The 111,135-nt window shown below is 41.5% G+C and overlaps 3 protein-coding genes across 3 annotated transcripts; all 3 read left to right on the forward strand.

Annotated features, from left to right (window-relative positions):
- The first annotated feature begins 37,206 nt into the window (after positions 1–37,206).
- On the forward strand, positions 37,207–52,727 carry LOC113447660 (serine/threonine-protein kinase pim-1-like). The gene is made up of 6 exons (XM_026717962.2): positions 37,207–37,425; positions 43,074–43,174; positions 46,472–46,522; positions 46,637–47,003; positions 48,944–49,120; positions 50,396–52,727. The coding sequence occupies exons 1-6, from the start codon at positions 37,341–37,343 to the stop codon at positions 50,560–50,562; spliced, it is 948 nt and encodes a 315-aa protein (XP_026573747.1). The 5' UTR covers positions 37,207–37,340; the 3' UTR covers positions 50,563–52,727.
- A 3,467-nt stretch (positions 52,728–56,194) lies between these two features.
- Positions 56,195–65,429, forward strand: LOC113447643 (epidermal differentiation-specific protein-like). The gene is made up of 2 exons (XM_026717942.2): positions 56,195–56,287; positions 63,684–65,429. The coding sequence occupies exon 2, from the start codon at positions 63,754–63,756 to the stop codon at positions 64,804–64,806; it is 1,053 nt and encodes a 350-aa protein (XP_026573727.1). The 5' UTR covers positions 56,195–56,287; positions 63,684–63,753; the 3' UTR covers positions 64,807–65,429.
- An 11,247-nt stretch (positions 65,430–76,676) lies between these two features.
- On the forward strand, positions 76,677–107,248 carry QARS1 (glutaminyl-tRNA synthetase 1). The gene is made up of 24 exons (XM_026717924.2): positions 76,677–76,827; positions 79,365–79,512; positions 80,464–80,573; positions 81,486–81,561; positions 82,882–82,946; positions 83,328–83,381; positions 84,355–84,412; positions 86,342–86,413; positions 87,767–87,852; positions 88,722–88,808; positions 90,680–90,779; positions 91,199–91,277; positions 91,476–91,584; positions 92,900–93,030; positions 93,844–93,936; positions 95,184–95,321; positions 95,418–95,505; positions 99,673–99,819; positions 99,972–100,076; positions 102,000–102,092; positions 104,833–104,960; positions 105,826–105,892; positions 106,493–106,618; positions 107,001–107,248. The coding sequence occupies exons 1-24, from the start codon at positions 76,684–76,686 to the stop codon at positions 107,049–107,051; spliced, it is 2,355 nt and encodes a 784-aa protein (XP_026573709.1). The 5' UTR covers positions 76,677–76,683; the 3' UTR covers positions 107,052–107,248.
- The last annotated feature ends 3,887 nt before the right edge of the window (positions 107,249–111,135 follow it).

Here is a 111,135-nt window from a genome sequence, read left to right on the forward strand (position 1 = left end):
TCCTGAAAAGCCTTGCAGGGGCTTTTTCCAAGCTTCTGGGAGGCCGAAAAAGGCCTGAAACCAGCAGAAAAATCAGTTGTGAGGGGCACGCATGTGCAGTGAGGTAAGTTTGCCTGTGGCTCGCATGCCGGCACAAATGGCTCTGCGTGTCACTTGTGGCACACGTGCCATAGGTTCACCATCACATCTCTATACTGTGATAAAACCCTGTAACTATTTCACTGCAACCCCCTTTCCTTTCACCTCGCCGCAATACCTAAACGTGAGAGGACCATCATGTATGCACTAGGATTGTGACAAGCTTCAAAGGTTATTTCAATAGAGATTCGTGTGAAATCCCTTTGAAGCGGTTCTACAAAGCAGTGCAGAGCCTCTGCTTCTGACATGAAAACGAAGGAGCTGCATATCTCTCTCGCATGGCACACCAAGCCCTTGGCCAGCAGGTCTAGAGGCCAGAAGGCAAGGTCTTTGCAGTGCACCTTCTTTCAGCAGCTGGAACCACTAGATCAGTGAAGTAGCACCACTCCATTGCAGAAATGGCCTTCTTCCTGCATCATGGCTGCCCTCATATCAAAATTGAGACAAGGATTTATGTTCCTAAGCAAGCTGGTTGTTAAGTACGTTGTGCCCAATTGTACCATCTTTGCCACAGTTGTTAAATGAATACTGCATTTGTGAAGTAGCAGGGGTGTTAGTTGGACTATTAGAAAAATATCCTTGGTGAAGTTGGAGTTACAGCATGCCAGAGCTGCTTGGGTCTGGGTCTAGGGAATTTCAGAATACACATCTGTTCATATTATATCAAAAATATGCAAAGGGTCACGAAGATGCTTGTTCAGAAATAAACACAACTGATGCCGGGAGCACTTATTCCTCGATCAATGTGCAGAGCTTTGCAGCTTGTTTTCCCAAGAATCTTTCATGCCAAGAAACCAAATCCATCTGAGCTGCCTCTAGTCTAGACCAGGGGTCGCCAACCTTTTGAACCTCAGGGACCACCAAACTCATAATTTTAAATCCCAGGGACCACTAACCGGTTTTGTGGGTGTGACCTAATTTGTGGGTGTGGCTTGGTGGTCATGTGACTGGCTGGGCATGACTTGTATGTAAATATTATAAATATTTATATAAATATTGAATTTTTTATTTAAAAAAAGAGCAACTTTTACCCAAAATCAGGCAAAGCAGGCAGGCAGATTGAGTTGCTCACAGAACCACAGATTCATTCAGAGATCTATCTATCTGCCATCGGCTACCTGAGACTGTCACATAAAATTTGCTTGCCGTGAGTAGGCACTGAATAATAGAACCATCAGTCCTAAGGGAGGTTCGGCTGTGCTTAAAAGCAGAGCTGAAGATCTAAAGACTAGCTAGAAAGCAAGAAATCCATGTCCTGCTTCCTAGCTAATCTAAATCTCCCGGCAGAGTAGAACAGCTGATGGTCGGAAAAAGGAAAAATAGCAATTTTAGCTGGCAAGTTTGCCAGGTAACGAGTGAGTGGGTGGGGAGGGTTCCTGCGGGCCATGTGGGTGGTGCAGCCTTGTGTTTCTGTGCAGCCTGGATAAATTGCTTTGGGGGTGGGTGCTCTCGGGGTGAGATTTTTCTGCAGCCCACCAAAATTTTCTCATAGCCATTGGCAACCACTGGTCTAGACCATCATTCCTCAACATTGAGAGCTTTAAGCATGTGTGGACTTCAATTCCCAGAATTCCCCAGCCAGCTTAAAACTTCCACGCTTGAATGCTGTCTAGACCCATTCCATTGCTCAGTAAACCAGGGACAAATAATACTGAGCTGCTCTTCTTCTATCTACATCCTCCGGCTCAGCAATCTTAAGTTGCAAACAGAGAAAAACGCAAAGCCCAAAGCAAGGAATAATTCAGGCAGCATCCAAGTTTGCTCTGACCCAACAGGGCACCACTTCCATGTGTTCTGTTCCTTATCAACAAAATGCAGCCTCTATCCCAGCTGCCACCTTGGCAACCTCTCCTTGCTATTTTAGTGGCATTGGGTATCTCCTACTTCTGGTTATTTAATCCAATAAGGGGATGGGGGCATGGCACCGTGCTAGGTTGCCTCTGAATGCACTTGATAGGGATAGCCAGTGGGAAGGGAGGGGGCAATGTCTCCTGCTGCTTACTTCCCCCTTCCCACCCACCCACCCCCCTGGCCCTATTTTTAGCAGCAGGACCTTATGATCCTCGTCCATTCCACCTTGTTCTCTCCATTTCAGATATAATCCAGGAGCTGTCCAGTTCTGCATTCTTTGGATGCAAAAAATCCTAAAGCTGGAATGCTGAGACTATCCCAGCATAACATCCATGAGGGAGGGCTTTTCTGGGTCAGGGATGATTAAAAAAAAGGGGGGGGACCTGGGTTTTCCTCCAGAAAGGGAGTTAAACCCTTTCCTCTGCAAAGCAATCAAGCCGGACCCCTGAAGACAGGAGAGGAAACAAGGCTGCTTACAAACAGAAGATGAACTGCGTCTAAGTAGACGGCTTCCGTTTGTCATCTGAGATAGGAGTCTCCAACTTCGGCAACTTTATGCCCGGCAGATTTCAACTCCCAGAAATTCTGGGAGTTGAAGTCCTCCAGGCTTAAAGTTGCCAAGGTTGGAAAGCCCTGATCTAAGAATCCCAGTCCACTGGGCCATATTTACTAGTCCTTCCAGAAATAGACTCTTGCACAATAAGGAATATTTTTTTAAAAAAATCCCAGAAGACCCACCACAAATGGGTCTTCCTCAGTCTTGGGATCTCTACAAGAGGTCTGGAAATTTGACGGTTCTGCACAGTGTTTTTGTTCTTCCTTGCACTGCACTCTTCTGGACAGAGAGCTGTGAGGTTGTTCCTGAGATCTGTTGGGTGCCATTTTCCCAGCTCAGGAGTCACAGCCTTGAATGCTTCTGCCATTGCAGCCACTTTGGCTTTTACTTTCCACATCCTCACCAGTTCCTCCTTCAGGCCCTGGTAATTCTCCAGCTTCTCATATTCCTTCTTCCTGGTGTTGCTGTCACTTGCACCACTACATCTATCACCATTGCTGTCTACTACCACCATGTTTGGTTGACTGGCCACTACCTGCCTGTCCATCTGGATCTGGAATCCCACAGGATCTTAACCCCTCTTATTCTCCAGAATCTTCTATGGAATCCCCCTTCTGGGCTTGGGAGGATCTAACCTATACACTGTGTAACAATAGCATTTACGACTTATATACCACTTCACAGTGCTTTCCATCCCTCTCTAAGCGGTTTACAGAGTGAGCCCATTGCCCCCAACAATCTGGGTCCTCGTTTTACTGACCTTGGAAGGATGGAAACCTGAGTCAATTGCATGCAGCCAGCAGAAGTAGCCTGCAGCACTGCATTCTAACCACTGCGCCACCATGATGTCCGTGCACATAATGCCAGCTACTTGATTGCATTGTTCACTGTATGCTGTTCCTGCCTGCATCTTACACCTAAGTCTCCATGTAGAGTACATATATTCTGAGTTTTGCAGGGGCGAAGGGATTCAGCTTGCTAATATTGAAGGTGTTTGTTTCTCAGTTACAGTAAAAGCAATCCAGCATTCAAGTAAATTTCAGCAACTGGACAGGTGAAAACTTCCTGTATAGGAATGATGATTGAGTCCCTACAAAGCAAAAGACTTTATTTGCTCCTTGGTCATATATATGCCCTCCTAGCATAATCTCTAGAGAATTACTGTTCCTTTCTGTTTAACAACAAAAAAAAAGGAACAATACCTCGGTTAAGCTGGTGCCTCACCACTTTTCAAGATAATGGGGCTCATATATTTTCTGAATGATCAATTCATACTTTTTATGATGATAGTCAAAATTGATTTTCCATCTCCACTTTGCAAAAGTGTACTTCAAAGAATGCTCACAACAGAGCACAGCAGCCAAACACGACAAGTTTTCTGTCCAGCAACATTTTTGCTTCGATGTCATTTCACGAGAATGAAAAATAAGGATGCAAATGGCTAACAGGCAGCTGCAAATATAGAAGGTGAACGCTAAAATCATTGGCTTTTTGATCAACATTGCCACGGGTGATAATCACAAGCAATATTTTATCTCAGATTCTTGGAAGATTGTCCATCCATTAGTATCTAGGTCACAAATCTGGGTCAACTTACTGGCAGTTCTATCTATGAATGGAAACGTATGAACATTTGCAGTCACCATGGTTTGCATTCACAACCAGTTTATGAAACACAAAAGAATAGCAAAAGAGGGGGAAGGCCGGCTGCCACAACCCACTTTCTCCACAAACAAGAAAGGAATTGGGAGGATGGAAGGCGATTAGAAAAATAACTCTGGTCAAAGTTCACATCCTGTGTGCCAATGTCAACAGTTACATCCTATTGATTTTATTGGCTTTCAGTCACATTATTTACATGTTTGTTAGGTCACCAAAAATATTTTCAGATAGCCCTTTGACCTTACCCCAAATCGGGCTTTGTTGCTGAACATTGTTTTTCGTTTCATTGGTTTGTGATTGAAAGAAAGGGACTGCCAGATTTCACAATCTTCAGATGTTCCAATGCCTCGGAGGGGAGATGTTCGGTACATACAAGACCACACATGCGTCTACAACACGGATGCAATTGTACAAAACAGATCACGTTTTTCATTTAGAAATTCAAAATGGTATACCTGCAGTCCTCGACTTACGATCATAATTGAGACCAACATTTCTGTTGTTGAGTGAAACATTTGGTAGGTGAGTTTTGCCCCACCTTATGACATTTCTTCCCAATTTTTGGTTAAACGAATCACTGAAGGTTGTTAAGTTAGCAATCCGGTTGTTAAGTGAATCTGGCTTCCCCCATTGACTTTGCTTGTCAGAAGATCAGAAAAATTAATCACATGATTCCAGGACACAGCAACCATCTTACATATGAACCAGTTGCCAAGCATCTGAATTTTGATCACATGAGCAGGGGGATGCTGCGCAATGGTTATAACTGTGAAAAATGGCCATAAGTCACTTTAGCCAGTGCCATTGTAACTTTGAACAGTCGTCAAGTGAACTGTTGTAAGTTGATAACTACCTGTATATGAACATTAAATGCTGCTACATTCTTGAATCCTTTCTTTCCTCAAGACGTGGTGAGGTTATCATTCAGACTTCCCACCCAATGTGGATCTCCTTAAATAAACCTTGGAATATGCTCCTTGCTCAGGACTAACATCATGAGTAGTCTTCTCCAACCAATGCTTAAGCATTTTTCCTGTTTAAAATGCTTCAGCTATTTCTTTCCCTTATTATATTTTAACCTGCTTGTTGGTAAGAAAGCCAAAGGGATAGCAATCATAAATGTTAAGGCTAACAACTCTCAAGGTAAAGGATCCCCTTGCACATACGTGCCAGTCGTTTCTGGCTCTAGCAGGCGGTGCTCATCTCTGTTACAAAGCCGAAGAGCCAGCACTGTCCGAAGACGTCTCCGTGGTCATGTGGCAAGCATGACTAAAGGCCAAAGGTGAACGGAACGCTGTTCCCTTCCCACCAAAGGGCTCCCTATTTTTCCACTTGCATTTTTTACATGCTTTCGAACTGCTAGGTTGGCAGAAGCTGGGACAAGTAACAGGAGCTGACTCCGTTACGCGGCACTAGGGATTCGAACCGCCAAACTGCTGACTTTTCTGATCAACAAGCCCGGTGTCTTAGCCACTGAGCCAACTCTTAGAAATGAACTAGTTTAGAAAAATTCCATATTGTATGGAAATTTTGTATGGATTGTATTTTGTATTGTATGGATTGTATTTTCAGGATTTTGCTCTTTCCATGCTGTGGGCTGGAAGCATCCATTTTATGTGACCTACCCCTTCTCTTAATACACTTATAGGTGGGGAAAATTCTGGATCGATCACTAAAAAGATACCGAGTATTCTTTAATTTATAGAACCAAGAACCAAGAAGAAATTTCCTGACAGTGAGAACAATTCGTCAGCGGAATAACTTGCTTCCAGAAGTTGTGGGTGCTCCATCACTGGAGGTTTTAAAGAAGAGATTGGACAACCATTTGCCTGAAATGGTATAGGGTTTCCTGCCTAAACGGTGGGTTGGACTAGAAGACCTCCAAGGTCCCTTCCAATTCTGTTATTCTGTTGATTTGCTGCTTACAACCTGGCATGGAGGTCGAAAAAGTATTTTAGTTTTTAGAAAATGATTTTTAAGTGCAGTTTTGATTCAGATTTTGCACTGTGTCAAACAGGCGATGTTTGCAAAGTATCTTTGTGTTACTATTATTTGGGATTATCTTGGGCAGGCTTTCGCTGATAACGGTGACTATTTATTTTACGTATTTAGTAGTAAATAAACAGAAGGCCACATAACCCCAAGGATTGCTCCTGTTATCAGTTAGAAACGCAACATTATTTCTGGGTCAAGTGCCAAAATAGATGAGTGCTGCTTGTTGGATCCATTTCACTCTGAGAGAATACAACTAAATGCACTTAACCACAGAAGGATGGTGGCAAAGTGGCAGCAGCTGAGTGGACTAATGAGCTGATGAAGAAAACGTTTCTATGCGATTAAAAATCTTTGCACTGTTCAGTTTTACATTTTTCAAAACAATCCAAATGCACAGTTGTAGACAAAGAGGTTGCTTCCAAACCTCTTTGTCTAGCTGACAATACACAAAATGTGGATGTGTCAGAAGTCAACTTAATAGTTCAGCTGATACAGAGCTGGCTGTTTGCATTGGCGGTTCAAGCATTTTTGTTGCCAAAACTTAAGCCATGCTTTCTCTTAAATGCCACTGATACCATCATCCAGCGTTGCCTGGCCATCTCCAAGGCAAGGTAAAACTTTATATCTTTCTTATAATGTCTCTGTATCAAGCACAGATGCACTTGAAGGTGCTGTAAGACACTTGAGATGAAATGGCCTCTCCGTGCAGATGTCTGATACAAACCACTATAACCTTGTACGTATCACAGCATTAATTACATTGCAAATTAAGTCAAGCATGTTGTTTGAATCAGTTGAAAAATGGATACTTTTACACAATTCACATAAGGGTGCCTATGTAGCTCTACAGGAGCTTCTATTTTCCATCTGGAAAATTCAAATAGAAGTAACAGAGATACGTCTGGATGGCATGGAATTATATGAAGACTTGCCCTGTTCTTAGAACATAGAATTTCCTGTATCCAATTGCTGCTTCCTGTTATGTTATGGCAAAAGGTTGGAAAAAAAGTTCTGGAATATGAGTTTAATATGCCATGTCTGTCTGTCTGTCTGTCTGTCTGCTTGTCTGTCTGTCTGTCTGTCTGTCTGTCTCTCTCTCTCTCTCTCTCTCTCTCTCTCAGCTTGGATTCTGTGGAATAAATGTACATATGGTCCTTGACTTACAACAGTTCATTAAGTGACTGTTTAAAATTACAACAGCACTGAAAAAAGTGACTTATAGCCGTTTTTCACACTTACGACCATCGCAGCATTCCCCATGATCACGTGATCAAAATTCAGACGTTTGGCAACTGATTCATATTTATGACGGTTGTCGTGTCCTGGGGTCATGTGATCATCTTTTGCAATCTTCTGAGAAGCAAGGTCAATGGGGAAGCCAGATTCATTTAACAACCATGTTACTAGTTTAAGGATTTCAGTGAATCGCTTAACAACCATGGCAAGAAAAGTTGTAAAATGGAGGAAAACTCACTTAACAACTGTCTTGCTTAGCCACAGAAATTTTAGGCTCAATTGTGGCTGTAAGTCGGGGAGTACCTGTATATATCTGCATTTCCTCTTTGTTTTCCGCCTGAATATCTATGTAACAAAATAAAACAGACTCCTTGTAATTTCTATTCTGCACTTCGTTGAAAATCAGCTCTGTTCCCAGAACACGGCCAGCCTCCAGAGAATAAGCATGGATTCCAAAGTGCCATGGAGATCTGAGACAGAACTAGGCAGACAGGAGCAGGCTATGCGCTAATAGCTAAAGTTTTTAAATATGATAGATGATAATGATTGATAGATAGACAGATATAGACAGACAGACAGATGATAGAAAGATAGAGGTTGCTCCCAACCCTAATCGCATGCCATTTTAACCCCTCCGCAGCCAACCTGTGGCCACGGTCTCAGTGCTGTTTAAAAACTTCCAGATTTATCCAGACATCAAAATGATCTGGGAACTTCATGGTAAGTGTTTGGCCGTTCCAACTGTGAATGCAAAATGTTTGCAAATGAAACACCTGGCCCGGACCAACAACAGTTGTGAACCTATGGCAGACAATAAGCCTGTTTTGGTGCGAGTTGCTAAGGAAAAAGTCTGTAAATGGCCCCAATCAAATATTTTACCTCCTAAGTGGCAACTGATTTGGAACATCGACCTGGGGAATTCTGGAAACTGAAGTCCACTCCTCTTAAAGTTGCCAAAAAATTTTTTTTTAAAAAAACTGATTTAGACTCTAAGCTAGACAAAAGTCATGCTTGAATTTGTATTTAGCGAAACAGTGATTACTAGTAATGTCTTCACCCTTCTATTGAAGCAATGTTTATGTTTTGAAAGGCAGGTGTTGACCTAGAAATGTGTGATGTAGTTAGCATCAGGGATGGGATTCTACCAGTTCGCACCTATTCGCTAGAACCAGTTGTTAACATTCTAAACAATTCGGAGAACCGGTTGTTAGAAGAAATTACTGGCCTAATCCTGTAAGGAAGGCAGGAAGGAAACATTCTGGTGTTGCTTACAGAAACTGTCTCTCCATTAACCCTTATTACATTCTTGGCAGGACGAGACTTCTTGTCTCTGGAACTTCTCTGGAGTTATTTTCCCCTCCTTTGCTGGTACTTGGTTTGTGTGGAGTGACCATTCCAAGTTACAATGGCACTGAAAAAAGTGACTTATAATCAATTTTCACACTTACGACTGTTGCAGCATCTCCACAGTCATGAGAAGCCAGGCGAGAAGATGCGTGCCTTGATGTGAGTGATATTGAGTTGGCCACACCCAGCCAATAACATGACCACCAAGCCATGCCCACCACCTAAGCCACACCCACAGAACCGGTTGTTAAAAATTTTGAATCCCACCCCTGGTTAGCATAGCTGAAAATGGGCAGTTAAATTCCTTCACCACCCAATATTCATTTTCTTAGAAAGCCGGCTGGTTTCTTATGGAGGTCCTACCTAGCCATTTGTAGAACAAACATGATGTTAAACGTTATGCTTTGCAGAAAGCTTGCTTTCTATTTTATCTTTTTTTTTTTTGTATCATAAAATAAAAAAAATCTGATGAGGCAGAGAACCTGGCAGTCACTAAAGGAAGTCTCGTCGGGTTGAGGATCCGAGCAGCAGGGAGGGTGATGACCCTTTGGAGTCAGGTGGGGACTTCAACTCCAGTCCAAAAACTCTTTACGTGCTGTACCCAAATGGGGGAGGGGGCTAGCTTGGAAAACTGTATCTCTAATTTAGAAGAGAAGGAATCTGCCTATGGCATCTTTTGCAGCCCACGTGTGCCAGCCCATGCTTGGCCCTAGACACAGAAAGCCCTACACACCTCACAATGCAAGGCATGGCTTCATTTTTTCTTTTTAAGCTCTGCCCCCGTGATGGATGTGAAGCTCTTCGGCCAAAGGGAGACCCCAGTCTCTCCCACAAATGCCATTGTTTATCTCAGAGCCAGATAAGGTCTGGGCAGGGCAAGCTTGCATATCTGTGGGTTGTTGTGCTGGGCAAGTGACTCACTCGGGGTATTAAACAAGCCCCGTGCCAGGCTGGAGCCCCAATTTCTATAAATAGTTGACCTTTCCGGCTTTCCAGACTCCATGCTTGGCCAGAATCCAGGACGGAGCGTGCTGGTGGCAAAGCATTTGTTCTCGTCTTACTCGGGATCTGAATTCTGCAGGATTCGGCTTGCCAAGTCCTGTCGGCAACCCCGGTTTCAATCCTGGAGGTTGGCTTTTGCAAATGGCAAATAAAGGTTACCCGCTTCTATGGTAAATTGTGCAAGGAGTTGACTATGAAACAGGCCCACTCCGGGGGGGGAGGGGGGCACTGCTGCTGTTCAGGTGGATTGCGCATGCTGCCTCAATGGGATGTGGGGTTGTAAGGCTTCTAAAATGGCGGACATCCGGCAATCCAAGGAAGGAGGCAGAGAGACGCGGCCTAAACGGAGTCACAACCACGCTTAAGGGCTTTCTTGGTTACTGCTGAAATAATAAAAGCAATGCAGATAGTCCTCGTTTAGTGACTGTCTTGGACAGTGACTGTTCACGGTGATGATGGTGATGAAAAAGCAACTTTGCGACCGATCCTCACCTTTATGACCCTCACGGGTCTATAAAAGAAAGGAAAGCTGAAGTAAGAATATAAACACAATTGTGTAAAATGATGGAGGAATAGTTTAGTCAAATGAATTGATAAATACATAAGCATATGTTAGATTGACAAGATGAGAATCTATACAACTTGTGAGTGGTGGCAAAAAAAAATAGAAAAAAAGAATGACACAGGGGATTGTGACCAACTGACACACTGTGTGTATGTGATTGAAAGATGGTTTTGTGTTTTTATGTTTTGTTTGTATGTTTGTTGTAGAGAATGGAAACTTTGTATTAAAAAAAAGGAATATAAACACAATTGTGGTTTCACTTAGTGACTCACTTAATGACCGAGTCGCCAGTTCCAATTGTGGTCTTTTACTGAATTTGAAGTGGTAGCATCAGAAGGATTACAAGATCTGAGACAATAGGCACGAAAATCACATGTAGAAAGTTATTCCCATGTTCCCACGCCCAATCGTTCAAACTGGCCATCCAATCTGAAGTGTGTATAATGTCATGTGGGTACATCTGTGGTGACGTTTCAGACACCTGGTATGCCAAGACGGTTGATCTTGGCCTAGAGAGATAAGAGGCTACATCTGCCCAGTAAGCAAGTAAGCATACTCCAGAAAGCATCCCAACTTTTACAATACGTCAACTTCATCCTCCAGTACCCGTCGCCCAAAGAAGCTCAATTCCAACCCACCCACCCCCAATTTCTATGGCAGCTGGAAAGAGACCAAGCAGAAGAAGGATTCTTGGAGCCTGACAGTTGCAAAATTCCCTTAACAAACTGTCTCGCTTAGCAACGTAGGTTTTGTGCTCAATTGTGGTCGTAAGTTGAGGATTACTTGTATAAGCCTAAATGCTATTGTTATTGGAGCTACTAATGCTTCTTCTAATCTGTTCCAAAGCTGCTAATTAGAAAAATACAAACATCCTTACCGTTTTATACGTCAATGGATTATTCTGATCCCTGAAAAATATCAGGGAAAGTGCAGCTTCCCCTTCCCACCCACCCCCAACCTATTCCCCCACCCCACCCCCACGCACAGTATATGTTTAGTCACTTAACCACAAAAGAAGCCGGAATGTGTCCGGACAAATTATTTTCAATCCAGGGAGCAGAAAAGCAGCAGCTATCAGCAGAACAGTGTCTGCTCAAGCGTCCGTGTAAACATCGGCAGACTCATCTTTTCCATCAAGTGGCTGACTACCTGCGCACAAGGGCACGGAGGCTATTTTTAGATTGCTCTTTCCAGCAGCACAGCCCAAGACAAAAGCACACCTCGCTGGAAGGCCAACCTCTGCATGAATCTGGGCTCCGTCTAGTCGCTGGATTGCAGCCATCATCATCATGGCTTGCTTGGCCTAGTTGTAATCCAGCGCACCCGATCTTGCGTTCCCTATCACGTCCAAATTGCAGGTGGCCCTCATCAACATTGTGGAGGGGCCTAGGACGTTACCCTTAGGGCAGTGTTTCTTAACCTTGGCAATTTTTAAGATGGGTGGATTTCAACTCTCAGAATCCCCCAGCCAGCTCTACTGCTTATATGTAGATCAGGGGTGTCAACCCCATGGCCTACGGACCAGATCCCGTCCGCAGGGTGCTTAGATCTGTCAAAAATGGTGTAGAATCTGCTTGGGCTGGGGGTTGGACTAGATGACCTAAGAAGTGCTTTCCAACTCTGTTAATCTGTCTCTGGCCTGCAGCCGAAAACGGAGCTCGGGAGCCCATTTTCATTGGTAGAACGCTCAGGCCGCCACAGGCGCCCAACATGAGTGACATTGAGCTGGCCACACCCACTCTGGCCATGCCCCCTCTCCTGGTCAAACACAACCCTGATGCAGCCCTCAATGAAACCCCTGTAGTAGAGAAATAGTCTGTGATCTGTCAGCCTCCCCTTTTGTGCGTCTCTTTGGCAAAAGATAAGTAAATCATTTATCTATTTAATTGTTACAAATTCACCAAAATGGCAAAGCAATAAAGGGCGCTCCCAATTGGCCTCTAAAGCAACTGCCCTATTGACAAATTTAATTTATGTTTTATTAAGAGCAGACGTCCCTAATTTGTTGCTCTCCATCTGGCTTGGAATGACAACTGAATTTTTATAAGGAAATTCTTATAAAAATAGTGTGAATTGAACCTGGCTGCTTTTGCATTGTAAATGCACATGTTTTAGCAATGAACCAGAGTATTCATGTTTCAAATTAATTACTACTTCCAATCTATCTTAGAGTTACTCAGAAGTAAGCTCCAAAGTATTCAGCAAGACTGTATACAGACTGTATGCAGATAGTCCTTGACTTACAACAGTTCATTTAGTGTCCGTTTAAAGTTACATAAGTGACTTATTGTTCTGACCCAAACCTTGTTCCAAGGAAACAAACACGAAACAGAGGTAACAGCAAAACCTTTTAAAGATTCTTTATGAATTCCATTCCTTCATACTTAAAAGGCTGTTTCAAACTAATTGTCTCTCATAAGAATGAGCCTTGCCAAGGTTGTTCAAGGCTGCCAAGAACACTAGATAAAGTTACTAAGAAATATTTCAAACACAAAGAGTCTCCAAACACCAACCAAGATATTCCGAATGTCCACAAGGCTTGAGTGCAAGAACTTCTTTGCTTCCTGCAAAGAATACCGGTCTCTCTGGCTGGCTTTTATCTCTTAAGGGAGCGGCCATTACCTTGCAGCCTTATTCCCAAGTCGCCCGTGCTGCTGCAGCTGCTCTTTCCTTTGAGCAGCCCTGCCCGCACGCACACTGGGCACAGGCTCCTCAGGAGCCTCTTCATCACTGCTGCCAGCCTCCACACTCTCCGAAGACAGCATTCCACTCCCTGATGGTCCTTGCTCCATCCCTGCATCACACGCAGGCCCCTCATCTGAGTTCTCGCTCTCCAACTTGCTGCCGGTGAACCACAACACTTATGACCATTTTTCGCAGTTACAACCTTTGTAGCATCCTCATGATCATGTAATCAAAATTCAGATGCTTGGCAACTGGTTCATATTTATGACCATTGCTGTGATCCCCTTTTGCAACCTTTTGACAAGCAAAGTCAATGGGAAAGCCCAACCGATTAACAGCTATGCTATTAGCGTATCAACTGCAATGATTCACTTAATAACTGTGGCAAAAAAGGTTGCAAAATGGGGCAAAGCTCACTTAACAAATGTCTTACTTAACAACACAAATGCTGGGCTCAGTTGTGATCATAAGTGGAGGACTACCTGTATTGAAACTTTTGAGAATAAACCCTGTTAACTACAGTGAGAGTAATTATTATCATTATTAATTATCATTGTCATTTTGATCAGAAACCCCAAGCCCCCAATATACAATAAATTAAATAAGAGCAAAGACAAATAAAAAGTATCAAACAATACATCACTCCGGTGTTTCTTTTCCTCTGCTCTTTAACCTCTTACAACAGTGTTTTTCAAACCTGGCAACTTTAAGCTGTTTGAGCCGGGGGGACTTTTAAGATGCTGAAAGTTGAAGTCCATACATCTTAAAATTGCCACATTTAAAAAGAATAGTCTATATGAAGCCACTGGGAGAGGTATCTTTCAATTCAGGGGGAGATGGAGAGCTAGTTTGGTGTAGTGCTTAAGGTGCTGGCCTAGAAACTAGGAGCCTGAGTTCTAGTCCTACTTTAGGCATGAAGCAGTTGGGTACCTTTGGGCCAGCCTCTCTCTCTCTCTCTCTCTCCAACCCACCTCACAGGGTTGTTGTTGTGGGGAAAATAGGCAGAGGGAGAATTATGTATGTTCACTATCCTGAGTTAGTTATAAAAGCAGGATAAAAATTCTAATAAATAAGTACTCAAAAGCAGTACTCGATACTTTAGAATATTCTCCACTCCAGGCCAAGATGAGAGTGGGGAGGGGGGAACTGGAGGGGAAGAAAGCTGTAAGTGTTATATTCCTATGCTGTAAATGGGAAGGAGGAAGGGGAGTATAAATTCCTGTTCTTAAGTTTCTATCTCCTTGCCTAGTTTTTCTATCCTTTGCGCAGCTGCGAAGTTTTATCAAAATATGTCAAGGTCAACGGACAGAGGCATCATCACCACCTGAAGATGCTCACGTGATCATATTCAGAACTTTTAATTGGAAGAGTCTTTTGGACTTTGTGGGGTGGGAACAATTCCATTTCTTTGTATGTGTGATCTGCGCGCCAAATTCTTTAGATTCAGAATTCAACCTGTAGCTTCCACTTTGATTTCCCGTAAAAGGAAAAACTTTGCTCTAACCTATGGAGTCTGAGTATTTCTTTCTTGGATTTTGAATGGAGCACAGACTGACGTAATCAAATCTAGAGCAGTGGTTCCCAACCTTTTTTTCGCCCCACACCCCTAAAGAAATTTCACTCGAACCTCGTACCCCCTGAAATTTATATTTTGCTCAAGGATAAATTATGCGAATTCCGAATAATATTTTATCAAAAAAAGATTGTTACTTTATTCTTTAATATGATTTGTAAAGGAAATTACAAATGTAGCCCTGAAACATATAATAAATTAACATTGGAATAAACCTCAGAAAATTAATCTCTTACTTGTAATAGAACAAATAACTAAGTAGTAAAAAAAAGTACTAAATACTACAAGGACTAGTTTTCAAATGCTTGGAAAATTCCACTTTTTTTCAAATATAACAACAAAAAAATCAAACACATGGAGTATATAACAAAGACAGTATACTTTACAAAAAATAATAATTTCCACGTTAAATATATGGTAGGATTGAATCTTTTCAGCTATGTATGTGACGGCCACTAAATAACGATACTTAAATCTAAAATGAAAACAAAGTTAATCCATTGCAAAGGAAAATAAAAATGCCAACATATAGCCAATATCCTGTTATTTACCTGGACTTTTCTCGCACCCCCTGGAATATCGTCTCGCACCCCAGGTTGGGAACCCCTGATCTAGAGCCTGTGACAGATTAGATGAGAAAAGCAAGCAACTCTTGAATCTCAAAAAGATGGTGTTGCTGTTTGCCGATAAACCATCTTGCCCTTCCTTCCTTCCTTCCTTCCTTCCTTCCTTCCTTCCTTCCTTCCTTCCTTCCTTCCTTCCTTCCTTCCTCCCTTCCTTTCTTTGCAGGGAGGATATGGTACTTCTGTCCAAAAGGACTCAGGGGGACTTCAATTTCCCTCTTTCAGAAAGAAAGTTTAAAAAAAGAAAAATCCAGTATAATAAAATAAGCATTAGCGATTACAAACAATTTCAACATCCAAGGAACACTCAAACATCAAAAGACTAATTTCAAATGAGTGATGGGTTAATCTGTTCCAGTTGTAACTCTCAGCAAGGCAATCACTCCCATTGAAGAGCAGGGGCAGATCTTGAGATTCTCCTACCTAGACCACGGTTGAAGTCCATGTGTCTTAAAGTTGTCAACGTTGAGAAATCCTAAACTCTCAGCCTCCGCTGGCTTGGTGGGGAGAGACCATCGCTAGAGTGATTTAGCTGAAGTAGGTAGCCCTGTTGAGTGATCCATGTCCTTATACTAATGATCCATCATTAGTAGGATTGACTACCACAATGCACTGCACACAAAGCTGTCTTTGAGGACTAGAAACCATTATTAGTGCAAAATGTAGTAGCCAGCTAACTAGCAGATGGTAGCCCCCATAATCACATCACACTAGTTTTGCTGTGGCTCTTTGGCCTCTAGTAGGCATCTGAATACAGTTTAAAGTGCTTGTTTTAACCTGTAAAGCCTTTTATGGTTTTGTGCTCAGGTATTCCCTCTTATTGTGTTAGTTCTTTTTTTTTTTTTTAAAAGACTAAACAAATAGTTTTTAATTCTGTCTTCTTTTTTTTTTTTGACCAGGAAGAAGAGAAGAATATGAATGCCCGAATGTTTTTCTGCAGGACAACAAGCAGGCCACTAGATTTGTTGAAAATAGAGCATATTAAGCTTTTTAAAAACTTCCAAAAGCTTAGTAAGAATATAAAATGAGCTTTGCTCAACCAAACCAAAGACTGATGATGGTAAACCCTCAAGCAAAGCATTGTGATGATAGCATCCTCCTGTCTGTGGTCCTTCATATTGGAAGCAATACATAACCATCATGACTTCCGGTAGTCCTTGACATAGGAATGGAATGGAGCTTGCGCATTACAGTCATATGTTGTGATGGTCATAAATGTCATGACCTTTTTGCAGCAGTCGTTAAGTGAACCCATTGTTTGCAGTGGCAGTTTCGCCAAAAACCAGAAGTAAATTTCAGAAAACCGTCATAAAAACATGGTCATATATTCGCAGGTTGCTGCAAGGGGCCATAAAAATGATTGTGTTGTTGGGCATCCAAAGTGCAGTCACCTGATTAAGGGGGGAACAACTGTTAGAACATCAGAACCCGGTTGTAACATGCTCTCCTAGGTAGGTTGTAACTTTGGCTAGACATTAACACTAGAGATTATTTTTAAGCCAACTTTTATTAATTCATTGGTAATATTTAAACCATGTACAATGAGCCATCAAGGAGACACTTCTAATCTGTTCCAAAATTAGCAGCTATTTCAATATAGTACTTGACTGCTTTGAAACTCATCAAATTTAGTACTCGATGCATTTTTTAATGTGAAATTTTGTCCCAGTAATCGTCATTTGTTTGGTACTCGACGCACAAGTTAAAATTTGTCGGTGTCAGCTGCATTGTGACTCACTACCCTTTCCAGCCAAAACAAAGAACGACATGTTAGTCCCGTAATTTGCTTGGTACTTGTAGTCTTTAGTAGCTGTTGCAGCTCCCAGAACCAATTCATGGTGAGTACCGAGGTACCATTATACTACTATCAGGTGGAATTACATCTGTGTTAAAATAGTGTTTAAAAAAATAGCAATACCAAACAATTGACAACTTTTTTTTGCCTTCAACTCCCATAGCCCTTTATCATTGGCCCTGCTTCAAAGGCAGACAAACAGAACACAGCAACTTTCTACCTTACACTAAAGCAAGTATTTAAACCTAACTGAAGAAAATGTGTTTGAACAACCTTCTCAAACCAGGAGACGATGAAGCCAAATCTCGCATCCAAAGAAAGGCCCTTTCATTCTCATCCTCACCTTGGTCATGGCTGTGACTTTTTCTCTTTTTTTCTTTGAAGTTAAAAAGAACTAAGTCAGGAGATGAGGTTCTAGTTTTAAGATCCCTTTAGAATGTCCAGTGTTGTTGCGTAGGCATGGGTTGGTTTGGGAAAACCCATTAAGTCATGCATCACTTTTGAGCGAGTTCATATCATGGATTTTCTGTAATTTACCGTAGTTATTACAAGATAATAAACACCTTTTTCCCCTGAAGTCTGGAGGAACGAAGTATTTGAACTAACTCTGTAGAAGGAAATGTTTCAGTGTAACTCGTGGCCTTTGGACTGAAGCATCTTATCACAGTTTTTCATAAATCTGGGCCAGATTCCAGGGTAAGAAACTAGAAGCAAAGGTTGAAAAAGGAAGAATCCAAGGACCTTGTAATCATCCACATGGGTGGTAATACAACACCTCTGGGATAGATTAAATACAGACACCATCTTCCTTCCATTGATGGAAATCGTTGCTCTTCCCAAGAACTGTGTGTGTATATATGTTTTTTCAAAACTATATATTTCTCTGCTGCTGCAGCTTACCTCACGGGCATTTTAGAGAAATGCTATTGTCGTGTTTGCCATATTGTGGCGTGAGCTACGAGGAATCCACCCTTCCTCATGCTTGTGAATTGGGCCATGCCAACACCAAGCAGAGGGGCGATGATAAGTAGCACTTGACTTGCCACCATTTGTTTAGGGACCATTCAAACTTACAACGGCACTGAAGGAAGAGACTTAGGACTGTTTTTCACATTTACGACCTTTGCAGCATCCCCAGGGTCTTGTGATCAAAGTTCGGACTTTTGGCAACTGGCATTATTTATGACAGTTGCAGTGTCCCAGGGTCATGGGGTCAACTTTTTTTGATTTTCAGACAAGCAAAGTCAACGGGGAAGCCAGATTCACTCAACAACCGGGTTGCTAGCCGACCACAGGTTGAGAACCACCAATGTACGGCATCAATCATCCTTGGTTGCCCCATTCTCCTTCAGATTCTCATTAGTCATCTTGCCAGGGGTGGGCTTCAAAAATTTTACCACAGGGTTCTCTGCCCAGATGCTGGGTGGACATGGCCATGGTGGGTGTGACCTAGTTGGCCTCCTGCACCACAGCGGGGAGGGGAGCATTTTTGCCCTCCCTGGGCTCCAGAGGCTTTCCTTGAGCCTCCGGGAGGGCGAAAACAGCCTCCCCAGGCTCCGGAGGCTCTCTGGAAGCCAGAAACAGACCCATTTCCGGCCTTCCCAAACTTCTGGGAGGCCTGTTTTTCTCTGTCCCCAAGCCTCTGCACATACCCTACACTTACCTGCATCCAAAACGTGCCACATGGAGACTCCTAGGAAGGGAGGGGTGGGCGGGGCCAACCAGGAGTGGGATTTGGGGGTTCTCCAAACTTCACAGAATCCTAGCTAGGGACTCTCCCGAACCTCTGCGAACCCCCAGCTGCCCACCCAGTGGAGGGATTCATTTTTTTTTACTGCCGGTTCTGTGAGTGTGGCTTGGTGGCCATGGCAGGGGAAGGATACTGTAAAACCTCCAATCAGAGGTGGTATTTGCCGGTTCTCCGAACTACTCAAAATTTCCGCTACCGGTTCTCCAGAACTGGTCAGAACCTGCTGAATACCACCTCTGAGTCCACCCCTACATCTTGCCCATTTCCATAGGACTCAATAGAGTGGCATTAAAGCTGAGTTTTTGCACATTGCAAGGATTCATTTTTACCAGCCATTTTCTTTTTTCACATGGATGCCACATATGCTGTTCCCAAAGACAGCTTAGAATATGAGTCAACAGCAGGCTTGCTGCTGAACATTAAATAAAAAAAGGAAGAGAACTGCTCAAGGTCAAACAATACTTAATCTTTTATAGCAAATGGGGTAGCAGAAGAAAAGCGGCCACGCAGAATTTCTCCAAGGCAGTGTTTCTTGATCTTAGCAGCTTGAAGATGTGTGGATTTCATGCTGGCTAGGGAATTCACACTTCTTAAAGTTGCCAAAGTTGAGAGACATTGTTCTAAGTAACTGGAATTCACTTTTTAAAAACTATCGAAGAGTTTTGCATAAAAATGATTTTTCCACCACATTCTTGAGTACATTGAGGCAAAGGTAAATTTCCGAAACGAAAAGAAATCAATCAGAATTGATTGACTGATGGTGGGATGAAATATTACGGTCAGGAATAACAATGGAGGGATTTAAAATTTACTCATTCATTCATTGTATTGTAGTTGATATTACTACAAGAAATACAAGATATGAAAAACAGAAAAATTTAAACCCGAGAAATGTAAAATCGCTATGGCGTTATTTACAAGGGGTTTATATAAATACTAGCTCTATATCCATGCTTGTAGTCAGGCTTAGTTTTGGGGGAGGAAAATAAGAGGAAAAAATTCTGCCTCTGCCTACCAGCATCCATCGATATTCATCCGGCTAGAGTCCTGTCAGTGTGAGAGAGAGCTGTGGGCTGTTTGGAAACGAAACAGTATTTGCTGAGTGAGCAAGAAGGAAACAGCAAGGAGCCTGGGAGTGGCTTAGCTCAACTGTTCTGTACTAAACCTGCTGGCTGCTGTGAAAATAAAACTGAATCTAAAACTGAAACTCCTCTCCTCTGCTTGTGTTTTGCACTTGGAACAGATTCCTTTTGAGGTGGGGATGGGGAGTAGAACTCCTTAGCATTAGAGCGTATTAATAATAATGCAGTATATGAAATACTAATGCTCTGATGGTCATTTTGAAAAATCCTTTCTTAGTGAGCACCTGAAAACCGTTGGGGTTTTTTTGGGTTTGTTGGGGTTTGTGTTTTTTTTTTTTTTTTTTTTTTTTTTTTTTTTTTTTTTTTTTTTGGTTTGTGGTTTTGTTTGGGTTTTTTGTTTGTTTTTTTTCGGTATTATATTGTCTAATTTACGGGGGGGAAGGTCAAAAGAAATAAATATAATATATACTGTAAAGTTTTCCAGAAGAATTCTGACATGTTTCTAGACTATTTGGTTTCTAGAGCCAGCTAGGCGTAGCAGAGAAGACATCAAGCTAGAGACTGGAAGAGGGGAGTTCTAGTTCTGCTTTGAGCTTAAAGTCTGCTGGGTGACCTTGGCCAGTCACTTTCAAGGACTTGTTCAGGCAGTCTCCAAGTCTCAGACACAATTGAACGGAAGGGGAAAAAAAGATTTCTAGAAGGTTAAGGGAAAGGAGTTTGATTAGATTATCTTTATGGGTATGTTCAGTTCTGTGGTTTCTTTGATTCTAAATTTAACACTTCCTTCTGAACATTGCCCTCTCCTCCCCTTGATTTCATGGCAGAGGAGAGTGTCAAGCAATTATTCCTACACACTATAGTCACATTGGATGAGAATGACATGACAGGAAATTTAGAAATTTATTTTTATATGCCGTGATAGTAAAATGCCTCTAATATACTGCAGCATGGGAAAATCCACATTCATTCTTCCTCTAAGGATCACTTAGGAAAGGCTCGATATTATTCTTGTGCCAAATAATTATTTCTGAAGACCCTTCAGTTACAGGAGACTCAAGAGTGCCTGTAGGCAGGGAGTCAAAAAAAGTCAAGATGGCGGCCATACCTTTGTGATCAAAGTCTTCCCCCCGCTTCCTTTCTTTCTTTTAACATAGAGGCAAAGGCCGGACTTTGATTGCACAGTTGTGACCATCTTGAATTCTTTCGACTCTGTGGCCCTGAACAGAGATTACTTAAGTCCACCAGCAGCTGTACCTTGGCCTCAGGAAGCCCTGTTCTCACCCTCCTTCAGATTAGGTCTGGTGACATGAAATTATCACATCCTGACTTGAAAGGCTGGGAGGGTGCTATTTCTGGCTTTGCTACTGTTATGTAGGCAGACGTTGGAGGTCACCTTAAAAAAAAAAACGGTCAGAGGAAGTTTGGCATGTGACTTTTTGGCATGCTGAGTATTTTGTGATAAAGGCCAATGTGAATTAAGGGCACAAAGAGTTGAGGTTTAGGTGGGTTTCTTTTTATATCTACCAATACCGAACCTTTCGAATCCTTTTAAAAGTTGAGGGAGGGCTGGAAGGGAGAATTAATAAGTGGCTAATTGTCAGAACATCAGCTTTGTGTAGGAGACCTGGGTTCAACAGGCTTTTATTTAATCAGTAAGTTGCTTTGTCTGCCTGCCTGCCTCTGTGTATCTCTTTTACTAGGCTTATGCTCCTCCTGTCATCAAGCTACAGGTAGTATTCAGAGTTTTGCACCGTTAATTCAGCGCCAGAAAAATCAACACAGGCTGATGCTTCATTTAGTTTCTTTCTTTCTTTCTTTCTTTCTTTCTTTCTTTCTTTCTTTCTTTCTTTCTTTCTTTCTTTCTTTCTTTCTTTCTTTCTTTGTCAATCGCTTACAAGATAATAGATATAAGGATAAACATAGTTATGAATACAAGAAATGAGTACATATAAGAAAAATAAAAGAAACAAAAGGACAGGGATGGTAGGCACTTTGGTATGCTTATGCACGCCCCCTACAGACCTCTTAGGAAAGGGGTGAGGTCAATAGTAGACAGTCTAAGGTTAAAGTTTTTGGGGTTTGGGGAAGAAACCACAGAGTCAGGTAGAGTATTCTACACCTTGACCACTCTGTTGCTGAAGTCGTATTTCCTGCAATCAAGTTTGGTGTGGTTAGCCTTGAGTTTGTATCTATTATTTGCTCTTGTATTGTTATGATTGAAGCTGAAGTATTCATTGACAGGTAGGACATTGCAATGTATGATTTTATATACTATACTTAGATTGGACCAAAGGCGGTGTAGTTCTAGGTTTTCTAGGTCTAGAATTTCAAGTCTGGTGGCATAAGGTATTCTACAATGAGTAGAGGAGTGGAGAACTCTTCTTGTGAAATATTTCTGGACTTTCTCAACTGTGTTAATATCAGATACCTAATGTGGGTTCCAGACTGATGAGCTGAATTCAAGTATTGGTCTAGCAAATGTTTTGTATGCTCTAGTAGTTAGTAGTGTTATATTATCAGAGAAAAAGCTATGTAGGATTAGGTTAATAACTCTTAATGCCTTTTTGGCTATGTAGTTACAGTGGGCTCTAGCACTTAGATCATTAGAGATGAGTACTCCAAGGTCCCTGACAAAGTTTGGATCATCAACAAGTTCTTGACTATTCAGCTTGTATTTTATTTTCTGATTTTTTTTTTGCCAATATGTTAGACAGAGCATTTATTTGTTGAGATTTGCCATTTGTTTGACCATTCTGATGCATAATCAAGGTCTTTTTGAAGGGTAGCAGTATTGTCTGTGGTGTTGAATAGCTTTACATCATCAGCGAAAAGAACACAGTTGCTCTTAATATGATCATAGAGGTCATTTATGGAGAGTATGAAAAGAGTTGGTCCTAGAACACTTCCTTGGGGGACACCACTATTGACAGGTACAGAATTTGATAGGACGCTCCCAATTTTGACCATTTGTTGTCTGTTTGACAGGAATGCTTCTATCCAGTTATGCAGGTGTCCAGAGATACCATGATTTATTTGTAAACATAATAAGTAGATTTTACAAACCAGTTGTAGATTTCTCCAACATGGAGCAAATTCAGACAGAAACATGTTGCAAGTAATTTCAGTAGCCAACATTATACACAGCAGAGGAGAGAAGCAGTTCCATTTTCAATAGACAGACTCAGAGCTCAACATAGCTTCAGAGCTGCAGAGTTAACGTAACTGCCACGCTTAGGCTTCTTTTAGTTGCAGTTTCCAAACAGTCCTCATTGGCTGACTTAGTTGCTTTGCCTATTCGTTGGCTGACCTTGTTACCATGCTCTATTCCAGTTCATGAGTATACTCTGACATATAGTCCTCGACTTATAACAGTTTGTTTAGCAACCATTCAACCATTACAACAGTACTGAAAAATGTGACTTAGGACTGTTTTTCACAGTTACAACCTTTGCAGCATCCCCGTAATCATGTGATCAAAATTCAGATGATTGGCAACTGGTTCATATTTATGAACGTTGCAGGGTTCCACAGTCATGGGATCCCCTTTTGCGACCATCTGACAAGCAAAGTCAATGAGGAAGCCAGATTCACTTAACAACCAGGTTACTAACTTATCAAATCCTACCACCTAACAAGAAGAAAGTCTAGAAAAGTCATAAAACAGGGCAAAACTCACTTAACAGTCCAACTTTTTGATTCGGTTGTGGTCATAAGTCGAGGACTACCTATATTAGGTAGATATACAGTATAGGTAGTCCTCATTCAATGACTGTCTTGTTTAGCAACTGTTTGCAGTTGCGATGGTGATGAAAAAAATAACTTTGCAACCCCTCCTCACATTTCGCAGGACTGTTAAAGCAAAGGGTGTGTGTGTGTGTGTGTGTATGTCTGTGTCTGTGTGTATGAGTGTGTGTGTCTGTGTGTGTGTCTGTATGTATAAGAACCATTAGTGAAAAATGCCAAATATAAACCCCAAACATTAGCTGCTTATTTTAAATTACTTAAATTGGAATCTAGAATAATCTCCAACCCTGCTATATCGTCATAAGTAAGGTAATCCTCGACTTGAAACCATTTGTTTAATGGCTATTTGTTTAAAGTTGCAGTGCACTGAAAGAAGCGACTTACAATTGGTCTTTGCACTTACAGCCATTGTAGCACCTCCATGATCACATTATAAAATTGTGCATGCCTGGCAACCAGCCTGTATTTCCAACAGTTGCACAATCCCGAAATCACGTGATGGCAACCTTTCCAGTAGACTTCCAACAAGCAAAGTCAATGTGGAGAGCCGGATTTGCTTAATGACCCCATGATTCACTTAACAACTGCAATGATTCACTTAACAACCGTGGCACAAAAGGTCTTAAATTCAGTGCAATTCACGTCCTAACACCCTTGCTTAAGAACAGAAATGCTGGTCGCAATTGTGGTTGCAAATCGAGGACTACCTGAAACAATGCACATTGTTATAATCATCTACTGACAAGGGTTTTTATTCCCCTTTATGGTGAAAAGGGAAGATTGGCAAGCAGCATTTATGGGTTGAAGTGAAACAGAAAATAATGCTTCTCGCATAAAGATTAGATATCACATTTTGTTTTGCTTTGCTTTCCAAACACTTTTAAAAGGCAACTTGCACTGTGGACTTCCACTCCCAGAATTCCTCCTCCAGTCATGTTAGCTCAGGAATTCAGGGAGTTTAAGTCCACAAGTCTTAAACTTGCCATGTTTGAAGACCCTTGCTCTAGTCACTTCCACCGGATCCAGGAAGATCACAGCTAGTAGAGCATACAAAATTGTTCTTAATAGTAAGAAATTTCTTCCACTGCTCCTCTCTCCCTCGCTCTCTACTCCTAGCACTGGAAACAGTACAGATAGTTCTCAACTTATAACCATTCATTTAGTGATCATTCCAATGGCACTGAAAAAAGTGGCTTATGACTTATCCAAGCACTTGAAACTATTGCAGCATTGCCATGGTCATGTGATCAAAAATTCAAGCAATTGGCAACCGGCCTGTATTTACGATGGTTGCAGTGTCCCAGGGTCATGTGATCATCATTTGAGATCTTCCCAGCTGGTTTCTCACAAGCCATCAATAGGGGAAGTCAGATTTGCTTAAAGATTGTGTGATTTTCCTAACAACTGCAGTGATTTGGTTAACAACTATGGCAAAAATGCTGCAAAATCAGACATGAGTCACTTAACAATTGCCTTGCTTAGAACAGAAATTCTGGTCAACATTGAGGTGGTAAGTAAAGGTAAAGGTTCCCCTCACATGTACATGCTAGTCGTTTCGGGCTCTAGGGGGTGGTGCTCATCTCCGTTAAAAAGCCAAAAAGCCAGCGTTGTCCAAAGACGTCTCTGTGGTCATGATTAAATGCTGAAGGCGCACAGAACGCTGTTACCTTCCCACCAAAGTAGTTGTCATACCCCTGTTGGAGACTGACTCCAAGGGAGGGGAAGAACAGCCAACAGGGAGTGGAAGTGTGGCTCCGAAGGTTGTGGAGGAGGCTGGGGAAGGGCACAGGCTGGCAGGGCAGTCAGAGGAAGACCCAGGCCCATCCTAGGGCATGCAGGGAGCAGAGGATAAGGGACAGATGTGAATGGCATCATCTATGGGGGACGAAAGGGCCTTGATCCTCTTCAAGGGCTGCAGCTGTGAGAACTGGTTAAAAGGATGGACATGCGGATGGGCCAGTGCTGGAAACAAAGCGTGGAAATATCTCTAGTCTGTCGTTCCTCTCTGAGTTTTGTGTCCTTCCCCAGTGTGTGTTCCGAGATTTGTGGACCTCTTCAAGTCCTTATCTTGCCTGGCTCCCTTAATTGCTTCAGTGTAGTTTGTGTTGTTTTTACTCTTTATAATTTATAGTCATTTTTAGTTTAAATGGCATTTCCTCCTTTTCGTAACTGCTTGTGTGGCAGTTTCTTGTCTCCAGTCAAGGATATCTGGAGCTTTGAAGCAAAGTGAAGGAATAAAAGAGGTTTCACCTGTATTTGTATCTATGTTTACTTTGTATCCCACCCTGGGTCATCACAGTGATTCCTATTTTTCTACATGCATTTTTACATGCTTTTGAACCGCTAGGTTGGCAGAAGCTAGGACAAGTAATGGGAGCTCACTCCATTATGCAGTACTAGGGATTCGAACCGCCGAACTGCCGACACTTTCTGATCGACAATCCTAGCATCTTAGTCACTTAGTCACTGAGCCACCGCGTTCCTTGCATCCGTAAGTAAAGGACTACCTGTAATTTTCTATCCTAAATTTAGCACAAGGGGTTTTGTTTGGGTCGTTGCAAGCACTAAAGCGATTTTCCTGTGTTGTAGCACCTCAATTTCTGTTTATGCGGATCTGAAAGTAAGCATGCCATCAGTTTCGTTCAGAAATCCTTAGGCATTGTTGACTCTGCTGTGTCAGTGAACCCAATGAATGTCACAATAAACAGTCACAGGCTCTCTAGAAGAGAGCAAAGATCACCACATTGGCCTAGGGACTTGCAAAGCAGTGAAAACAAGGGGGAAAAATCTACATGACTTATGTTTTGATTTCCACTGTTCTTCTAAAAGTTCATTCTATTTTATTTTTGCAACAACCTTGTAAGGTTGATTAAGCTGTTCCAAGTTGGATTCAGTCAACTTTATGGTTAAGGAGGATTTGAAGCTATATCTCCTAATCAAAATCTATACAGGTAGTCCTTGACTTACAATAGTTCGCTTAGTGGCCATTTGAAGTTACAACAGCACTGAAGAAAGTGACTTGTGACCATTTTTCACACTTATGACTGTTGAAGCATCCTTCTGGTCACATGATTTACATTCGGGTGCTTGACAAGTAGCTTACATTTATGACGGTTGCAATGTCTCGGGGTCATGTGATCACCATTTGCAAATTTCTGACAAGCAAAGTCAATGGGGAAGCCAGATTCACTTAACAACCGTGTTACTAATTTAACCACTGCAGTGATTCATTTAACAAATGTGGCAAGAAAAGTCGTAAAATGGGGAAAGATTCATTTAACCTATTTCTCACTTAGAAGCATAAATTTTGGGCTCAGTTGTGGCTGTAACCTGAGGACTAATTGTAATCACTTCTTGAAAATACATAAATACAGATAGTCCTCGATTTACAACCATTGGGACCTTCCCAGCAAAATTCCAACAAACAAAGTCAATGTGTGAAGCCAGATTTGCTTAATGACTGCCTGATTCCAGGGATGGGATTCTACCGGTTTGGATCGGTTCTATAGAACTGGTTGTTATGATTCTGCGCAGTTTGGAGAACCGGCAAATTGACCCCCTGGCTGGCCCCGCCCCTCTCTGCCCAGTCAGTCCTTATCGCACATGCACAACACCGCGCACTTGCGCAACATCGCTGACTATATTCTTCCCTGCCCAGTCACTCCTTAAGGTATTTTTTTTCCCTCCATCAGCTATTCCTATGATCAGCTGCACCGGGATTCCCCTCGCTTACTTACTGCTTCACCCAAGAGGCTTCCCTGAAGCCCAGGAAGGCAAAAAATGGAGGGGCGGTGCACCCCCTCCCCCACGGTCTATTTTTTGCCTTCCTGGGCTCCAGGGAAACTTTCTGGGAGCAAAAAATCCCCCCGCCCCCGGAGGCTTCCCTGAGGCCCAGAAGGTCTTCTGAGAGGACATCTTGGCTTATGGAACATGTTCCCTAGAGAATCACAGCTGGCTCCCATATTCATGTATTTTTAGGCCCAAGTAAAGGCCCCTTCCCCTTGCCCCAGGAATTTCACTTGGTCCCCATTCAGTTTAAATTTTAAACTTGCTCTTCCTGAGACACCAACATGATCAATTTTATGTTTGCTTAGCCAGTTATAAAGTTAATCAAATTAACTTTGATTAATTAAAGAAAGAGATGGGATAGCTTTCTTTCTGGAGTGGCATTGTCCAAATAGGAGCTCTGTAGATATGCTAGCTTCAGTTCCCATAATTTCCTAGCCTGTAAGGCTATTGTACCTGAAGGCTGGGGAAATTGTGGGAATTGAAATCTGATACCAGCCAAAGGCATCTGCTTGGGAAAGGCTGCTGAGGATTTATTTCAAATGACAAAATGGCAGTAGGGTTAATGTTCAAACATAATGCAGGTGGTGTCCACTTGCCTTCACAGATCCTGAAGCAATGGCGTCCTATTTTAAGAACATCATATACTCTGACAAGGAATGGGAGCTATTAATTTTGATCAGGACTAGGAGAAACTAAGCGCCTTTAGCCACTGCTGCACAATAAGCTACTGCTGAGCACATAGGAGCCTAACATCACAACATCAGCAGGCTGATTTGAAATGCTAATGATTAACTTTTATCGTATTAATTACCTAATATGAAGTCTTGGGGGACATTTATTGTGGGGGCCAGCGGGAGTGTTTGGTTTTTAACCCTGCCCACTGCAGAAACTTTCCTGTTGAGGAAAATTAATTACATAGCAGCATAAAAATCCATTAAAACCAACACAATATAAAATACACTGCACTTACCCAAAGTCAGCTGTCATAGAAAAGATTTGCAGTCCTCCAGTCAGGCAAAGACATTGGCTTCCATGAGAACAAAAACCTCTTCCTTACAGAACCACAAAGAAAAATTAATTTGTTAGAAAAGCAGACTAAAATGCTTATTGTTTATAGGGCTGTTGTGAATCATGATGTTTTCTGTACTCCATGTTTGGCGTTACAACTTGATCTGAATAAAAATGTGCTTTAGAATTCTGTTAAATGAATCCTGGGATGGATATTTTTTTTTTTGTCCTAAATGAGGGGCCTATATTTATAAACCAACAAATGAGGTTTATATTTAATATTTTCATTGTCCTCACTGAAAAGGTATAACCAACTTTCTAAAGCAGGCCTGGGCAATCTTTTGGTGAGCGGGGCCATAAGTTACATTTGTGGGAAGGAGCAGCCATAAGGCCTGAGGAGATTTAGTTGAAGGAGAAGGTCTCAACTCTGCCTTTTCTTTATTTTTCTGGTTAGGCACAGAGACATTTGCTGGGTTTTGCCTGCTTTACCATAAGGTTGGGCATCTCCAACCTGGGCATCTTCACCTTGTGACTTCGACATCAAGAATTCCCACTTAACATGGCCATTGATGAGAATTCTAGGAGCTAAAGTTTAAACGGGTTAGTTAGGAGGAATGAATTATGCAAAGCTTTTTTTTTAGGTTTTACATTGTAGTTTTGTGGTCTTTGTCACTGCCAAAAAAAAAAGGCAGGAAACTTTGTCATCAATATTCTACAGCTTGGCTAGAAAAAGCTGGAGGTGGTGTGCAAAAAGAATATATAAAGTTTGTCTCTTCCAATTCTTATTATTCTGTTAAAAAGGCTAAAAAAAAAGTTAAGATGGCCCCTTCAACCACACAATCAATATCCTGCCCATTTTTACATGTTTTGTGTATGTCTACTTTATCTGGCCTTTTCTGGCCACGTACTGCATGTTATAAATTTCAACCCAGCATCAATTGCCCATTGCCTCAAGCCATCTGAAAGAACATTGTAATTGAAACATTTAATTACTCTATGAAATAAAAATGTTTTCAAGGTAAGAAGAATATATAAATCTGTCTTGAAATATTTGGATGAATATGCTTAATGAAACATTGATGATAAAAGTTGCCAACAATGTAATGTCTGCATTTCATACATTGCATTAAAGTCTGCTGGCCTTTATTTACTATGGTTTGTGTACACAGACTGTTTAGTAAGCCAATATTTATGGCTTAGCCTGTTGTGTAAACCCAGTCAATTGCTGGGTTAAGGGGTTAAGGCATTAAACTAAGATCAAAGGTTGAGGTTCACTGATGGCCACGGAAATCTACTGGATGGTGTTGGGTTAGTCATTTTCTGAGCCTTTCTCCATTACTCATTCTTGAATCTGCAGAAAAATACTGTATGCTGGCATAGCATTAGTTGTTTCCATCAATGATCCCTCTGGTATCTTTGTCCCCAATCACTTGACTTCCCTCCCAAAGAATAGTGGCAAAATCTATTGATATGCTTGAAGGCTGCCCTTCGGTGGTTTCAGTATGAGAGGGATGCTGTTCTAACACTGATACTTCTAAGCACAATTTAAGGCCATCTCACTTCCTAGCTGGGAAAATGTATTTGGGGCTTAGAGTATGTTGGAGGATAGTGCTCCTGGGAAATGACTGTGCTATCAGAAGCAGTGTGCAGCAGCAGCCAAAAAAGCTAATGCAATCCTAAATTGCGTTAACAGAGGAATACAATCAAGATCAAGTGAGGTACCAATACCACTCTATAAAGCCTTAGTAAGACTACACCTACAGTACTGCATCCAGTTTTGGTCACCGCACTATAAAAAGATGTTGAGATTCCAGAAAAAGTACAGAGAAGAGCAACCAGGATGATTAGGGGACTGGAGACCAAAACATATGAAAAATGGTTACAGGAACTGGGCTTGGCTAGTCTAGTGAAGAGAAGGACCAGGGGAGACAGGATAGCAGTCTTCCAGTATTTTAAGGATTGCCACAGAGAGGATTGGGGGGGTCAAGCTATTTTCTAAAGCACCTGAAGGCCAGACAAGGAATAATGGATGGAAACTGAACAAGGAGAGATTTAACCTGGAAATAAGGAGAAACTTTCTGACAATGAGAACAATCAACCAATGGAACATCCTGCCCTCGGAAGTTGAGACCATCACTTGAGACCTCCAAGAAGAGATTGGACTGGCATCTGTCAGAAATGGTATAGGGAATCCTACTTGGGCGGGGGGTTGGACTAGATGACCTATAAGGTCCCTTCCAACTCTGATTATCTGCATCTGTAAGGTGTAATGGGGTATTTTCTCAGACCCACATTTCTTATAGCAGGTGTTTTTGTAGGGAAAAATGGTAAGAGAGAGTGTACCATCAGCCTCCTGAAGCATCTGAAGGTGAGCAGAACATAAATGTATCTAATTATTTCAGTTTTTAAAAATCCTTCATGACAGGTAATCCTCAGCTTATGACCACAATTGAGCCCAAAATGTCTGTTGCTAAGCAAGACAGTTGTTTAGTGAATTTTGCCTCATTTTATGACTTTTTTTTGCCACAGTTGTTAGTGAATCATTGTACTTGTTCAATTAGTAACACAGCTGTTAAGTGAATCTGCGTCCCCATTGATTTTGCTTGTCAGAAGTTTGCAAAAGGTGATCAAGTGACTCCAGGACACTGCAACCATCATAAATACATGCCAGTTGCCAAGTGTCCAAATTTTGATCACGTGATCATGAGGATGCTACAGCAGTCATAAGTGTGAAAAACATAAGTCACTTTTTTCAGTGCCATTGAATAGAATAGAGTACTTTATTGGCCAAGTGTGATTGGACATACAAGGAATTTGTCTTGGTGTAAATACTCTCAGTATACATAAAGAAAAGGTACATTCGTTAAGAATCAAGAATCATAACGTACAACACTTAATGATAGTCATAGGGTACAATCAACAATCAAATCATACTAGGAAAAAATTGTAAAAAAATTGTAAAAAAAATTGTACAATTGTAAAAAAATTGTAAAAATTGTAAAAAAAATTGTAACTTTGAATGGTCACTAAATGAACTATTGTAAGTCAAGGACTACCTGCACTTTATAAGTCAACTCAAGATAGCCAACACACCTAATATTCCTTCCTCTCCCTATCTTCATCACAACAACAATCCTGTGAGGTTGGTTGGGCTGACCCAAGCCCAGCCTGCTTTTATGTCTAAAGTGGGACTAGATCTCACAGCCTCCTGGTTTATAGGCCAGTATATACCAAACTGGCTTTTTTAATTTAAATTGAATGAGTGAGTGAATAAATAAGAATATATTTAGTCTGCCTGGTATGTACTGTACATATAAACCTTGTAAGAATAATCTATTTTCTGGATATGTGCGTGTGTTAGTGATTTCTATGCACACTATTCCCAAAGACTCTGAGCACCTTACATCTACTAACAAACATTGAATTAAATCACATTTACTAGTAAAGAAATAATTAAAACAGTGGTTACTATCCTGGTTCACACAGCTTGTGAAAACTTATTGTTAAAAATTTCTGGAGTTTTGCAAGCCACTGAGAGTCCTGCCTCCCAGTGCTCCAATCAGCTGTTTGGTGGGGAGTCATGCAGCACATTAGTGACAATGGAGCTGGCCAGTTATCAAACATTGACCCCTGGTTAAAAACAACGAGCTTCAGCTTAATGCATCACCAAATTAGTATCTCTTCCATTACTCTTACTTGCTTTTGGTTCAGAAGAAAACCTGGATATCAGTTAGATGAGATTCAAAAAAAACATTTGAGTCCTTCTGAAATATCAAGGATTAATCGTAAGAGATTTGCAAGAAAAACTGAATTTACTATGCCAAGCTCAATATCCTGGCTGAGTAAGAATTTACATTCACATTTGATAGAACTATTTTGAAAAACATTGATTTAACCTGCACATGTTGCTTGATTTACAGGGTTTCTAGTAAAGGACTAGGAAGTCTCACAGGTGCTTAGCATTCAAGCCATAAATTGCTCCAATAAAAATCTACTTTTATTCCTTTGCTTAGGGAAATAACTACAATTTTAGTATCTGATAAACGTCACCAGAGAGCGTGGTCTTTGCTTGTGGCAGTAAAAGATGTGTGAGTTCATATCCACTAATGTGGAATAGCAAGCAACCTGTTTTTAGTCCACATTTTGCTGTCACAAAGTTGAATGAAACAGTTTTCTCCAGTTTTAACTGGGCCCAATCATAGTCCCTCATGACACCTGTCGATTAGCAGTGATTTGTAGCATCTTATTCAGCTTTTCCAGATGGCCACATTTAAAGTGCCATCCATCAGTCTCTGTGCTGGCCGAAAAATATGCCAGCATTAATTGTACTGCCTCGATTCTAACAAGGCTGACAAACGATGCTGACCTTATGCGTCTTGGCAGACAAGGTTTAGGAAAGAATTTTATCCAATTATTTTCCCTCTCCAATTTATTGGCAGGAAAATAGCGATCTTCTCCTTAACCCAGGATGGAGTGAAACTAGGCGAGGGTTGGCAGTTGCTCAGAACCACAGCTTTAGTCACTTGTCAAGCTGCTCAACTAACAGATTGTAAGTGCAGAGGGATGCACAGGATGAAATGGATAAGATGTCCCCAGTTTTCCTGCTTGGTGCAATCCCTCCTCCATGGCTGTTGATCCATCAGGCTATTTCTGAACACAAGTATAGCCCTCTTCTGAAAGGGTGCTAAACCTGTGTCTAAAAATAGCCTGGCTAATCACAACCACAAAGGAGAATGAGCTGGGGTGTGTGTGTGATTTTTACTTCTTCTCCTCAACTAGCACTTCAACGGAATGATAAAAAGTCAGCAAAGAATCCAAGCCAGTGCCATCCAAGCATCTTGAGCTGGGTTGATAGCAATGAGCTTTGAGTTCTAGGAAAGCGTACAGGTAGCCCTTGGCTACAGTTGAGCCCAGAATTTCTGTTGCTAAGCAACCCAATTGTTAAATGAGTCTTGTCCCATTTTACAAACTTTCCTGCCACAGTTGTTAATGGAATGGAATGGAATGGAATGGAATAGAATAGAATAGAATAGAATAGAATAGAATAGAATAGAATAGAATAGAATAGAATAGAATAGAATAGAATGCTATACTTCATTGGCCAAGTGTGATTGGACACACAAGGAATTTGTCTTTGGTGCAAATGCTCTCAGTGTACATAAAAGAAAAGACACATTCGTCAAGAGTCAAGAATCATAAGGTACTACACTTAATAGTAGTCATAGGATACAGTAACCAATCAAATCATACTAGGAAACAGCCAATATAAGTCGTAAGTATACAAGCGACAAAGTTACAGTCATAGAGAATCACTTCAGTCGTTAAGTTATAGGGTGGTTAAGTGAATCTGGCTTCTCCATTGACTTTCCTTGCAAGAAGGTCACAGAAGCTGATCACTGCAACCATCATAAATATGAATCTGTTCCCAAACATCTGAATTTTGATCACATGGGGATGTTGAAAAGGTCGTAGGTGTGAAAAGCGGTCGTAGGTCATTTTTTGGGTTGTAACTTCAGTCACTAAATGAATGGTTGTAAGTCAAGGACTACCTGTAATGACCAATCATACTAAAAAAAAAATCTTTGGAGGATATAATGACTGTCTGCGAAAGCCATTGAGAGCTTTGGAAGTGAGCTCTTGGGTTTTATCTGACTTTGTTTGTTGGAAGGCCACAAAAGGTGATCACATGACCCCAGGACACTGCCACAGGCATAAATAAATGTCAGTTGCCAAGTCTCTGAATTTTGATCATGTGACACGGCAACTGTCATCATGAGTGTAAGAAAAGGTCATAAGTCACTTTTTTCAGTGCCATTGTAACTTGGAACGCTTCACTAAATGAACTGTTGCATGTCGAGGGCTACTTGCATTCTCCCCTTTTGAGTTTTCCATATGTTTGTACATCTCTGCCACTGAATAGGATCAGGGATTTTTGTAAAACTACTGATATGTACAAGATGAGTGAACAAATAGCCCCAACATTGGGTGCCTGTTCTTTTTTTATTTATTTCATAAACATCATCATTCAACCACCTGCAGTGGGTCAGTGCAAAAAAACAAAAAGTAACTGCCCTTTGAGATTCATTAACTGATTCCACCACTTTTCACTTGCAGTCAAGGAAACACTCTTGAGAAGGTGATCGGCCTCTCATTTTCATGGGGAGGAATTCTGGCCCATTTCTTTTTGGCCAATATTTGAAAGTTTTCTTTCTCATTTTAGGTCCTACCACAAAATGCAGCCTGCAAGACACTAAACAGCTAGTAATAGGGCCCCACGAGATATTAACATTATTATGTGATATTTTTAACTTGTCATATATATATATATATATATATATATATATATATATATATATATATATATATACACACACACACACACACGCATGCACGCACACACACACACAAAGGAAGGTACAGATATAGGATGACAAAATTGAATGAGAACAAAGGAAAGCAATCCAGCATCCTGTAATCTCTCATACTGTTAGCCCCACTAAATAGCCCAGACCAAGAAAATAACTCCATAGGCAGACTAAAAGTACTTTGATTGAGACTGTTTGTACTAACAGAATCTTGCAAGTCTGATTCTAAATATACCTCAGCATTTGCTCATTAAACCTCACTGCTGAAGAATACAAAACTTCCTGGGATCAGGAAGTCTCTGTTTGTGCTTCTTTGTAGCCATAGGCAAATACATCAATACAACCATACGGCCTGCAAGCCACTCAAGAGTTCACCTTTTGGAGGAGATGAGCAGCATAAAAAAATAAAAAATAAAATAAAACAGCTATAAAGTCTATCAGCCAGAACATCTGTATTGTTCTTCTTCACCATGTGAAGACTTCACCCCTGGGTTGGTAGTTTCTCCAAACATTTAACTTTGAAAATTCACACATGGCCGGACTAGGTCAGGAAACAAATTGCCAGTAAGAATGGATCCCTAAATGCAAAAGTTGATTTGCCATTGCAAAGCAAAGCAATCAGAGCATTTGTACCAAGTTTATGCTCCAGTATTTAAACACTAGGCTCTTTCTTCCTGCCTGAGTTTACAAGATATTTGACTGGATTTATTTGCTGGCCATGGGAGCCAGTTAATTAAAATTTATGTGATGCCTCTCTTTAGGCCAGAAACCCCTGGTTCCGGTCTGAAAACTCTCAGCCCTGATGCCTTGTAGAGTTGAACATTTGGGATTATTGTCTTGTTGCTTCAACTAATATAACCTGATAATCTCCTGTGGTACAAAACACTGTACATTAATGGTAGCTGAATCATTCAGATCCCAAGACAACAGCAAAGCACAAAAAACTATAATACAGGTGGTCCTCAATATATGACTACAATTGGGTCCAGAATTTCCATTATAAGTCATTGTGGTTGTATATCAATGGTCATAAGTGTGAGGACCAATCATAAGTCACTTGCTTTAGTGCTGCTGTAAGTTTCCACAGTCACTAAATGAATGGTTGTAAGTCTGGGACTACCTATAGATCATTACTGAGCAATTGGCTTCAGAAGGACAATGTGAGTGCATGAGAATCCAAAATCCCTCCAAATACAGCAGCTCTCAAGAATATATGATAGCAAACAAAACAACAAAGCTGTCTACTCACTTTGCTAATGCACACCACTATGCAATCATTTGCTTATTCGTGGTTTGTTGGATAACCAGAATTGGCAGGTTTTCATTCTGTGTTTTTTAAGCCATATAAGCAGGCAAACCATATAAAAATTGCAGGTAATCCTCAACTTACAACCACAATTGAGCCCAATATTTTGTTGCTAAGTGAAACATTTGCTAAGTGAACTTTGCCTCGTTTTATGCTGTTTCTTGCCAAGGTTGATAACTGAACCACTGCAGTTGTTAAGTTAGCAACACAGTTATTAAGTAAATCTATAAGACTTTGTAAGAAGGGCACAAAAGTTGATCACATGGCCCCGTCATAAATGAGTCAGTTGCCAAGCATCTGAATTTTGATCATGTGACTATGAGGATAATCTAACAGTGTGTGAAAAATGACCGTGTCACTTTTTTCAGTGTTGTTATAATTTTGAACAATCATTAAATGAACTGTTTTAAGTCGAGGATTACTTGTAGTCAGTCTCTACTTCTACAACACTATGGAGTAGAAGTGTCTTTCCCAGGACCCTAAGCAGAGAAGCAAAGGGAATATGGGATGCTCCCTTCTCTTTGTTCTCTCTGCTCTCCTCCTGGGAAGCAGCAGCAACAGGAGAATCCAGAAAAGGAAAGAGCAGGGAAATCAACAGGATTAACAGAGTTGGAAGGGACCTTGTAGGTCATCTAGTCCAACCCTCCTCCCTGGTCCAAGATGGAGACCCTACATCATTTCTGAAAGATGGCAGTCCAGTCTCTTCTTGAAAGCTTTCAGAGATGAAGCTCCCACCATTTCTGAAGGCAAATCTGTCTCATTTGGTTGATTGTTCTGGCTGTCGGAAAAATTCTCCTTATTTCTAGGTTGAATCTCTCCTTGATCAGCTTCTATCCATTATTCCTTGTCTGGCCTTCAGGTGCTTTGGAAAATAGCTTGATCCACCCCGCCACCCCTACCAGCAAAGATATTTGCTGGTCACCAAAAGGGCAGCAAAAGTGTGGAGCGGTGGGTCATTTCTCTTTTCCCTCAAAGCAAAGGGACGACCCAAGACCAGAAGAGCACGCCAAGGAAAGGAGGTGGGGGGGTTGTCCCAGCGGGGAAGAGCCCGGCCTGGCGATACAGCTGGGCGTGGCTTCACCGCACGGGCGGGGGGGCGGGGTCGGGGTCAAGATCGCTTTCCCAATCCCGGAGGCTCCGCTGGGATTCCGGTCTCCGCTCCGGGAAAGGAGCGTGGGGTGGGGGGGAGATCGCTACAGTTGGCGTTTCTTTGCTTCTGGTTCGCCAGAGCTTTGCTCGTTGGTCACCCCGGGCTCAAAGGCGCCGCGATGTCCTCCGTGCAGGTTCTTTACCCTCCCAAGATTCATCACAGCATGCTTAACGCGGGATGCCTCAAAGATGATCCGACTCAGGGTAAGCGTCCCACCAGAGACTGGAGGGGGGGGGGAACCGAGGGGGCTGGGGATCGCTTGCTTGGGGGAGGGTTTTACAACAAACCCCCCGGTATTTTGGGGTGTGTCACAAAATTCTTTCGATCCTATCACTAGTTCAGGGGAGCAAGGACAGGCTCGATCGATCCTTCCTTGTAGTGGACGCTCGACCACCACTTTCGTCCGACTACCTTCAAATTGTCCATTGGTTGTGGGATTTGGTGGGGGGGCTCCCGCTAAAAGTTCTGCATGTTCGGGGGGGTGGGGCGCTTACAGTGAACAGAGGGGGCTTCCCTTATCTGCACCACGACCTTGTATTGGCTTTAATTTAGCTGTCAGGATTTCCCCTGCAGTCTTGGGACCTGTAGTTTGGCCAGGAGCGCTGACACCCCCGCCACACACACACACTTCAAGTGAACTACAGTTCCCAAGATTCTGTGGGGAGACGGAATGTCTTTAAATCCAGGTAGTAGTTGTGTCTCTAAAGACCCTCACCCAAGTGCTTCAGCTGGGAGCTTGGTGATACCATGGGCTGTAGCAGTAGATAGATAATGGCCACTGAACAGCTTCCTTCCTCAACTTGGGTAAGGCTTTCTGGTAGTTGTGATCTCAAAACAATTTGAGACCATCAAGATGGGGAAGACTGGGTGGATTGCATTTCTTAAATGTCAATAATCTAGGGGCCATGGTATTCCCCTCCCCCAAACGTTTAAATCTGGTTGTGATTTGTGTAAATGCCCCCCTCTTCTATCTTTTCCTTCACCCCAACTTTTATAACTTTTGATATACTTGCTAAGGATTTCCAGTGCAAGCTATATTTGATGCCTGAATATGGTTCATTTTAATAGTGGTTTCACCCCCACCCCCTTGACTAGACTACCGACACCATTCTTAACAAAGTTTGAAGACCAGTGCTGAAATATTTCCATCAGGTTGCTTGTTGCCAAGTGTGAAGGAGACTGTGGTATTCTAACTCAGTGCTGACTCCTGTCAGCAGCTGCTAACTTTGCAAGCTTTTTAGCTACCTCCTTTGAGGTTTATACTGCAGTTAACTGTCTCTAAACTAGTATTGGACTACAATTCACATCCCTCAAAGCCACCAGGACTGACTGGGGATGAGAGTTGTGATTTCTCTAGCAGGCTATTAAATCTGGTTTAAATCCAGATTAGGTTGGATTGGTTAAAATCTATGTAAGTAGCAGGTTTTCACAGCTCAATGAATTGAGTGGTGAGAGCAGAAGTGGACACAAAATGTGTGTTTGGACTCTTTCTATGTTTGGGATCTTGCTCCTATTTGGTTTTTAATCTTTTGTTTAAAATGAAACAGGAAATTGGGATGCAGAGTGCAAATAAAAATCTGTGTCACATTTATTTGCACCAATACCTTTGGATTCTTCGAAAACCCCATTGGAGAACCTCCTTGGGACTGATTCTCCTTCTGTTAATTGTTTTATAAGTGGTCATGTCCATCATGCCACTGATTTCATAAATAGGCAAGGATCCCATGATAGCTACTTTGTGAATGCTTCCAAAATTCCAAATATACCCATTGACTTAGAAAAAGCACTTATTTTCTGACATTGGTCGGTTTACGCCCAGCAGTTACAAAAAATAAAAATAAAAAATAGCGGTTTACTGAAATGTATACAGGCACATTTTTAAGGAGAAAACTGGAGATATTTAAATTTGTCCTTCTTGTATAAGTGTGCAACATAATCATATTTATAGAAGAGAACCTATGAGCTTAAGATTGAACTATGGAGTCTTGGTGCTTTCTTGGTCTTTCCTTGCAGATGTTTCATTACCCAACTAAGTAACATCATTTGTGCTAGTGAGTGTGGAGTTTGCTCCCTGTTTATATACAGTAGTTTGCCCTACTGGCATTAGTGGGGGTACATTTTTTTCCTTTGGTAGTCCCTTGATTAGGGTATTGTTTTCTGCTGGATTGTTTGTTTGGTATGGATAAATATATTTCCAAGTGGGGCATGGCTTCAATCATGCCTTACCTGTCCAGATGCAAACTTTGCCCTCTTCCGCTCCTTGAATGCCACTGTTGCCAACCAATTTATAAATAGATATCCTTAAAAATTAACTCTTCTTCTTTAAAGCAATCCCTGTGATTGCTATGATAAGCTTTGGTGGGCTTTGATGGGCTTTTGGGTTCTATAGATCGTGCTAGAATGGCTTGAAATACATAAATATGTATTATCAGATAAAGAGCTACTCACTACAGAGGAAAAAAGATGGTCAAGTCAAAAACAAAGAGGCATGTGATTTGTCACTCTAAGACCCAGAATCATATGGAACGGGACTGCCAATAAATATTGTATTACGTAGTATTTGTATATTCATAAGGGTATTTTATAGACAATACATTCACACAATCCACTATGTCATGTTTTTTAATGTTACTGTGCAGTTTAAAATATAGATCCTGCCACTGTTTAAGTTTCATCATTAAGCTGTTAGCTTATTGCGTTAAGTTGGGCTGAGGGAGAGAATGACTGGCCCAAAGTCATCCAGCTGCTTTTGTGTCTAAGATAGGAGTAGAATTTGCAGTAATCCAGCTTCTTTGGGCCAGTCACTCTCTCTCAGCCCAACTCATCTCGCAGGGTTGTTGTTTTGGGAAAGAATAAGAAGAGTATGGAAGATTGTATGTTCATCACTTTGAGTTATTTATGAAAATAAGATGGGATATAAAACAAATATTTTTTAAAAACCAGACATCTCAATAATTCTAATTAAAATTTTATACATTAAATGGCAATTCTTTTCCTGTTAATGAGGAAATAGTTGGGATATAGTGTCTGATCTAAAGCCATCAAGCAGATGACAGCAGAAATATATTTGCCACTATGCTTCTTTTGATGTTTCTAGCTTATATGCTCGCATCTGTGAGTAAAGCATTGTAAACAAATGTCTTTGCAAGATCCTCTTGACCGACATAGAAAACTTGCTGGAAACAAATCTCATTCTATATTTACCTTCTTTTCACATCTGTCAGGATAAAAAAAACCTGTTTTGTTTGCAGTTTTTTTGATGGCCCTTCTAAAGTTATGTGTCACTGAAAAAATGTGTAATACAGTAATGTAGCAACCCATTTTCAGTCAAGGTTGCTCTCTTGTCCTTGTGACAAAATTGTTCCTCCTCTACTCCACACTATCCTTTTTAAATGACCTTTTAGGATCTACTTTTGATCCTGGGATGACGTAGAGCTAGCCAGTACTTTGGCCTGACAACACTGTTTCACATGACAGTTGTATTCTCTATCCTCTCCTGTCTCCCCATTTCCCAGCAACAGAATCTCTCACAAAGTACACAGTAAATAAAAGTGTCTTTTTGGCCAGAAGGCAAAGAAACATCTTGTTCCTCCACATCCATTGTGCAAGATCCTGTCCAAACTCCCACCGCAATTACTCCCACCACAATTTCTCTCTTAGTTTGAGCAAATAGTCCTACTTCATACTAACCTCTCGACCACGTCATTTATAGCTGGAGCTCCCTGACTTAAGGGCAACTCCTGCATTCCTAAGAAGTTAGCTAAGTCTCACAGCAGTTTATACTTTGAGGCTTATCTTTGTCAGCTTGTGTTGCAGGAAAGTGAAACCAAACTAGCAGACTCTACTGAAAGAGACAGGAAAAGTGATGTACCTGGATTAGATTGTTGAGGGAGTTTTCATTTGTTCACTAATCAAAGGTTTTTTAAAGTCAGTGTCTCACACACTTCACTGTTTGTGTGTTAGCAGGGTTATTTTTTTTTCAACAGAATCATTTTTAAAATATAAGTTTTTCAAACTGCAAGCATCATTACCAAGGCAAACTGTGCTACAGTTCAGCCTGGTTCTGTCACATACACTGACATCCATGTAGTTTCAGCAGGAGTAAAATGCAATTAAGTTTTTGAAAAGATGAGGCAGCAAAATGCTGGGTGAAAAACAGACAAGCACATATAAAAAGATTAAAATGTTTGCATTTCCTAAAAAGATTAAAAAGTAATTTCCTTGTTTTTCACTAAGGTATTTTGGCCTTGGGATATTAGAAATATACTAACCCTATACAAGCTAAGAAATGAAGTCAATAAGAACCTGTACCTAAGAAACTGAAATTTGAAATTAAGCAGCTTCACCTTTGTTTGTACAGGATAGTTGAATTAGCAGCTGTTCTTTCTCATTTAGATGTAGAAAAGGATTTTGTTTTGTTTTGCTGTTTGTCAAATCAAGACCTTGACCAGGCTGCCACACTATTTGTTAGTAAAGGCTGTATCAAACAGGAAAGATTTCTTCTAACCCTGCCATGGGGAAAGGGCCTCCTAGACCTAGAAGACTCAAGGTCTCAGCTATATGTTTAATCTGAGGTTATCCCAAAGGTGCTTTTTTCCAAGAGGCAAAAGGAAAACCAGGAAGCCCAGTTGCCTCTTGAAAAAGCACCTTTGGGACAACCATGACCTGGATGACTGATAATCTCCATAGACATTAATGTGAGGTTAGTCAGTCCGTAATTAATATCTGCATTTATGTTTGCAAAAAATATATGTCTGTGGAGAACAGGGAGGAGGGCCTGTGGCCTCGTTTTATATAATCTAAACAGGCCCCCTGGAATGGGCAAAAGCAAGCCAAAAAAAAAAAAAGTATAGACGCGTTTTTTAATGCGTTCGTCTGAACGAGGTACAGGAGTTAAGTCCACACTACAAATTCACCAACTCTGAACACTTTCCTAAACTTGGCGTGCTCTTCTTAATCGGCAGTTACTAAGAGTTACCTGTTACATTTAAACTAGCACGGAAAGGTACAAAACGCGAAAGCAGCTGCGGGACCGGTGCAAGGCCAATAAACCGCTTTCCCCTCTTGCAAAAAAAAACCCCAAAAAACTTCCAGCATTATTGTTACGCCGGTAGCTCCCACGTGGATAAACAAGCTGCGGGCGGCGGGCGGAGGGGGGGTTGGGGGGGGGAATGAATTCTCGCGCGCCTCTCCTCGATTGGCTAGCGCCGCACGCCGCGCTGTTTTCCGATTGGTTGGAGTCACTTTGCGTACCCGCCCCCCCCCCCCGGGGAAGTCATTTTTCTCCCCCCACCCCCTCCTCTTTCGCGAATTTTGCCGACTGTTTTGGTCTCCCTCGGTGTAGATTAGACTCGGCCGGCTGGCCATTATAAAACTTTTTAAGGTTCCCGTCCTCCGATTGGCCGAGCCCTTCCTCCTCCGTCATGCGGCTCGCCTTCCCATTGGCCAGGGTGGTCGTGGAGTGGGTTAGCCCCGTAAAAAGAGAAGAATTTCCTCCCCACCCCTCCCGGGCTCGCGTGGTGGAAGGGGCGGGGCGCGGGCTTTTAAAGCTTGATTGAGGCGGGAGAGGGGGGCGTCCCGCTGCTCTGGCTGGCCATGCTTGTGGCTCAGGGACCCACCTGCCACCGTCAGGGTCCTGAAGGGCCGCTGGCCCCGGACGCCGTGCAAGAGGAGCCTGGATGCTTAGGTACCCCAGCGCAAGGCAGCACGTGTGGCAGCGGCACCAGCCCGGGCGCCTTTGTGAATGGGGAAAAAGAAGAAGAAGAAGAAGAAGAAGAAGAGGAGGAGGAGGCGAGGGTGGCTTCCCCGGCACGACTCACCCGGCTTTTTCTTCCCTATTCTCTCCCTGCAGGGAAGGTGGCCTTGGAGACGCGCTACCGCCTGGGAGCGCTGATCGGGAGCGGCGGCTTCGGCACCGTCTACGCGGGGACGCGGCTCAGCGACTCCCTCCCGGTGAGTGAACGTGTGAGCGGCGGCTTTGCAGGCACCGGGCTGGAGAAACCGCAGAGAGAGAGTGAGAGAGTGTCCCGCGTCTGTAAGCGAACGGGGAGCCTCCTTCGCGCGGGGTGGGGAAAAGGGGGCGGTGAGGCGGGCTACTCCCGAGCCCGCCACATCCATCAGTTCTAACTATCGTGGTTAATGGTAAGTGGGAGGAGGTCGAAGCCTATCTAGATAAAAGGCGGGGCGCCCCAGGAATTAGCCATCCTCTGCTCGGCGGGGTTTTACAGTAAATTTGGGAGGGGTCCACAAAGCGCCACAGCATTTAGATGTTTCCAACCCCTTGGTTAAGGACGGGATGCCTTTTTTTGTTGTTTTAAAAAAACCGTGATTAAAAAACACACACTCTGGAGCATATATTAGTAATTGACTCCTGCTGGTGTTTTAAGCTGAGTTTAAGGGCTTTTTAGACCAGGGGTCTCCAACCTTGGCCATTTTAAGACTTGTGGACTTCAACTTCCAGAATTCCTCAGCCAGCATAACTCCAGCATAGCTGGCTGGAGAATTCTAGGAGTTGAAGTCCACAAGTCTTAAAGTGGCCAAGTTTGGAGACCTCTGGTCTAAACTGACAAACTGTGGCATAAGCGTCTTTGGACCATAGAATGGTTATAACCCAGTTTCCTGAAATGCTTGAAATGGTGTTATTTTGACCCAAGAGGATGATTGAAGGGGGTTCGAGAAGATGGACTTCTGGAAAAATGCAGAAGTGGATAATTAAGCTGTTGACCTAGTTAACTTATTTGAGGTGTGCAAATTGGAAGGACAAAGTTTAATTTGGAGTATGGGTGGCGGGAGGAACATGCCTGTTGCTCCTACTGAAAACACCTGCTGTCTCTTGTGGATTTGCACAGCTTCCCTGGATTTTGGGAAATACACATTTGCTTTAAGGCGTTTCCCTAATGGTGCTACTCATGTCTCCACATTCATTCAGAATCCTATTTTGTCCTTTGAATTCTGCTTTAAATAAATTGGGGCTTAATACATATTAATAAATTCATGTAGCATAAGAAAAACTCTTGTATGTTATAGTTCTAGACTAAGGCTTCATAAAACATGGTAACTATGGTTTATTCTGTTGTGCTTAATATGGTATGTGCCCAAGTTCCTAATTGGATACATTATGTAGGCCCAGAAAATGGATTAATTCACTAACCAAATTAGAATCAGTTTGGTCTAGTAGTTAAGGCACCAGTTTAGAAACTGGAAGACTCTCAATTCTAGTTCTATTACAGGTATGAAAACTAACTTGGTGACTTTGGGCTAGTCTCTCTCAGCCCAATCCCCTTTTCAGGATTGTTATTGTGGGGAAAATAGGAGGAAGAAGGAGTATTAGGTACAGTAGCCACCCTGAATTATTTATAAAAATAAAGGTGGGAAATAAAGAACTAAAATCAAATCAAAATCATATACACAAAAGGATATTGTAGCTGCCAGTTCTTTAGCTGGCCTTCATACACGTTTGTTCTTCCCAAGAGCCTATGATTTTGTATAGGAGTTTTTAACTTTATAATTTTTAAGCTTAAATTTTTATGATGTATTATTTGAGCCGCGCAGAGTTACTGTGTGACAAGATGGGTGGCTAACAAATTTTACAAAAAAATAAGTAATCTATACTTAGATTCACAGTCAAAGACTGATGGAAACTTAATAATTCAAGTCCTAAGAATTATTGTAGCATCTGAGGATATAGGCATTCCAAGCAGGGTTGAGGGGAATTGGGAAATTAGTGCATTCAGATCTGATAAATTCAAAATTTCCAAATATTGAGAGAGCCCTCCAAGGGCTCCAATCACAATTGCTATAGCATAGATTTCTCTATCTGAAGGTGATCAATACATATGACGTACCGTATGAGGATGCTATATATAAATCATTATACATCATACAAGTTCAGTACCAAAAATGTGCATACATGCCTAGGGGTTAGGCATGTAGAGTTTTTCTTCTCTGTGGCTGGGCATCAAAAGGCAGCTACAGTTTCCATCAATTGTTTTCTTGACTAATAAGAAAAACTAGTGACTTTGATTGAGGGGGAGAGTTAAACAATAGACCGCCCAGCAAAAGTTTTTCCAATTGTTAAATTATTAAATTTCTATGGATAGAATACTAAAACAGAATATTGCTTGCAACTTCTGTACAAATAGGGAACTTTAGATTATAGACCATCTTTACAAGGTAGTGAAAACGGCATCCTGTGTTGTAGACCACAAACAGTGATGTCATGGACAGCATCACAGGTCTTCTGCAGCTGTGACACCTGAGTTCCATGCTGTTAAAAGTATTTGTGAGAGAATCTATAACTCTGAATAGGAGATATTTTGCCCAATGCCAAAGAGATTCTTTCAGTATAGTATATTACAAAAGTAGTCCTTGTTTAGAGACAACAACTAGGTCTGGCAATTTGGTCGTTAAAAGTGAAGTGCTTGCTAAATGAAACTGCAAACGTGCATACGATCTTTAGATTGCTTTACAGACCTGTAAAGGTCCTAAATGTGAGGAGTGGTCGCAAAGTTATTTTTCCGTCACTATTCTAATTGTGAAACAAGGTCTGCCTGTATTTGTTTTTGAAAATAAAGCTGAACAGAACAGAACTGGAAGGGACCTTGGAGGTCTTCTAGTCTAGCTCCCTGATCAAGTAGGAGAACTTATACCATCTCAGATCAGCCTCTTTAAAAAAAAAACAAAACTCCAGTGATGAAGCACCCACAACATCTGAAGGCAAACTGTTCCACTGGTTAATTGTCCTCACTGTTAGGAAGTTTCCCTTTAATTCCAGGTTGCTTTTCTGTTTAATTAGTTTCCAACCATTGCTTCTTATCCTGCTCTCTGGTGCTTTGAATAATAATTTGACACACACACACACCCTCTTCTTTGTGGCAGCCTCTCAAATACTGGAATACTGCTATCATGTCCCCCATAATTCTTCCTTTCTTTCGACTAGCCAGACCCAAAACCTGCAGCTGCTCTTCATATGGTTTAGTCTCTAGACTTTTGATCATCTTGGTAGCTCTTTTCTGAACCTTTTTCAAAGTCTCAACATCTTTTAAGTAGCATTCCTCTTTGAGAAGAACTGTAGTTTATACTGAGAAAATTCAACCTTCCTCCAGCTTTCGAGAGGCATAAGGAGAGCTTGTATCAAGGGTGCTGGTGGTTTTCAGGGTCTGGATTAGATACCATGGTGGGTTGTAGCGAAGTTTGTTCTAAACCTGTAAAGATTGCCTTTTTAAAGTTTGCTAATTTTTATTCTTTCAGGTGGCTGTTAAACATGTTGCCAAGGACCGAATCTTGCAGTTCCACCATATGGTGAGTGTTTCTTCCATGTTGAACATTTTTGCAGTTAAAGTCTTGCAATACCCTTTGCTGTTTGGAGAGCTGTGGCAAACATTCTTATCTGTTTCGATTCCTGTCCTTCTCTAGAATGGCACCCTCATCCCTATGGAAGTCCATCTGCTGAAGAAAGTTTCGTCCCCAGGTTGCCGAGGTGTCGTCCGTCTTCTGGATTGGTTTGAGCAGCCTGACTCGTACTTCATTGTTATGGAGCGACCGCTTGTTTCTCAGGACCTGTTTGACGTTATCACAGACCAGGGGCCACTCCCAGAAAACGTGGCTGCTGGTTACTTTCAGCAAGTGGTGGAGGCAGTGCGCCATTGCCATCTGTGTGGTGTGTTGCATCGAGACATAAAAGACGAAAACATCTTGGTAGACCTTCTGCATGGTGACTTAAAGCTCATAGACTTTGGCTCAGGTGCATTGTTGCGGGATACTCTATACACAGATTTTGATGGTGAGTAGAGACTGTAGTTGGCAGGGAGAAGGAAGGGAACATTTGCATGTAAGAAAGGACAAATCCTTTGTCTGAAACAGCCGTGAGGTAGAGGCAGGGATGGGATCCGACCGGTATAACTACCGGTTCTGTCGCTCTGCGTTGCGCACGAGTCACGTGAGTGCAATTTACGACCTGCTGAGCTGCCTGGACAGCTGAGCAGCGCTGCGTCCAAGTGCGCAGCGGTTGAAAAAGCACTTTTTTCCTGCTTTTTCAACCGCAACTGTCGTGCAAAGCAGCTGGGGTTGAAAACTCAGGAAATAAAGCTCAGATAAGAGCCCAGGCGGGCCAGTAGGCCAAAACAGCAACAGACATAGAACCAGTTCTATGTATGCTCTCTGTTTGTTGCCTTTCATAGCAACCGGTTCTACAGAAGTGGACAGAACCAGTAGAATCCCATCCCTGGGTAGAGGGCCCAAGTGGGTCTGTACAAAGCAATTTTCTATGGAAGATGAAGAAGACAAGGAAGCCAATATAATAGCTAACAATGGCTTATGTCTCAAAATAGCTTTCCTAAACCCAGTGCCCCTGAACTTGATGTAACCATTTGACTGGAGATTATTGATATTGAAGTCCAAAATCCATGGAGGATATCAGGTTCAGAAAAGCTGGTCTTGAAAGGTGACACAGAAAGGTTTCTGGTTACAAGAATTTCAGAAAGTTGGTAGAGAGACAGAAGAGCTCTTTGGGTTTTTTCCTAGTTCAGTTCGGGGCTAATTAACTAAATCCTCCTTTGAATTCATGCTTGATTTCTGAAGACTTTATAGACATTTTTAGCAATAAGTAGATTGATGTTATTTCTTTCTGGAATATTTTTTTAAAATTTTCAGATTAGCCAGGACCCTTGATTATTCTCTAGTGGCCTCCTTTATCTGCTTAGTCTCACAATTGCTTCCACCTGCTGAAGCCCTCAACAAATAAGAAAAGCAAAACATGTTCTGTGTGTGGAATGAGTAGTTATATTGATAATTAACATGAATGCACAGAGGAGTTCTAAGGCCGTACTTGCTACCTTTTCGCCAGCAGAACTATGCCCCATCTATTATTCATTGGACATTTATAAGGAAGAGATCTTTTTATATACAAATTTTGTATGTAGACTTGCATTCCAAGTATGGGCCAGGATATATGCACAGAACTTTACAATGGATTGGGTTCAATTCCAGTCATAGCATTCCTGTTTGTTCCTAAGAACTCCATGTGTCTCATCATATGTCTCAGGACCTCAGGAATGTTGTTTTGTGCTAGATAACTACTTTCCAGAGCTCTCATATTTTGAATTCTTTTGAAAAGTATGTTAAAGGTAAAAGCAATTTGATCCTCTTCTTAAGCTCTTGTTTTAGATTAAGAGTGCCCATTGTTTTTTTTTAAAACAAACTCAGAGGGTTAGGCGTTTTTTCAGAATACTTTCATCTCCCAAATACGTGCCAGTTACTCTTTGATTCATTGCACCCTTTCAATTTTCACATTTTGAGGAAGTAGAAATTCTACATGCTGATATATTCATACATTAATTCTAGTATCCCAGATTCTTAGCAGTGTCTGCTCCCATATAGTATTAAAACTCATAGAATTTGGTTACAAATGAGAGAGGATATCTGTCTAGCGTATGCTACTGTAAAGTGTTGATACAGGTTTTCATGACTGTTTTCTCCAAAATAATTATTTTACAAAGGGTATTTTTACACAGAAAAAAATATTAATATTTTTAATATTGTCTATGCTTGCAGATAGAATAACTTATATAGAGGAAAACTGAGCATTGTCAACTGTTAGTCTGAACACGATGGCCTGTCTACTCTTGTCTTACAAGAATTTTTTAAAAATGCCGTTTACAAGCATTTTATTCTGAGGAAGTCTCTTTGGGCATCGTTGTCAGCTATTCCTTTCTCTTGCTACAGGCACCCGGGTTTACAGCCCCCCTGAGTGGATAAAATATCACCACTATCATGGTGTGTCTGCCACAGTGTGGTCCCTGGGTGTGCTGCTATATGACATGGTATGTGGGGACATCCCTTTTGAACGTGATGAGGAGATCCTGCTTGGAAAACTCCATTATCACTGTAGGATAACCTCAGGTGAGCATTGCTGTGAGCTTAGGCCAAAGAATATGTCTGTCAGATGATGGGAGTCTTTTAGGCTCATGTCACAGGGCCCAAATGGGGACTGGTCTAGTTATCTGGCTTTCTGTTGAAAACTCCTTTTTTGGGGGGGTGGGGTGACAGTTCTGGCCAATATTCTTTGCCTTGTCTAGTCTGTCTCTTCCTCTCCATCTCTTTCTTTCTCTCTCCCTCTCCCTTCTTTACTTCCTATCAGTAGCTCCTGGCAATTGCCTGAATTACTCCAACAGCTTTCTTGGCAAGATTTCAGAAGTGGTTTGCCCTTGTCTCATCCTTCCTGGGGCTGAGAGAGATAGGCTGGACCAAAGTCACCAAGCTGGCTTTGTGCCTAAGGCAGTACTAAAAATTCATAGTCTTCTAGTTTTTAGCCTGGTGCCTTAGCCACTACACCAAACTGGCTTTTTTTCAGTAGAATTAAATTGGCCATTTCCCTGTAGAGATCTTTGTGTACACCATTGGAAAGCAAATTCTGATTCCATTGTACAAAAGTTGGTATGTCCTCCTGCCCCCAATCAAATATTCTTAAGTGGCTGAAATAATGAGGCCCACACCTTGCAATCAAGCAGAGCCCAGCTAAAGTGAATTATTGTACCAATAAAGCACAATAAAAACATAAACTAATAAAATTAAAGGTGATTTTGACCATCAGCACATAAGCGTACCTGGAAACATAATGTTCTTACTGTTTTGTTGAGCGGGGTTGTCCTGCACGCCTCAGAAACCTCGAATAAACTATTTAATCATGTGCGAGTTGCCCCCCAAAAGGACTGTCTTTTCCCCCCTTCAGATCCTTCACCCCATATTGTGATGACCGTTAGAACCCTCGTTTCAAGAAGAACATGTTGGACCAGTACAACTTAGGCAGGAGAGGCAATCCTGAAGACCCATTAGAGCTATGTGGGTTAAGGCTAGAACTCTGATTGGAACCCATAAACGTAATGGCTGCCAATGAATACTTAGAATTTCACAATGGCTTTGAATGTGGAAATGTTAAGGATGCTTGACAAGCAGTTGTCACTGGATGGACCAGTTTACTGAACGAATTTATGAGTAATTTACCCTCAGGTTTGGTTAAACAATGTAATCAATTCATAGATTTTGGCTGTGGGAAAGTAGGTACGCTTCGGCTTTGTCTAAACCGCACAACCACTGCTGTTTTAATGATGTAAGCCTTGTCAAGTGGTTTGCCCACAGGGGTGATGCAATTTCAGTAATTGTTTCCTCCTTTGATAGATTGCCGCCACTTGATTGAATGGTGCCTCTCGTTAATACCAGAGAAGCGACCTTCCTTGGAGCAGATCCTGGCTCACCCATGGATCCTCACGTTCTTGGAGCCGAGCGGACGCAAAGTGCAGCAGCCCATCACCCACAAAGGTGGTACTAGCCTGCGGACAGAATAGGGGCAGCCTGTCATACAAGGAGCAAAGGATGTCATGGCTTCAAAGGACTGATCTAATCACTGTTTCTTATTCCTGCTGATTAGCTGAGCGGGAAATTGCCAACGGGGGGGCAATTTCTGAAATCCTAATGGTGTGGCACTAATCCTGCCCAACTGACTAGACAATGGGGCTGCCACGTGGCCCCTAGACAAGACAACAGAGACCAAGGGGTAATGTTTTGTTTACACAAGGACTCTGCCTGGCCCTGCGTGCTGGGAAAGGGGCAGAGACTGGCACCAGGCAAGCAGTTTATATGATTTGTACAACTCAGGACCCCAACCTCCTTGGGGCAGCAGGATCGACTTCATTTTTATGTAACGTGGATATATATGCTTATGTCTCTGCAGGTGGCAGCTTATTTATTTAGCATAATATTCCATTGGGGGGGGAGGGCTCTTTTTTATGCTGATGCTAAGCGTTTACCTGCTATTATTTTGAGTGTAAAAAAAAAAAAATTTTCTCTAGTGCAGCCCAAAACTGACTCAAAAGCCTCTCCCCACTTTAGCTCCATATATCCATTCCTGTTCAGCCATTCCAAGTCTGAAACCAAGTTGACTTCTCCACGATTGCTCTAATTTATATGGGGAACGAAATGAAAAGTAAATACCTAATCTCATTTAAAAATGTACAAAAGTTCATAAATAAGGGCAAGGTCGATGTGTGTGTGTTAATTGAATCTCTGGAAGAAAAAAAACTGGCTCCAATCTTTTTACAAGAACCTCAAATTTTGTTCACATTCAAGCCAAGCTTTCATTCCAAAGAAAATTTACTTTTTCCAAAGATGCTGGCAGAATCTTGCAGTTCTAGTGGTTTTAAGAGTCCCGAGTTTCTTGTTTGAAGTTCCTGATAGGATTCTTGCCTCTTCTCATAGATCTTTCATCTGAGAGACTTTGGATATGAATGTGAATGGCCCAGGTTGTTCCTTATCCCATCTCTTCAATTTTAGGCATCCCGTGTGGTGGCTTGCAAGTACAACTGAGATGTTGGTTAATATAGGGGAAGTCTGGTGCCATGGGTGTATTTTTAGCTTTGGCAAATATCTTTTCATCTGTTCATTTTTCTGGACCTCCCTTCTCCCACCCTTCCCCCTCTTTTGTTTGCCTTAGAAACTGTGGGTTCAAAAGAGGAGGCTTTTGTGTTTACCCTTATATTCACAAATTAGGCCAAAGTACTCTTAATATTTGAGTAAGAACTTGTGTTCTGAAAAAGTAGCAGCAAGAGCCTTTTTTTTTAGAAAACTTTGGGTTACATGGGGTTCTCAGTGATTCCCCATCTTTTAAACGGAGGTCAAAGCCTTCTCTTAGCCAAATTTATTTCTCTGGTTGTTTTGTGTTCTGGTCTTTCCGCTTAGTAAAAAGAGAAGGACACTACATCCCCAAGCAGTTAAGACTGACAGTAGATATTTGACTTGAAGATTCAAGTTGATTTTCACGCAGGGTCATGTAAATGGGACTCTGCCAACTTTGGTCAGCTGAAAGGAGTGCTTGTCACAAACTTGCTTGTCCTGAATGAAGCAGGTGGGATGATGAGCCTGCTTGATACCGTAATGCTGAGAATCCAAACTTAACTAAAAACAGGAATATTTTGCTGTAGCTCCCCTCTGGGAAGGTAAACAAGACTCTACTTTTTAATCTGAATCTTAAAAGACATCTGGAAAACAGAGATTTAAGTGCTGAGTGTCTCTGAAGTTCATATTGACCTTAAAATAGTGTCTCCTTTCGATCTTTTCCTGGCTGGGCTAAAATATGAATTTGTGGTTCCCTGTATCTCCACGAAGCTGAGCAGTCTTAAATTTCTGTCTCTTAACACAAATATTGTGCCTCTGAATAACTAAGTGGGTGCTGGATCAGATGGATATGCAAAAAAAGGGAAAATCTGCAAAACTGGAGATCCAATCTGGGATATTACCAGCAACAGTTTCTAAACCTGCTGCCGCTAGCAATTATAACTGAAGAATATTTATACGCCGGTTCAGATTGTTACTTTATATTTGTGGACTTGTGTGTTTTGTTACTACTGCCTCTCATGTACATTTATGCAACCACATAACACAGTGCCTCGCCCTTTTGGGCCCCAGGATCTACAAAGCCCAATCTGGGTTTAAATAAACTTTTATAAGAAAAAGAGTTGTTTCTCTCATGTGCGCTTGTATTTGGGGGGAGATATCCATTGAGTGTCGATGTGTGTAAATGGCCTGGGTTTAAGATCAATAGATCTCTTCGCTGATTCAGTGCTTAGTTTCAGAACTTTTATATTTGTAAAAATCTTTTATCCTCTGAAAAATGTAAATAAGCTTGAGAGCAAAGGATAGCTACAGAAGTCTGCCATGGTACATGCTTTTACATCCTTTGTACTTTGAAGAATGTTCAAAGTAAATTTAAAATATAAATGATAATGCATTTTTTAAAACCTTTGAAATAGCTACAAAAATAGCAAAATATGCAGAGAAAACTCTGCTTAACTGTTAGTGATAATATATGAGGTTATACAGTAGTTAATGGTTGATGGTTGGCCCATCAAAAGTCCTTAAGATAAAAGTCTCTTTTTTGTCATTCAAAGCAGTTTGGGTGTGAATATGCATTGGATCTATTATACTAAATCTCTTGGCTTATCAGACATATCAGTTGGATTTATCCAAATCTAAAGCCACAAACAGATGCTAAACCCCCTAAGGGCCACCTGGGTTTAGTTTGATTTTGGAACATGGTGCAAGGCATCCTGGAGGGCTTTTTTGCCAAATTTCTTCAGCAATTCTTTAGCTGGATGCTTGGATCTACAAAGATGTATGATACCTTGTAAATTACCGGAATTGTTGCTACCAATTTAATTTTAATTTATATTTATTTGTATACTGCCTTTATTATTTTTACCAATAACTCAAGGCAGTGAACATATCCAACGCATCATCTTCCTCCTGTTTTTCCCACAATAACAACCCTGTGAGTTGAGTTGGGCTGATAGAATAACTGGCCCAAGGGATATCCACTGGCTTTCATGGCTAAAACAGGATTAGAACTCTGGTCTGTTTTCTAGCCTGGTGCCTTAACCGCTAGACCAAACAGGCTTCTTATCAAAGTCAAAGTCTGATTATCAGTTTTCTCTCAATCATGCAAAATATCCATCTATATACACTGCTCAAAAAAATAAAGAACACAAAAATAAGACATCCTAGATCTGAATGAATGAAATATTTTTATTAAATACTTCGTTCATTACATCGTTGAATGTGCTGACAACAAAATCACACAAAAATTATCAATGGAAATCAAATTTAGCAACCCATGGAGGTCTGGATTTGGAGTTACACTCAAAATTAAAGTGGAAAAAAACACTACAGGCTGATCCAACTTTGATTTAATGTCCTTAAAACAAGTCAAAATGAGGCTCAGTAGTATGTGTGGCCTCCATGTGCCTGTATGACCTCCCTACAATGCCTGGGCATGCTCCTGATGAGGTGGCTGATGGTCTCCTGAGGGATCTCCTCCCACACCTGGACTAAAGCATCCCCCAACTCCTGGACAGTCTGTGGTACAACATGGCGTTGGTGGAGCGAGACATCATGTCCCAGATGTGCTCAATTGGATTCAGGTCTGGGGAACGGGCAGGCCAGTCCATAGCATCAATGCCTTCATCTTGCAGGAACTGCTGACACACTCCAGCCACATGAGGTCTAGCATTGTTGTGCATTCGGAGGAACCCAGGGCCAACCGCACCAGCATATAGTCTCAAGGGGTCTGAGGATCTCATCTCGGTACCTAATGGCAGTCAGGCTACCTCTGGCGAGCACATGGAGGGCTGTGCGGCCCCTAAAGAAATGCCACCCACACCATTACTGACTCACTGCCAAACCGGTCATGCTGGAGGATGTTGCAGGCAGCAGAATGTTCTCTACCCTGTCACGTCTGTCACACGTGCTCAGTGTGAACCTGCTTTCATCTGTGAAAAGCACAGGGCGCCAGTGGCGAATTTGCCAATCTTGGTGTTCTCTGGCAAATGTCAAACGTCCTGCACGGTGTTGGGCTGTAAGCACAACCCCCACCTGTGGACATCGGGCCCTCATACCACCCTCATGGAGTCTTTCTGACCATTTGAGCAGCCACATGCACATTTGTGGCCCACTGGAGGTCATTTTGCAGGGCTCTGGCAGTGCTCCTGTCCCTCCTTGCACAAAGGCGGAGGTAGCGGTCCTGATGCTGGGTTGTTGCCCTCCTACGGCCTCCTCCACGTCTCCTGATGTACTGGCCTGTCTCCTGATAGCATCTCCATGCTCTGGACGCTACGCTGACAGACACAGCAAATTTTGCCACAGCTCACATTGATGTGCCATCCTGGATGAGCTGCACTACCTGAGTCACTTGTGTGGGTTGTAGACTCCGTATCATGCTACCACTAGAGTGAAAGCACCAGCAGCATTCAGAAGTGACCAAACCATCAGCCAGAAAGCATAGGAACTGAGAAGTGGTCTGTGGTCACACCTGCAGAACCACTCCTTTATTGGGGATGTCTTGCTAACTGCCTATGCTTTCCACCTGTTGTCTATTCCATTTGCACAACAGCATGTGAAATTGATTGTCAATCAGTGTTGCTATCTAAGTGGACAGTTTGATTTCACAGAAGTTTGATTGACTTGGAGTTACATTGTGTTATTTAAGTGTTCCCTTTATTTTTTTGAGCAGTGTAGTTTAGGTTTGGTTTCAGCAAAACCCATAAAGTCATAGGTACACTGGTCCTGATTTATTCAGTTTCCATTAGAATAGAATAGAATAGAATAGAATAGAATAGAATAGAATAGAATAGAATAGAATAGAATAGAATAGAATAGAATAGAATAGAATTAAGCAATCAAATCATATTAGGAAACAATATAAATCATAAGGATACAAGCAATAAAGTTACAGCCACACAATCATAAGTGGGAGGAGATGGGTGATAGGAACGATGAGAAGATTAATAGTAATAGTAATGCAGATATAGTAAATAACTTGACAGTGATGAGGGGAATATTTGTTTAGCAGAGTGATGGCATTCGGGAAAAAACTTCTTGTGTCTAGTTGTTCTGGTATGTAGTGCTGTACATTATTATGTAATTGAATCCCTCAATGCATGTTCCTAACACTTGCTTGTGTTCTGATCCACAAGATTATTCACACATCTTCAGGAAGTGTGCAGAAGACATTTCCTTTTCATTTGGAGTACCATAACTATCCCCCAGGGTGTGAATCCAAATTTAATTGAATGCCTTATGACACAAGGGAAGCAACAGGAGAGGTTGACTACCTTGCCAAGTTGTGAGACTGATTTAACCTGTTTTTAGGAGTTCATGATTGCCCACAGATTTATGAACCACAGGGAGTTGCCATTAAAATTGTCCCTTGGTAGAAGCAAGGATGGTATTAGACCATAAATCTAGACCAAAAGTTGCAGATATGTCACTATCCTGTTAAAAGATGGGTAAGTGGAGCGTCATTCGTGTCATGCTCTCAGCGTGAGAAGTTCTAGTTCTCCCAAAGACATGGGTGTTGTCTGAGGCAGATAAAGCATGAGGTTTCTCAGTCAGGTCCTGACAAGATTAAAGCAGCTCAGCATCCTATTAAAAAGAGGTGTGTGCTTAATCCTGGAGTATAAATTCTTCCGCTGGAACAACTGCTTTGAGAAACGCAGAAACTGTTGGGAGTGAGTGTTTCAGGTAAGTCAATGGGCTTTGGCAAACAAATGGGCTGTGGGTATATCACCAAAGCCTCTTTCATTAGAGACGCAGATTAATCTAATATCTGGGAGTGGGCTGATTAATACGGTAGTTGGCTCAGCCTCACAATCTCATAGCAAAATCAGTTTAGTTTGTAAAAATGTAGAAGTCTTCTGGGAAAGAAATGTAGTGTTTAGTATAACACTTCTCCACTGAACAAGAAACTACTGTAATGAGATGGAGAAATGATTGTTCAAATCACAGATCAGGAAGCATACCGTAACCGTGAGTCCAACTTCAATGGCAAATATAGGAATGAAATAGATAGGAAAGGATCACATCTGGAATCAGAATAGGAGGCTGAAATACTAATGATCTGAGATACACAGATGGCACCGCTCAATGCAAGTGAAAAAGAATCGGTCATTCTGAAAGTCAGTGGAAAATGTAAAATCTGGGTTACAGCTAAATATTAAGACAAAGATAATGTCAACCAGCATGTTTCCTAAACTTACAAGTGATGGCAAAAAAATGAAAGTAGTAGGTAGTTTTGTTTTGGGGGCTCAAGAGTAGCTCAAGATATGGACATTTCAATTACCATCTATCAGTTGTAGACAACTAAAACTCACATACTGCAGTTTATGAGCTGGAAAAAAAATAATCTTGGCAAACTGAGGCTGTGGAAAAAGTCAATGGTTAAAGTGGAGAGACAAGATCACAATAATACAGGAATTCTGTGCAAGAGCTGCAAATACTCGAGCTGTGTACATGGACCATTTTGATCTGTCTCTAATATAGATCAAAATGATCCATATACTCAGCTTGAGTCAAGCTCAACTCAGTGACACCTAACTAGTGTATCTAGATGTCTTGAACTACAACTACTTGCCACATTGATTTGAGTTAAGGTTGAATCCAAAGCATCTGGAAGGCATAATGTTGACTATCTGTGCTTCAGGTACATTATAATAGTAATCTTGAATTATGCTTCAAAGGTAAGTCAATAGAATTCTCTTCATTTTTGCAGATTTTATGAGAGAGAACTGTAGCTTCATGTCTTAGATGTTCCCTCTGCCATGAGAAAGATATTTGGGGTTTGAATTAGGAGCTTCCACCTTATCAGTTATAATCATAATATATCCTACCTCAGTGTGCACTGCACACCTATTGATGTATTTTAAAATTTTGTGTGTTCCTTCACGTGTATGAGTCTTCTCCTGTTTGGTACCCTACAGATATATTGGGATTGCAGCTCTGTTCCAATCCAGCATAGCAGCAGTTAAGAAATCTTAGAATTGCTCAATATTTTGGCAGTTTAGGGAGTTGACGTTTTACATCCGGAATATATAGACAAGATATGACAGATAGATATGTCAGAGGTTTGCTATCAGGTGCCAGGTAGAAGAAACAAATGAGATCGGCAGCTAAATATCAGTTTCCTCACTATGTAGTATGTTTGAGATTTCTCATTTTCTTTTCTAGTGGCCCATAAATAATATTTTAAATACTGTTATGGAACTGAGGAGATATCTGGTGACGTTTAACCTTGAGAAACCTCAAATGCTTGAACAGAGGTCACACAAAGGAAGAAGAGTTGCTCTCTACCACTCATAGTGCAAAAATAATGGATTTAAGTTAAAGGAACAGATATTCCAATTCGACATTAGAAGGAACTTCCCAGTGTAATAATAGTTGATGTTACCAGGCAGAAATGGTATGCTCTTTTACACGGGAGTTAATTCTGAGTAAGGATTTGAAGTTAGTGATCTAAATTACCTCTCAGGATCCTGTGACTCTATGGGGTGATTTGAAGTTGTTGAATATGGGCACAAATCAGATGATAAAAGAAATATTGATTTTTATTTATCCGTTTGATTTGGCTGGGGAATACTTGGAGTTGAAGCCCACAAGACTTAAAATTGCCAATGTTGGATGTCTGTGGAGATTCTGTTATCCAGGTCATAGTTGTCTCAAAGGTACTTATTTTTCTTCAAAAGGCAACTGGACTATTTTTTTTTCCTTAAGGAAGAAGAGGAAAACATTTTGCTTCTCATTCAAGAAGCTTCATTAGTTGTGATGTTGGATGGAAGGATAGATACCTATCCAGTCCAGTTGACTTTTGAAGAAACTCCACCCACCCACCTTTACCAAGATTGGAAACCCCTGCTTTAAACTGTGCCCTACATATAGAATTACCAAATCTAAGCCGCTAAAATCCAGATGACCACCATACGGTTGCAAAGCATTGGAGTTTTCGGTGTTTCTTTGCTCCCATCTAATGCCTTTCTGGATTTTATCATTCCAGATCTAGTGGCCCCACTTTCCAGAAAAACATTATGTCATCCCTTTAGCACTATTGGGTCAGGAGCCTAGCTTTTTTATTAAAGTCTATTAAATTGCAGTTATGAGACTAAGGATGGCTTTTGAGATCAATAGTTGAGTGACAGGTTATGTTGTGATAATTAAGATTATTACTCGATGATCAGTTTGATACCATTAGCTTCAGTCATCATCACGTTTTCTTTGCATCCTCAGTCAAAGTGGGTAGTGCCAAGACAGCCAAGGATCTGGTCAATATGGATAACCCAATTGGTATGCTGGAAACTCAGGTTGGGTGAGAAACCTGTTGTTCATGCAGAGAAACGGTTATATAATTGTTCACCAACTTGCTTGGATTCCAGTCTATTATACTAGAGCCAATTAGAAGTTGCCAAAAGCAAAGACTTTGAGGGCAATAAACATGCTTTGAAGTGCAAGCCAATTATGTGATCCACAATTTCATGTCTACCCTTCTACTGAATTTTATGTGGATCTAACTTCATCTGTATTTTCTGTATGACCATACAAATGAATTCTGAGATTAACTCATTTGACTGAAAGTCCATGTAGTATGACAATTATACTTACTAGAGTAGCTAGTAAGGGATTGCAATGTTGAAATAAGGAAACACAGGTTCAAGTCCACTTTTGGCCTGGAAACTCCCAGGTGATTTTGGCTGACTTGCTTTATCTGAGCACAATTTACTTTCTTGTTAAAGGAATAATATTAAAAGAGATCCTACAGAAATAGTCCTTAACTTATGACCATTTATTTAGTGACTGCTTGATGTTACACAGTGCTGAAAAAAGTGATGTATGACTGGTCGCCTCCTGTCCTGCCATAAAACCATTGTAGCATCCCCATGGTCATGTGATCCAAATTTGGGCACTTGGCAACCAGCATGTATTTATGACAATTGAAGTGTCCCAGGGTCACATGATTGCTACCTGTGATTCTCCCAGTTGGCTTCCAAAAGGCAAAGTCAATGGGAGAGCGCCAGGTTCACTTAACAACACAATGATTCACATTAACGACTATGGCAAAAAGGTCAAAACATCAAGCACAAGGACTGTTTTGCTCAATGGTCCCAATGATAATCATAAGTCAAGGACTATCTGTAAAATGCACCTGCTAACATGGCATGGAAGGAAAGGAAGGAGAAGAGGAGAGGAAACTAACTGTATAAGAGTGAGTAGATGAACAATTCATTTAGTGACCAAAGTTCCAACGGCACTGAAAAAAGTGACATGACCATTTCTCACACTTATGACCGTTGCAGCATCTTCAGATGCTTGGCAACTGATTCACGTTTATGACGGAGGCAGTATCCTGGAGTCATACGATCTGTTTTTGTAACCTTCTGTCAAGTGGAGTCAATGGGGAAACAAGATTCACTTAACAACTGGGTTACTAACTTAACTGCAGTGATTCACTTAACAAATGTGGCAAAAAAAGTCATAAAATGGGGCAAAACTCACTTAAGAAATTTCTCACTTAGCAACATGAATGTTGGGCTCCATTGTGGTCATAAGTTGAGGACTATCTGTATATCAGTTGATCTGAGGGACCGTCTCTTGCCGGTCACATCTACGCGACCCATCAGAGCAGGGAGGCAGGGAATGTTGCAGGTCCCATCCCTGAGGGAGATATACCTGGTGGGACTCACAAGAAGGGCCTTCTCCCTGGTGGCTCCCTCTCTCTGTAATATCATTCCCCCAGAGATTAGAATGGCCCCACTCTAATACTCTTCCAGAAGGGCTGAAGACCTGGTTCTGCCAGTGGGCCTGGGGAATCCAGAGCAGGATGGAGCCCATCAAATGGCTCATTTGATCTGCTATTGTTGGGGCGGGGTATGGGGTGTGTGTGATTTTATTATATTATACTTTATTTATTAATTTATTTGATTCTTTTTATTAGTTTTATTGTTTTAAACGTAGCTTTATATTCTGTAAGCTGCCTCGAGTCGCCACGGGCGAATAGGCAGCACTATAAATTCAATAAATAAATATGGTGTAATAATGCATTGCATAGGGCTCAAAGGTAGTTTTTAAGCATTTACCTCCAAGTCTAGCAGACACTGTTTAAAAATATTCTATCCCTTGCCTGAAAGATCCTCATGTTCGCTCTCACCGTTTGCTAAAATTTTCTGCCACTGTGCCACGGTGTGCCGCAAAAGTGTGTAATAGAGAGGTAGGGGAAGGAAGGAGAGGACGAGAGTATAATTCATCCTATATCTCATTCCCTAAAATGGCTACAACCTCTCGTTCAGAGCTTAAACCAAGGATAAAGAGTAGTAATCGGTAGAAAGTTTAGCTGCTCCGGCTGATACTGTAATGTTTTAGCTTCAGCAGATGTGAGGCACTGGAAGCTTGGATGGTGGAGAAGGAGCAGGCCCACCTCCAGGAGCCCAAGGGCACACTGTTTACAGGAATATGACACTACAGCGCAACTCTGTGTTTCAGGCCTCCAAGCGTTGCAACACAGGGCAAACGGGTTTATATCTGTCAAGCAGATTAAATCACCTTCACTGTCTTATGAAATTAGAGGAGGAGGGGGAGGGCTGTTCCTCTGAAGGAACCTCGTGAGCTAAAGGGGAGGGAGGAAGAACAGAGACAGCCTCTCCCAAAATGATTGAACCTGATACCTCGAGAAGCTTGCCAGACGTAGTAGCTGGCAAGTATCCCCCGTCACTCCTGTCTCTCATTTATATACAACAGCCCCCAAAGGGGAATGCTTGTGGAAGTTCAGGTTAAGGAAATGCATGTCGGGGCAGGTACAACCTGTATAATATCTGCTGAGGGTAGCCGTAGCTTTTCAGCATTCTCTTTCAGTAGAGGTAGTCCCTCTGTTTATAACCATTTGAGGCAGAGGTGGCATTCAGCAGGTTCTGAGGGAGAACCTGCAAATCCCACCTCTGACTGGAGGTTTTACAGTATCATTCCCCTGCCACACACCCACAGAACCGGTAGTAACAAAATTAGAATCCCACCACTGTTTTGAGGTGACCACAACCCCCACAAAAATATCCTGGCTCCAAAGTTCCAATGGCCAGACAGCCCCCCTCCTGATCACTTGTTCACTTTTCAAAGACTCAGCAAACAGCACTCAATTATGGTCATTTGCAGCATCCTGCAATCACATGACCACAATTACAAAGTTTTTTGCTAGAAAAATCAGCACTGACTTCCAGTTTTTGCCCCATAGAGAGCAAGAGGTTTGCTTGATGACTGCAGCGTTCACTTAACGCTGCGGTCCATGTAATTATGCTCATGGGAGGTCATAACATGTGAGATCTTCTTTACGGCCCTCACCACAAATAACCGTAATGGCAGGCATGAATAATGTCATAAATCGAGGACTTTATACAGGTAGTCCTCGACTTACAATCACAATTGAGCCGAACATTTATGTTGCTAAGTGAGAAATTTGTTAAGTGAGTTTCGCCCGATTTTACGACTTTTGTTTCCACCTTTGTCAAGTGAATCACTGCGGTTGTTAAATGGGTAGCATGGCTGTGAAGTGAACCTGGTTTTCCCCATGGACTTTGCTTGACAGAAGGTTGCAAAAGGGGATCACATGACCCCCGGGACACTGCCACTGTCATAAATGTGAGTCAGTTGTCAAGCATCTGAATGTAAATCCCCTGACCATGGGGATGCTACAATGGTCATGATAGCAGTCTTCCAATATTTGAGGGGCTGCCACAGAAACAAAGGGGTCAAGCTATTTTCTAAAGCACCTGTAGGCCAGTCAAGGAATAATGGATGGAAACTGAACAAGGAGAGATTTAACCTTGAAATAAGGAGAAACTTTCTGACAGTGAGAACAATCAACCAATGGAACAGCTTGCCCTTGGAAGTTGTGGGAGCGTCATCACTGGAGGCTTTCAAGAAGAGATTGGACTGCCATTTGTCAGAAATGGTGTAGGGTCTCCCGCTTGGGCGGGGGGGGTTGGACTAGATGACCTACAAGGTCCCTTCCAACTCTGATTATCTGTTATCTGTTATCTGTCATAGGTGTGGAAAAATAGTCACAAGTCCCTTTTTTCAGTGCTGCTGTAACTTTGAACAGTCATTAAGTGAATTGTCATAAGTCAAGGACTTTACATCAACCTTTGTGCTTTTCTGAAAGTCAACCATTTCTTAACTGTTTGCAGACTTTTCTTTGAATCTGCTGTGCATCATAATAAAGATTATTTCTGTCTGAAGAGGTTAAATTGCATGTCACATTAAAAGAAACACAAAAGCAGTTGCCTCTCTATTTGAATTATTTTCAGGATCGGGGGATTATTAGCACCAGGGAGGCAGTGGCTTTCCATAAGTCTATATACCTATACAATGCAATATGGTTTCACTGTTCCTGCACCTTGAAACCCCTAACTCTGTCTACTTAGTGGTGAAGAAAAAAAAACAATGAAGGGAAGGATAAAAATAAACACAATAAAGGGTGGATACCAGCAAACACAATTGGGCTTCATTCTTGTGGCTAAGGATGAGTACTGAGGCATTAAGCCAGGAGTGAACAAGCTTTGGCCTTCGGACCGCTTGCAGTCCTGGACCTAATTTGAATGACCCTTGGCCTAGTTTCAAAACCCTCAAGTTAGCAGTCAGATTAGAGTACTAGGATGAGGGATCTGCCACTGTTTTATCGGTCTACAAGGCAGGAAGAAAAGAAAACCAAGAAACGGGGAGGGGGTCATTCTCTCCACTTTTCACTTTGGTCTTATCCAGGGGTCCCCAAACTTGGTAATTTTAAGACCTGTGGACTTCAACTCGCAGAATTCTGGGAGTTGAAGTCCACAAGTCTGAAAGTTGCCAAGTTTGGAGACCTCTGTCTTATCTATGAAGCGCGCAAGCACACAAACACACCTAACAGATTTCCCCTTGAGAAAATGTTTCCTTCACCTAGGAAATATCTCCCTGCCCTTAAGACACAGATTTCACAAAAGCAGAAATTTGGACAAAGTGAAAAAGAGAGAGAAGGGATTATTATCCGTACAGACACATCCTGAATATTTTGCTTTATGTAGACCATTTACAGCCGAACCGAGAAATTAACTCTCAGAATTCTTTCTAGCAAACAGACTGGGATAAGACACACTTCGGATTCCTCTGGCCTTGGAAAGGAGAGCTTAGAAGAAGCCTCTATGTTCTCCCAAGAGCTCAGCATGAATAGAATTGTTGTGTACGACAAGCCCAATTTTGAGGGCCTCAGCAAGGAGTTCACCTGTGATATCCCTGACCTGCATGAACTGGATTTTGGTGATTGTATCTCCTCCTTGAAGGTGAGAGGGCAGCCCTGGGTGGCCTACAAGCTTTCTAAATTTGAAGAGGATGGTGTCGTTTTCGAGGAAGGGGATTATGCTGAGATTGACAACAACAACAGGATTTCATCCCTCCGACTAGTTCACCACGATCTCTCTGACCCCCAAATTACACTGTATGAACATCCCAACTATGAAGGTCAAAGCAAGGTGGTGAAGGAAGAGACCAACCTCGCTTATGGTTACTTCAACGACCGTGTCTCCTCCCACGTGGTGCAAAGGGGTGTCTGGCTGCTCTATAAAAATGCAAACCGTGGGGGGTGGTATCACATCGCCTGGCCAGGGGAACGCATTCATGACTACAAAACTGAGATCAGCTTTGATAATAATGTCTCTCACTTGCAACCCCTGAAACCGGGCCGTCCAATCATCACCGCCAAGGTATTGTGGGATCAAAAGAAAGTAGAAGCTGAGCATGATGTTCTGATTGATGAGATTGTGGGGACCAACTGCACCGAATACGAACAAGCGTTCACCACCAACTCCACTCGAGAATATACGGCCACGGTGTTCCAGAGCTTCCATTTCAGCAACACCACTTGCCTAAAACTCGGCTTTTCTTTCCAGGTGACCTTGGGTTGTTCCAATATATTTATAGTGGAGAAAGGCAAAAGTGAGTCCACCACCACTACTGAGAAGGTAGAGGTCCTGCTGCCTGCCAAAATCCCTCCATGCACTGAACTTTCCATACAGGTGGTCAAAAAGGAGACTACCACTTCAGTGCCAGTGGAGCTCACTATCTGTCAGAATGGCAAAGAAAAGAAAGAGAGTGCTGAATACCGCTGTGTTTCGGGCCGTACCATCAGCACCAGATATACCATGAAGCCTGTCCCAGCAGCAACAGGCACTTCCCAAGCTAAAGCTCAAGAAGCGTGACAGAGGAGAAACACAACTATGGCAACTCTTGTAGATTGACAGATCTAGGAAAACATTTTCAACACGGCCTGGGCCAGGGATGAGGAAGAGAACTTAAGTTATTTCTGATTAGGCTCCTTTCAGATTTGATATTCCTGGGGTTGCAGATATTTCCAGACTGAGAAGGAAGAGAAAAACAAGGCCCTGCTTTTTTCTAGACCTGGTGATGGTTTCTGAGTTTAAATAATTAGGTTACGGGAATATCATTAGGTTTGGAGATAACAGTGTAATCCAGGTGGCAATTTATATAGGAAAAAAATGATTATTTTCTTGAAGGTATATTAATTACCTGGAAAAATAAGAATGGATGTAATAGTTTTTCCTCAATTTGAACAGTGAATGCTATTCTTAGTACTGAACATCATAAAACAGCAGAATTAAACATCTACAAGTTTATCTGTAAACATCTACAAGTTTATCTCAGTAAGGGGAGGAAGCAGTGGTTTATTTTATTGATCTGATGAAACTGAATTTTAAAAGAATGAACAATGCTTTGTTAACTTATATAAACCTCCATTCAAAAAAACATTTCTTTTTACTTTACTGGTCCAGCTTTATTTCTCATTAAAGTTATCCCTCTGATGTCAGATGTCTCACTGTGTCTAATCAGATTTTATTTGCTTATTTCAAATACTGTATATCTAATGCATAGCCATTTCAATTCAGTTATGGAATTCATCCATTTCTGGGTACATACCCCAAACTGAACTATGAATTGAACTAGTTCAGAGCCCTATTTAAGACACACATAAGGCCCAGGGTCACAAAACCAGGCAAATTACTGTTAAAACTTACTTGAAGGTGCATACCATAATCATTCAATTGACGGGGCCACATGCAACCTGTCCAAGCTGTGAGTGAGAACCCTTCCAAAAATTGCTGCCTAATTATATTTTCATAAGAGAACATAAAGAGGAATCATTCAATGTCAGTTTTGATTTGAATCATGCTTCTTCTTGGATAATCCCAGCTCAATCACAGGGTTCCTTTCAAAGGCCAAATGAGGAAGCTCAAAAAAGTCACAGTCCTTGCTTTATGACTAGTGTCCAGTGATGGGTTTTAAAAAGTTTTCCTATCGGTTCAGTGTGAGTGCGTGCTTTGCGCACGTGCAGTGTTTGCAACTCACTTTCTGTTGCAGATCCTGTGTATAAAACAGCTGATGCACGGCAATTAGTTGTGCTGCACGAAGCAGCTGATGTTGAAAAGCAGGAAATAAAGCTCAGTATAGAGCTCAGTATAGGGTGGGTGGGAGGCCCCAACAGTCAGAGCGAACCAGTTCACTCACAGATTACCATCGGAGCTACCAGTTCGGCTGAACCGGGCTGAACCGTTAGTATACCACCACTGCTAATATCCCACTGTTCCTGACAAGAACCCCAACATTGTACATTGTGTGACTCTGCTTGGCAGCCTAGTGAGGTCAAGTGCACACGTAGGGATTCTTGCTTTTGTGAATATCCTGATGGCCCCTTCTCTAGATAGCCTCTTGGCTTCTCTTGACCTTTGGCTTGCATCTTGCTAATGTAAAGTTTGGCCATTCTGGGATTGCCATCAATTGCATCATGCCAATTTCTACTAAGCTGCGGAGCTGTAACACAGGACCATAAAGCTACCATTGGGGTAGAGAGGCCCTTGCTCTTCAGAATTTTCTTCCTTATGTCTCTGGAGTTATCCATTAAATGGGCAGGGAGAGGGGAAGAGGAAATGGTGGCTCCAAATGTTTGGTTCCTCTCTGCTCTTTGGACCCGTTTTGACTCACCACTGGGTGACTCAGGGCTCTCAGTCACTGATTCCCCAGACTTGTCAGAGTTGGACCTTTTACCCAGTTAAATGTTCTGGAACAGCCCTTTGATCCCAAGAAGGTATGTAATTAAAGTTTCTGTGATGAGGTGGGCGCTAGGACTTTTGTCCCAAGCCAAGCTGATGTTTACTAGTGTGGGGGAGAAGCACCATGGTCTTCTGAATTAACTAGAAAGAATGGGCAAATATGTACTTCCAAAGAAATGGATGAAGCCTACCTATACTAATTAATCAGAGGACAGGGATGGGGCAAATAGTGGGCAAAAGCAGTGCTAGGAGAAGAGAAGGTACTTTCTGTCCAGGATCAGATGCATCTGCAGAAGACAATTTAAAAAAAAAGCCAAGATGAGCTGAAATATGACGTAACAAACACTATGTTGTCTTTTTGATCCTCTCTCCAGATATCTAAATTCTTGGCCTCCCTGAGCATTTTGGAGGGTTTGTTTCCATCAATGTAGTTAACCTACATCATAATTAACCTAGCTCATTCTTTAATCTGATACCTACCAGATCTGTTCACCCAACTCCTGGTACCTAGCACAAATTTTGGCTACACTAAGTAGGGATTTGGGGAGTTGATAGGCAACACATCTCCAGATTGTGAAAGCTCACCTAGATGGTAGAATTCTTTTATGATGGTGCCTCAAGCCTTCTACTTTAAGTAAAGCCTATGGTTTTCACTATTGATTTATTTTAATTTATTATACTGTATTTGGATTAGCACTCACAGTTATTGAGAGTCAGATGACATACAAGTTAATAATAAATGAATAAATAATGGCAACACACTAAGCATTAAGGGGCTGCTAAAGAGACCCCATCTCTCAAAACGCACATTTAATCTTTAATAGTGCATTTTGAGAGATGGGCCTTTTTAGTTAGTGGCTCAAGATCATTTGGAATCCTTTTCATCAATCAAATCCTTGACTTTTAAACTCTGACTTTTAGGCAGGCATGGTGGTCTTCCCTGAAGACCATATGTAATCGCATATGCTTCAAAATAGCTTCATACATAATACATCCAATGTCTTTAAGAAAGAAACACATATCTTTTCTCTGATTAAAGGAGTCTAAGTATTTCTTTCTTGGATTTTGAATGGAGCATCAGCTGACACTGTGGGCATGGCTTAGGTGGTGGGTGTGGCTTGATTGTCATGTGACTGGGTGGACATGGCTTGGTGGTCATGTTATTGGCTGAATGTGGCCAACTCAATATCACTCACATCGAGGCATCCATCTCCTTGCTTGGCCTCTCATGACTGTGGGGATGCTGCAACAGTCATGTGTGAAAAATGGTCATAAGTCACTTTTTTCAGTGCCATTTTAACTTTAAATGGTCACTTCACACAAGCAAAGTACCAGCAGAAGAGGGGGAAAAAACTCCTGAGACAGGAAGTCTAGTCCTGCCAAGAATGTAATAAGGGTTAACGGAGAGGCAATTTCTGTAAGCAACACCAGAATGTTTCCTTCCTGCCTTCCTTACAGGATTAGGCCAGTAATTTCTTCTTACAACTGGTTCTTCGAACTGCTTAGAATGTTAACAACCAGTTCTAACAAATAGGTGTGAACTGGTAGAATGCTACCGGGGGGAATGCAGGGGAAGTGCATGGGGGTAAGGTGCATAAGGAGGGCAGGGCACATGAGGGGAGTAGGGTGCATGCATGAGGGGAGCACACACACATATGCAGGAGCGTGTGATTGCGGGGGTGCCCATGCATGGGGGGCGCATGTTGCATTTTGGATATGCACACAATGGGCATTTGGTGCTGAAAAGGTTCGCCATCACGGGGCTAGGCAATCTCAGGGGGCCCTTACAGCAATACTTGGAACCTACAAAAGCTATGATTTTTGAAAGCTGACAGCCTAGTTTCCTGATATTTTAAAGTGGGAAACCCATGAAAATGATAGTGCAAGCACTGAAATAGCTTATCTCTCAGTCCAACCCATCTTTACATGGATGTTGTTACGGTGAAAGCAGGAGGAGGGAGGTGTGTTGGATATGTTTGCTACCTTGAGTTATTTGTAAAAAATAAATAAAGGCAAGCTACAAATAAATATCATAGTTAAAAAGCAAAGACAACATGCTGGTAATCCTCAGCTGATGATGGTAATGGAGCTTGCCCATCACAGCCATAATTCATGACAGTTGTGAAGCAGGTTTTTACAATTGCAAAAAAAGATTTGCCAACCTTTTTTTATGGCAGTCGTTAAGGAAAGAAGGCTGTTGAAAAGCAAACCAATTCCTTGCTATGGGCCTCTTGTTGAAAATTAGAAGTGAATGCCTAAACATCTGGTCATAAATTGAGGACTATCTATAATATTCCCTAAAATGTAGCCATTCTTCATTTGTGATTTGCAGCTTCACCTTCACTAACAAATGTTTGGATACTTCTTAACTCTCAAAAGATTCTGCATCCTTCCCTCCTTATCTCATGGTTTTCCGAAGATAGAGGCAGTTTTAATTCTTTCAGTCTTCCAGCTAAATTTTATTAGCGTACATATCGGCGGAAAAGGGTCAATTTGTTATTACTGTTGTGTTTTTCTTTAATCATCTTGATGGATTTCTATTGTCATGTTCGTCATTCCAACCTGTTATAATTCACCTGGGATATAAAACTTGCAAAAATAAATGTAAATATAGAAAAATGAATAACACAAATAGGGAATCGCTGTCCTAAAGGCTGCATCCAGGCTGTTGAACCTTCAGTACCTGAGCCATTTCCTCCCTGACCACTTTCCAATCCGGCAATTCTTGGTTTTTTTTCCTCTCCCCCAAACAACCTGTAACATGTAGTTAAAAAGGTAAAGAAAACGTTGACCTTATGTCAGCTTCTGGTGAATGAATTGATTTTTGGGGGAACGTGTTATGCAAGCGGTCCTTTCTAGCCATCCGTTCTGTATTTTGCAGGGTGCAGTACTCCATTCAAATATTAACCAGGTGCGATTTTGCTGCAGTCAGAATTCTGCACTACCAAGGTTGCAAGCTGCTGCCATCTACTGAGGCAACACGGGGAAAGAATTTCGCAAAAATTACAGCTGTGCGGGTGGGGGCGGAGTTAATGCCCCCCCCCCTCCCCATTTGTGATCTCATGGAGATTATCTGTTTGGAAACCAATTAGGCATGCAAAAAAGCTTGCCAGACCTTGTCAAACTGTGAAGAGGTCAAATGTCCCTTTTACCTAATGCTAAGGTTCGGTCTAAAAAAAAATCAAGCAAAGAAAATCAACAAAAAGAGGATAGGTGGCACGGAGGGAGCAGAAATCTAAAAATAAATTAACCCCAAACAAGAGGATAAGGCAGACATCTACAATGGGATCGTCAAATCCTTGATTAAAGTGCAAGAAACTGCTCTGTGTCCCAAAGCTCACAGGCAGGCATGTTTACAATAGAATAGAATAGAACAGAACAGAACAGAACAGAACAGAACAGAACAGAACAGAACAGAATAGAATAGAATAGAATAGAATAGAATAGAATAGAATAGAATAGAATAGAATAGAATTCTTTATTGGCCAAGTGTGGTTGGACACACAAGGAATTTGTCTTGGTGCAAATTTAAATTAATAATTTAAAATCAGCAAAACAGAAAATGACAGCAATCATGCCATACCAAAGCCTGCCAATGAAGCACCCTCCGGTACTTAAAATGTCCTTATTTATTTTAAATTATTCACCTTAATTTCATGGGTATTTAAGATAAAGATAATGGGCCAATTACTAACACTGTTTGCTATTGCCTTTTTCTCAGAAGTTTTTTTTTTCCAGCTTCCCAGTCCAGGCTATATTCCTGGGATTTCTTAGTGGTGTCCAGAACTAATACCAGATCAGTACAAACCAGTCTTACCAGGCTTAGGTTGTTGTTGTTGAACTTTAGTTACCCAAGTTCAGTTGAGAGTCACCTCCTTCTATGAGTTATATCCCATTAAATAAACCAGAAACTATAGTACTCCTGTGATATTTTCCAAATGTACTCAGTCTTGGATGACCTCCTTTTTTCATATGCACATTTATGCAGATAGTGTTTAATTCACTGCAAGCCTAGGAGAATTATTAGGCAATTTGATATCTTTTCATGGAAAGTAATTGCTCAGACATAAGGTTGAAGTTCCTAGCATTTCCCTGTATTGCATGATGTGTACAGGATTAACTGGGCTACTTCTTTTATGCAAATATTATGGTTTTATTTAAACAAACATTATTGCTTCTTTGAAGGTGTACAGTATCCTAGTTAGAGGGATGTACAATATGGGAAACCTCTATTCTTAAGTTTAGCTGCAGTGCAACCTCATACTGAATGAGAGCTTGTTCAAAGTTTTGTGCAAATCAGAAACTAGGGACCAGAAAAAAAAATCAACAAAATGAATAATCTAGAATCTATAAACAAAAAATAATTGAAATCCAATCACGGGACTGATTATTGATATCATAATCATTATGGTACCATAATTATTATGGCATCAATTATTATGGCATTAAAATTGATATTGAATATTGAGTTGAACAGCAGTTTTTGTAACCAAACTTAAACACAGTCATTTGTAATCTTCTGCAATCCAGCAAACTTCCAGGTTTTAATTAGGTCATATTTGTTTAGGAACTATTTGAGCAATGCCCATTATGTTCTGTTCAGTGCTTTGCTTTAGGCGTTCAATTATTATAATTTGCACTCTTATAAAATGACATAAAGATAAAAAATGATTAGTTTGTTATTTAAAAACCCCACCCATTAACTTCAATTAACTTCTAAAGAGACTAAAGAAAAATCAAACTGCATACCACAACAAGGCCCAACTGCAATGGCAACACTGGAAGCAAATAGAAGGCCCCATACTAATGTTTTACAGTTGACAATGGTAGATATAGAAGTGATAGATAGCTTTTGCCTTTTAGGATGGATTATCAGAAGTAAAGTATACACACCAGATACACACCAGAGACTAGTGATGATAAGTTAACAATGAAAGCCATAGAAAAGATACTCAAATGCCAGGATATGTCTATACCTACAAAAATCGGAATGATGCAGACAGTAGTTTTCCATATAACATTCCATGAACTGGGTTCAACTAGGACTGGACAAAGTGGAAAGAAAAAAGAATGAGAGAATACCCACCACCAAGTGGATGGACCCAATTACAGCAGCAACAAGCACACTGTTAGAAGGCCTGAATGACCAAGTTTGGGATAGATCATCCTGGAGAAAATCTATCATGTGGTTGCCAGGAATTGACAACAGCTTGATGGCACATGATCAAATACGTAATATTTCCTGATCAGCTCTATATAATGCCTTGGTGTTTTTAAAGCAGTGTCTCCCAATCTTGGCACAACTAAATACGGACTTGAAATCTACACACCTTTAGCATTGCCAAGGTTAAGAAACAGTGATTTAAAGAATCTGTCCCCATCATAAATAACTTCATCAGACATCAAAGCCAACTCCTTCAGAAAATGTAGGTTTTTAATTTGCCTCTTTTGCTTCCAAAGCTATTTTGCTAATTGATAAGTTTCTCAAAATATCCTGGGTTTTATACAGATATTAGGCAACGGCAGATCATAAAACAGAGCTGACTTTGAATTTCTTTGCAGAAAAAGGTACCAGAATATATACATATGTATTTATATGTCGATGTTTGTGCAAAGATGAATGATAAAACTAGTCCAGTGGGGCTGGGTGCAAATAACCTAACCTGAATTACTTGTTAATTGGATCATCTGTTTTGCTTTCTGAGCATCTAATTCATTAGCCATATATCTGAACTACTAAATGGGGTGAACCATCTAGATCAGGAATGTCAAGCTTGATTTCATTGAGGGCCGCATCAGGGTTGTGTTTGACCTCAGGAGGCCGCGGTAGGTGTGACCAGCTCCACATCAATCATGTTGGAAGCACCTGTGGTGGCCCAAGCATTCTACCAGCGAAAATGGGCTCCCGAGCTCCATTTTTGGCTGTGACAGCCTCCTGCAACCCTCTGCCAGCAGAAGCAGTGCTCAGGACGGCCACGTGCACACACCCCCGGGCCAGGGGTGGGATGCTACCGGTTCTGCCCAGCTCTATACAGCAGCAGACACCAAACCGGTTCTCTGTTTTCTGCTGTTTGGCCGACCTGCCTGCCCGGGCTCTTACCTGTCCTTTATTTTCTGCTTTTTCAGCCTCAGCTGCTTTGCACGCACTGCAAAGTTTGAAAATCAACTTTTCTCCTGCTTTTTCAACCTCAGCTGTGGTTGAACAAAGCAGCTGAGGTTGAAAAAGCAGAAAAAAAAGTTGCTTTTCAAACGCTGCGCATTTCAGCTGTCTGGGCGGCACAGCTTAAGGTTTTTTACATGTGCGCACAGCGCGTGTCAGGCACGCAAAATGTAGTCACCAAACTGGTAGTAACACCAGTTGAATCCCACCCCTGCCCTGGGCTCTGTTTTCACTGGCAGAGGCACAGTGGGTCGGTCCTCTGCTGTTTCCAGGGCAGTCCCATGGGCCAGATCTAAGCATCCTGCAGGCCAGATTCGGACCCCGGGCCTAGAGTTTGACACCCCTGATCTAGATGACAGCTAATTGTGAGAAGTACAGTATTTGCAATATTGATTTGCAGAGATGGAACCTCCTATCAATGCATACACATGTGGATATATAAGCGTTCCTTAGTTGTTCTTATTACAGTCTCTATATTTTAGAGTGTAACAGGTAGTCCTTGACTTACAATAGTTCATTTAGTGACAGTTCAAAATTACAACAGCACTGAAAAAAGTGACTTACGACCATTTTTCATATTTACGACCGTTGCAGCATCCCCATGGTCAAGTGATCAAAATTAAGATGCTTGGGAACTGACTCATATTTATGATGGTTGCAATGCTTTGGAGCCATGTGATCAGTTTCTGTGACCTTCTTACATGCAAATTATATGGTGAAACCAGATTCACTTAACAGTCTTGTTACTAACTTAACAACTGCAGTGATTCACTTAAGAAGTGAGGCAAGAAAGGTTGTAAAATGGGGCAAAACTTGCTTAAGAAATGTTTCACTTAGCAACAGAAATTTTGGACTCAGTTGTGATCGTATGTCAAGGACTGCTTGTAATCCTTAACTTACACATGTTTTAAAATAATTAGGCTTACTCATCACTGACTCCAATGGTGGTATTCTACTGGTTCTGCCTGGTTCTGCCGAGCCGTTAGCAGTGATGAGCACTGGAGACCAAACCGATTCTCCACCGCTCTGTTGTTGGGTCCGCCCGCCCAGGCTCCCATATTCACCTTTATCCTCTGAATTTGAAGCGCAGCTGTTTTGCGTGGCACAGAAGAGTGCTGCGCGGCAGCTGCTGAAGCAACCGGGATCGTGGAGACTTGCAGGAGGTGAGATAGAATCGGGGTTGGATTCTACCAGTTCGCACCTATTCTCTAGAACCGGTTGTTAACATTCTAAGCAGTTCGGGGAACCTGTTGTTAGAAGAAATTACTGGCCTAATCCTGTAAGGAAGGCAGGAAGAAAACATTCTGGTGTTGCTTACAGAAATTGCCTCTCCGTTAACCCTTATTACATTCTTGGCAGGACTAGACTTCTTGTCTCAAGAACTTCTCTGGAGTTTTTTTCCCCTCCTTTGCTGGTACTTTGCTTGTGTGGAGTGACCATTCAAAGTTACAATGGCACTGAAAAAAGAGACTTATGACCATTTTTCACACTTACAACTGTTGCAGCATCCCCACAGTCATGAGAGGCCAAGTGAGGAGATGTGTGCCTCAATGTGAGTGATATTGAGTTGGCCATACCCAATCACATGACCACCAAGCCATGCCCACCACCTAAGCCATGCCCACAGAACCAGTTGTTAAAAATTTGAATCCCACCCCTGGTTAGAATGCCTCTGTGCCTGCGCAAAGTGCTCATTTGGCGCGCGCACGCAAAGTGCGTACACGAGCACAAAGCACATCCACCAAGCCATACCCACCAAACCGGTGGTAACAATATTTGAATCTCACCACTCACTGACTCCAAAATTACTTAGAATTTTATATAATAGTTTAGGTATGTATCCCTCTTGATCAGAAAACTCCTGCAAAATTTATCCCATCTTAATTTAAATGCTCTATCTGATTTCACAAAGTTTGGTAAATGTTTCATTGTTTCCATACTTCCTATGGTACATAATACACGTAGTTCTTAACTTATGATCACCACTGGAACCAGAATTCTCATTGCTAAGCAAGGCAGCTCTTAAATGAGCCACATCCAATTTTATGAGCTATTTGCTACAGTTGTTAAGTGAATCACTGCAGTTGTTAAGTGAACCATGGGGCGATTAAGCAAAATCCTGCTTCCCCCATTGATTTTTCTTGTGGGAAGCCAGCTGGGAAAGTCACCAATGGCAATTATGGGATCCCAGGATGCTGCAACCATTGTAAATACATACCAATTGTCGAGTACCTGAATTTTAATCATGTGATGGTGGGGATGCTGCTATTGTCATAGGTGTGAGGACTGGTCATCACGTTTTCAGTCCCACTGTAACTTCAAATACTGTAGTCACTGAACAAAGGGTTGTAAGGTAAGGACTACCTGTAATCAATCAAACATTTGTCAATGCACAATGAAATTGAAATGCATAATGCCCCACATTATATTCTCTTTGGTTTATGATTTAATTGTGAACTCTTGCTGGTCTATTTGGAAGAAAGCCTCATTGCACTCCAAGATGTTTACTTCCAGGAAAGTATGCAGGTTACAACACTCTTTCTTCATCATGTCTTTTTTGACAATCCACTTATGTTTTGTGGCCCCACCCAGGTTTAGTGTTTTGATCTTGAACAAAATTAGCTTTACCGAATCATTGCTGAGCTGCATTTAGCCTAGATCGGGGGTGTCAAAATCACATCGTCACAGCAGTGTCACATGATGCATCTGGACTTTTCCCCCCTTTGCTGAACCAGGCATGGCCAGCGCATGACTCATCCAGCCCCCAGGCTGTGAGTTTAACAGACCTGGCCTAGATTAAGGTAACAAATTAAGTCCTAAGAGAATCAGAATCAGAATAGAGCTGGAAGGGACCTTGGGGGTCTTCTAGTCCAGCCCCCTGCTCAAGCAGGAGACCACATACCATTTCAGACAAGTGACTGTCCACTCTCTTCTTAAAAACTTCTGGTGATGAAGCAACCACAATTTCTGGAGGCAAGCTGTTCCACTGGTTAATTGTTCTCACTCTTAGGAATTGTTCTCAGTTTCTCCTTAATTCCAGGTTGCTTCTCTCCTTGATTTAGTTTCCATCCATTGTTTCTTGTCCTCTGTTGCTTTGGAAAATAAATTGACTTCCTCCTCTTTGTAGCAGCCTCTCAAATCTGGAATATTGCTATCATGTCCCTCCCTCTCTAGGCTAGCCAAACCCAAATCCTGCAAAGGTCCATGTTTTAGTCTCCAGGCCTTTAATCATCTTAGTTGATCTTCTTTGCACTTTTTCCAAAGTCTCAACATCTTTTTTGTAATATAGTGACCAATACTGGATGCAGTATTCCAAGTGTGGTCTTACTAAGGCTTTATAAAGCGGTATGAATAGTTCATGTGAACTTGATTCTATGCTTCTGCTTATACAATTTTACTAGTGTTTATATACTATATTTTGATAGGAATATACTTTACAGCATTCTTACAAAGATGATCTGGTAAGGATTTTTTTGTATAAACAAAGCAAAATGTTAAACCGACTCTTGGAATTTTTCAGGAGATCCTCAAGGCTACAATTAGGGCAGTTCATAACGGAAAAAAACTTTTTGAATAGCACAATATTATAAACATAAAAGACCCGCCTATGTAATTTCTCAGCACTAAATTAAATATATCTTCTCAGATTGATGCAACCTCCTGCAACTATAGCCCCACCTCCTGACAGGCTGCTTTTTTCCGATTTGTCGGAGAACCCAGGAAGGCGTGCCTCTGTGAAAGTGTTTCTCATTGGTCAATGAGGAGGACCGCAGTTTCGGATTGGTTTGGCGTTTCGCAGCTCTCACTGGCGTGGAGAAGCCCGTGCCCTACTGCGGGCGGAAGTAGGCGTGATGGCAGGAGCAGGCGGCAGCATGGCGGCTGATGAATCGGACCCGCTGCGGCTCTTCGTGAGCATCGGGCTGAGTGAGAGCAAGGCTCGCGAGACTCTTCGGAATGAGGCTCTCACCGCGTTGCTCCGCGAGGCAGTCGGACAGGTCTCAGTAGCCGCCCTTCTTTTACGTCTGTAGCCCCTTCACGGTTTCCCCAGCTGTCTGGGGCTAGCCTTGCCACGTTTTCTGTACCCTTTCCGGTAGTGACCCTGCCCTTTAAGAAGAAATTGAAAGAGGCGAAAGCTTTCCTCGTCCTTCAATTTCCAACTTACGTTTCAAAAAAAAAAAAAGCTGTTTCTGCTCATCAGGAAGCTACTTTTCCTCTAAAACGAGCGAAACTCTGTCCCCCGTTTCTCAATCACTTTTGTGCTATTAATTCACTTCCAGATATTTGTCTCTTGCTTTCTTACTCAGCGTTTCAATGGGTCGTACTGAGCAATTCATAGTTGGGTTTATGTATAATGTACTAAGCTATCTAATGGCTTGTTTGTGAGACTATTCATAATTTTATTTTATTCGTTTGATATATCCAGCCTTCTCGCATAAGTGTCTGTGGCTGGTTTACAATAGAATAGATTAAAATAAAATAAAATGTACAATATAACATAAACAGCAAATTAATATGGGAATCTGCCAACTGTAATTTTATACCATGAGTGAGCAAAATACATCTTGGCATATTGTGTGAACACAGCCATTGGGTGGCAAGGATAGATTTAATCAAAACTGCTATAAATGTGTTGATTTTAAACAAAAGGTATTTGCTTTGGATTTTAGGAGACCTTAGATAGTTCCCAGATATGGCTTCTGCTTTATGTAATTTTAGAGAGGTTTGTCAAATTTGAATTAGCCTGATAATTTTGCTGTTCATACAAACATATGCATGGGTGTAAATTCCACTGGAATAAACAAACTGCTACTGAGTAGATAGGTATTTGGAAATCTGTTCCTCCGTTTCCCTAACATGTTTTGCTGTCGTTTCTATCTTGTTATGTGTAGATTCTACTCTGTTTATTCTTTCAGTGAATGTTCAAACTAGTTATACTTGCAATTTAAACAATCCTAAAATGTGTCAGTGGCTGGATTAGACTTAGTCATGTTGAGATCAATGGAACAGGTTAATCGTGCTGCCTTAAACCTAAAATAATTTAAATAGGTCATTTATAAGTATAATGAAGTTCCCAAACTATGTCTAACACTTGCCATATATTGAGTAAGGAATTGGGTTTTTTGGACCTACCTGTACCATCATTCTAGGAATACCAATGGTTAATGGTGTCTCTTGTAGGCTCCTTGTAAATTTTATTTGATTCTTGTCTTCTGTTCTAGTACAAATATAAATAGTAAAGATTTAAAGGGAATTTTTTTGATCCTAGGTAAAGTTGCAATTTGTGATTATCTCTGAAGGAATGCTAACAATGTATTTGATTCACATTAAAGTTGTTCACCAAATAGCCATTTCAGTGTCAACATTAGCTGAGTTCAAACATATTAAAGTAATGTGGTCCAAGTTTCAATACTGTTGTCATAAAAATCCTATAGAAATGTCTCTTAAGATATTAAAATTCATATCTTAGTGCAGGGAATTACAGTAGCTCCCAAGCCATTTTTCTGCATTGGAATTTCCTTCCTTTGTGTATCTCTCTAGAAATGAAAGTGTGACTCTACATAGAGGCTGTCTGAATATAAATAACAAATGAAAAAGAAACCAGGCTATTGTTTTTCAATATATGTTTTGCCTTTTTTGGGGGGAAGAGGGCGAAGTCATTGGGTGGGGCAGATTTAACATGTATTCTATTGTTAAGAAAAAGGCCTTTGACATTATAATTCCCCCAAATCATGTGATTAGCCTAGCTTAATAATAGACAAATCTTTTAGAAGTTGTTTTATAGATTTAAAGAATAACAACTGAGTTGATTGAGGTTCTTTTGTAAACACAAAAAATTAATCAGTTTGGCTGTTGTACCATTATTTATATTCATACATGCAAATACAGTAGCTAAAATGAGCTAGAAGAATCCTTCAACTTGCCATCAATCACTTAACAATTAACGAGATACTTTACTTCAAAGATACTTACAACTGGGTTCAAAATTCGGACAGTAGTCTTCTCTCCCATCCCCACCCCTGATGTGGTCACATAGCAAGATTTTGGGCACTGAGCAATCAGCCTATGTTTATGGCTATTTGTAGCCTCCCACGGTCTGTGAATTACACCTTTTTGCTGAAAACTGGAGTTTACTTCTGCTTTTCTGTAAAAAAAAAAAAGACCCCATAGCAAACAATATGTTTGCTTAATGAGCTCAGTGTTTGTTTACAGCTATCCCAAAACAGGTTGTGAAATTGACCTACTTTATGACCCTCACAACTTACAACCATAATAGGAAGGCTCCATTACGGTTATAAGTTGAAGATTACCTGTATGGATGCTAGTCTTTGGATTGTTGGATTGGAACAATTCTGTAATGTTTGTTTTCCATTTGGAAATATCAGAGAGGACAATCTGTCTGGATTTACCTAGGGTTAGAGTTAAGGTTAGAAAAGACTCTCCATTTCTAAGAGACTTATTGCTTCTTCCTAATATATACTCTTGCTGTTATCCTGACTTTCAGCTATCCCTTTTAACTCTTCTCACTCTTTAGGCACAAGGAATCCTGGGTCCAGTGATTGACAAGACAGTCGGCACTCTGTTGTATAATGTGGCTTCCCGGCTTAAGGACTCAAAGCGTCTTGGTCACCTTGTTGAGTACATTGCTACCAAAAAGATCATTACAGATCTGCAACTCAATGGTACATACTTTGGAATTTCACAGGCTGGAGCCAAAAGTCCCCTGTTCTTTTTGATCACTGATGATTGGATTTGGCCCCCAAGGCCTTATTGCATGCCTTCTTATACCACAATGGACCGGATGAAATAAATGGTCAGAGCTTGAGAAACAGGAAGCTTTTCCGCTAAAGGAATCTTCCTGCTCAGTGTTGTCTCCGTGGTAAGAGAGAGGCATTTCGGATGGGTGGACTACATCAAAATTTATTCCTTGCCATTTTGAATTCTTAAACATTATATGGGATGCATGAGTTGGCAATGATATGATAATGGAAGAGCCTTTGTTGAGCAGAGAACATTTTGCCCATGCCTTTGAGTGGAATAACATATTTCAGAGATCACAAAAAGAAATAGCATATAAAGAATCACCCAGATAATAGTTACAGAAGGGCTCAAGAGTTGTGAGTTTTCATGGCAAGTGGTTAGAGAGCAAAACCGCGGTTCAGCCCCATAGTGACAACTGGGAAGCTTTATCCTGAGTCATCTGGAAAATGCCATGGGTTCTGCTCTGAAAACCTTACAGGAGCATGGCCTATTCATTTGTGAAATTTCCCTCTGTCATCGCTCTGATTTATTTTTATCTTCCCATTCTTCATGGTGTATCAAATGGTGTTCAGTGTTTCTCACCCTTGAGTGTTTGAAGATGTGTGGACTTCAACTCCCAAAATTCCCCAGCCAGCATAACAGGCTAAGGAATTCTGGAAGTCCACACACCTTCAAACTGCCAAGAGTGAAAACACAGGTGCCTCTTCCAATTTGTGAAGGAGGCAAGAATGTAAGGTAATGACAGTTGTAGGCTCACTGGCTAGATTTATAGCTGGGTGAAGGTTTGAGTCAAAATCATCCAGATGCTGGTCAAACACCCCACCTACTGAAGCACACTGCCCTTTCTAATCCATCTGTATTTATACCTGCAGCTGCTCTGGAATACCTTAAAAGTCATCCTGTGGATCCCATTAATTCAGCAGATTTTGACAGAGAATGTGGCATTGGCGTGGTCGTCACACCAGAACAGATTGAAGAGGCAGTAAGTTTCAGTCCTATATGGAGGCCAAAAATAAAACAATCTCCAGGTGAATTATTCCTAACAAGGCCATTCCTAACAAACCCTGCCATATGCTTCTGACAGGATAAGAGAGGAATAAGCCAAGGCTCCTGATTTAAGGTACAGAGAGTCCTCGACTTAACAATCATTCATTTAGTGGCCATTCAAAATTACAGTATTACAAAATTAAGAATAATATTCCAAAGTTTGTAAAATATTATGGACTAGATTTGAAAATACAAGAATGAATGATATATTTTCAGTGGGAATCCCACCACTGATCTGGAGGGTTATTTGCAACCTTTCCAGCTGGCTTTTGATAGGCAAAGTCAATGAGGGAAGCCAGATTCACTTAACAACTGCCTTGTGTAGCAATGGAAATCCTGGCCCCAATTCTGTTTGTTAGTCGAGGACTGCCTATAATGCTAAACATGTGAGTGGACAAGAGCAACTTAACAGGCGTGCTCTTTTCATGCTATGCTAAAATTTTGGCTTGCAAGTAATATTGAAAATAAATCCATTTAATATTTCCTTTTCAATGAACACCTGGCCATTTTAGGTCCTTAAAAATAATCACATTGGATGCGATAGTTGTCTGTGTATAGTTCCCTACTAGCTCATTTTAGTCCACATTGCCATCGTTTAAATTGATGACAATGCTTATGTAATGCTACCAGGGAATTTTTAAAAATAAAGAATGCTGAATCTTGTCTCTTTCTCTCCTTAAACACACACACACACACACACACACACACACACACACACAGAGTTCTGTTAGTCTTGTAATTTTCTACATAAACTGCTTATAGCTTTTTTAAATCAATTTAATGGAAGTCATTTTGAATCTTTCTCATTGTCTTAAACCAGAATTTTTCTTCCTCTCTTTACATCTAGGTGGAAGCTGCCATCTGCAAACACAGAACTCGGCTCCTTTCAGAACGCTATCATTTTAATATGGGGGTTCTGATGGGTGAGTGGAGTGTGCCATGTTCCAGGGAGAAGGTGCTTCATGTTCACTGCAGTGGTGGGATGTCCCCTTAATGTTGGAGGCACAAGTCTTATCCTATCATGTGCCTTTTTCAAAGTTGGCTCTTTTCTCCTTGTTTCCTGCCCCTGAAAATGTCACCAGCAAATTCAGTGGAGGAATAAATGCAAAGCATAACAAGAGCTCTGCCTTCTCCGATGTTCTGTTTCATACAGTAAAGCAGAACAGAGGAAGTAAAACAATTTTCCTGGGGGCTTTCACATATAATCCACACGACTTTTTAAAAATTATTTTTAAAAGGCCAGACTCTCACCAAGGTTTGCACAATTATACCATGCTTGCATGAAATCAGATGGACTTCAGATGAAGATGAAAAAGGGATGTTTGGAATCCAGAGTGTTTTGAAATTGATAAGACTTGTCTTTGTCCCAACCGTTTGAGCTTGAAATTGATGTCTTTTGAATTTGAAACAGTTATTTTAAAGTCAAAGCCCAGAGCATTGCTGGGATGATCAGAACTGCGTATTTCAACTGAAGAGGGTTTTTTTAAGATTCAAAATATTTTGCTACTCCTGATCCTGAGGTAAATTCACTGAAATCTTGAAAACCTTATGAGGTTTTTGTTCGTTTTAAAATAAATAACGGGTACCCAGTACCTGAAAACCTGATAAAGCTTCGCCTTGCAATAAGGTAGTCCTCAACTTACAACCACAATTGAACCCAATATTTCTCTTGTTATATGAGACATTTGTTAAGTGAGTTTTGCCCCATTTTATGACCGTTCTCGCTACAGGTTGTTAAGTGAATCACTGCAGTTGCTAAGTTAATAACAAGTTTGTTAAGTGAATCTGGCTTCCCCATTGATTCTTTTGTTTATGAAGGTCCCAAAAGCTGATCACATGATCCCGGGACACTGCAACTGTCATAAATATGAACTAGTTACCAAGCATCTGAATTTTGATCAGATGACCATGGGGATGCTGCAACAGTTGTAAAATTGTCAGAAGTCACTTTTTTCAGTGCTGTTAAACCTTTAAATGGTTACTAAATAAACTGTTGTAAATCAGAGACTACCTGTAATTCTTTTGTGCTGCTTTTTTCCAAGGAATTAGAGAAGTGACACACTATCTCTAATGGAGGTAGCATAAATTCAAACCCTTCAGGCGCTCCTGACAGAGTTTGTCACACATATCACATCTTCCCCACTCCAGTTATAGTAAGAGTCCCAGATACAGTAGTTGTCTGTCTTAAGTGCCAATTCTAAGTAAAGGCATCGGCGGTCCTTAAGTTTTTTATTTTCTTGCAGGTGAGGCCCGGAGCAAGTTGAAATGGGCAGATGGCAAAATAATTAAAAACGAAGTGGACCTACAGGTACATAGTTGGGCCTACCATTTTGGATCATGTACTTGAACATGTCACATGCATATATATATATATATATATGAGAATTGACTAAAAATGAAGGATTTATGCATTTAAAAAGCCCTACTATTATTATTCCAAACAAGAGCTGCTCTTGCAGATCATTTTGGTTGTCCTTTCGCTTGCAGAGTCTGGTTCCAAATGGCTCAAGGCCTGCTAGTGGGCCTCGGCCCAGAGGTTGGGGGCCCCTGCTCTTGTGTAAGAAGAACTGCTCCTTGAGGCAGCTAAAAATAGTTTTTTGTCTATTGGCTGAAGAAATGAAGTTGAGCTTGCTATAAGCCATCCAGTTCCTTTCCCTATTCTAACTTTGTTTCTGTTTTTCTCATGCAGGTTTTAAACTTACTAGGCCCAAAGACAGAAGCTGACCTGGAAAAGAAATCCAAGGTAGTTTAATTGGCCATTTCCTCCCCCTTAGCACACATTTATTGGCATGCTTACATTTGTAATCCATGTACATTTGTTATTTACCGATAGGTAAGGGCTGAGGGTTTTGGAGGGCAGAGGTCTCCAAACTTGGCAACTTTAAGACTTGTGGACTTCAACTCCCAGAATTCTCCCTGGGAGTTGAAGTCCACAAGTCTTAAAGTTGCCAAGTTTGGAGATGTCTGGGATAGGGGGATGATTTGCCATAGATGGGCACCGAGCTTTTTAGGTAGTCATTCCAAGGGAGGCAGGAACAGTTGCTAGGGAGGGAGGGTATGATGCTTTCTGACCCTGTTCTTTTATTTTATACTTATTATTTAGGTATTAAGAAATATACCTAATAAATGTTAATATTTGTCATTTCATATCAATTTATCATTTAGGCCAGCTAATCCAAAGGATACAGTATCAGAATTATGTAAAACCACATAGGCAAATACAGCACATGGGAGAAGAAAAATACACATAACTACTAGTCATCCATCCTCTTACCAGTTGAGATCATAAATCATCCTGGTCTTGCCCGTATTGACAAATTGGGTTTTTAGAGTTTTTCCAAAGGTTAGTAAGTTTTGAGGCTAGGCAATCCTGTGGCAGTATGTGCATATATGCTTTGATCATGCCCTTGTTAAAAGTGTTTAGGGTTGGAGCTAAAGGGCCAGTGAAACATCACTCTGATAAAATTGAATGCCTTTGGTAGCTGGAGCCTGTCAGAATGCCATTGTCCCTTAGCTGGGAATGTAAGCTGCCTTTCCCTTCTTCTGTTTGTTTCCTGCCAGTAGGATGGAAAGTTTTCCCAATATCCTCTCCTTATTCCGGGAGAAAACTTTAGCGGCTAGATTTCTGCCTGTAGTGGTCCTGTTAGGAACTTGTCTTTTGTTAACTACTGAGGCCAGGTCGGGTGACACCCAGTGGTTATTGTTTGTCTTGCCAGACCCCGAAGGCCCGTAATACTGAGCCAGAGCAGAGGAAAGCAGTGGTGGTGGAAAATGGTAAGGCCTTTTTTGAATGGGTGCTTTGCTTTGTATGTGTCTGGCTGTAAACTGAAATTACGTTCTGTAATGTTCTATATCCAGGATGGCCTCTCTCTGGCCCTTGTAGCCACAGGATTTTGCAGCCTTTCAGCATCCACCTGCCCTCACAGTAAAGGACACAGAGAATTCGCAGGGTAAACATCCACAGTGCTTGCTTTTTTTAAAAAAAAAAATCTGCCTTGGAAAATTATTTCTGCCAGTTAAGAAGTCTTCAACCTCTGCTGAAGTCAGGGCTGCCCTCTAGGGAGAACAGTGGTCTCCCAATTAACTGTTGAGAATCTTTTTCATATTTGGAGTTCTCCAGAACTATTTGGAACGCGTCCTTCCAAAAATTCCCAGGCATCCTAACCCAAGACTGGCTGGGAATTCTGGGAGTTTTCATCCAACATCTGTGAAGGAAACAGAGCTACAACGAACATCTGAGGTTGAACATCTGGGTACAATACAAGATTATTTGTGTTTTCTGTAATGTTGGGGGAGTTTACTCAAAGGTTTCCTCGGGAAAAGCTGCCATTTAGGGTTATGTACATTCTTAGCATCCAGGAGGTTCTAGATTCAGCCTTTATCCTATTTCTAGGAGGATTAGGAAGGGATGCAGTCTGAAATCCTGCAGGATTGCTTCTAGTTTGAAGAGTACCAGGTAGTTAGACTATTGCCAGGATTTTTATAGGGCTGTTTACCATACAGTGTGGTCCATTCTATTTGAGCCTGAAGAAGGTTCAACTGATATTAACAATTTAGTGTCTTGTATTTTTCAAAATGCTAGTCTAAAACATGGGTACATGAGATCAGGCCCTCCAAATATTGCTGATCTGTTGTTGATTGCATTGTAACTGTCGGCTACCTTGGCTGGGCTGCCAAACATTCGGGTTCCTTCAATTTAAGATCATATCTAGGTTATGACTTCTAGTGGTAGCCAGAAAATTGGGCTTTCAGTCTCCCATTCTCACTAGAAGTTATATCTTTAGTTCTGGCAGCTTCTTCTTGTGATGAATGTTCTGCAATATTTAATATTGCTTCTTCTGTTAACTCCAGTGGTTGTATTCGACCAGTTCTGCCCGGTTCTTGTGAGCCGGTAGGAGTGATGAGCAGTGGAGACCAAACCGGTTCTCTCAGCCTCTTTGCTGTTGGGCCCACCCGACCGTCTGGGCTCCCATACCAGTGGTGGGATTCAATTTTTTTTACTACCAGTTCTGTGGGCGTGGCTTGGTGGGCATGGCAGGGGAAGGATACTATATAATTCCAGTCAGAAGTGGCATTTGCCGGTTCTCCGAACTACTCAAAATTTCCGCTACTGGTTCTCCAGAACTGGTTAGAACCTGCTGAATCCCACCTCTGTCCCATACTCACCTTTATCCTCTGAATTTGAAATGCAGCGTCACGCGGCAGCTGCTGAAGTGACCGGGATTGTGCAGGCTTGCAGGAGGCAAGTAAGAATGCCTCTGTGCCCGCACAAAGTGCATGTTTGGTGCGTGCGTGCATGCAAAATGCACGCGTGCAAAGCATGCCCACTAAGCCACACCCACCGAACCGGTGACAAAAACATTTGAATCCCACCACTGGTTAACTCCTATTCATACTAACTGTATGTCATAAAGGTAGATGGCCCTTTGTGTTACAAGTAAAATACACGTAAAAAGAAATCCTGATTTAGGCATAGATATAAGAAGAAGAAAAAATAGAAAGGCAACCAGGAAAGAAGGCCACCATTAAGGGTAGTGGGTGGGGGAGAATAACTATAGTGGCTGTTATAGATGGGAATGCTTCGGAATGCCTGATATTTAATTCTCTGGCTTTTTATGCCAGGGTTGTTTTGGATAATGAGATGTGTGGCATAACAATTTAAAAAATAAATAAATAAACAATATCCAAACCAATGTTCTTTAGGGGAACCACACCAAGAGACAAAATCACTCATGGAGCAGCTGAGAGGGGAAGCACTCAAATTCCATAAGCCAGGTGAGCTGCCTTGGAGTTTTTGCAATCTACTTATGGATAAATCAGAGAAGGCTCTGCATTTCAGCCTTCAAGGCCTAAATGTTAGCATTTAGCACACATGATAGGCAACCAGGAAGTCACAGTCAGTTTCTAGCGTTTCAATTGTGCCTCACTAGAATTTGTTGCCAATGAAGTGCATCCAAAATGTTTGCCCCCACATTTATATGGAGTTGGGGATTTCAGTGGCAATGCTGATGTCTTAAGGCATTTAATACACCCCCTAAAATCCCCCAAGGCACTGCTGCTACTACATACTCATTTGAAATAGGAAAATAAAAAACTTAGCCTGTACATTTTGCTGATATCACAGGTCGGACATAAAAATCATTGCATGGACCATAGGATGGAAAAGGTTGCCCAATCCAGCAGCTATTGATGTTATTTTGTAGGTTGAATCCACTCCTGGTGCCATTAGAGAGCCTCTTGTAACACAGGGCTCCTTCAGACAGGATGCAAGAAAAGCTGATTTAAAAAGCCTTGATGTAATAGGCTGTGAGAATAACCTTGGGAGACGGAAGTAAGAGCCACAGCCTAGACAACACTCTGACAGGAGGAGTGATCTGAGTCCAGAGGAGGGTTGAGGTGGGGAAAGTCTCAAAAGAGACCTTACCTAGTTAGAATGGGATGGGACGGGACGGGACGGGAGGCGAGGGGATGGGACGGAATAGAATAGAATAGAATAGAATAGAATAGAATAGAATAGAATAGAATAGAATAGAATAGAATAGAATAGAATTCTTTATTGGCCAAGTGTGATTGGACACACAAGGAATTTGTCTTGGTGCAAATGCTCTCAGTGTACATAAAAGAAAAGATACATTCGTCAAGAGTCATCAGGTACAACAGTTAATAATAGACATAGGATACAATAAGCAATCAAATCATACTAGGAAACAGTCAGTATAAATCGTAAAGATATAAGCAACAAAGTTACAGTCATACAGTCACAAGTGGGAGGGGATGGGTGATAGTTCTCTGGAAAGTAAAGGTAGTGAAGGGAGGAGGTGCTTAGTGACTTGGAAGATTTTGTTACTTTAACCTTACAGTAACAGTAGTACCTGTATTAGTATTTAAGGTTTTTGTTTCCTGCCTGGACTACCTTGAAGGGTTGACATGTAGTCACTGTCAAGCCCTTGATTAGAGCAGTCAGCCAATAATTTGAGTATATTAAATAGGGACATTGGACAGATAGTTTGGTAGAAAATTGTTTCAACTGTATTTATTTGGGCACAGTTGCATTTATTGCAAAGAAATCCTGCATTCACTGACCATGTTTTACGCTTCTGAGTTCAAGTATTTTCTCTGCCTTTCCAGGTGAGAACTATAAAACTGAAGGCTACGTTGTCACACCCAACACCATGAATCTATTGAAGAAGCATTTAGAGGTCACAGGTGGACAGGTGAGTTAGGCAGACAAAGATCCTCTAAATTGGAGAGTGTGATTTAATACAATCACTGACCTGTGTAACTTAACATTCATAGTCTAAAAATGGAAGTTTTTAAAAGGAGCTAAATGTTTTAACACGTAAAAAGTGTTAGGCCCCAAATTGTGAAGATTCCCCAACTAAAGAGCCACTCTGGTGTAGTGGTTAAGACATCAGTCTAGAACAGAGGTGGGCAACTATGGCCCCTTTATGACTTGTGGACTTCAACTCCCAAAATTCCTGAGCTAGCATGGCTTGCTCAGGAATTCTGGGAGTTGAAGTCCATAATTCATAAAAGGGCCATAGTTGCCCACCCCTGGTCTAGAAACTGGGAAATTCTGAGTTCTAGTCCCACCTTAATCACAAAGCCAACTGAATGATCTTGGGCCAGTCATTCACTTTCAGCCCTAGGAAGGAGACAAGGGCAAACCACTTCTAAAAAAAGCCTTGCCAAAAAATTTTAGGGAGTTGTCCAGGAAGGTGCCAGGAATAAAAAAAAAAAATGATTGAAAGGAGCACACAAACATCTGTCTACACATTTAAAATAAATTGTGAAGAGCAGTATAGAGTAATGCCAATAATTTATTAAGATGGGATTCATGTTCACTGAACCCACTAGAACTTATGTACTTAGGAATATGTATAGTTTTACACTGCTGATTGATTCTGTTATGCTCTCACCTGCAGAAAGAGTCAGTATCAGTTGCCTGGAACAGTTCAGTTGTACATTATTATTGGGGATCTTTAACCTAAAGAGATTCTGTAGTTATAAATAAATTTGGCATAGTGGGCAGGCCTGGGATCTGTTGAAGAGAATCCTTGTTGACGTAAATGTGTTTGCCTAGGTCCGTACACGATTCCCTCCTGAACCCAATGGCATTCTGCACATCGGTCATGCCAAAGCTATCAATTTCAATTTTGGCTTCGCCAAGGTGAGAGAGACACTTGAGCCTTTTTCCACACTCTGAACTGCTGGTGTGTTTGAATATTCTTCTTCTTCTTGAGTGGGGTGTGGGGTGGGGTGGGATTTATCCCAACAGATGCTCATGACCACCTCATTGATGTCATGTACCTCTCCCAGAAGTGTGAGCAAATCATAACTCAGTAGTAGAAGGTAATATTTGCTGGATATAAATCCAAGTTAAATCCATGATACCTCTACTGAGAAAAACACCCTCAAGAACTCAGGTTTAAGACTTCGAAGACTGTTAGAATGAACTGAGTACAACAGTGATCTTTGTAGAAATTACTTGCTTTGTATCCAAAGCCTTAATGTGGATTTTTTTTCCCCATACGTCCAGCTTTTGTGCTTCAAACCTGTTTCTTCCTAAAACAGAATGTTTTCCCAGGATATACATCTCAAGTGACTCTGACCAATAGTGCTTTATATGTCAGTATAGCTGATTAATGGATGCTTCTGTTGCATTTTTAATACACAATTATTAAATTTAATGTGAGCAATGTCAATTCAACTGCCCATAAATTGATAAGCCAAACATATAGAAAGAAGAAACTTTTTATTTATTAAATTTATATGCCACCAACTCTCTATATTCAAAGCAACTTGAGCAACTTCCCAGGGAATGAACAGGATAACAGATAATAGATAATCAGAGTTGGAAGGGACCTTGTAAGTCATCTAATCCAACCCCCCGCCCAAGCGGGAGACCCTACACCATTTCTGACAAATGGCAATCCAATCTCTTCTTGAAAGTCTCAAGTGATGATGCTCACAGGAGTGAGCTTTCAATGTAAATATATTTATAGCAGAGCAAGAAAACTTTATATACTGAGTAACAGTTACTTTCAACCTGACCTCAAGTCATCTGAGCGTGTTGGATTGCAACTCCCATTACCTCCTAAACAGCCTCAGTGTGCTAATTAACAGCAATAGTGGAGGCATAGTGATATAATCACATATATAAAATATATACTACACGTTTAAGCTTGTGTTCTGAGTCATGAATCGATGTATGACTGTATTTTGAGCATTGTCCTGAATTTCCATTTAAAAAAAAAAAAATAGAAATGCAAATTGGTTGCAATTTTAGGAAAAAAAAGCCATATTAAATTCAACAGGTTTTAAGTGTAAATAGGTGTGCACTAGTTTTTGACCTCCACTATATTATATAGTTGCTAATATCTACTAATAACGAAAGACACTTGTTAAATCTAAAGATTTCAGATAAATTACATGAAGATGCCTACAGTTGCTGTAACAATGAGATGGGTGACATATAAATTTAATAAATATATAATAAATAAAAATAGACATATGAAGCTAAGCAAAGCTTTAGTGCTACATTGATAAACTTATAGGAAGTCTGATATTTCTTTTTTAACCTTTTTTCCAGTCCCATTTCAAATGTTAATGAAAAATCCTGGATTGTTTTGCTTGTGTGTTTAAATCACAAGATTTTCTTCTAATTCATGGTTAACAATTACACAACCCCAATGCAGGAAACGTAAAATGAAGATTGGATGTTCAGGGCGGGGAGGAATTTACTTTCTTTGGGCTCACAAACTTCATCTCCATGGCACTAAAATGCCTTGGAAGATAGCTTGAAGAAATAGTGGTTGGTGGTTTTCCCTGGAAGACTGAATGGATTTTAATTTTATATTTTTGGCTAGTAGGAACGTGGCCCCATATTTCATGTCAAAGTTATTTGGTGATTTTATTGAGGTATCGTTTTCCTGTGGTGCTCTAACTTGCTGTCATTTGGGAAGAAAAAGTTTTTTGATGAACCGGGGGATTGATTCAGCCTGCTGTTTAATTCCTCTCTCTCCCCTACCCCAAAACCAGGCAAATGGTGGAATTTGCTTCCTGCGTTATGATGACACAAACCCTGAAAAAGAAGAGGAGAAGTATTTTACGGGCATCCTAGACATAGTGGAGTGGCTAGGTATGCATGCCCAGGGCAAAGGAGGTAGAGGTTCTCAGCGGGAGGAAAGGCTGTATTTGCTGGATGGGCCTAAGGTTGAAATGGCAAGGAAACCTCTTGGCTTTTCCAGAGGCTGTGGAAGGCTGCCATGTTTTACACCAGAGGTGGAGAACTATGGCCCCATGATGGCTCAGGAATTCTGGGAGTTGAAGTCCACAAGTCATAAAAGGGCCATACCCCTGTTTTACACCATTCCTTCCAGCTTATGTGCTGCAACTGAGGGGCGACTACTTTTGTGCTCATGGCCTTTTCATAGGAGTCCTTTATTTTTCTTGAGGGAGGGGTTAGCAATTTCTTGAAAAACCTTGAATTTGCCTTTTCTATGATGATGGGGCTGATTGAACATGGGCTTCTCACATTTTAGTATTGTTTTCCCTCAGGATACACCCCGTATGCAGTGACACATGCCTCTGACTACTTTGATGAGTTGTATGCCTTGGCAGTGGATCTCATTAAAAGGTGAGGAGGCCCAAGTAGCATGAAAAATGATGGAAAATTGCCCATCCAGCTTGTTCATGTACTTTCCCCAAAGTGTTTTTTGTTGTAATCTTCCTTTTTTTACAGAGGGGATTGTGGAAAGTCTTATATGGTCATTCCTTCCTGCCCAGATCATACTCCTTGTCTCTGTAGTTGATGTCTTTTTTTCCCCCTTCTCAGGGGCCATGCTTACATTTGCCACCAGAAGGTTGAAGAAATCAAAGGACACAATCCACCTCCTTCCCCGTGGCGAGACCGGCCGATAGAAGAGTCTCTCCTTCTTTTTGAGGTATGATGTGTGCATCCACTAAGATGGCCCGTCCATCAAGAAAAAGCATGGGCCTCCTGCTTGAGCAAGGGGTTGGACTAGATGACCTACAAGGTCCCTTCCAACTCTGTTATTCTAACCCCAGTGTGCTGAATGTCCAGGGCTTCTCAGAAAGGGTCTAAGATGAGTCAATATTGTTTGCAGGAGTTAGGGCTGTGTTATCAACTTCTTTGTTATTTGTATTTTATAACCTCATGTTTCTGACCCTCCTGTTTATTTACTATCTTGCCTTTATTATTATTTTTATACATAACTCAAGACAGCGAATATGCCTATTACTTCTTCCTCCTATTTTCCCCACAACAACATCTCTGTTAAGTGAGTTGTGCTAAGAGGGAAGGACTGGTCAAAAATCACTCAGCCAGCTTTCATGCCTAAGGCAAGACTAGAACTCAGTCTCCTAGTGATTGGCCCAAAGTCACCCAGTCAACTTTCATGCCTAAGGCAGGACTAGAACTCTTGGTCTTCTCCTTTGTAGCCTGGTGCCTCAACCACCAGACCAAACTGGCTCTTTAGTTGGGGAATCTTCACAATTTGGAGCTACAATATTTGAAGGAACACTGCTTCACAACTATTTTTCACAACCATTATCCTGTACTATCTGATGAAGACTCAGGAAAAAAATGTAACAATGCTTTCAGAAATCAATAATATTGTTATGTAGATGTTCTTCTCTCTTTCTGTGGTTGTATTCACTGCCCTGCTATTTTTAGTGGCTCCTTTTATCATGTTCCCTTCTAGCATTATTTCCTTGCCCCAAAGGCATATTCTCTTGTCATATTCTTTGAAGCAACCCTTTCTAGCACAGAAATAAAACATATCAAATTGTATTCATTTTGGTTGCATGTTACTGATTCCATTCACAGAAGTGTGTGAAATTGATTACACAGATCAGATCAGAGAAATTGAAGCCCATAAGGTGTCAGGCGCATTCAGAACCTCTCAAGAACATGCCAATGACATTTGGTGACAAATTACTAATTATCCTGTCTGTCTGTCTGTCTATCAATCTATCTTATTAGCTGCCCATCTTACCACAGGGTAACTCTGGACAGGGCTATGATTTTACTTTTTTAGAAAAATAAAAGCTAAAATATCAAATATTTTGCCTAACCCCCTGTTTTGTGCCACCTTTGTCACCCTCATTAGACATCTGTCTATCATAGCTTCTTCTAGGGAAGAAGGAATAGCCTTAGTAAAATCTAGCAATACCTCTCTGTAGGAGGTTTTCCTGTCTGAATGATTTGAAACTCTGGTATGTGTTATGTTTCTTCAGGACATGCGCAAAGGAAAGTTTGGAGAGGGAGAGGCCACGTTGCGCATGAAGATGGTGATGGAGGATGGAAAAATGGATCCTGTTGCTTATCGCATTAAATATACACCACACCACCGCAGTGGTGACAAATGGTATGTGGGAGTTAGATGTCTAGTGTGATCTTCGTTGAGACTGGGATTGGATAGTGTGGAAGTTTTCTTCTGACAAGCGAAGTGAGGCAGTTATTCTCATTGGGTTGGATGCACTCCAGAGCTTAATCTTTGGGCAGTAGCTTCAGGGTGGCTTTGGTGTTATTGCTGGAGTCTGGAATTCGTGGAACAAGTTGCCCTCTGGCCCCCAACGCCTTTGGGACTCCTCTGATGGGAGCAGGATAAGTGTAATTTTTGCACATAAAAAATTAAAATTGTAGAAAGGAAAGTACTATGGAAAGACTTCTAAGGGATAATACAGGTAGTCCTATAATTACGATCACAATTGAGCTAAAATTTTCTGTTGCTAAATGAGATCATTGTGAAGTGGGTTTGCCCCATTCTACAACCTCTCTTAACTACATTTGCTAAATGAATCACTGCAGTTGTTAAATTACGAACATGGTTGTGAAGTCAATCTGGCTTCCCCATGGACTTTGCTTGCCAGAAGGTCACAAAAGGTGATGACATCACCCCAGGACACTGCAACCGTCATAAATATTAACCAGTTGCCAAGCTTCCGAATTTTGATCGTGTGACTGAGGGGTGGCTTGCAAAGGTCGTAAGTGTAAAAAACAGTCATAAGTCACTTTTGTGTTGTAACTTTGTCTGGTCACTAAATGAATGGTTGTAAGTTGAAGACTACCTGTACGGACCAACAATGCTAAAAAAGTATCCCTAGGAGAATATGACGACGGTTTGCGGAAGACACTGAGAGCTTTGGAAATGAACTTCTGGTTTTCTTTGGCATCACAGGTGCATTTATCCCACCTACGACTATACGCACTGCCTCTGTGATTCACTGGAGAACATTACTCACTCACTGTGCACCAAAGAATTTCAAGCGAGGTAAGACTGTGCTCTTTGAAAGGATCCCTTATCTCAAGGGTAGTGGAAATCTCATTCCCTTCAAATATTGCTCATCTTCTACCAGATGGTAGCATGGCTCATGGTAAAGGATGAAGAGAGCTGTGGCCCATCAGTCACTTCTCTTCTTTCCTGCCTTTTCCTATAGACAGAAGTACTGCCAAAGATTTAGGAGAGCTTTCTATCTTATGCATATAAATTATTTGAGTTCCCTGAACATAAATAGAATGCACCATTTAATGTTCTTTATCCAGAGAATTCTATTTCTTAGCTTTAATGAACCTTAAACAATTGTCTAGGTCTCAACTTCTCTCAAGGGAAGGGAAGTTTGTTCATTTGCTCCTGGACCCCTCAAAACAGAGCTCTTGTTTCAGATAACAGATAATCAGAGTTGGAAGGGACCTATTGGTCATCTGGTCCAACCCCCTGCCCAAGCAGGAGACCCTATACCATTTCTGACAGATGGGAGTCCAATCTCTTCTTGAAAGTCTCAAGTGATGGTGCTCCCACAACTTCCAAGGGCAAGCTGTTCCATTGGTTGTTCTCACTGTAAGAAAGTTTCTCCTTATTTCCAAGTTGAATCTCTCCTTGTTCAGTTTCCATCCATTATTCCTTGTCTGGCCTTCAGGTGCTTTGGAAAATAGCTTGACCCTTTCCTCTCTGTGGCAGCCCCTCAAATATTGAAACACTGCTATCATGTCTCCCCTAGTCCTTCTCTTCACTAGACTAGCCATGCCCAGTTCCTGTAACTGTTCTTCATTTCAAAACATATGCAGACAGTCCCCAGGTTAAGAATGAGTTCCAATCCTAATTCTCTTTTAACTCAGATTTGTATGTAAGTTGGAACTTGTAAATACGAATGCAGTGCCAATTACTAAAAATGGTAGACCATGTTCTCCTTCCTCAAGCCAACAAATTACTCAATGTTTTCATGAACCACTGAAAACAGGCTGCATATTAAATATGCGTGGCTTCAGCAGTTTGTTAAACATTGTGTAGCTTCAGCAATTCATTGGCTAAAAGAAAGGACAGCACCATCCACCATTTTTAATAACAGGCAGCCTGTTTGTAAGTAGGGGTTGTCCGTAAGTTGATGTTCTTAACCCGGGAAGTGCCTGTACCATAGAAGCCCAGACAAAATTCACAAGATTGAAATCACAATTGAAAATGGAACCAATCCTACCTCTTGAATGTGACCTCATATACACCATTTTCCTCTTTCCTGTTAGACGTTCTTCGTATTTCTGGCTCTGCAATGCCTTGGATTTGTACTGCCCAGTGCAGTGGGAATACGGACGCCTCAATCTTGTTTATACAGTGGTCTCGAAACGTAAAATCATCCGCCTGGTTGAGGCAGGGGCTGTCAGGTGAGGGGACGTGTGTGTGTGTGTGTATTATGAGCAGAGTTCAGCAGAATGAAGAAGGTTCAGTCTTTACATTCATTGCTGATGTTGGCATTGCAGGGACTGGGATGACCCAAGACTTTTTACCTTGACTGCTCTTCGCCGCCGAGGCTTTCCAGCGGAGGCAATCAACAACTTCTGTGCAAAGGTAAAGATCCTATGTTCAGCCAGTCAGGTATCTATCTGTCGGCTGAGATATTAACAGAGAGATCTGAATCCTTACAGTTCAGTTGCACGTTTGCTTTATGAACTTAATTCATTTGCCTCATGATTTAATGGGCATCATTTCAACCTGGATTATCTACCACTAACTGCTTGACTGAGTTCTTGAAGGCCCACAACTACGTCATCAGTGATATTTATTTATTTATTTGTTTGTTTATTTGATTTGTCAATTGCTTACAAGATAATAGGTATAAGTATGTACATAGTTATGAATACATGAAATGGGTACATATAAGAAAAAAAAAAAGAAACAATAGGACAGGGATGGTAGGCACATTGGTGCACTTATGCACGCCCCCTACAGACCTCATAGGAAAGGGGTGAGGTCAGTAATAGACAGTCTAAGGTTAAAGTTTTGACGGTTTGGGGAAGAAACCAGTCAGGTAGAGTATTCCAGACATTGACCACTATTGCTGAAGTCGCATTTCCTGCAATCAAGTTTGGTGTGGTTTACCTTGAGTTTGTATCTATTGTGTGCTCTTTGTATTGTTATGGTTGAAGCTGAAGTATTCATTGACAGGTAGGACATTGCAGTGTATGATTTTATATACTATACTTAGTTTGAACCGAAGGCGGTGTAGTTCTAGGTTTTCTAGGTCTAGAGTTTCAAGTTTGGTGGCATAAGGTATTCTCCAACAAGTAGAGGAGTGGAGAACTCTTCTTGTGAAATATTTCTGGACTTTCTCAACTGTGCTAATATCAGATAGGTAATGTGGGTTCCAGACTGATGAGCTGTATTCGAGTATTGGTCTAGTAAATGTTTCGTATGCTCTAGTTAGTAGTGTGATATTACCAGAGAAAAAGCAATGTAGGATTAGGTTAACAACTCTTAATGCCTTTTTGGCTATGTATTACAGTGGGCTCTTGCACTTAGATCATTAGAGGTGAGTATTCCAAGGTCCTTTACAGAGCTTGGATCATCAAGATCTTGACTATTCAGCTTGTATTTTATTTTCTGATTTTTTTTGCCAATATGTAAGACAGAGCATTGATTTGTTGAGGTTTGAAGTTTCCATTTGATTGACCACTCTGATATATAGTCAAGATCTTTTTGGAGGGTAGTAGTATTGTCTGTGGTGTTCAATAGCTTTACATCATCAGCGAAGAGAACACAGTTGCCCTTAATATGATCATAGAGGTCATTTATGTAGAGTGTGAAGAGAGTTGGTCCTAAAACACTGCCTTAGGGGACACCCCTTTTGACAGGTACAGAATTTGATAGGACGCTCCTAATTTTGATCATTTGTTGCTTGTTTGACAGGAATGCTTCTATCCAGTTATGTAGGTGTCCAGAGATACCATAAGATTTTAGTTTTAGTAATAGTTTGTCGTGTACCACTGAATCAAAGGCTTTACAGAAGTCTATGTAGATTACGTCTGTTGCTTTGCCCTGATCGAGTTGTGTAGTCCATATGTTTTTGCAGTGTAAGAGTTGCAGATTACAGGATAGTTTTTTTCTGAAACCAAATTGTTTATTAGAGAGTAGGTTATTTGTCTCTAAGTGGAGGATAATGGATTGGTTAATAATTGATTCCATGACTTTACAGGTCATGCAGCATAAAGAGATTGGTCTGTAATTTTCAACTAGGCTGGGGTCTCCCTTTTTGAAGATGGGGATGACCATGGCTTGTGACCATAGGTTAGGCAAGGAGCTGGTCCTGAAAGATTTTTCAAAGATTATGCTTAGAGGTTCGGCTATGGCAGTGGATAGCTTTTTTAAGAAGTAGACACATATTCCATCCGGTCCAATAGATAGAGATGGTTTTAGATTGCGTATACTGCTTTTTCAACATTGTCTTCTGTAAAATCGATATGTATTAGATCATTGTAATTGTCTGTGGTTCGGCTAGGAAATACTGGGCATGACCATTGCTGTTTACAAATACTGAGCCGAAGAATGTGTTAAAGATGTTGGCTTTAATGGTGTCGTCGTTGCAGTCTTTACCATTAGGTCCTATAAGGGGTGGGATGGACCTTGAGTCTTTTAGTTTGTTGTTTACAAAATTGTAAAAAGCGCGGGTGGAATTGGTGCATAGAAGGTTTTCCTCTTGTTTAATGTGATAATTGGTGCACATTCAGTCTTTATCTGGTGGCATAAATTTTTGTATCAGCTTTTAAAATTGGCAACGTGACCAGATTTGTTTTTCCACCAGAGTGATCTGTTTTTGGATTGAAGTTTCCTTATTGTTATGGGTAATCTGTTTTTTTTTGTTTTGGGAGTTGTTGTTGGTACATATAGTTTGATGACTCTTTTGACTTCCAAGTAAAAATATGTTGTAATGGTCTTCAACAGTATTGCATCCAGTGAATAGAGATTGCCAATCAAGGGATGAGAGATCATTGTCTATAAGATCTTAGTTGCCTTTTTTGAAGTTATAATTGGGGATCACATCATTGTGTTGATTTTTGTGTGGGCATATGTTAAGACAAAAGTCAATCATATTGTGGTCACTGCTGGAAAAGGGTTATTATTTGTCTGTTATAGGCCCCTTTTATAGGTTAGTATTTGTCTTTTATAGGCCCCTTCTTTAATTGCTTTCTAGTGCTGGGGTACAGTGTGAACAGCAGAATGCATTGAAAATATTCCTACTTTTAGATGTCGCAAAAGTGGATGGCATTGGAACAGGGGTGAGGGCAGTCTGTAGTCCGATTTGCAGATTCTTCTCCAAGTAGCTGATCTGAACTGAAGAGAAAATTCTTCTGATAACAGGAACTGTGTGCCTTTTCTTGGAGAAGAAAAGAGGGTAGTAATGTCCATGCCAGGGGTGAAATTCAATTTTTTTTCCTACTGGCTCTGTGGGCGTGGCTTGGTGGGATTCAGTCTCTCAAAGGAAGAAGGTGGGCGGGGCCAAGTGATTCAAATTGTCCCTACCACCTCTCCCTAGGTGGTGCGAGGTGGTTGAATTTCACCCCTGGTCCATGCCCACTGTAAACTCTGACTCCACATTTCCACCTCATGACCTTCAACAAATTCTTTCTGTGGACAGCCATTTCCGACTAGTGCCTGCCAGTTCTTCTAGATCACGGGTCTCAAACTCAACGGCGTCAGGCTGCCGTGACATGTCGCGATGTTTTCCCATTCGTAGAACTGGGGGACGTGACCTGTACGTGATGTATCCAGTCTGTGGGCTGCCAGTTTGACACCCTTGTTCTAGATCAGGGGTCTCCAACCTTGGCAACTTTAAGACTTGTGGACTTCAACTCCCAGGATTCTGGGAGTTGAAGTCCACAAGTCTTAAAGTTGCCAAGGTTGGAGACCCCTGATCTAGATTATAGTTTCTTCCACCATGGCCAGCATAGTCAACTAGGTTAGGGACAATTGCCCAGGGCAGTGTGATCCTAGAAAGAGGGAGCATGGGAAGGAGGGAGGGTGGAAGAACCGGCTTTAGAACTTGGAAATGATTGATGTAGTTGAAAGTTTCTAAGCAACCAGAATGGGCCTGTTCCTTCCTTCCTTCCTTCCTTCCTTCCTTCCTTCCTTCCTTCCTTCCTTCCTTCCTTCCTTCCTTCCTTCTTTCCTTCCTCTCTTTCTTTTTCTTTCTCTCTCTCCCTCTCTGTCCCCCTTCAGTTAGTTTTAGTCATAAATTTTGACTCTCCATTCTCTGAATCGCACACTCAGAAACGTAATTCCAACAGACAGATATGATATGGACAGATTAGTTGCTTTATTGTGGAGAAAATAAAAGCCATATCTACTTAGAAGTTTTTCCCACCTGAAGAACACGGAAATCAGGCTGCTTTGAGATATGTCTGTTTCCATGTCTAAATCCTAGGCCTTTTTCTCTCACCGTTTTAAAAGAATGGAAATTTGGCCTTGCTCCTTCCAACTTGAAATCGGAGAACATCTCCTTTGGATTTATAAAAATGATTCTGTCTGGCCTGACAAACACTGGCTCTCTCCTCATCAGCTTCAATCCTTATATCCTCTTCCCAATTGTCCTAAAGCGAGAGCAAGGGTGGATACCCCACAGCAAGTCCACGACAAGAACATGTTGCAAATGTAGCCGCTGGAAAACCTCCTCCAAACTGCTGCTTGGTACATTTCCTGAAAGTAACATACCTTCTTTGACTGACTCCGCATTCCCAACAGGTGGGCGTAACGGTTGCCCAATGCACCACGGAGCCTCACATGCTGGAAGCGTGCGTGCGGGAAGTGCTGAATGAACAGGCGCCTCGTGTCATGGCTGTCTTGGAACCGCTGCGGGTGACCATCACTAATTTCCCAGCACCACACAAAGTAAGCCAAAGTGATCCTTCAGGGTGGGATGGGGTGGACAAAGAAAAGATGGGCTATCTATCCTGCTCACCTCAATGGGGTGGGGGGTGGGGTGGGCTAGGGTTTTCCTCATGGCTATGGAACCCTCCCCTGTGCCTCTGTCTTCCTTCTAGACCTTAACCATCCGTGTGCCCAATTTCCCTGCTGACGAGTCCAAAGGCTTCCATGAAGTCCCATTCCAGCCAACCCTCTATATTGAGCAAAGTGACTTCCGAGAGGTGAGTCCAACTACGAGTTACGGAAAAGGGGGATGTTTGTGTTTAACGTAGAATTGGGAATGGGGAGCTGCTGCAAAATGGGAGCTCAGCACCTATTACTTGGCTAGAAATTGGATTTGATCATACTTTGGTCCTGCCCCCTTCCTGTATCTTATCCACTCCTGTTTTAGGAATGGCTCTTGACAGGCCACCTGAAAGCTTTAAAAAAAAAAAGCAATGTGCCATATTTTAAGTACCGGTAATCATCATTCACAGCTTATCCACAGCCTCTGAAGCCCTCTTCATGCAGGCATGCTTGGAGCTCCCAAGGACTCAAAGGAGAGGGGACTCCACTTAAAATGCTTCATCCGTGTGCTTTCATTTTATAACCCTTGCCCCTATTTAAGCAGCAGAGTCTCAAAGGAATTTCAACGGGCATCCGGCTGAATACAGGTAGTGCTCCCCACATAAGCACTGACACGGTTTTATATGAGGAACATGAGTAGAATTTCATGCTGATCTTGAAGACTGAAATGGTGTGTCAGGAGTGGGATGCTTGGAGAATGCAGGGGACAGTACTAGCACGTGTAGTTCCTTCTGCATTCTAAAGAACATCTAAAAAGCCATTTATCTGCTCTTTGCAATCCCCTTTGTTGTTTATTGCTTGATATTGTATGTAGTTTGCGCAGTACCTGGATAAGAGCCATGCCCGCACTGCGGATTAATTCATTTCTCCTTGATGAAACATTGGCTCTTATATGATTTGCAGTGTAGTTTGTTCTGGCCCTGACGTGGCAGTTTCCGTTTTCAGATATTTGAAAGAGACTTGTGATTGTACTTATGGTGCCAAAACCAGCAAGATTAATATTTGAATGACAGAATCGTAGAATTGTAAAAAGCCTTGCTGGGTTGCTTCCTGCTTGACCCAAGAATTTCAGATCTAGAGTATCTTCAACAGACGGTTCTCCTGCTTGATTTAAGCCTGCTGGGAAATCACCTCTATTGCCTAACTGCTCTTATTCTCACATTTATTTATTTATTTGCCTTTTAGTAAAAAGTATGCATGCATATAACCACAACAAAAAAGCCTGCTGAATATGACCCAAATATACTGTAGCTCCTTTGGGTTTTCTTCTCTCAAAGTCATGCTAGACCAGGGGTGTCAAACTCAATTTCATTGAGGGCTGCATCAGGGCTGTGGTTGACCTCGGGGGTGGGGGTGGGGGGTGAGACGTGGCCGACTGGGGTGTGTGTGGTCAGCTTGTGACGCCACTCCCCAAACTGCTTACATGTTTCCTCTTCACATTGGGTAGACTGGGCTGAAGCCACGCTGGCCCAGTCTTTCCTCTTTGCATTGAGTAGAACGGACCTTGTGTTTGACACCCCCTGTGCTAGGCTGTTAATGAGCTGCAGAATAAATTGGGGTCCTACAGCCTCTTATTTTGAAAGTGGCTTGGCATCCACTTTATGGATATGGCTTTAGTATAAGAGCATATTTACAAAGAAGCTTTCCCCCATTTCTCACTCTCTTCCCTTTTAGGTTTCTTTCTTTGGAATTTTTCACCCCCATTCTTTCTAACTTTCATTTGAAAAGGAACAACACGATATAAACGACCCTTTGAAACCGAAGGCATCTGCATGCTGTATTAGCTGGAGTACATACTTCTTAATCATTGCTGAGGGAACACCCAGCTATTCTGCCATCATATTAACCATGTTCACTTCCGTCAGATGCTATCGGAAATCATAACTTTTCTGGGTTTCCAAGGTGGGACAAATCCTGAGCTGAGACAATATTTGCCTTTTCAGAGAATTGGAAGTGCTTCTGGTTGAACAGGTTAAACCACCACCTCCTCTGGGTAACTGAAGTGAACTGGGAGGCTTTCTTCTGGCCCAGGGATCTTCATTTGATCCTTGCTGATGTTAATATTTCCTCCCTGACAGGTTCCAGACAAAGGCTACAAGCGGTTAGCACTGGGTCAGCCAGTAGGTTTGAGGCACACTGGCTATGTCATTGCTGTTCAGAATATCATTAAGGTGAGTAGACCTCACACAGCCTCTTCTAAGAGACCACCAGGTCCATGTCTGCAGACTAAGACAGAGTGGTCATTCTTTCCTGGTCTGAAGGCCATTAATGGATCAGAGCGTGCATATACATGTAAATTGCATAAACTACTGTAACCCCGTTTGCCCGTCTTAATGTGAGGGTTTCTGGATGCTTAGGTGCTTTTTACAGGTAATTCTTGACCGATTGTTTAATGACTGTTCAAAGTTATGATGGAACCCTCCCCAAAGGTACTTAGGCCCTGTCCTCATCCCCACCCTCATAGTCACATGGCCACATTTCAGCTGTTTGAATAACCAGCCTGCATCTAAGGCCATTCACAGCATCCTACTGTCACACGATCACAATCTACAATGTTTTTGCTGAAAACCAGCATTTGCCTTCAGTTTTTGGCAAAAACGCCTCATAATGAATAATTTTCGCTCAACAACTGTGGCGTTTGCTTAATGACCACAGGTTAACTTAACCATGGTGATATGGTTAATGACTGCTACAAAAAAGATGGTCAAATCTGGATCAGTCGCTTTATGATCACAGGAGTCTCTGTGGTGCAGTGGTTAGAGTGCAGTACTGCAAGCTACTTCTGCTGCAGCCGGCTGCCTACAATTTGGCAGTTCAAATCCCACCAAGCTCAAGGTTGACTCAGCCTTCCATCCTTCTGAAGTGGGAAAAACGAGGACCCAAATTGTTGGGGGCAATAGGCTGACTCTGTAAACTGTTTGGAGAGGGCTGTAAAACACTGTGAAGCAGTATATAAGTCTAAGTGCTATTGCTATGATCTATTTTATGACTGTCACCAGTTATAACCATAATGGACGGGCTCCATTATGATCATTAAATCCAGGATTACCTGTATTGTGTGTCTAATTTTTGCAAACCACTTAGAACAATTCTAGAGTTGGGCAGCTTAAATCTATGAAATGACTAAACAAATTTGTTCATATACTGGCATACTAATGTCCAATACAGGTAGTCCTCAACTTGGAACCACAATTGAGCCCAAAATTTATGATGTTAAGTGAGAAATTTGTTAAGTGAGTTTTGCCCCATTTTACGACTTTTCTTGTTATGTTTATTAAGGGAATCACTGCAGTTGTTAAACAAATAACAAGTTTGTTAAGTGAATCTGGTTTCCCCATTGACTTTGCTTGTCAGAGGGTTGCAAAAACAGATCACAATGACTCCGGGACACTGCAACTGTCATAAATGTGAGTCAGTTGTCAAGCATCCGAATGTAAATCACATGACCGTGGGGATACCGCAACACTCATAAGTGTGAAAAATGGTCACTTTTTTCAACGTCGTAACTTTGAACAGTCAGTAAATGAACCGTTGTAAGTCGAGGACTACCTGTAATATTAATAATAGACTCAGTGACAATTCCCACTGCTATACTAAAAGGAGAGTATTCGTTCTCAGGGCTTGAGGGGTTATTTAATAATGACAACTCTAGATGTTTACAGTTCTGGCTAGTTCCCCACTTGTGTTCTGTTCCGTGTTCCTTTCTTCAGCTAAATATTTTACCCCTGAGTTTTAAGATGGAAAAGAAAGGAAACAGAAGTTTGCTACTGCTTTCTAAAATCCATAAAAAGATCTTACATAATAAATTATTTCTAGGAAAAAAAGTAGGGCTTTCTTGATGGCAACTGTAGTCTGATAAATGAAATACTATTGAGCTAGAGTTTATGATTTCTTTAGAACACCCTCTCCTTACTCAAATATTCCTGGTGAGAGGATTGGGATTTTAATGGTGGTGGTCCTAAAATTTCTTTCATTCTTTCTGTGTCAGAAAGGATGCTTCAAGTCAAATAGTAATACTTATGTTTGCCAGGTCATCTCACAAGTAATTTTGAGGGGTATCTGAAATATAATCACCAGAGTTATTTTTCTGTGATTCCAAAGAATAAAATGGTGCCTTGGGGAAGAATGTGGAACGAGGAGAAAATACAGATAGTCCTCAACTTACAATCACAATTGGGACTGGAATTTCCCTGATAAGTCGTTGTGGTCATAAGTCAAGCTGGACTCGATTTTCTGACAATTTTTACGATGGTCCTTAAGTAGATCACAACATTAAGTGAATCATGCAGTTGTTAAGCAAATCCAGTTCTCCAATAGGCGATTTGCACTGGAAATTCGTAAAAAAAAGATTGTAAATGGTGATCACATGATGTCAGGACCCTGCAACCAATTGTAAATGTCAGCTGGTTGTCAAGTGCCCAAAATACAGTCATGTGACTGCGGGGATAGTATGATAGTCGTAAATGCGAGTTCAGGCCTTAGGTCACTTTTTCCCAGCTATAGTAACTTCAAACCATTGTTAAAATGAATGGTTGCAAGTTGAGGACTACCTGTAATGACTTTTGCCAAATAGTAAATTAAATATGATAACAAGGAGAATACCGAATGATGGATGTATTGGCTGTATGTAACTTCTGAATCAGAGTAAAAACAGGCAGAGTTGAATGTGTAGCAAAGGCATCGGGCAGAGGTAGGGAACGATTACCCCTTTATGACTTGTGGACTTCAATTCCCAGAATTCCTGGGCGAACATGGCTGATTCAGGAATTCTGGGATTTAAAGCCCACAAGTCCTAAAAGGGCCGCCGTCCCCTAACACACACACACACACACACACGGCATGGGGAAAGAAGAGAGATTGTGAAGTCTGAGATGGAAACAAGAATATGACAACTTCCATGTTTATGCCCAGGATACCAACGGACAGGTCAAAGAGCTAGAAGTGACTTGCGTGAAGTCAGAGGCAGCAGAGAAGCCTAAGGCCTTTATCCACTGGGTGTCAGATCCTCTTGTGTGTGAGGTCCGCCAGTATGAACAGCTGTGAGTATTACGGTAGAGGATTGTTAAATTGTTCTTATTTGTGGGGGACGGGGGAACATCATATTAAAATCAGCCTCTTCCTTGCGGTGTGGAAATCCTTTGTGAATTTTGCCCTTGAAGATTCTAATGACACAGGAGCAGAGGTGGTATTCAGCAGGTTCTGACCAGTTCTGGAAAACAGGTAGCGGAAAGGGTTTGGACAACTGGCAAATCCCACCTCTGACTGGCCCCACCCCCATCTATTCTCTGCCTCCTGAGTCCCAGCTGATTGGCTGGGTTTTTGGTTGCCCTACACAGGAGAACAGAGCTGGAAAGCAGGTTAACGGGGTGAGATGGGAATGGGGATTTTGCAGTATCCTTCCCCTGCCATGCCCACCAAGCTACACCCCCAAACCACACCACGCCCACAGAACCAGTAGTAAAAAAATTTGAATCCCACCACTGCACAGGAGTTAACTTTTCTGTGTCTCAAGTCAGGTCTTTCTCTTTCCCAAATTAACTACATATATTCTCCAGTTGTTCCTCAGAAGCTTAGGACAGTAACACGAAGTCACTTAGAAGCCTCTTGTCTTTTTTTAAAAAAATTATTTTTATGTATTTGTATATTGCCTTTATTATTTTTACAAATAAGGTGGCAAATATATCCAACACATTTTCCTCCTCCTATTTTCCCCACAACAGCAACCCTATGAGGTGGGTTGGACTGAGAAAGAGTGACTAGCCCAAAGTCACCTAGTTGGCTTTCAGGGCTAAATTGAGACTTGTAAACTCACAATATTTGGTTTCTAACCTGATGCCTTCACCATTAAACTGGCTCTTTTTTTCTAATTCCATACAAATAGTGATCTAACTTTTTGACTTACAGGTTCCTGCATAAGAATCCTGAAGACCCCACGGAAGTGCCAGGAGGGTTCCTGAGTGACATCAATCCTGTGAGTTCTGGGCTAAGAACAATTGTTAAGATATAGGACTAGAGTGGCCAGATAAAGATAACGCTAGACTGCTGTTCCTCAGTGTGAAAAAGATAGTAAGCTGCAATTAAGGAAGTATGTTTTTTGTCATTCAGAAAAGTAAAACATTGCAACAATTAAAAAACAAAGGATTCTATGTTTGTTCATAAACAAGATTCAAGTATAAAAGTAGAGACAAACAGAGTTGATAAAAAAAATAATACTCAAGAAAATTCCGAAGAATGCAGGCTCCAATCAGAAGAGAAGAAAATGTCAATTTGAATCTTATTGGGTGCCAGCAACCGTTCTAGGAATATACAGTAGAGTTTGGAAATAGGTATGAATTGGAGTGTGCTAATCAAAAGGAGTTTGCTTACTCCTACACCCAGCCTAATTTCTTGAGAAGTCAGACACATCAATACTAGTGAAGACATACCAGAAAGTTGATACTGAAGAGTTAAGACTTTTAAAGAAGCTGTGGATTTTAACCTGTTGGGGTGAAGAGCTTTAAGCAAATCTGCCAGTGAAGAAAAAGAAATCGTTTTAACTTCAGCTTTTTCTTCCTTCTTCCTTCCACTCCAGGATTCCCTTCATGTGATTGAAGAGGCTCTGGTAGATCGATCTGTGAATGGAGCCAAGCCGTTCACAAAATTCCAATTTGAGCGGCTGGGGTACTTCTCACTAGATCCTGACAGCACAAATGCAAAGGTGGGTTCCACAAAGTTGCAAGAGCTGGCGGAGACTTTCTTATAAAGCAGAGGTTGGCAACTCTCTTCCGTGCAGAAGTTAGAAACCATGTTGCCACTGCCATTTTTGCCTGGGCCTAATTTCTCGCTCCCACCAGTACCAGGCAGGGGATTTGTTCCACCCATGCCGAGGCAGCCAGTGAAGCCACCTCTCCCCTCATTCTTGTGGGTCAGATTATAGCACATTTCTTTTGGGGACCATGGGCCAGATTGTTATGAGTTATAGGCCACTTTTGGCCCATGGACTGTAAGTTGTTACAAAGTTTTAGGAGCAGGAAGGAAGGCTCATTCTCTAAAATGGATCTGAAGATGGAGGATGCTGATGTCCTTTGTTTTTTCTACAGCTGGTGTTCAATCGGACGGTGACCTTGAAGGAGGATCCAGGGAAAGCATGATGGTGTTTCCCTAACAATTTCTCAACGTAGACAAAAATTGCTCGGAAGTTATTTCTCCCACTTTTTCTGGAGGGGGGAGGGGGGCATACAGCCCAAACACAGTTTTCTACTATAATGCTACTGTTGCCTTAATGCATATCCTGAATACACAATTGATTGCACCAATAATCATCACAATAAAAATGAGCTTGGAGAAATTCTGTGTTGATGGTGATGGGATGGGAGATTGTGGGTACAATGGGACAGCAGTCAAGGTTGTCCAGGCCTCCCTTGATGTTCCCCTTTGCCTGGTCAACTTTCACATGGCAGAAATAAAAAAAAAGAGCATTTACACTACAGGTGTCTGGCAAAAATGGAAATTGTTCTTACCTTCAGGTAAGAAGGAAACACCCACCTCTTGCAAAGTCACCAGCCAGAAATTAACACTGAGTTTGATTAAGCCCATTCTCACATTTTCTACAATATACTTGCATGTTTTTTTTAAATTAAAAAAAAGTTTTCATATAGTATGATGTGATATATTAGTCTCTTTCTTTCTATACTCTGTCCACTTTCTCACCATACAGGATCAGCTACTTAAATTCAAGAATTAGAAACTGTGGCAATTTTGGAAATTAAATTTTTTGGGGGGAGGGGAATCTACTTTTTAAAAGAATCTTTAGAAACAGCAATGAACAGCAACCATTCATCCATTTCCAAGTTTTTAATATATGATAGGAGAGGAGGATAGGATAGAATAGAATTGGAAGGGGCCTTGGAGATCTTCTAGTCCAACCCCCTGGCCAGGCAGGAGGAAACCTCTACCATTTCAGACAAATGGTGGTCCAATCTTTTAAAAACTTCCAGTGTTGGAGCATTCACAACTTTTTGAGAATAGAATTTAGAATAGAATAGAATAGAATAGGCCAAATGTGATTGGACACACAAGGAATTTGTCTTGGTGCAGATGCTCTCAGTGTACATGAAAGGAAAGATACATTTATTGAGAGTCCAAGAATCATAAGGCACAACACTTAATAATAGTCAACTGATTAATTGTTCTGTCAAGAAATGTCTCCTTAGTTCTAGGTTGCTTCTCTTCTTCCTAGGGAAGCTAGATTCACTTAACAACCGGGTTACCAACTTATCCACTGATTCATTTAACAGCTGAGGCAAGGTCGTAAACCTGTATGTTCTTCTAGTTCAGTTGACAGTGACCACAATGTTACCCCCCCCCCCCAAAAAAGCACTTGATACAATGAAAAGTTTCCAATATGTTTGTAGTTCTCATTTAGGATTGTCGCAGCATTCCCCACAGTCACGTGATCAAACTTTGGATGCTTGGCAACTGACATGTACTTACAATGGTGGCAGTGTCCTGGGCTCCCAGGATCGTTATTTGGAACCTTCCTAGGGTGCTTCTGAGAAGCAGAGTCAATTGGGAGGGGGGTCAGATTCACTTAACTACATGATTCAGTTAATAACTAGTGATCTGCTTAACAGCTGTGGGAAAAGGTCATAAAACGGTGCATGGCTCACTTAACACCTGTCTTGCTTAGCAAAGAAAATTTTGGGTTCAACTGTCATAATTCAAGATTTACCTGTATTATCAGCTTACTGATAATACTTATCCCTGAACTAATGGATAACATTCTCAATAGCCACATGGCCTCATATAGTTGTTAAAGAGGAAAGACACTATCCTCTCCCCTTCTGTCAACACTGATCCGAACCATCTGCACAGAAAGGAGGATCACTATCACAACAGTGTGCCTCCCCACCCCACGTCTATACCCCACAGCCAATCCAAAAGGATACCCCAATCAGTGACTGAAACCATCAAAGCATCTGGGAGGACCAGAGCAATTGCACCACCCACTTCCTGGCTTTTAAGAAAAGATTGTTGACAAGTACTGGGTGTTCTTTACCTCAATAAAATATATTGTTAAAAAAAACAAACCACAACCAACAAACCTGGCAGTTTCCTCTAGTGTAAAAACAGGGGGGGAGGGGAATTCTCATATACTGTAGCGACTACCAAGAGGAGCAAAAAGACTACTGCAGTGTATATCGTATAAACAAAGCCAGGATCCCCAAGGGGACAAGCAGATCAGGAAACCTGCCCAAGCTAATGAAATGAGGATGGTGGGAAGGAAGGTGGAGGGGTGTGTGTGGTCGTGTATGGACAAAACAAAAGCACCTGCAACCAGCGCGCAATGCACAAGCAGCAGTAGGCTTATATATCCGGATGCCCCAGATTTCGTTCTCCTTCCTTTCGGCTTCCTTTTTTTTTGTATTCAAGCAGACGCGATCAGGTGCGCGGCTCTCCCCTGGGAAACACCGAGTGACCTTTTCCTCCGACAGAGAAGCGTGGAAGTGGGAGAAACGAGCGACGACACCCGGCGGCCTATCTGCACGTCTTCAGCCGCTGCTCTTCCAGGCTGGATCGCCGCCAGGGTCTGTCCTTCCGCCGCTAACCTTTACCCTTTCGTGAAGCGGCGGGGCCCAGAGTTGAACTGGCTCTCCCGTCCTCTCCTTCGCTTCTCCCAGGAATGCTCCAGCTCGGGCCACTGCACCTTTAACGCCTTGCACATTTTCTGCTGTGTACAAACACCAAAGTCTAGACGGAAAGTTAGTAACTCTGGGCCCTATTTAAGGTGGACTGGACAGGGTTGTTAGCCAGCAGGATGGAAGTGCCGGGCTGTCTTGGCACCCCCAAATGGTACTGGCCGAAGTAGGCGCGGGATCCCTGGCAAAATCTCACTCCGGCTCCGGTGCTCAGAGGACTGAAGTGGAGTCTCCCGGTAGTGCGACCTGTAAAGCATCACCTGTTAAAGATGGCATGGGCCACCTTAAGGAGCAGTTGTTGGTGCTGTGAAGTGGGAGGTTGTTAGTGAGCACATGGGGATTTTAAAGCAGCCTGGCCGTTGCCTTTAGCTAGGCTGGTCTCTTGGGGGCAAGAGAGGTGGGACCCCTCCCTTGACCGCTTTGCTCACTAGCAGAATGTTGTTGTATACAATGAACATCTGCTGCCAAAGGGCAAATGCATAGCTGGCATACCTCCGCTTTTGTCCCGAAGAAATCTGGTGGGTCAGGATAGTGAAATATCTAAGAATTCCTGCCAGAGATATCAGCCGGCATCATCTCCTACAGTGTTTGAATGTGTGCTGCAGAGCAGGTACCCATTCTTTTAAAAAAAGTTCTTTGTCTTTAAGAGTAGAATCTGCAGTATAACTTTATTGTGTCTTCTCCTAACAGCACTGAGAGGATATTCATAGCGAAGTAAGGGGAAAGAGCTGAATATAGAATGAATGCAGCACATGAAAAATAATTTTGAGTATTTGCATCCCTCCAAAATATCTTATTACCCATCTCCCTTTAATGTTCTGTCCCATAGGCTAATAAATTAATCCCAATAAAAAAGGGGGGGTTTGCATTCACTGGCTAAACATTTTTTGTTTTTAACTTGAAAGCCCACCCTTTGGTCAGGTATATTAATTTCTCAGTGCTGATATCAGATCTCTTTTATGTGGTCAATCACTGGATTTTGCTTAGGGAAGACACTTCCAGAAAGACAGCTGTGGTGCAATTATGTATCTGAACTGCTGCAGCTTTCGAATAAGAGATACAGGTACTTCTTAAAAAGGTTGTGTTCCTGCATTTGACAGCTTGAGTTTTTGGGGATTACTAATGATTTTATTTTCTGCAGAATACAGTCTGCAAAAAAATTCTGTATTTTTGCAGAATACAGGGCCTGCCTGTTTCCAACAGTTGGTTGAAAGCTCTCTACAAAACCCCCCATTGCTGCCCCAATTTCTCAGATAAAAAAAATGTTACAATTTAGTAGTACAAATGGCTCTATTAGGCTCACATGGGAGATACCCTGAGGTAAGTTTGCTGAGGGGAAGTTTTTCTCTGCAAGAAAAAAAAGGAGAGGAAATGCTTAGAAATTCTGTGCTAATTTCTCCTTTATGATGTAGAATTTATTTTGCTACTTTGCAAATTTCCCCATTCCCCTGTATTAAATAAGGCTTTTAGAAATGTTACTATGCTAAGATTGTAATCCTACCTACCCCCTTTACAGATGTTTTGTAAATTGTATTTA

This window comes from Pseudonaja textilis, chromosome 2 (assembly GCF_049901715.1).
Source record: "Pseudonaja textilis isolate UNSWEBS1 chromosome 2, rPseTex1.2, whole genome shotgun sequence".
NCBI classification, from domain to species: Eukaryota; Metazoa; Chordata; class Lepidosauria; order Squamata; family Elapidae; genus Pseudonaja; species Pseudonaja textilis.

Bases quoted from the DNA above. Each gene is read 5' to 3' on its own strand.
- LOC113447660 (XM_026717962.2), top strand. From the start codon at position 37,341: ATGTCCTCCGTGCAGGTTCTTTACCCTCCCAAGATTCATCACAGCATG. The intron at 37,426-43,073 runs GTAAGCGTCCCA...CTCTCCCTGCAG, and splicing joins CAAAGATGATCCGACTCAGG to GGAAGGTGGCCTTGGAGACG. The intron at 49,121-50,395 runs GTGAGCATTGCT...CTCCTTTGATAG, and splicing joins TCACTGTAGGATAACCTCAG to ATTGCCGCCACTTGATTGAA.
- LOC113447643 (XM_026717942.2), top strand. From the start codon at position 63,754: ATGTTCTCCCAAGAGCTCAGCATGAATAGAATTGTTGTGTACGACAAG.
- QARS1 (XM_026717924.2), top strand. From the start codon at position 76,684: ATGGCAGGAGCAGGCGGCAGCATGGCGGCTGATGAATCGGACCCGCTG. The intron at 81,562-82,881 runs GTGAGTGGAGTG...ATTTTCTTGCAG, and splicing joins TAATATGGGGGTTCTGATGG to GTGAGGCCCGGAGCAAGTTG. The intron at 90,780-91,198 runs GTATGCATGCCC...GTTTTCCCTCAG, and splicing joins AGACATAGTGGAGTGGCTAG to GATACACCCCGTATGCAGTG.